The following is a 144179-nucleotide window of genomic DNA, read 5'->3' as shown; positions in this document are numbered from 1 at the left end:
TCCCTGCGCGAAAGCCTGATTCGCAACTTTTTTTACCCCTGCCGTTCCCTGAGATGCTGCTATTGCTGTCTCAAATTTCCTTTCTTAAAATGTGCTGTTTTAGTAAATTAGTTCTGTCCTTCCGTGAGCTCGGCAGCGCTGCGGAGGCTGGATTGAGGGGGCCTTCGCCTCCTTTTCCCCCGTCCGCGGTCCGTGGGTCACTTTCTCCGCGTGCCCAGCAGCGCCACGTGCCGGGAGCGCGCGGTCCAGGCCCGGCAGCCCCTTCCCCTTCCCCTCTGTGCCCCAGTCCTGCAGGGGTGAGGGCGGTGCTGTGCTCCTGAGAGACCTCCGGTCCTGCAGGGAGGTGGCAGAGGCCACCGGACTAAGCGACCACACCCCCGCAACTCCCGGGCTTGGGGTGGGGCGGGGTGGGGGGGACGGGTGCAGGAGGAGGGGGAGGCGGGATCCGACACCCTTAGGTTGGTCAGCTGGGGGTGGGTGCAAGGAAGCCCTCTTGGTGTCGGCGCGCCGGGCCCAGGAGGGAGAGCGGGAGAACCGGGTAGGCGCCCGGGCGGGCCGCGGGAGGCTCCTTGCCTCTCTCTCCCGGCCACCGAGGAGGCCGAGCCGGAGCAGCCCCAGGGCCTCGGCGGAGCGTGGCTTTTCCGATCCTGGAAGTCGTCGGCCCGAGGCTGGGCGGGAACTCGTGTCCCGGGGCGACCCTGCCCAGAGACCCGTGACCGACGTCCTGGCGGGAAGGGGGCTCCCGGGGTTCGGGAGCGGAACCTGAAGCGGGCCTGCGTCCCCCGCGCCTCCAGGGGGCGGGCAGGCCTCTGCGGGATGCCTGCGAGCGAGCTGCCCGGGCGGGGTGCGCCTCCCCGGTTTCTGGCTTCATGAACCCAGGTCCCCCTCTCCGGGATCCAGTGACTGGCTGCAAATGGGTTTCCAGCAAGCCGCGGGGTACTGTGCAGGCCCGCCGGCCTCGGCGCCGGGGTGGCTCCCGGCCACTGCGCCGGGCACCAGGCACCGTGGCGGTTAGCTGGCATTTCTGCCTCCTAGGGGCAATTTGAGGCGTGGTCAGGGTTGGCCCGGGACAGGGGAGGGAGACGGAGAGGAAGCAGCCAAAAGGCTGGTGGGGCTGTCGGCACTTGCAGAGAGAGGCGGCCCCCTTCGGTCACCAGTGAATCTTAATCAAGGGCAGGAGAATCTTAATCAAAGGATGTTTTTAGGCAAGTCCAAGGGAGAGAAACCTATCTCAGGAAAATACCCACATGCGGTCGAAACAGGGGCCAAGCCTGGAAGGAGCGCCTCGTCCTTGCTGCTGCATGGAGCTTCCTCAGGCGCAGGCTGTATCTGTCCCCACCTTGTTTCTTCGGTACCCTCTGCAGGGCTGGGACCCACGCCGGCGGCTCAGGTCTCTCTAAAGAAGGGTGCGGAGAGGCGGGGGTGACTGCTGATTTGGCCGCAGGGAAGGACAGGCCTCCAGTGGGCCGGCAAGGTGCCCGGAGGGCAAGACGTTCCCTGGGCAGGTCCCAGTTAGCTCTCAGGAGTGTGGGTCGTTTCTCTGACTCAGTCCATCCCTTTCAGTGTTGGTCACCAGAGACTAGGACTGGGGCTCTTTGAGTCCCCTTTACAACTCCTATTGTATTTTTCATTCTCATCACAAAAGCAGTACATGTTAATTGAACTAACGAGAAAACACAAACATGCAAAAGGAAGAAAATAGAAACGCAAAACACTCTCATTACCTAGAGACAAACCTTTCTTGTATATCCTGAGTGCCAACACAGTTATTCTGTGGGACAAGCGACTTCCTTTTTTTCTGAACAAAATATCGTGAACATCTTTCCACGGAAGCATCCTTACAATGAATATGGTCGAATAAATAGACTCTGTCCTTAAAGACCACCCAGTGCCTCCACTGCAGGGATGTGGGGTGAGATTTCCAACCATTCCTTTCCTGGGCTTTTAAAGTGTTGTCATGTGTCTTATTTCTGTCCACACCATTCCCGGGTCATTCTCCTGCTGGGTCACTGTGCATGTCCTTAATTATTTCCTTAAGATCGATTCCTCAAAACAGCTGGGTTAACTGTTCTGTGTTTTAGAAAAGTTTTACTACATTTTGTCAAATTGACCTTTAGAAAGGTTATGTCAATTCATACTCCCACCTGCAGAGAATGTAAAATCTGTTGCCACAATTCATCATCATCAATCGTGAGTATTTGTGGTCTTCTTTTTATTCTTTTATGTTTGTCCATTTTTTTTTAATTGGAGTGTTCGTCTTTTTCTTGCTGGTCTGTAGGAGTTTTTAAAAAAAATATCTGTATTCTCTCTATTAAGTCTTATATGTTTTCTACTTTTCCCAATTTGTCAATTGCTTTTCACATTGAAAATTACATTTTAAAATTTTTGTGCAGTTGAAGTTCTTAATATTTTAATTTATGGCTTCTGCCTTTGGTGTCACTCTCTAAAGTCCTTCCTTACCTCAGGATTTCCTAAGTCTCCCACCTACAAATATTTCTAGTACTTCCATTGTTTCATTTAAATGTTTCATTCATATGGAATTTATTTGGGTATATGGTATAAAATAGGAATCTGAGTTTACTCCTCTTCACTGCCTCTTCACTTGTTGTTGGTTCCAAATCGTTTTGACTCTGGCATATACTCCAGCTAATTCTGAAACAAGTCAAGCCAGAAAGGAAGATCTGGTGGCAGAGATCTTGCTCTGGGAAGCACAGAGGCTGGAGGTGAGGGTATGGGAAACATCCAAAGGAAGGGCCCATTTTGTAGACGTATCCTAGTGGAATCACAGAGACCTGGATGAAATCCAGTTTCTGCCACTTTCACCATGTGGAACCCGGAGCAAGTTGTTGAACTTATTGAAACTTCAGTTTTGTATCTGTAAAATGGGTATACAAATAGCAAGCACCTACCTCTGCAGATGGATGTGCGGGTCACATGGTAATGTGTTTGGCACATGGCAAGCCATCAGTGTTATTAGTAGGAGGTGAAGAGAAGATGAGAAAGGTGTATGCAACTGTTAAAAACTATCAGTAATTATAGAAATAACAGTGGTGAGTCCTTGTGCTATAGTTAGAGTTCAAGAGTGTTTATCCAAATCAATCAGGAGGCTTTCCCCTGGGAGAAAAGGGTTTTATTTCTCCAGCCGGGGTCTAAACTGAACTCAGGTATTTCAAAGGAATCCAGTAGCCTTTCTGTTCTCAAACCTGTTCCAAGGCTCTCTGATGGACCCGCCTGGGCGGAAGAGAATCAGTGGAATGAGCTGGCATTTGGAGATCTCACAGGATAGAGAGCACGGGGGGCTCGGGGCTCTAAGTGGGCAGCCATCTCCCTCCTGGCTCTCCCCCAGCTGAGGATTGCTGCAAAGAGAAATAGTCACTGGACGGGAGCCAGGGGCACCAGTCAGCTTAACCAAAGGAATCAATGAACACTGTGTTTTCCCTCTGCAAATGAGGGAAATGGCATGGTGAGAAGACATATGCCTTGTCCAGAATCACAAATCCCAGGGGCAGAGAAAGCTAAGAGAAATGCTGCCTCAGAAGGAGCCATTTCCCATCCCAAGGATGCCAGAGCCTGGCCTTGAGTAACAAAGGGGATGGGAATGCTGCTTTTGAGCTCCTGGGCGGTGGAGACCCAACATATTTGTATGAGGCATGGACAGTGAGTAGTCATTCAAAAGGCTGAAGCTGCCTCTTCTTAGTAAAAGGCAAATATTTTAGGAATCCCTTGTTACTAGGCAAATGGCTGATCGCTTTTTAGGGCAGTGAGACCCAGCTTCACACTGTCTTTAGGGTAAGCTTTGATTCTGAATTTTGCTTTGGTGGAATAGTGGTTCTCAATTCTGGCTGCACATTGGAATTAGCTAGGGAGCTTTTAAAAATACAGATGCCCAGGCCCCCCTTCCAGAAGGCTGGGTTAAATTGGCTATGGCAGGACTGAAATGTCAGTGTTGTTAAAGACTTCCTTACTGATCCTAATATGTAGTTTAGGATTGAGAGGAAGCCCCTTTTTGTGCTACTGCACTCTCTTCTGAGCTGGTGGGAACAAGGGTATAAGACAAAACTACTCTAGCAAAATGTTTCTCGAACTCTAAGGAATTATCTGGACATCTTGTTAAAATGCAGGTTGTGATTTCGGATGTCTGAGGTGGGACCTAAGATTCTGCATCTCTAACAAACTCCTGGATGCTGCTAATGCCGCTGGTCTCAAGACCACGTTTGTGTACCGAGGGTCTAGAAGTGGTCCTCCGATGTCAAAGAGCATTAAAATGACCTGATTAGCCTCTTGAAAAAGCAGATTCCTGGGCTGATTCACAGCATCAGGGAGGGGGTCCAGGAATCTGCATTTTTAGCAAGTCCTCAGGTGAATTGATGCACTTAATAGTTCAAAGACCACACTTGGAGAATGTAGCCAGCCTGCCTAGGATTTCCTCAGGCGTTCATCTTTTTAGCACATCCTGAGTCCACACTTGACTGGAAGATCTCGAGTCGGTTCGCTGGGAGCTGAAACTGAGCAGAGAGCCCACTGGGCCCAAACTGCAGCTCTCTGCCTCTGGGATGCCTTAACGTTGAGGCCAAATCCCATTATCACAAGAGAGTGACAAGTGCTTGTGCCTTCTTGGAATAAAGGAGCTATCTGTTTAGGTTTGGGTTTTGCTTGTAAAGTTATTTGACCTGTCCCCTCCTTGGAACTGTGACTAATGTCTCAAGAACAGAGCATAGATTCTGGGAGAATGAAAGGCAGAAGGCTTTCAAGATGCCTTCCACCCAAGGAAAACCTCAAGCAGGGGAGCGAAAGACAGTATAAAAAAAATCAATGCTCCATGTGATGTTGAAGACATCAAATAAGAAGTCTCCACCACATGAGTGTGCTTTTTTTTTTTCCCTTCACTGAGACGGCCTATGAGGTAGGATGAACCCAGGACCTGGAATGAGAGGCTGAAAGAAAATGGACACATCTCACCTCTTCTCTCGTTTGACTACTGTTATGCCCACCCTTCCCCAAGTATGTGTTATTCAGCTTGCGGATGATTCTGGACCTTTGTTTTTCTTCTGGTTCTTCTCTCTTATTTCTCCTTGTTTGGGCCATTAGCAGTTCCACCAGGGATGGAATGGAAATGGAATGGAACCCCCTACGAGATAGAATAACATCTGTGAGTAGGTGTGCTTAGAGGTTTGATGGGGAGGAAGAGAGAATTAATTATGATCGCAGGTCCTATGGGATTCACCTCGATGTGGCTGTCTAGATCCACTTTTATATGGCAACTTCAAGCCTTATAACAAGAACAGAACGCCTTCTCCAGAGTGCGACAACTACCAGCAATAATTTGCCAGAAAAGTTGTTACTTGAAAAATGCTTACTTCTTTTGCTTATTCAAATATACTTATTACTTTATATGCTTCTTATTCTCTTGGTTGTCTGGTAACACTGTTGTGAGACAGGGGACATAAATTTACTACCACATATGTGTGACTTTCATGTTTAAGGAAGTTTTTTTTTCATCTATTTCTTCTAGCTATTTACAATATATTATATAACAAAGTACACCTCCTATTCCTGTTACTTGGTATAATAAATATCTTGGCGAAATTTCTTACAGAGTTTGATTACTCAGTCAAAACCTAAGTATCCTGTTGGGAGAGGAACAATCATTTTAGTGATACTGTTCTATGCTTTGGTTGAACTGAATAGTTACTAATCCAGCCAGAGAAGAAAGAGGCAGGTAATTGGAATTGAGCAAACACACTGAGCCCCTCAAAAAAAGACTCACCAGAAGTGTAAAATTTCTCATCAAACCTCTATCCGTCTATTTTCTCCTTACTTACAATAGTCATTGCAGCTGTAGGAAATAACTCTAGGGGCCTGGTATACATTAGGAGAAAACTGCTATTTCTCATTCAAGTGATCTGGAAATGAGTTTAAACAGACACAATCTGCCAGTGGTCAATGTTAGGTCAGTAACTCTAATAGCCAATTTGAATTTTTTTTTAAGAAAATGCCATAGCCCTATCCACCACTTTACTTCTCTCTCACCATGTAACACCCCAAAATTTGCTTGGATTGTCTCAGGGTAGAAAACAGGGAGGCAGGTTGGCCGATTGTCACGGAACTTGCATAAATTAAGAGCAACCTTTCCCCTCATTCATCTGTATAACCCAAATTGCCAGGCTTCAATTCTCCAGCAGTGGTAAGAAGGGTTAAAGCAATGGGATTGACTCTCTTGGCTGTGATGTGGTCAAGATCCCCTTGAAGGGATGCTTCATGAAAGTTCTCTGACACTTGCTCAGTGCTGGTGTATAGCCCAGTGCTTGGTTCTGGGTAGGCATGGAGCTTGCCAGTCTGGGTTTAAACCATATCAGGCAACCACTGAGTTTTTAACTTACGGGTTTTTGGAGCTTTGAGAGTACAGAGATCGCTATAAATTTCCTGTCCACCTGCAGTTTCTCCCATCTTCCGTCCACACAGAATCATGCTTTTGTTCACTTGTCTTCCCTCTTCTGCACCCTCAGGAGGGGCTAGAACAACCCTTCTCAAGGGATCCCCTTTTCAGTAACTGGTTCAGAAATGGGTACGTGTGGCTCACCGATGGCCAGTGCTATGTGAGGGGAAGACTTCTGGAGGATGCTCTCTCCCTTTCCTCCAGATACTTTGTGTCCGACTGTGATGCCTAGAATCATGGCAGTCACCATACTATCAGCATAAGGATTAAACTGATACTCAGGATGGCAAGAATGGAGAGAAAGAGAGAAAGAACCCAGGTCATTGATGACATCATCCACACCACTGAATCAATCAACCGTTGTAAGAGTTAGCTTTATGTGTCAACTTGACTGGACTGAGGGATGCCCACATAGCTGGTAAAACATGATTTCTGAGTGAGTCTGTGAAGATATTTCCCAAAGAGATTAGCATTTGAATCTGTAGACTGAGTAAAGATCATTCTCACCAGTGTGAGGGGGCACCATACAATCTGTTGAGCACCTGAGTAGAACAAAAAGGTGGAGGAAGGGTAGATCTGTTCTTTCGCTTGAGCTGAGACATCCATCTTCTCCCTCCCTCACGCATCAGTGCTTCTCATTTTTTGGCCTTCAGACTTGGACTGGGATTTACACCACTGGCTCCTTTGGTTCTTAGGCCTTGGGGTTTGGAATGAAATTACAGTACCAGCTTTTCTGAGCCTCCAGCTTGCAGACATCAGATCATGGGACTTCTTAGCCTCCATAACCGTGAGTCAATCCCTTATAATAAATCTCATTCTCTCTATATATCCTGTTGGTTCTGTTTTTCTGGAGAATCTTGACTAATACAGCCTCTAAGCTGCCCTGCCATTCAACTTTCTGTTTTGCAGGATAATGCATTTCCTTCATGTTTAAACCGGTTTGAATCAGGATTTCTGTTGCCTGTGGCCCAAAGCATCTTAAATGATTAAGAGAATTTTAAGACCAAGTGCTCATTTCATAGAGGTTGTAACAGAATTTGCTCCATGTCATGTTTCAGGTGACAACAGAACTCGGGACTAGAGGTTGGGTCTTTTGCCTCCAAGTCATTTTTATTATATGCCACCTCTTGCACAAAAATCTGCTTTGTTACAAATTAAAGGTGGCTTAAAAAGGTATTTCTGAACACACCGTCCTTGTATTTAACAAAATTGCCCCACCCAGGTTAAAGTCTGGAATTCTCTTCCAAATTTTCCTTATTTGGACATGCTGAATCAAACTGGCCACTCACACGTACAAAGAGTATGCTTGTTGACTTTGAAGAACTGAAAACATTTTGTTCCTCATTGCTGGGTAGCTCTGGGCAAGAAAGACACATTAGACCTGTTTGGGTCTGTAAGGTACGGGACAACATCTGTAAGGTACGAGACAACACAGGATGTTATAAAACCTTTGCCAAGACTTCAGTTGGGAGATTTAATGGAATCCACAGTCAGGGGAGGGGTGAGGGTAGCGGGGGGGGGGGGGGGGGGGGGGGGGGGGGGGGGGGGGGTGGAGGATCAAGGGTGGGGAGATGGGCTGCTGCTTCTGTTCCTAGTAGTATTTCTTATATCAGGCCATTCCCCATCTGTAAGGCCTTCTGTTTGCCTCCTGCATTACCCCTACCCTACCCATGCTGGAGGGCCAGGTGAAGCTGCCCCCTCCACCAGGTTGGCTCTGATCACCGCTGTATGCACCACTAATTATTTCTCAGAACAGCATTATTTCCTGAACTCCTTCGTCATTCATTAAGCTTATCATGTTATTTTGGGAATATTTCTTTTGACATTTTGCTTATTTTGCCCCTAAATGTTATCTTTAGAGAGCAGATCAGCAAAGAAAAAAGGATATAGACGTTAAGGACACATTTGTTGACTTGGTTTGAATCCTGCCCTGGGGCCCCTGCTTTGCAGAACTAGAGGGGCCAGGGAGGCAGTATGGCAGCCCTGCCTGGCCCTATCACTTTAAAGGAACCTTCTCTGGCCAGCTCAAGTCATCTGAGGAATGCATTTGGGGCAGGTGTGAATAACCACAGTGGGTTAGTTTTCTATTGCTGCTGCAACAAATTACCACAAGCTTAGTACCTTAAAACACCACCCCTTTCTTACCTTACAGTTCTGGAAGTCAGAAGTCTAATGGGTCAGCAAGGCTGGTATCTTCAGGAGGCTCCAGGGGGAATCTACCTCCTTGCCTTCTCTAGCTTCTAGAGGCTGCCTGCATTCCTTGGCTTGTGGCCCCACATCACTCCAGCCTCTCTTTCCTTTGTCATATCTCTGTTGCTCTGACTCTGACCTTCTTATCTACCTGTCCTAAGGGCCTTTGATATTACCTGGGATGCACTCAGATAATCCAGGACAATCTCCCCATCTCAAGATTTTTTTAACTGAATCACTTCTGCCAAGTTCTTCCTCACCCCTTTTTTTCCTATTGAGCTAACATATTCACAGGGATTAGAACATGGACATCTTTGGGGGGACATTATTCTGCCTCCCACTTAAATGCTTTTTGGATACCAGTTTCCATATCTGTAAAATGGAGCTGCTACTGTCTGCCTTACAGGGTTATTGAGGCGATTAAATGAGATAATTTGTGTGTGTAAATCCCCAGCCTGGCACAGTGGAGGTGGTCAATTCTGGTCAGTTTCTCCTCTTCTGGGTGGGTTTTTGTGAGGTGGAGGCCAAGCATTGTGACTTCTACCTCTTTCTAACCCTTTAGTTTCTAGCCAGTCCTGGGTCTGGCAGAGGATATCAGCAAGTATAATAATTACCTTGATTGATGACAATGACTTGCATCTAACTCATAAGGTCACTAAATGATTGGTTGATTGTTGTTTTGTTAGCAATGGATGGGGGCCATCTGATTAAATGCTGTCATTTATCAGATCCAAAATAGAAACTTGTGTTCTTCTGCTACACTTTTACCTAATTACCCTGAACACTAGTGGAGGAGAGGAATTAGTTGACAATACGATTTAAGGAAAAAAAATCTTGCTGTCATGGACTTTTCTCCTTGGTCTGGAAACTTCTTGGTTTCCTAGGGTGCAGCTGACTGCTCTCTCTGCAACTGAAAAATCTCTCAAAGGGCCCTGTCCAGTTAGGTCACACAAAGCCAGTCTTATTATTTAGAGAGCACACAATGCCCCCTCACATGGGGCAGAGAGAGGAAAGAATTTTTTTTAAGCCAATTCCAGTCCCTTGGAGCTGCAAACTGCCCTCGGGGCAAAGAAGCCTGCAGGATAATTGGGAGGAGTCTGGCAGGAGAAAACCTGTCCATGGGGAGTGAAAGCTGCATCTCTCTCTCTCTCTATATCGAGGGATGCCATGCCACTTTTTAAGCATTCCCCTCTGGGACAAACCTGTATGTCAAGATAAACAATTAAATAATATGCAAGGGCCAAATCAGGAAAATTGCAGCCTCAGCCCAAGACAACAATGCAGGGAAACATCAGCCGTCTGCCATAGAGAAGGTGTGGAGACAGGTTCCGAAGATTCTGCAAGAGAACTGGGTCAGGGAGTGGAATAGGCTTCAGGCCCCCCGAACTTGGTACGTTCATGCTTTCTCAAGATAATAAGGTGGAAAGTGACCTTACATCACATCTCTATCAAACCAGAGTGCAGCTGCCCCAGGATCCCTGACGCAGTTGTGGATAATGTGTCTAGGGAATGGAGTGAGAAAGGACCCAGAGACCAGACCCCAAAACCATGAGAGGGGAGGTCGTGAAAGGAGGGCAGACCATTAGATGGGACCCTCTGCCCTTAGAGCTGTATGGGGGCCTCAAGGAGAGGATTCTGCCTTGGAGCACCATCCTGGGTTTCCAATGCCATCGTGCCTAAGAGCCAAGGGATGGTCAGGGGAACATACGTGGTCACAGCACTCTCAACAACTAGCACATGGGGGTTGAACTTGTCTAAGGGACTTTTGGGGGATAAAGGGGAAGCATTATTTGTATAGTATGTGACCACAGTATAGAATTCACAGTCCTGTGTGAAGGCATGGACAGAACTGAATGATCTTAGTGTCTCGTCTTTTTGCTGGACAGGTCAGGCCAGCAGGGTCTGGGGACACGGACTGGCCGAGGTGGCATTTTTAAGAGGCTGGAGCAAATCCCAGCAATAACACCCAGGAACATAGCCCACTGGTGCCCGGGGCAGGCCGCCAGAACCAGCGTCGGGTTACTAAGGTCGTATTAGGCAAGAGAAGGGTGGGTCAGGTGAGCATGCAAGAGCTTCCGGGGCCCTAAGGACCGAATGAGCCCTGGGTGAGAGCCGAGGTTGGAAAGCATGGTCCAAAGGAGACTCCTGGGTGCCGTCTGCAGGGGGTCCTGGCACCTGTATCTGGGGGCTCCCTGACAGCATTTGTATTTAGGGCACCCACATCTTAGGGCTTAAGGGCATAGCTCAGGAGTAGAGGATAAGAAATGTTTTGCACAGACTGACCCTTCTGAAAAACTGAGATATGCTCAGTCTTTAAGATCAACATTAGGAAGTACCATCAGGCTAACCAGGGAGCCATACTTTGGATCCCTTTGCCACAAAATCGAAGGTGGTCTTTGCGTCTGACCTTGTCTAATGATTCCTCTTGCAGGCCGGCTGTGCCCTACAGAGGGCTCTTAGGTATATGTTCTCACACAGAGGGCTTTCTACTTTCTTGGGTAGGGTGGAAACAAATCCCACTCTGAGAAGTCCCACTGGGGGTCTCAGTGTTGGATTACAACCCAGGGAAGCTTGATGTTCATACACTGTGATAGAGGAGAGATGCCAGATTTAGCAAATAAAAATATAGGACGCTCAGTTAAATTTGAATTTCAGTAAAACAGTGAATAAATTTCTTAGCATACATATATCCCAAACATTGCATGGAACATACTTATATTGAAAATTATTTGTTCTTTTTCTGAAATTCAAGTTAAACTAGGCATGCTGTGTTTTCTCTGGCCACGCTGTCCTGGAGGCCCCTATAGAACAGCTGGCCCGAGACAAGCCCAGGTATGGGGCCAAAGCCAACCAGGCAGGTGTCTTCCCTCAGCTCAACCTCTACCAAAGGTCCATTTTTAAGGCCAGATCCTGAGTCAGCAGAACAGACTTATGTATTTAGTAAAATATGACTTACCACTAAAAGTTCTTCGTATTTGGTTTGCAATCCACTCTTTGACATGCCCCTCATCCATGTGCCTCACCCGCGCGGATAGCTACACACAACCAGAGCTACTGTGGAGATACTGACAGAGCCCGATGCAGGCACAGCACACAGAATCCCGTCGGTTCGTGGCTTTCAGAAAGCTTGCTGATGTCTTTCTTTTTCTTCTGTCCTGAGCTCTCCATAGGAAAATCCACTGAGGGAGAAAGCCATGACTGCTCTCTCTGGGCCAGAAATTCTAGGCTGAGATGACCCAGGGGTAGCAGGCAGGCTTGACAATCTGTCAGTTTCTGGGGAGTGTTACTCATCAATCACTCATTGCTGCCAAACTGCAGAAACTCATTTTCTTTGTATCAGACTTAATTGGCTCCTGATGCAGTGATAGCTCAGTTTCTGGAATGTCTGCTGGGAAATGGGCACTACCCTGTCCCCTTGGTCATAGGGAAATCATTAAGTCAGCCCAAGGATTTAGCTTCTTGTTCTTCCCATCTGAGACCTCTGGGCCCTCTCCAAATTCTTTGTATTACTTTTATGCTCTGATCTCATTTTGGCTGTGGCCACATTTACAACTTCTTTCTGATCTTTGAATGTGCTATGATCGTTCCTCCAAAAGGGCATCTGGAATGTTTTTCCCCCTAGTCTCCCTACAGCTGCTCTGCATGACCTCCTCCCTGGCCTTCGAGTCTAATCCCTCTCTACTACTTCATTGGCTTAAAACAAAACAAAACAAAACAAAACAAAACAAAACAAAACAAAACAAAAAACCAAAAACAACCCATAACACTTACCACTAATGTTGTTTTCCAGTGTTTGTTCATTTATTTATTCTCTATCCCTCCTCTGGAATGGCAGCCCCCAATCTTAGCATGGCACCTGGTGCAGAGTGAGTGCCCCGTAGAGGTTGAGAAGCAGTGGGTGGCTGGACAGGAGGGGCATGAAGAGCTTCCCCTAAAGTGCCTTTTCTCACGCTGGGGCAGGTCCTCCTGTAGTTCCTCTCACCTTCTACCACACCCACAAGCAGAGAGAATAACCCCTGGAGGGCCTTGCTCTGATTGTTTTATACATATAGATAAAAAAGCAAAAACAAAAATAAAAAAACAACTGCAACTTGGTCCTCTGCTCTATGGAGATAAAAACAGAGTAGTATTGTATTCAAGAAGAATGTGAGTAATAACAGTAATCTGAAAATAATGATATCTATGAGGTCCTGGCAAAGCCACCCAGGAAAAGAAAAACAATAGACGAGAAGGCTTCAGGGAGTCAGGACACCACCTCTCAGCATCAGACTGGCCTGGAGTCAGATTCAGATAAACTGGTTTCATCAACTCTAGACTCAGCGGTCCACGTCCTTTTTTATTCCCAGTGCCAGTTGCACATTCTCCAGATAATGGCAAGGTATTGGCTCTTCTTCAAAACATTCAACCCTGCAGAGGAAGAATGAAAAGGATTCCTTGTCAGCTTCTTAAGGTCTGAACACAAAAAACAGCTCCCTTCCTGGGCCTGCCCAGTGGGCTTCCTTTTTCCTGTGGTCCCTAGAAAGAGCTACTGGCCGGACCGGTATTTCTCAAAGAAAATACCCACATCAGGATTATTTAAAATGCAGATTTCTGGGACTGACCAGAGACCTAGTGACTCTGAGCTCCTGGGAGCGCCCAGGAATCTGCATTTTAAATGACTCCATACCTTGAGGATTCTTAGGCACACTTGGGTGTAAGGGTCCCTGATTTCATCTGGTCCTGTGGTCCTCACCCTATCCTGCTGCCTATATTGTCACCTGGCGTCCTCCATGGGAGTGTCTCTCCTTCCCAAAGCAATTCTAAGGGCCAGGGAGACATGTGATATTCCTTTCTTGTATGCTTTAGCCCCGAATTCACTACAGGTGTTCAAAAAGATATTTATTGAGTGAAAGACCTGAACTAATTTTCCTTTGCCTCGAACTTGTTCAAAGAAACTTCCCCCAAGAGGACTGGATCATGAATTTGACAATTTGATGTTTAAGACAAATTGATGTCTGTGTGTGTGTGTGTGTGTGTGTGTGTGTGTGTGTGTGTGAGAATCTTGCTCTCCCAAAAAAATGTTTTATGTCAGAGGCCCCCCTTTGTCTGAAGAAGGACAACAGGGTACATATTGCTGGGCAAAATTGTCTCACCCAAAAGGTTGAGGCAGTTGTTGCCGTTTCCTGGAACCGTTGTGTGAAAAGATGCGTGAAGGTTTCAGAGTAAGGGGACCTAGGGGGTTAGGTGGATGTGAGCCTGGTGTGGTTGAGGGGGAATGAGAAGGTCTCAGTGTGTGCAAATAGAGGCAGTCATTTCGAAGTCCAGAGCCCAGCTCAGGGTCCCGGAGTGTCTAAGCCCAGAGAGCCGAGCACCCAAGGCTGGGGCGACCTGGGCAGATGGGTTCTAAAGGATCTAGAGGTCCTGGCCATGGCCTCATGGGGAGTGAGGAGGAGGCCAGCAGGACAGTGCTGGGCCCCTGGTGGGGAGGGAATAGTGGCCGAGAAAAGGCCCGAGGGGGCGATGGTGGAGGGCACCGAGGGCAAGCCTTGCCTCTTGGCTTGTCTTCTCAGAGTTGCTCCTGAGGTAAAGCCCATGGTGAGGCTGCATCGCCAACGTGAAGCCTGGGAGCAGCAGGGGCGAGGGGGAGGAAGACGGAGGGTGGAACACTCAGAGCTGGATCACTCTTACTTAGTTCGCCCTCCCTGTGGAAGTAGGACTCGGATCCACAGGTGCCTGCACATCCCGCTCAGTCGTCCCGGGGAGAGGATGCTCACGCCCTCACAGACATGGCAGGAGTTAGAAGGCACTTTCACCGACTGAGGCACCGTCTGCTCCTCCAGGGTGTTTTCTCTTTGCTGGTTCTCCCTCTCCCTCCTTCCTGACAGACACTTAGGTGGGTGAAGGGGCTCTGAGTCCCCCTCGCTTTTCTAGCCTCGCTTTTCGGAACTCCCCAAGTTACTCCCACTTCTCCCCACATGACTTGCTTTCCTGCCTCCTCGTTCTTCCGCTCACTGGCATTCCGATGTCAAGCCGCCTCTGTCTCCTGATGAGGCCCTCTGTTTCTGCCGGCGGCACCTTCATCTTCCCATCACCCCCGGCTTGAACGATAGGCTCAGCCTTGCCTCCTCCTTCTTTCTTACCCTAAGCTGTTGGGAGTTTTGGGGGGCGGGATGCATTTTCATCCATCTCATGACAGTTTTTGTCTTAAAGTCCTGAGGCTGCAAGCGGAAATGGACGTGGTGTAAGCTTGAGGTTGGTCATATTTCAGGCTGGACTGTCTCAAGGAGAGTCTGCGTTCACACCGAACTGCCCACCATAGAGGAGGCGAGGTGATGAGGAGCACCACGGTCTATGCAAAATCCTCACCTGCTTTAAACTTTGCATGCAGATACATGTTTTCCACTGTTCTTGGTATGAGTGTAAACTTTCTATTTGGGAGTTCAAGGCCCTCTGTGATCTGGCTCAGTGCACCTCTCCAGGTCATCTCTTGTCCCTCCGGAAGGACGCTTTGTGCTCTAGCCATTCTGAATGCTCCATGTTTTTTTCTAACAGAACCTGATCAATTAAGATGTTTAGTTTGGTCCTCTTAGTAATGGGGTTCCATCAGCACTTTTAAAAGCTGAAGAAGTGAGGGTAACTTGAGTAAGTTTATATTTTAGAAAGATCAAGCTGGTCTGAGGTTGGAGGACAAATGAGAAGGAAGTGAAGCATTAGAATAATGGGGCCAGACTTTACCCTGAGGGTAATGAGGGAGCCATGGGTGTGTTTGAAGCGGAGTGGTGAAATAATAATACTTGTTCGTTAGATGACTCTGGCTATAGGAGAAAGCATGGATTTGAGGGTGACTGATTGTGTGTGAAAATGTGGAAAGAGTCAAGGATGATGCCTCAGTGTCTAGCCTGGACAAATGGTAGATGGTAGTGCCATTCAATAATACAGGGGTCGAGGAATGAGGAACAGGTGGGGTGGGAGGTAACGAATTTGTTTGTTTTTGAATATAATGATTTGAGGTAGCTTTGGGACAAGTAGAATTGTCCAAAAATCTGTTCAAGAGGGAGAACTGGGCTGGAGCTATAGATTAGGAATCATTAAAGGATATAAATGGTCAAGTCCAGAGAACGTGTTTATTAAAAGCAAGGGGGGGTCTTGGGTTGAACCCCAAGACACCCCAGCATTTAAGAGATGAGAAACCCTCCAAGAAGGCTGAAATGAAGAGGTCCATGAGGTAGGGGAAGATGACCAGGGTGTGGTGTCATGGAAACTGAGGGAAGAGGCTGTTTCTAGGGCCCCGTCGGCAATGTCCAATGCTGCTGAATTTCCCATGAGAGGGAGACAGAGAAGGGTTTGTTGGCATTAGTAGGAAGCAGGCAGTTGGCAATATGAGTAAGAGGGGCTTCTGTGGGTGGTGAGGTCAGAGGCTGGTTGCAGTGGGTTGAAGAGTGAGTAGGAGTTGAGGAGGTGGAGATAAATACAAAAATACATTTTGTTTTTAAAGAAGTCTGATTGTGAAAGAGAGGAGAGGAGAGGCCAGTGGCTTGAGTGATGGTTGAAAAATGACATTAGAACACACTGAAGTGTGTTTACCAGTTAATATGAAGGATCCAGTAGAGAGGACATGTGCACCACTGAGGGCCCAGGCAGCAATGGTGGGAAGTGCAAGGAGTTCCACCTGACAACTCTTTTTCCTTTGAGAAGAAGGAAGCAAGCTCCTGCTGAGGGTGGGGGGACAGGTGTGGCCAGCCAGGTTTGAGGGGAGCATGGGAGGTTTAAATAGCTGCGTGGCGGCACCAGAGAGCTCCTGCGTGAAGCCCCGTCTCTGGGCAGTGCAGAGGCTCGGGTGAGTCCCAGGGACGTTTCCGTACTCTTTCTATGTGGGTGTGCCCTCCTTCCCCCTCATACACACACGGGTCTTGCATGATCTGTGCCTCTCCGAGGGCACCCACCTCTTCCTAACTCTTCATACAGTTATTTAGGGCCTCTTAGCTCTCCTATGAGGCTGTCTGTTGTAAGCTCCACAAAGGCCGGCTTTGTCTTTCTATTACTCACAGCCCTGTGACAGTGCATGGCACATAGAAGGGGATCAAAATGCATTTGTAGAATAAATGAGTGTGGCCTGACCCTGTAGAAAACAGCAGGACACTTACTCTGTGAGCTGGCCAGTCTATCTTTAGAAAGCAGGGATGTATCTGCTGTGCTCTGGGGGGGAGACACGGAGCTGGACATACAGGTTTAAGACTCATTAGAGTGTATAAATGACCAAGTTCAGAGAAACTTGACTCTGATGCCCTATCCCGTTCAGATGCTCCAAAGTTCACCACACCCAATTATTGAATTCCAGGAATCTGAGAGCATCATTCTCAACCCTACCAGACACAGCACCGTCTTTCCTTAAAATAGATTTTGTAACTCCCATTTTACTTTAAGGTGAAATTCATTGATAACAGAAGCAACCTTTTCCATATAATTAAAAGATTAATATAATGCCTTAATTAATATAATGTCATAGAGAGGAGAAATAGAAGGAAAATCATTTGTAATTAAAAAAAAATGCTTTTCCAGTGCTTTTTCATACCTAATGGAGAAGAGGGCATCTTAAACTTTCATGTGAATCTAAGTCATCTGGGGGTCTTGCAGTGCAGACCCAGATCCAGTAGATCCAGGGTGGGGCCTGAGATCCTTCCTCTAACAAGGGTGCTGGTAGATGCAGATGCTGCTGGTTTGTGGAGCACCCCTCGAACAGCAAGCAACTGGGGCTCATAAGGAAGTACCCAGGTGCTTTCCTCATCTTATTACCAATGTATTTGGATTTGAAAGAGGTAGAACCACATCTAACTGAATATTGACACTTTCTTTAGAGTGACATTTTGAGACAAGAAAGATATATATATAAAATCATCATGAATGTGACAGTTTCAAAGGCAGATTTATACATGTCCTATGGGTGACTCAAATACCATGATATGATTTGGGGAAATAGTGACTAACTCTGGGAAAAGTTTTGGAAAAAAGCAAAGTAAATCCTTCCCCAATTCCCACTGTAGTTTCATTATTGGATAATGAAGGGTATATGGAAACTGTGCAAAAAAATTGTGTTTATATGTAAAGCATAGTTAGGCTCTAGTCTCGGAAAACTGTAAATAGGATTTTCACCTGCATCCATACCTGGTGGGACCCCTGGACAGAGTTTTGCTGTGACTGTCTCATACATTCAAGAATGTCTGCGGCTCTGTCCCTGCCCAGTAAATGCTGATGGTTCTTCGCAGTCATTGACACAACCAAAAACATGCCCTCAAGCTTCACAGTTCTCCCACTGAGAACCACTGACCTCCAGGGACTGAGGAAGAAGAGTGACAGTGGACAGTGGATGGAGGCTTCCTGAGTTGCATGAGAAGTCACGGCTCGGAGCAAAAGGTGTGTTTCCCTGGGAAGGAGTCACAGCCACATTGCCTCCACTAAGCCGAGTGTGCAAATCTGTGATTGCTGAGTGGACAGAAATGGCTCGTGTTCTGTATCACAAAGACAGAAGCTGCTTTCCTAGGATAAGACATTTTCAAGATGCTGTTTGAAACATTATCATACATCTTTCTAGGCACAAATTAGTGCCAGTGGTGTTTCTACTCTAATGGTCAAATGAGGCCAAGGTTGTGGCCATGTTGTTCTTGTTTATCCTGGAGGAGAGGGAAAAGTAGATTGGGTAGGCCTGGCTCCTCCTGGCTACCAGTTACTTCTCTGGCTTCGTCTGGTATCAAGCCTCTTCACATTCACTCTGTTAATTTGGTTTTGATTTTGCTTTTGTGGTTTCTGGAAGCTTTTTGAGGTCTCAGGGTCTCATACTGTTCTCTGTGCCTAGGATGTTCTCCTACTTTCTTATCCAGCGTAAATGACCCTTCTTCGGGGAAGCCTTCCTGGACCCCCCAAGACCAGGTCACAGATGGGCCTTCCTTTCATGCTCTCATATCTCTCCTAACTTCTTCTCCTTTATAGCTCCAACCACAGTGTTAACTACGCAGTGTTTCCTACTCAAAGCCAGTCTTCCCTTCCACCTGTGAGTGAGTTCCACGTCCAAGAACAGTGCTTGACACCAGCAGATGGTCAGCACTTGTTTGATGAATGCATGCGATTAAGTTACAAAAGATCATGACCTTTGCCTTCCATTCTTGGCTTGCGCACTTTGATGAAGCAAGTTTCCATATTGGAGACACCCAAGTGGCAAGGAACTGGGGGCGCCTTCTGGTCAGCGTCCATCCAGGAACTTGGTCCCTCAAGAAAATGAGGGCTTGGAACTGAGCTTGGAAGTAGATCTTTCCTTGGATGAGCCTTCAAGGGAGACCACAGACTCTGGGCTGACTCTTCCACTGCAGCCTTGTGAGGGGCTGGGAAGCAGAGGACCCAGCTATGCCATACATGGTTTCAGACCCACAGAAATCATGAGATCATAAATGTGTGTTGTTATGGAAAGATGTCCATCGACATATGAATGGATAAAGTAGATATGATATATACATATATGGGAGTATTACTCAGCTATACAAACAAAACGAAATCTTGCCATTTGCAACAATGTGGATGGAACTAGAGGGTATTATGCTAAGCGAAATAAGTCAATCAGAGAAAGACAATTATCATATGATCTCACTCATATGTGGAATATAAGAAACAAAACAGAGAATCATAGGGGAAAGGAGGGAAAAATAAAATAAGATGAAATCAGAGAGGGAGACAAACCATAAGAGACTCTTAACTCTAGGAAACAAACTGAAGGTTGCTAGAGGGGAGGTGGGTGGGGGGAGGGCACATGATATAATGAGCACTGGGTGTTATATACAACTGATGAACCATTGAACTCTACCTCTGAAACTAATAATACACTGTATGTTAATTAATTAAGTTTAAATAAAATAAAATAAGTTTTTTAAAAAAATGTGTGTTGTTTTCAGCTACTAAGTTTTGGAGTAATCTCTTATACCACAGTAGATAACTATTACACAGTCTGAGCATTCATTCATAAGCCTTTTTCATGATCTGGACATTTCTGAGCAGGAGTGGGGAAGGAAGTGTCCCAAAGTATCAAGATTAAGCCTGTAATCTCTGTAGCTCTTAGCTCTCACAGGGCTTTTTTTTTTTTTTTTTTTTTTCCCAGACCACATAAGCAAACTGAATAGAAGGCCTGTTGGCTTCCTGAAAAGCTAGTTTAAAGCAAATGACCTTACCTTTGACCTTTCTCAACACTACCTCTTCACCCTCTTAGGATCCAGTGTTCTAATAAGATAAATTCCAAAACCCAACCTGCATCTTTTCCGACAAGGCATGAATTCTCCAACTGCACAAACAACCCCACCCTTTTGCCTAGTTACCAGTGATGGCATGCTCATGTGATAATGCCCCCGAAATGAATAATTTATGGTTTATGAGTATACTTCATGAATATACAGGATGCCATATAAAATAACATAAATGTTTCCTAATAGAATTAATACACTTTCCAAGCAGTTCAGCTTGAGGCAATTATTGCACTTTCTGGGAGATACAAATTACTTTGCCCTCAGCCTCATGCCAAATAACCCCCCAAAGACACGTACTAATTACCCAGAAATACACTGCCTGCCATAGCTCATTGACTAATTGACAATCAGTTTAAAACTTCAGCAAAATATCTTAAAACTTAGGCATCGCATTTAGCAAGGAAACCAATTTTGTTTATCTCCCCATTTTGGTCTGCCTCATTGGCAAAGTTGTAGCATGGTTTATAAGTAATGAATGAGCAGGCTTATTATCATGATAAATGGCAAAGGAACAGCATTCCATCATACCATATAGCATTTCCATCTCTCGTTTCTGTGATTCTATTAAGAACAATTACCAATATCATATCCATTAATATGGTACAAAAATAGAATGCAACCATGTATGCAACAGTTATGGCTCAGGCGGTCTGTGAGGCTCGGGGTACAGATGTCACCATCTCCTTTCTCTTGCACTTTGAAGATGTGGGCCTTTCCACGCTCTGTGCCCTCTACCTTCTGATCCAAACACATGTACCCACCAAGTTCGTGCTGTACCTACATGCATTCTTCCCACAGAAGTCAGCTCTGGGCAAAAGCCAAGTCCTTGGGAATGATTCCTCACCATAGCCTTCCTATTTACAAGTCACTGTTAGCGACCTCACTTCTTGATGAAGTGTATGCATCTAACTCCTCTCGAGTCTTCTTTCAAATCATCTCGATTGTTCCAAAGAGTTGACATGTTACTTCAAAACTGTTTCTGGATTTTCCTGGGCCAGGCCAATCTTGTAAGGAAAGTGTATCCAAATTTCAAACAACTGATTTGTAATTAAATACCTGGGACATGACCGGTTCCCACATTGGAGCTGGCGGGTATGGGTGGTGTGGAGCACGTCTGTAGGAGTCTAGGGCTATCAGAGAGGCAATTGTGAGATTTTTAGACTCGCGTTTCGCCTGGTTGCAAGCCACAGAAGAGTCAAACCAGAGCCGCTTGAACAACTAGGAGATTATTTTTCTCATAGAACAAGACTTCCCCAGGCAAGAAGTCAGGGACCGGTGTTGTGGCTCATTGACAGCATCAAAGACCCCCGCTCCTTTTATTTTTCTCCTCTTCCACCTTTGCATATGGCTGGTTGCTCCCGGCTCTGGAAGTGAGCGCTGTGGAAGTGCGCAGGGTTCTGCACCAGCTGTGTCCAGTGCTTCTATCAGGAAAGCGCAAGCTCTGTCCTAAACACTCATCAGACTTCAGCTTAGGTGTCCTTAGCTAAAACAATGTCACATGGGCCGCTCGTGGCTGGAATGGGGGCCTGGAAAGAATATTTAGCAGGGCACAGTGCTTTCCTTAATAAATCAGGGTTTTCTTAGCACGGGGTACATGGATATAGGGGTGGGTGGGGAGAGATGAATGAGTTTGTCATAACTGGGGAAGTTCTGAGAGAAGAAGGGATAGCTAAGCTGGAATGTGGGGGATGGGTACGATGTTTGTAGGAGACAGGAGAGGAAAAGGGACATTTGGTAAAGCTGTAGTGAGTCACTTTGCAAAAGGAAGTAATAATAGTGGCATCTCTAAGAGACTGTGGGAACATTGCTTCAAGAAATTTTGTTCTAAGGGGTGCCTGGGTAGTTCAGTCGTTAAGCGCGTCTGCCTTCGGCTCAGGTTGTGGTCCCAGGGTCCTGGGATGAGGCCCCTCATCAGGCTCCCTGCTCAGTGGGGGGCCTGCTTCTCCCTCTCCCACTCCCCCTGCTTGTGTTCCTTCTCTCGCGTTGTCTCTCTCTGTCAAATAAATAAATAAATAAAATCTTTAAAAAAAAAGAAATTTTGTTCTGAGAACTTGGAAAAAAAGTCAGCCCAGTGAGGTGTGTCCAGTTCTGGGAGGAACCTTCCACCCTCCCTGCCCCCAGCATATCCCCCATCATGCTCACGTCTGGAGCCTCCCTGGTCAGGTTCAAGCAGCCTTTCTGATCAAGAAGAATGAAATCTTAAGGGGATGCTGCTCCCTGCACTTTGATCTTTCCTCGAAGCCAGTCATTCTCGACATTGGCTACACATTGGATTTACTTGGGAGATGTTGTAAAAATCCCCATACCAAGGCCACCGCCATTCCCCAGACCAATTAAGTCAGACTCTGGGGGTGGGGTCAATGGTATGCTGGTAAAAGTTTAATAACTGGCTCTTTAGAAAAAAACAATACATGTATATATATATACACATAAATTTATTATAAATTTTATTGATATGAATGTTGTGTAGCCTACCACTTACAAATAATAAAATATATAATACTCTTTATTACAGAATGTTCTTTAGCCCATTGATTCTCAGATAATGCTTTCCTTTTTTTTTTTCCTGAGCTCTTGTGTCTGTAGTTAATTTATGGCTGTGATTCAACTGTGATTTCACAAAATCAGACTGCTAATGAATGCTTGGTCACTGTCCAAACTCACCCATTGACTCATGGGTAGAGTTCCAGCATGAGTGTTAGTTGACATTTTCATTTACATTGACAAATAAGATGAACACGAAACGGTAAAGATGTATGTTGGAACTTCACCTGTTGACTGATGACACGAGAGAATTCTTTGCTGATGGTGTCAAAGTTTTCAAATACTGGAGGAATATTTCCTCAATTTTCTGTGCCATTTGCCATGTAACAGTTACAGATAGGATATGCTTTTAAGTTTAATTTGTGTTATAACATCTTACCCATCACTTTCTAAAGTCTAGACCAGGGGTTGGCAAGTTTTCCAGTAAAGAACCAGATAGTGAATATTTTACACTCTGTGGACCACAAATTGTCTCTTTCTCCCTGCCCCTCCCCCTTAAAGCAATCCCTTAAAAATGTGAAATCTGGTGAGTCCTGCAGAAACAGACTACAGGTCGGATTTGACCTGGGTGCTATGGTTTTCTTACCCCTCATCCAGATATCAACACAGCAAATCAAGCCCTAATTTACAGTATTTGCTGATTCCTGTGGTGTACATATTCCATAAGCCATCAATGTGACAGCACTGAATGAGGCGCTGGGAAGAGATGCACGATGGCACATCATTATGTCATGTTTCTGCCATTCATGGGCAATGGCCAACCTCAAGAGCACAGATAGTAGTAAAATAATCAGAAAATGATAAATTTTGAGTATTTGTTACCTTCATTTTTAATAAGACTTATGTAACTGTATGCTTATATAATCTATTTTTGAATAGTGGCTGTGTTTAACCACTGGCTCTGGAAATGTAACAGTTTCTTGTGAGCTGGGAAGAACTGGCTCTAATACACCACTAGATGAGATTCAGGCATCCCTTTATGGGGAGAGGGAATTTTTTAATAGACTTTATATTTTAGAGCTGTTTTAGGTCCGTAGTAATATTGAGCAGAAGGTACAGAGATTGCCTGTATACTCTGTACCCCCACCTGTGCATAGTCTTCCTTTCATTATCAACACCCCCCACCAGAGTGGTGCATTTGTTATGGTTGATGAACCTACACTGACACCTTGTTATCACCCAGAGTCCACGGTTTACAACAGGGCTCACTCTCAGTGTTATACATTTTGTGGGTTGGACAAATTCATAATGACACATACCCACCATTATAGTATCATACAGAGTAGTTTCACTGCCCTAAAAATCCTCTGTGCTCTGCCTGTTCACCCCTCCCCTCCTCTGCACAACCTCTGGTAACCACTGATTTGCTTACTGCCTCCATAGTTTTGCCTTTTCTAGAAAGTCATATGGTGGGACTCACACCATATGTAGCGTCTTCTTCTTTCACTTAGTCATCTGCATTCTCTCTCTACCTTTCCCGGTAGCAAACTCCTGAGTTATCGCTGCCCTGCCGGCCTACCCAAGCCTACTGTGGTCGCCTGCTCTAACTGACCGCCCTGGCTACTCTTCGGCCTACACGAGTAAGTCATCAGCCTCAGTCTTGACTATTTACTTGCCGCTCGAGGGCTGCATTTCCCTCATCTTCCTCCTGGAACTAGTGCCTGGCACACAGTCAGTACACAGTAGACATCAGAAGAACGAGCTTTCTGAAGACAATCGAGGCTCCACCATGGCTCCGTAGGCAGGTGAGGCCAGGTCTTGGAGGGCTTTTGTGAAAGTCCTTGACTGTTTGATCTCAGATCCATCATGTGCCTTTCCTGCTTTGAACCCTGAGACACTGACCTCCTGAGAGCTTCCATGTCACCTGGCTTCTGAGATAGTGTGGTGTGTGGAAGATTCGAGAACAACTGGACAAAAGGAGCCAGGATATCCCTCACCCTTTCTTCCTGCTTTGGGCAGTGTCACTGTAGTGGCTGTGCCCTGTCCCACACTGCAGCTCCTGCTTAGCCGTGCCGTCTACAATCTTAGCCTCCCAGGCAGCCCTGGCTCTGGGGCTCTTCCGTTTGTTTCTCCAGCCGTAGCACTGGCTACCACTTGTGCTCATCTGTGTTTGTCTTCCCATCCCTTTCACCTCTTTCAATATCTTTGTAACAACTCCCCTGCATTCAATTCCTTCGCTTGAAGTCCTTTCTTAATAGGACCTTGTCAGATTCAGCTTGATGTGCTTGGCTGAGGATTCTGGGCTTCATGCTCTGTGGAAGTTGGTAGGACACCACTGGAGGTTTCTAAGGAGGAAATGGATATGATCACATGGAAGAAATGGGTGTTTTAGGAGAGGTGGAGGGAAGGGACTACAGCTGCTAGGGACCCCTTAGAAGATATGTAGATAGGCTTTATGTGTCTGTGGATACTCTACAACTGTACATAAAGTTTTGTGTATATGTGTGTAAGTGTGAGTGCGTTTTTTCTGGGGGAAGAGCCCATGCCTTTCATCACATTCTCTATGAGATTCTAAATATGTTAAGAACTACTGGTTTAAAAGCAGGGGGACTAGTTAGGAAGCTAAGTACTTGAGTGTGTCCCTGAGGGTTCTGGCAAAAAATAGCATTCACCTGAGAATATTCCCATGGCAGCCTTAAAGAAGGGACTACATTCAGAAGTGTGGGCAGGGCTAGCTGAATGAGCAAGAGACATTGGGGCACCCAGAGATTAGCAATAGTCGGAAGCTATTAGCCCCCTAGGACTACAGGCAAGGGGATGAAACTGAATGATGGGTGCTCATGAGGGCTGGAGCCCTAGAGGAGAGGACACTCTGTGGGGCAAGAGTGCTAGAGAGATCAGCCTTTTCAGAAATGGGGGATCAGAGCAGGGAGCCAGAAAGGAAGGCACATGCTGGCCTCTCTCCTCCCACTCTCTGACTGACCATGATCAAGGCCTCCCCAAGTTCTCTAGCCACCAAAGGAGTCTGGGTGGTGGGTCAGCAGGGCCAGAGCAGGGCAGCAGGTGTGGGGAAATGGATGGAGTGCGACAGAGCAGTGTCCCAGCAAATAACCAACACAGAGAACATGTTTCTTAGAACTTCTAGAATTGTCTAAGAAGGGAATCGACATAAGTCATGTTTGGTAGCTCTGGGCACCACCATTCTCCAATACCTGAATTTTTCTTCTCATCAGACTCTCCTACACTAAGTTGGCCTTACCCAGTGACACCAGATAAAGAGAAGCAAAATATAGAGGATTTTGTTGTTGTTAACTTTGTCCTTCCACCACCGCTTACTAGCTCGTTGACATTGGAAGTCACAAAATGTCCCCGAGCCTCCCTCATCCATAGTCTGGAAGTTGCATTTGATGTTCTCTGTGGTGACTTCTGGCTTGAAAGTTTAATGGTGCTGTAAGGGCGGGGTGGGGGGGGGGAAGCTTTGGCTTCCTTCTTATGAAGGGCATTTAGTGTTCTGGCTCCTTCCAAATAGGTGAGCAACCCTTCCTGGCCTGCCATCATCTGCAAAGCCTGGAGACTAGCAAAGGCAGCAGCACCCATGTCCCTTCAAGGAGCCAAGTGCAGGCTATTAGCATTTTATTGACTTTGGCTCCGCTGTTAGTTTTTAGGATTCGTAGTGAGATGCTTTCCTATATGTTTGCGTCAAAGTGTTCCCCGGGCTGAAGGAGCATAATTTGGAAGACAGGTTTGCATGTGTTCTAGACAGACCTCATATAAAGAAACACCCCCAGCAGCTCTGCTTACCAGGGGGGTGGAGGGACTGGGGAGAGTCACTGAAGGGAGCTTGCTTTTGTATGCATTTCAGAGATTTAATTTTATCAGCTGATGCAAATGATCTGTTCCACAAATGTAAAACAAAAGGACAAGAAAATGATCCCTGTGTCAACATCAGGATGTCTGACTTAAAATCCCATTCAAATAACTCCCTAAAAATGATCAGACACTGAATACATTATTTTTCTGACTTTGACAAAACCAGTCTGCACAAAGCAGCAACCCCAAGAGGCTACGGATAAACCAACCACGTTAAAACTTCAGCATTTTCATGTCAGTCACAGAATTTCTTAAGGGCCAACTCACTGTTTAAGGACTAATGTGTTTGGAGAGGGGAAAAAAAATCGTACTGTGTTATTAGGCAGAATCCCCTTTATATACAGGGATTGGATCAGTTTGACCCTGATTGTGCTGCCTGCTTTATTGTCCTACTTCAAACACGGGGCCCTGGGCATCATCTTAAGGAAGGGCTGATTGAACTGTCGGCCTGACACTTGTCAGCTGTGGATAATACGGGTTTCAGTCCGTCATGCTCACACATAAATGAACCATGACAGAGATAGACTGTTGAATAGAAAAAGCAGTTTTACTGTGGATAACCTTTCTTGAATCAATGCAACAAATAATAAAGTCTGAAAAAGGGGACATGGGTCTTAGGAAAGCAGTGACGTTCGGAACCAAATGGTTATTATCTTTTGGGGCCGTCAAAAATTGCGCGTTTATCAAAGCATGTGAGTGAGACAAAAGGGAGAAGCACTGTGATCATCATAAAAACGGTGGCGGTTGAGGCCATGCGGTCTTCAATACGGTATCACATAACAAAACCCCGGTCCAGCTCGCCAGGCTTAAGAAAGGAGGCATCGGTGTGTGCACCAAATGGACTCCACAATTGTTCTTAGAAAATGGTGGCACACATCTTCATTAACCCAGCAGAAAAAGAATCAGAAACTCTTTATTTCTCTAAAACATTTCTCTCTTTTTTATTTAAAAATGAAAAGAACTCCCAGTAGAAATTGTGGAAACTCTACGTTTCAATCAAGACAGTCAAAAGAATGATTTGAATTTACAGGCCTGTAATTGGAACAAATTGGAAACAAAAGAAGAGCGCTCGGTGAGGCCACGTGATGTGGCCACAGTGCTGCTGTGTACAGTATGCTCCGGGAAAAAAAAATCATGTTTCTTTAAAGCAAAGCTAACTCCACTGCAAGCTCCAAGCGATTTGCATAAATGTCTCTACCATGATTTTTTTTTATTTATGGGCCCTAAGTTTCTAATTAAATACTAATTAATACTATCACCAGAATTGTCTCCCATCCCCAGCTCTTCATAGCTTTGTCACTTTGATTAATGCACAGCCATTTATTAACTTATTTAACAAGCCGGGGTGCCTCATGACAAACTAGATTAAATTATCCTCATAACAGTCTCATTACTGAAAAAAAGGGAGTTTTAAACTTAATAAAAATTATCCTCAATAATGTTAAAGCTTTTTCACCGCACCCTTAAAAGATAGAAATAGGTTTCTTGTTTGATTTATAATATATGGAGTTGTATAAAGCATCCATTAATAAAATTTATAAGTTCATTTAAGCTTGCGCATTACAGTAGTGCTGTAGCCTTGGGTGCTTATTATTTAACTTTTGCTGTAGTTATGAAGATAATTAATGTCCTGACCAGACAAGGACTAAAATACCCACTAGAATGAGATAATTAGAGACATAAATAATGTTTAGGTTCTTGTGTGCTGCTTTTTAAATTAATTGTTTTGTTTTCCACCCAAACTTGATAAAGAAGAAAGTAAGAGTTTACCAAGGAACTGTACAATGAAGGTGAGATTTTTTTTTTTTTTTTTTTTTCCCCTCGCTGGATCCAGAAATGCTAAGAAGCCTCAGTTTCTGGCCTGGAGGAGGGAGTGGGTGTGGGGGGCGGGGGTGGGCTGGGGATTCAGCTCTTCCCTGGGAAACGTTGGGCCCTCGTTGCTCTCTGGCTCCCCCAAGTGGCGAGGTCCCGGAGGCAAGCGCACCTTGCCGCCCTGACCCGATGATTAGTGGCCCCGGGAAGCCGATGGGGGTGAGTCAGGAATGAGAACTGAAGGAAATCTCTTCATTAAGCTGTGGTGTAAGCGTCTCACCTTCGTCAGTCTCGGAGGAGGAGAGCCCCAGAGGGAGCTGAACCAGCCTATGGCAGCACATCTTTCATGCGGACGGGGTAGAACGCAGGAAGCTGTGGCACCCGCCTTGCTGGTCTGGAAACAAATACGTGTCCATGTATTAAAACAGACGTGGAGCCCTGCCCCTCAGTGGGGGTGTGTTACCACAGGGATTCAGCATGTTCTGTGGGCTCTTTCTGTTCTAGTTTTCAGTTTCTTGCTAAAATAGCACCCTCATCGAGAATCCTAGGTCGTCTGGTGTGAGGACAGTGGAAATGCACGTACTGATGGCAAAGAGTTTGCTAGTTAAGCTTCTTTTGGTCTGGGGTGTCCTGAGTCTCAGGGTCGGGGTGTTGGAAAGGGGCACGAGCTCCCTGGCTGCACATAGAGAGGGGACACCCGGGATGGACACCGGTTCACCATTTCCAGAGCCCTTGGACACATATCCTTAGTCCCACCCGAATCCCGTGAGACCAGAGGGAGGAGGGCCTATTACTGGGGCTGCGGAGGGGTCACGTGGCGCTTTGGCTCCACACACTGGCCTGTGGGTTACTCCATCCCTGGGAAGGGCACCTGGCTCCTTTCTTTCTGGTTTCTGGTCTCCCTTCTGCATTTCTGCATCTCACCTCCGTTCCTTCTCTCTTGTGCCCTCCTTCTCCCTCTCACCTTTCCCTTTTATCCTTGATTCTGAGCAGAGATAACAATAGCTCTCCTTGTTCGTGTACAAAAATAGCTCACTTGTCAGAGCTGCACGGGGATGGTGCTGCAGAAACTCGATGAGTGGAAGAATGGTTCAAAGAATTTTCTTTGGGTTTGGAGTGCTTTGTGGCCATAGTCATCTCCAGTTCACACCCCATCCCCAGGAGGTAAGTGGATGACAAATGTCCCTATTATTTATATCCCTTGCTTAGCATTGATTAAGATTTCCAACTTTGCAAGTCTATTAGTAGACACCTATTAGTAGATGTGGCTTTGGCCCAAAATAGATCAACATGAGGCCAGATCTCAGGTCCCTGATTGACTTGGTTTCCTCCTGGCAACTTTGAGTTCAATATACTAAGTCCCCGACTTGCCCAGCATTCATTTTGGGCAAGTGGGCCAAATTAAATTAAGCAGGGCCTCTAAGAACCTCGCGAGAGGTCATAGATAAATTAAAATAAGGTATGGTAAGGGAGGAGCTCGAGCTCAGCACAGGAGAGTGAAAGCCCAGTGGGTCTTCTTCCTGCCCGGGCCCTTCCATTTGTGTCTCCACGGGCTTTATTATGATGGCCTGAGGAGTGGAGTGGCAGAGGGGGGTTGGTGGCGAGATGGAGAGGAGCTGGGGACGAAGGCTGCACGGTTGGGAAGAACGGAGAAGTAACCGTTTTCAGGGGTTCTCAAACTTCAATGGGCAAAACCATGCAGACTCTCTGGCTCCAGCTTCAGAGCTTCTGAATCAATCTCCCCAAGGCCCAGGAATCTGCATTCCTCATAGATCTGTGACTCTGATGTAAGGGTCAGTCCACGGACCCCAGGTTATAAAACATTGGCCGAAGAAGGGGAGAAACAGAAGATGGAAGAACTGACAGAGGGGAGGGAATTTTGCCCGAATCATCTTTACCCCTCTGAGAAAGTGCCGTTGTCATTGTGTGTCCTTCGAAAGACCCCGCTGCCCTGGGATTCCATCTCCAGGTAGCAGGTGGCAAGCAGGGGACAGGGAAGGGGTAGAGTGCCGAAGGTTCCCTAACAAGAGGACAGTTGGGTCACAGGCACATCTCGTGGGCCCTGGGCAGCACCTCTGCTCGGTGCTTCCCTAGCAGTCGTGCTTACATCCGCAGCCCTCCCCCCATGTGGCATCCACTGAGGCCGCTCCTTTAAAATTACTGGTCACTCTCCTGTCCACCTCTTCCTTCTGACAGTGAGGGAGTCCTTCCGTGAGGGGGCGTCTGAGGGAAATGGGGCTGCACTGGAGCCCTGGGCCCAGGCTGCTCCAAGCATCTAGGGAAAGTGAAGACGGGCTGGAGGGGCCCTCTGGCCTGCCTCCATAGCAGCCCGCTGGAACAGGCAAGGTGAGAAATGGGCTTCAGTTAAGTTGCCTGAGGCACACGGGGCCTCAGCCGGGCTGGGGTCTGCTGTGGAGTGTCTGGCTCCGGAAGGTCAGTCTGTCATTTGGGTCGGGGTGCAGACCAGTTCTATGAGAGCAAGGGATCCTCACGCGGCTTCCGAATGGAGCATGCGCCCAGCTGGGCCCTGCTGCCCCGCGGGGCTTTGTTGATGTGCTCGTCCCGCCTTTACCACAGTGCAGCCAGAGTGCTGGGCGTGGCACCTGCGTACCCTGTTGAGCATGACAAACACGACAAACGCTAGGGGGTCACAGGCTAGTGCCAGGCACCGTGCTGGGGGCCGGTGATACAAAGATGAAGCAAGTTTTCTTGCTAGTGAGCTTGACTCTACCCCTTGAGGCTCTCAGTGCTGTTGCCCTGAGGAGAAAGGCTAAGCCTGGAGAGGTCACCTGGGACCCCGCTGGTCCCCCAGCACCGTGCAGCCATCTGGCAGAGAACGGGGCACTCATGGCTAGGTGGGTTCAGGCTAGGTGGGTTCAGGAGGGAAAAGAGTGATAGGGCTTAGGACCGTGGTTCCCAAACTGGGGTGTGCACACCTCCAGGGGCTGTGAAAGACAGGCCACTGGGGATGCGCAGGGAACACTGGAGCTCTTCCTAGACTGATTGTTTGAAATCTTGTCATTTATGCCGTTTTATTTTTGTGGAATGTTTTAAAATGAAGAAATGTCAGCCCAGTAGTAAAAAGTATGCAATTTATGAAGGAAGGAAGAATGAAAGGGAGGGAGGGTGGGAGGCCTGTCAGAGAGAGATGGTCAGTTCTATTTCTTGTCTCACCGTTGGATGTGCGTTATGAAATAAATTCACAGGCCATTGGTTTAGAGCATTGTCAAAGGAGCTGCCGAAGTTCTGGGTCCTGGAGTCTAGGCTGGAAGGGGAAGGAAGCAAAACCATGAGGATGCTGAGAGAATGGGGAACGTGGAAAGAATGGGGGATGGCCAAGCTGGAGCAGATGGAACGTCAGAGTTTGTGGAATAAAGGGAACAAGATCTCAGGAGAGGGAGGTGTGATCGGAGAGCCTCAGGTGGGATGAGGCAGGCAATTCAGAAGCCAGCTTGTACCCAGGGCAGGGAAGGAAGGAAGGGGAGTGAGGGCCGGTGTGGTGGACGTGTGGTCCGCATGGATATTCAAGTGCCTGAGTTGGTGGCAGATTGTACGCTAGAAACAAAGATGGTGCGCCACCCACATGCCATTAGGAGGTCTGGGGGTCATGGTGGGCAGCCGAGTGGCACAGGGAGAGGAGGGATTTACGAGTAAGGGTCTCTCTGAGGAGAAGGGAGGACACAGCTCCGGGAGTCTGGGAGGAGTGGAGAGGGATGAGTGGTACCAGTGGACAGAGCGTGGCTTCAAAGGAAACAGGAACAAAGAGGAAAGTTCCCTGCCCCCAGGTGAAAGCTGAGGGGGATTGCTCGTCAAGGAACAGAGGTTCCAGGGGGGCACTGGAAAAGCTCTGGAATGAGGGCTGAGGTGGGGGGTAGGTGTAGAGGAGAAGGCGGGAGCAGGTGCAACGCTGCCCACCCTGCTCAAGGCTTGCCCTTCCCCACCACGCGTGTGCTGTTTTCACGCGCTCTGTTCGGTGGGTTGTGGAATAAACTTTGGAATCATAGCTGGCATTTAAAAAAAAAGGAAGATGCAAATGTCTTTCTGTTCAAAAACACGGAATATGTTACCTGTGAGCGGGTAGTGACATGCTTTGAACCTCTTGTAACAGTTCATTCGTGGTGGTAATGCACCATTTGAGGGATTAGAATATGCTACCTCCTTGTCACCTCCACACGCTCTGCCCATGCCAGGATCCTCCTCCTTGTTGGGGTCTCCGAGACAACTTCGGCTCCATTTCACACAGCGGCAGCGGCAGCAGCCTGGTGGCCCTGACTCCCTTAGTAGGGCCAACAGGGCCTTTCTCCACCTGAGCCGCAAAATCTCTGAGCAAAGCATCACAACCAACTTCGGAATGGTTTTGCCTAACGTTTGCAGCTGTCGAGGGTCCTTCTGTTGTTCTTGGCCAGGTTGTTGCAGACATTTTGAATATTTTCAAAAATAATTTCCGTATCGGTTTTTAAAATCCTGATTCGTTGGAGTTAGTGCATCTAAAGACGGAATACCCTGAAACCAGCCACCTCCTAGAAAGATGCCTTCTTCAAAATGGGCTATCTTGGCATCCAGTGCCTCTGGGACATTTTCGCTCGTTAATTCACTCCACCTCACTTGTCCCGGCAGCCTGCAGCGTGGCTCTTGTATGTGAACAATCGCCGTATGTTCATTCAACTCTTTCTCTTCGTACCTGCTAGTAGCAACCTTTCTGGGATACATTTTTGAGCTTGTGACTCGTCACCTTTCCCTTTCAAGAGTCTGGAGTCATCTTTGGTCTCAATGACTTCTACTTTTCTGAGGCTGGATATCTTCAAGATTTAGGGTCAGTCCCTCTCTAAACACCTGCAAATGCCTTTAAAAATGAGTCCGTTCCAGGGTATAGTTTTTCTTTTATGATACCAAATTTATTCATAATACATTATGCAGGTGTTTTGATGAGAATCCAGAAACATCTTGAGACACCATATTTCTCTGAAATGTGAGAATTTAAGACCATTGCTGTTCCAACAAGTCTTGTGTATAGAGCTTTTTATTGCATTCATTTGCATTATTTTGTTCACTTCTCAGAACTCTGTCAATTAGCAACAGCTTGATCTTGCAGATGAGAATGGAACACAGAAAACTCACCCAAAGTCACATACTTGGAAGATGGTGGAGCCAGGACTAGACCCAGTGTTCTCTCTACTAGATCATTCTGCCTTTCAGAATTAAAGACAGATCAGACAATAAGATCATTCCAAATCTGGCACATGACAGGTTGGAGCTGGAAGGGACCCTTCTCGGTATCTTATTCAACCCTCACCTTCCTAGACATTCAATAGATGTATCTAATTAGGAAAAATGCAAATTATTTCACTGTATACCTATAAATATTATCCCTGGAAAGAAAAGGAACATTTGGTAAATGTACAAAAAATATAGGAAGAATTTGCATGTTATCCTTGTGTAAGGACCATGTTAATCTTATTTGTATTGTTCCAGTTTTAGTATACATGCTGCCAAGCAAGCTCCAGAATATTTTAAAATGAATATACTGCAATAGAAAATACCAAACTGTACCACATATGGTAAAGGTCAGTATTATTTTACGAGACTTTTGTGTTGGTTGCATATATGTGTAGATATCATGGGTCATGATAGAAAATTTATTTCCTGCTGTGGATTGTGCTAACAGATGTTGGAAAGCCACTGGTGTGGTAGAAAGAGCGTCGGAGAGTGGGTTCCATGACCTGACTCCAGTCCTTGCTCCGCCAACAACCACCTGCATGAGCTTGGCCAATGAACTTGACCCACTGGGGCTCCATTTCCTTATTTTTAAAATGAGCAGGTCGAACCAGTTGTTTTTGAGATCCCTTTCTCTAAGATTGTGTCATTCTGGTGATCCTCTCGTGGCCTTGATGAAACACAAAAGGCTTTCAGATGAGAAAGGAGGGTGGAGGGAAATGTCAGGAGCAGCAGGGCAAGCATAAGCCAGGTGCAGACGCCTGACTTTACCCACAACAGCTGCTGTCCTGGTGCTCGTTCTTGCTGCTTGTCATCATGCTTGTAGCACCCCGAGATGCTGCTGCCACGAGGGTGTGAATGATGACCACGGTTAAATCCAAGTTGCAGCCTGTGGACGGCGGTGGAAGTGAGGACTGCCAAGCACACACACCTGGTACCACTCTTGGCACTGCTAGGTGATCAGAAGCAGTTCTTGATGACAAGCATGATAAATATTCCAAGGAGGAAGCAAAGGAAAGGCAACCAAAATAGACTAAGTTGAAACCCGGGAGCCATATATCCTCTACAATCTATGTGGCCCCGGAGTAATAACGATTTTCCTTAGGAAAAAAAAAAGGAGGGGGGCCACTACAGAAAATATGCAATGTGAAATGCTTAGAATAATTCCTTTTCTGGTGTAGACTGATACTTAGTTTTCTGTAAAAAACAGGCACATGTTATCACTTTTCACTCCTTCGATGGATAAGATGCAAAGTTAATTTCATGGTGGAGAAACACCTGAGAGGTTGCTCGTTTTCCATTAATATAGAAGACGTTTTTGACACCAGCACATAGGACGTGTATATGTACACACAGATACACACACACGAGAGCTGATAAATACATTAAATGGATAAATTATTGATTGATCCAGGGACAGCATGCAATACGACAAGAAATGAGATGTATCTGTGATATGCACGCACGTGTAGAAATCGAGGGGTGTGTTTTTTTTTTTCCTCAGGTAGAAATATCATGCTAGAAAACATTTTGCCTTTGAAGAACAAAAGTACAAAGGCATTCCAACAATTGAAGGTTATAGTTTTGCACAATTGCTTATTATTCATTGCGCTTGGAAATAGGGCACGGAGAAGACAATTACCTTTCCCAGCCTGGATCTCTTTAGCACGCTTCAATTTAGTGTTACCCCCTAGGTAAGATTTAACAAGATGTGTCTGTTGGCCTGCAAAAAGAAACCTGGTCGACAAGAGCCTTGAGTGTCAGGAAGCAGATCCGAAGTAGACTTGGTTGTTGTTAAACACTGTGTACTTTTAAAGAAATAGATTAATAATGTAAGTCACTTTAGTCCTTGTGGAGGGCACTGAACAGACAGCGCTGACGGCCTGTCTGCAGCCCAGGTGCCTCATGGGATAAACCTGGAACCAACCCCACCCTGTCCCACAGATGAGCCTCTTCCAGTCCCCCTAGCTGGACTGTGGAGAAAACACAGCCTGGTGGTTGTGTCCAACCTTGATCGTGGCCCCGCAGGAAGCACTGCTGGACAGAGTGGGGAGGAGATGCACTTGCTAGACTCTCCTTTTTGTGTAGGTGACTGGGGAGGTGTAAGAGATCAGTACCTTCCGGTCATAACCTATGGTGACGGGCACTAAAGCCATGAGCCTAATGTGGGATGTTGATGTAGCTTCTTCTGTAGTTACTCTATTTATTTCCAAATGACAAAAACAAAACAAAATCCGAAACCCAAACAAAAAATAACTCCAAAGTCCCAGCAACAGGAAAAAAAATATCCAGCCCATACTAACCGAGTGGCTGTTATTTTTGGCTGTGGGCTGGCCTGGGGAGATGCTCTTTGGCTGGCTGTCCCTGTGCATGGCTGTCTGACTGGAATTTTTGTGAGCCGGGAAAGGCATGGTTATATTTGGCCTCTGGAAGGGAAGTCACTGAGATAGAAAGGCAGCTTTGGATCATAGGGTTTGAGCCCATGCCAACGGGAGGGGAAGCAACTTCCCCATTTCCAGCTGAGGAAGCTGGTGGGACAACCAAGCCGGACCTTAGGCAGGGTTTCGTGGGGGAGGCCTGCAGGGGAACATAGTGCCCAACTGGACTGCCCGAGAAACTTGGTCCAGGCCAATGAGGCCACCTGCCCCTGGCTGAGCCAGCCCAGAGGGGCAGCTGGGCTCAGCTACAGTGCCTGCAAAGCAGGACACCCTGCCCTCTATTTTCCTTCATGTTGTCTCCCGGTGCTCAGTCTAGGTTATCTCCTGGTATTGTATTCATGGAAGTGTCCATGTCGTTTACCAGTTATCATTCATATGCCCTGTGTTCACTACTAGATGGTGAGTGTTTCGGTTTTACCTTCATGATCCACAGAGCTTCCATACACGAAAACATTTTAAGAACCAAACCTGCCTGAGAATGCCCTCCCTCTCTACACTCTGGGTTATGTGTGTGTGTGTGTATATATATACACACACACACACACACACACATAATATATATATATACACATGTGTATATATATACATATATATGTGTATATATATAAAGTTAATGATTAAATCTTCAGTTGTGTTATAAAAAGAATGACACTTGAGTCATGATAGAAAAACAAGATTGTTGTTTATGAATATACCACGAAAATATGCATTTACTAAGGCTCATTGATTTATTTCCAATTCGATAAACCACATAGATATACAAAATGGTTCATTAGATATTCATTATACCTCCTTAGCTGCTTTTATTAGAAGTGCCCATGGTGCCAATGGCAAGGTTGATGTTTTCAGGGGTTGAGTCAATGCTTGAAACTCATCAATTTCTCATAGGCAGTTTTGGTTTAAGGTATTTTGATGATTTTATAGAAATGTTTTATCCCATTAAAAGCTATAACTTAAACTGCGGTGCAGGGCAGGTACACATTAGATGATAAATGGCTTTGTATAAGAGATTTCAAATTTGTCAAATCTGCGTTAAGGAACCATATTTGAAATTGGTTGGAAGGTTGGGTGAATTCTCCAGGTGCAAATGACATTTGTTTTATGGATCCCTCTGAAACAATTCCCCCAGAGTTTTCGTTTGAATAAATCACGTCCAAGTTCAGCACTCCAGAAACAGCTAGCATGGTAGAGTGGCATTAGATGCTTTTCTGGTTCCTCCTTTTAGGGAGGTGGGCTCGATTTTCTCATCTGTAAAGGAGGTGAGCCTAGATAGCCCGGAGGTATGAATCTTTATACCCTCTCTTCATTCATTCACTCACTCATTGATTCATTCATTCATTCCACATGTATTTGCTGAGTAGGTGTAGGCATGTTCTGTCACTAAAGAAATGGCAATATATAAAAACCTAGACCTCGTACTCATGGAGATGATATCCTAGGAGAAAGACGGTAAAAAAGATCACTTCATAGATTGGTAAGTGCCATGAAGACAGTAAAGGAGAGTACTGTAATGGTAAGTTGTTGGCAGGTGGCCCCATGCCTCTCTGAGAAAGGGTCCCTTCGGCTGAGGAGAAGCCACCAGAGGGAACATCTGGAGGAGGAGCATTCCAGGAAGAGGGACCAGCAAAGGCCATGGTGTGGCAATGCAGCAATGTGGTCAAGGAAGAGAAAGGCCTAAGTGTTTTCCTCCTGGGTCTTCTTGCCCCACCTCTAGAGCTGTGAATATTCTGCTGCATGAAAATAATGAGGCCAAGGGTGTTGTGGGGTGGGTGTTGTGGGACAGGTGCAGAGGGAAGCAAGAGGGAACACTGGGGCTGGGGTGGATTGCCCTGTTAAGGTAGACTAGGCTACACTACAGTCCTGAATAGCTCCACATCTCAATGCTTTTATTTTTTAAGGATTTCTTTATTTATTTTAGAGGAGGGGCAGAAGGAGAGGGAGATAAGCAGACTCCCCGCTGAGTGGGGAGCCTGATACAGGGCTTAATCCCAGGACCTCGAGGTCATGACCTGAGCTGAAATCAAGAGTCCAACGCTTGACCAACAGAGCTACCCAGGCACCCCTTCCACATCTGAATGCTTTCACCAAGCATGCTTTTTCCCTGCCTGTGTCATGGCCTAATTGGGTTCTGATGATGCCTCTGTCAGCAGGGAAGCAGATTCTTGCTAGCATGTGTCTCCACCATCCTGGAGTCCTTTATCTCCAGTCTTATGAATTGGGAGGGGAGAATACACAGAAGGCTGGATTGACTGTTTTAGGGCCCAGGGCTATCCTGGCCACTTGACTGGAAACCAGATCCACGACTCTGAGTGTAAAGGGAGACTGGAAAACAGGATCTTGCTGTGTGTTGAGGGAGGAGTAGCTGAATTGGTGAACATCAAGCCCGTCTTGGCCACTGTAAAGAAAGTGGGAAAAGAGAGGGTGCTTTCCCTACATCCTTAAAGACCTACACAGCATATGTTCCACTGGGGCCAGGAATGCTGGCAAAGGGGCTAATATGCCTCACAACAATGACTTCTCCTCATCCCACCAGACAATACCCAAAGAAGTAGGGGGCGGGGAGTCCTAATCAGACCTAGAAGGGAACTCACCTAGATGAACCCCCACTTTAGGCTCAAACTCAGTCTTTTCAATGCTTGTTAAGAGTCTGGAGGAGATGCCAGTTTTGATGCTAGAGACTCCTAACCCCTATTGCCTGGCCTTCATGGCTTCCTCCCATCTGACTTCACCCCATTTAATCCAGCCCTACTGCTCACACCTCAGATCCTCCACTCTTGCTAGGCTCGACTTCTTGAGGCTTCCCACTCAGCAGACAGCAGACTTCATCTCCTGTGTTCTCACTCTTATTCCCTGGCAGTGCTCCTCTCTATCAAATCCCACAGTCCTTCTTACCTTTGTGGAATCTTCCCTGCCTTCTCAGACTTCAGTGGAGGGTCATCACAAAGAGGCTGCATGTCTCTTCCATTCAAGCCTCAAGTGCTCAGGTGGGTCCGTTTGCCATCCTCTAGAGACAATTCATGCAGATCTTATTGCTTTCTGGATCCCTTTCAACTATTAGAAGAGCCTCAATTTTGAAAATGAGGTTTATTTTCAGGTATTACAAGTCCAGTCCAGTCGAATGTAAATCTTCAACCTCACCTCCAAATTAGAGTTACTTACCTAAGTTTAAGTTCAGGGTTGTGCAGTTGAGAAGGAGGGGCTGATTTGCTGTTTGTCCTCCCTCCACCTCATGTCCCTTTGTGCTCTTCCGGGGTCCAATAATGAAGACATTATCGGTCAGATTAGAGGAAGAGGGGCAAAAAATATATCTCACATCAAGAGTCCCTACAGGCTAATGTTGAGAGGCCACACAGTGCACTCCTTCCTAGTCGCCACCATCATCTGTTCTCTCCTGGGGTGCATTTTGGGCTACTTTGAAGAACCTCCTCTCACTAATCATGTAAACCTCATCCTCCCATCCCCTTGCTCTGCTCCAGCCACTCTGGCCATCTTTCCACATCTCAGTGTTATGTTACTTCCGGCATCAGAGCCTTTGCAGTGTCACCCCTCTAGCTGGGACTCTCCCTCCCTAGCCACTTGCCCGGGTAACTCCTAGTGGTCTTTCAAATCTCAGCTCAAGTATCAATTCTCTGGACAAACCTAACTTGAACTCTCAGCCCAGGGCAGCCTCCGATTATGCACTCCCACAGCCATTAATTAAGACATTAATTGTGTAAACAGTTGTTTAACATCTCTCTTCCCCACTTCAATGTGGATTCCGAGAGGTGTTGATAGATGTTTGTAGAAAGAGAATTAAGTGGATTTTCCCAATGAGCTCATGAGCACTTGGACATGCCAAGCAGATAGTCGGTACTCAATGAATATTTGTGGAGCTGACATGAACAGGAAGGCAGGAGCCATGCCTATTAATCTCTGGATTTGCTATATGAGTAAGCACATAGTAGGATTTCAGTAAATGTCTGTTACCTAAGTGTTTTGAACAACCTCTTCAGAGTTATCTTAAATAATGGAGAATTGGCTGAAGTGCATTTCTGACCTGACCTGTGCCTTATGGGTGCTTCTGAACATCAGCAGAAGAGTTGGTGTGTTATCTCAGCCAAGCCGGGCTTCTTGTCTGCTGACTTCTTATTCCACAGTTTGGGAGGAACATGTTGTAGGAAGGGGACACGGGTGATGTACTCATAGATCCAAGGAGTGACAGGTTCTAATAATTTGTCCCTTCAGCACACCGTGTCTCTGGCAGCCCACCCAATCCAATCGTTGGAGGGATTCGACCCTCCAACAGGGTCCCCAAGCAGAGTCCACCATATGTGCCTTCAACCTGACTTGCATGAAGACTTGTTTTATTAGTCACAATGAGTTGCAGGTGCAAAGACTGAGGGCACAACTAACTGTATGTGCAATCACCTCCTCACATGAAATTAAACACTTGCACACTCAGAATTAGGTTCAAGTGGCTAATTGCACCCGGAAGTAGGTAATTGCAGGTGCAATTAGCTGCAAGTGCAATTTTTCACCCGAGACTAATTGCTCCCAAAGTAAGAAGATAGGGATTGAAAATTCAGCACTGAATGGGTGTGTGGTTATTGCAACCACCTGTGATTTTAATAGCCCTCCCCCTCTGACTTAGAGTGTGGTGGCCTCCCTTTGGTCTTTATGAACAGTTAGTTTGCTTAACTTTATTGGTGTATCCTTCTGTAGCATTCTCTTTTCAAGTTGGGTCTTCTTTCCTTTGCCAAGAACCTCTTTCTTCAAGACTTCTGGAATCCCTGGCTTTTTAAAAGACATATGTTCCTCTACAGTTCTTCTGTACCTAAAACCCCTCAGAGATAAGAAATGGTCAATAAGTTGGACAGCTTAGTGGGTGCTAACTTCCAACTTTCTTGAGGATTGTCATTTGAACATGATGAATGAAAAATTCTCCCCACTTTAAGTGAGGAAGAAATGGACCCTCCATCAAACTACCCAGAGAAGTATCTTCTCTAGCAGGTTCAATCCGACCTATCTTTTCCTAATAGCTTTTCTCCAGTGTCGGTATAGGATTCACCCAAGAAAACAAAAACCACCATCGTTTAAAAAAAAAAATTCTAAAATTAAAGCATAATTGGAAAGAAAACAATGAATTTTAACTTAAATTGGATTCAGTAAAACTAACCAAAACTGCTAATACCACTCCAGAAAGTCTTTTGATCACATAAACATGACTGAGGTAAGGAGTTGATCACCGTAGTTATCTTGACAGAGAGTATTTCATAAAGGCAATTACTTACACTGGTGTTAGCAGACTGAAATGGCAGAAAAGGAACCCTGAGGTATTTCAGAGGTAACTGCAGGAAGCAGCTACCACCCCGAGGTCTGGGGAAGCAGAGGCAAGAGGCTGGGTTATTAACACCTAGAAGCTTGAAGTGTTACAGAACCTGGACTGGATTGCCCGATGGAAGAACAAAGCAGCACCCGGAGATCTTGGAGGATAGGAGGTTTGTTTAACGCCTGCGGGCTCTGAGGAAAGTGATCTCCAAAGGTCTGAGCCCCGAGCACAAACCAAGGGGGCAATTTATACACATCTACTTCCGCACACTTGGCACTTTCGGCGTGTTCACGAAGTGGGGCAGGGAGAAGAACCCGGAAGAGCCCCCGGACTCCCTCTCTGGCTCGGTCGGCCATCTTAGGACACAGATTTTTCCTTATGAGAAGAATCTTCTAGAGCTCTGCTAGATCAGACATACAGACCTCTGGTGGAAGGAAGTTGCCTGGTGGCTCACTGCCTCCGTAGCCTGGAATGGGGACCACACAGAGCTGGGACCCGGAGCTCTGAGGAGAGGGCACTCGGCGATTCCTGGTGCCTTGAGGAGCTTAGCTGGGGGGAGAACCTGCGTAGTGGGACCCAGAGCTCTGTGTAGGGCTGCCCCCCAGCTGGTACCGCGCTGTGGGCAACCCATGAAACCGCAGCCCAAGTTCAGAAGGGGAAAAATGCCTTCAGGGTGGGCCATGGAGCCTGGGGCTTGTGGTCTTGGGTAGGATCAAACCTGGACTTAACAGGTCTTTATATAAGATGGGGAAGTGGCAGCTGCGGAGAAGAATTTCTGGAGACGACATGAAGGAGGCCAAGTGGAGTCTGTGCAGTGTGTGTGCTTTCATGTGTGTCTTCGCTCTGGGTCCAGCATTTTCCTTCGCACGGCTTTATTTTATCAGGAAGCAAGTTGCGTGTGTGGTGGGGGGGGGGGATGGGAGAGAGGGAGGGAGAAGAAGAGAGAATGCCACCATCAGAGTGAATAGAAGCCAGCGGTGGCCTTAAGATGGTGATCATAGCAGGTACCTACAGCCAGGCCGGCCCATGCATCTGTAGCAGATTCTAGCCTCACAGTTCACCTGACTGATTAATATCCCTTTCCTCTTTGCTGCCAAAGTTCAGGGCTGCCTGAAGTCCACCTCCTGACTCCTGCAGAATGCTGACTCCTCTGCTCCCCTGCTTAGTCATTCCGAGGTGGGAAGGGATCCCACTTGCTAAGCTGGTGGCGGCCTCAGCTGAATGCCAATCTGCCTGGGCTGTCGACCCCTTTGAACTCCCTCCGGCTGTGGAATCTGCTATTGTTTAGATCCTGTGGTGCTCGGGGACTGGCGAGGATGCCTGGTAAGGAAGTGAGAAAGATGACAGACCAGGGGGCACGGAGGAGGGCCGGAGGACTTTGATGTGGCCTGGGCGGTGCTCCGAGGGTCCAGGGTGCTCGCTGCTGCAGGAAGGTGATGTTTACTTGGCCGCAGGGCCAGCTTCTAATGGATTGCTTCAGCCAAGCATTTCCTGTTGGCAAGGGGAGCAATCGTTCCTTTGCCCTTCTCACCCTGCTTGGTGGCAACTTAGGCTTCTCAAGAGGGGACATCTTAGGAGAAGTTGGGTCACCTACCAGTGGTTTAGACTAAGAAAAATAAATTTTTGCTTCTCAGGAAAACGAATAAAACCACATGAAGGAAAGTGCTGGATATAGAGAAAATAACAGCTTTTAAAAATCTGACTAGCCTACAACAGCCGCTAAGAGCATCTGACGATGCTCCATCCCTCCCCTGTGCAGATAGATCATTGTTCATTTCATTCATTCATTCACTGAATCTGTAAGTATTAGCTGAGTGCCTACTATTGCCAGTGCCTTGAGGTAGGACCCTCAACAAGATGGACTAAAAAATCCTAACCCCAGGGAGTTTATATTCTGAGGGGAGGAAGGTCAGCTGTCTGGTACATAAAATTTCTTACCCTGTTTTCACTTGTCAATCCATCTCATGAGCACTTGCCTTATTGTGATGTCATCTTCATACCCATTATTCTAATGACTGCTTACTTTTCCAAGTGAATGAATCAGTTCATTTACCATGTCACTACAGTCAGGTATGAGTCTCTTTCCCATTTTCATGGTTTTATTTTTTTAAAGGTTCCATTTTTTTTAAAGATTTATTTGAGATAAAAAGAGAGAGTGTACATGCACGCAGAGGGAGAGAGAGAATCTCAAGCTGACTCCCTGCTGAGTGTGGAGCCTGATTCAGGGCTCGATCTCAGGACCCTGAGATCATGACCTGAGCCAAAACCAAGAGTCAGAAGCTCAACCAACTGAGCCAGTCAGGCACCCCTCATTTTCACAGTTTTAAATCATGTTGTGATATTTGTGTAGGTAGATTAAAATATTTTTTTTTCTGTGTTTTGGATAGTTTCCTCCCTGGCCATATCTTTCACAGTATGTATGAGATAGGACTCTTGGTTACAAACAGCAGAGCCCAAATCTGGTCAACATGAGCAGAAAGGGAATGTATCAGAAGGCTATCCATCTAGTAGCTCACAGAATAGACAGGAGGCTGGAGAAGCAGCAGGAGTGCAGGGCTGGGGCAGCAAAAGTACAGCACAGGTCCACCCCCAGAAACAGTGGGCTAGGAGCCCGCAATGTCCCTTCCTCCTGGACACAGCTTCAGGGCCTTGGTCTCTTGACTCTACCGACATCAGGAAGAATCTTCATCTTCCTTGAACCTCTGTCTCACACCTTCCCTAGAGATTCCAAGTGTAGGGCAGGAGATCTGGCCTGGCCTGGCTGATCACCTGCCTGCCTCTCTTTGTTTTCAGAATGAGAAGAGGGAACAGCACATACTTCCTTGGCTGTCCTAGTAGGAGGTGGGTTTCTGCACACTGGCCCCCGCCCCCACCCCCGCCACCGCTTCCCCAAGAGTGGTGGATCCCTGATAGGAAAAAGAAAAAATATGCACTACAAAGACATTCTCTTACTTATTCTACGTGTTTATTCTGTGCTGGGGGATGGAGGGGTGGGACATCATTCGAAGGACTGTTCGATTTTGCCTGCCTGTGGAGGGCACAAATAATGCTCAGCAGTGCTGGGGTATGGCCGGGGGTGTTTGGCACCTCCACCAACCCTGCAGCACTCAGGCCCAGGGCCTGGAATCACATGGGTCAAGTTCACACTGATCACGTCCATTCTATGGATAAGGAAACTGGGGCTTGGGATGGATCTGTGGCTTATACAGATCACACAGCCAGGAAATGTGAGACTTGAGGATAGGTCTTCCAAAACCCACAGAAGTTACTTGACTGGTACTGCTTCCTAGCACCCGGATGGTGACGGGTATAAGGGGTGCCTGGAGCAATCTAGGCAAAGGCCCTTTCAACAACGGGGCCTTTGTAACAAGCCTTTCTTTGTTTCATCACCAGACTGTTCCCTGGAGTAATTAAGGCCTGTAGTTCTTAGATATAAGGCTGGCTTGACACTACTTGACAAGAGGCTGCAATCTGAGTTTAGATGCCAGGGCGCTGTTTGAAATGCATGAGCCAGGGCGTACCCCCTCCCACACACCTGGGCACTAGCTAGCCATGTGCTCGAATGGCCCTGCCTTGCTTGCCAGTTCTAATTATAAAACAGCATCCTCTGGCTCGGCAGGATGGGCTGCTAGTGGCACAGAGGCCTATTGCCATGGCTGTGTCTTCGGTACCTGCAGACACATCTGACCCACTGCTGCTGCCCAGACGAGAGAGGTCGGAACATCCTGTGGGTCCTTCGGTGTGAGGCGATGCAGACGTGCATCTTTTCTGCCAGTGCACAGTGCCCTCCGGGGGTGGTGAGTAACTGCTATCTTCTTTGTCCTAGGGGAGCGTCCCCCTCAATTCCCAGGGGGCCTCGGGGGCCTGCATTAATACCCACTTGTGTTGTCCTCTTTCCCCGGTGAGTCTGTACCTTTGTGTTAAAAGTCCGTCATCTGAAGGTGGAAAGACGAACTGGACTCTCCCTGGAACTGGGATGTTAGCCTTGCATCAGACTTGTACCTCTGGGGACCATGACAGGGCCCGGACAGCACCTCGGTCTCTTCCCTCAGAGCGCTTTTGCTACCTCTGGGGTGGCTACAATTCAGAGGAGAAGAGAGAGAAGGTGCTTTCCTTAAAGACGGTGCCTGGGTCGTTGCCTGGCCTGGTGGCTGAGCCTCTGCTGGAGGCCTTCACCCTCCCTGACCCCCTTCTCCCGAACACGCTGGTGTGCAGCTCATCTGCCTGACCAATCAAGGAAATTTGGGGGTTTAGATGGAAGTGGAATTTTGGCATCGGTAGAGTTAACATTTATAGATTCAACTATTTGTGTGTGCCCTTAAGGGCTCATGGCATGAAGTGATTTTTAATCATGCTGAGATGCACATTTCCATCATATGCGGGTGGGTGAGTCACCTCACTCCCGAGAATCGGGCACCAGTGTTTCAACAGGGCTTGGGGCTCTCCATTCCTCCTCACCAAAGGCAGTCTGTGAGGGGATCTTTCCGCCTTAGCAATATCTGTGGATCTGGGCAGTCAGGAGGGTCTCTGGCTGAGTCCCTCGGCATGTGTGGTGAAGGCCCTGGTGTCTCAGGCTCTCCCCCTGATGCCCCATGGCCCTCCTGAGCCCTCACGCTCGGGGTCAGGCTCTCTCAGGCTCACCCCTGCCTGCTCACTTCAGGGCAGGGGCACCGGCACAGGCCGCAGGGGCAGATCTCCTAGCTGCTGCCTGTGGTGTGGGGCTGCATTGTCTGCTGAGAATTTAAAACCAATAATAAAATCGACTGTAAGTCAGTCTGCTTTTTATTATCCCCATGCTGGCAATTCTAAACAATGTCAGTGATAAAATACTCCTTCCCCAAAATCTTTTGTTGGTCCATGTTCTAAATAATTGCTGTGGTGACTGTTGAATTTTAATTATATACAGTCACATAAATGTATATATATAAATATACATATATCCTTCAAATTAGCATATTTTATTACTTGTCCTTTAATATAGAGTCTATCCCACCTGAAAGTTAATTAGGAGAACTCCCAGGAAGAACGGTCCGGGATGGTTTGAGCTGGCTTCAGGCACAACTTATGTCTGCAGCCCCCCCAGTACTTAGGTTTTCCTGCTTTTAAACAGTAGATAAGCAGTAACAGCACAGTGATCGTAAAGCCAAGAAACAAAACCCGAGTTAATTCAGTTCTGTCCTTCCACATGACCACTTGGTGTCTTAGTGTATAAAATTGCATAAATGCCAATTAGTTCATACAGGAAATGTTTGGTTTTGAATAGTATCTCTAAAACTGAAGTTTATTCCTGTGATTGTTTTAAAAAAACTAACGAATAAGGAGAATAATAGTAATGACTGCTTATTACAGGATTACCACTGAAGATAATTTTGTCCCATAGAAGAGGGCATTAAAGAAATGATCCACTCTGGGTGTCGAACACGGCAGGTCTGCCACTGTCTGGGCCGATTCAGACAATGGGAATCCCTCTAGCTAGCTGGAACAGGAGGGGAGGAATAATCAGGTATTCAGTGGCCTGTGAACACTTGGAAGCGCTGGGCAAGCAGTGGTCAAAGCTCCCAGGAGCGATGCCAGCTCGTGGAATTACTGTGCTCTCTGACGGGAAGGCGGTGCTCCCACCTCCCACGGCAGAGCCAGCCACCTAAAGACTCCGTGCCTTGCCGCTCCCCCCACCTAACTGGGCTCTAAATTGAGGACTCATACCGGTGTATCTGATTGGCCAAACCTAATCCCGTCTGGATGGCTACCTGCAGAGGAAGACTGGAAACAGAGTGTTTCGTGTTCCAGTGTCTGCAGTATGGGATGGTGCCTGGGAGGAGCTCGGAGTGCAGGGAGAGCAAGCCGGTGACTAGCGTCCTCCCCACTGATGCTGCTGGGTCTCTCCCTGACACCTTGCTTTGGTCTCTGGAGGGGTAAGGACCTCCCCAGCTTGACAGCCGGATTCTCTCCGTGCGGACTTTGGCGGAATAATGGCTGGCTCTGAAGTCAAGTGTTTCCGGGAGGGAAGCCATTTTCGTGCGGTTCGGCTCTCCTGCCCTCCATGGGGTTCTTCCCCAGCTGGGCTCCTCATTGTGGCTTTCCTGCTGGGTGCATTGTAAGTGTGTTCTCCAGATTTTCATTTCACCAACTCACATCTGTTGGGAAAGAGTGGCTCCCACACACCCCAGCGCTCCATGAAGCCACCCCTAAACTCCACCCCGTTCACACACACGTGTTTTTATCATCATTACTCTTTTATAGTACCTTTTTTTTTAGGGATTGTTCATAATACATGTTTGCTGATTAATGCAACTCTTGTCCTCCAGGAGTTTTTGCTACCATTCTTGTAACATTAAAAACACTCTAATTTGCTTCTACACTTGGGCCCCGGAACCTCAGCTCCCCTGTCCCTTGTGAAGCAATGGGTGGTTGTGAATGATGCTGGGACCAAGGAATAGGTTCTGTGATGACCGCCTGGAGGGTGACTACAGAGAGTGGCAGGATGTGACATCGGCATGGAAGTGCCAGATGAGGCTTGAACCCAGTAGCCATCCTGCAGCCTGGAGGCAGGGCCCACTGGGCAGCCACAAACGCTAAGTGAAGCTCTGTTCACAAGGCCGGGAGGAAAGAGCCTACAGCAGTCTGCAGCCAAAGCAGCTGGATTTCTTTGTTGCAGCCTTTTTATGGCTGTGTGACCATAGACCATGACCTCTCTGGGAAGGGATGTTACTTATGGTGAAGGTGGTTCTTCTTTCTGGGCAAGTGGGACTAGGCAAGGAACTGAAACAGAGAGAAGCAGAAAGAAGGATTTGTATCATTCCCTCTGGAAATACTGCCTTTGAGACAGCACAAGTTGTCAGCATGGCAGGCTGACTCCTTGCTCTACTCCTCCCCACCCACAGCCACCACCAGAACATTCAGAAATGTGTCCACAGTCCGAAGCCCCAGCATGGAGTGGAGCTGAGGAAAGGAAGTAGGTCCAGCGTGTCTGTTCCTTCTCCTTCCCAGGGGCCCACACGGGTTCATACCGGTCTTCAGAAGCCTCTTCCTCTTCATTCCCTGCCGTTTGCTAGTGGCCCAAACCTCATTTTACTTCTGAAATGGGGTCAGAGAGTTTGACCCATTACCATCACCTTCACTGATTATAGGAAGTCTCACTTCCGTATTTCTTATTTGTTATTATTTTATTTTTTTAAGTAAAAATTACATATATTTAAGGTGTACAACATGATGCTTTGATATACATATACCTAGTGAAACAATTACCACAGTTGTTAGAGAATGTGGATTTTTTTTTCCTCAGATCCATGTCCTCTTCAAAGTGTGGCTTCCCATTGCCTTGTAAGGAGATATATATATATATAATGTTTCTGTTCAGTTCATGTCTGTATGTATTTGTATACACATACATGTACACATGCATGTGTATCTGTATGTTTGTGTGAATATGTTTGAAAACAAGATAGAAGCTTATTAGCTCACCTAACAGTCCAAAATGACAAGGCATCTTGCCAATGCCTCCAACCAACTAGGAGGTCTCTCCAAAAATGGACATGGTCAGGATTAGGCTCTACTCAAAAGACACAGCTAATTCCATCCGGCACATTAAGATTCTAAAGTTAAGAGCACGTTGTGAAATGTGAATCGATGTGACATTGTCAAACAAAATGACCTGTGGGCTTGGGAGGTTGGCATTTGTAGGAGGAGGCCAAGTGTGCATTTTAATCTTGATTTCCTTTGGGAATACTTCCTCCATTGTGTTCCTGACTCTGATTATGTTCTTGTGCAATCAAAATAGTTCTAATATCCTGGACTGAACAATTCTTTTTCTTCCTTCCTCCCCTTCTTCCTTCCTTCCTTCCTTCCCTTGTTTCTTTCCTTCTTTCTTTCTATAAGCACAGGAAAATTTGTTTTGTTTTGTTTTTTGATCAGCAACAACTGCTTGGTTTTTGAGATGTAAGTGCACATGTGTGCACAAAATCCCATCCCAGTAGGAGGAAAAGGAATGGATTTAAAGTCCTGCTTGGTGTGTAAATTATTTAATGCACAGGGACCTCAAATGTTCAACCAGAAAACCGAAGTTCAGTATTCAGAATTTGACCTCAAAATGGCACGAACGATCCAATAGGTAAGCACAGATTTCTTCTTTATAGCCTTAATCTCAGGATATTATGAAGCCTTTAGCCTTAAGAAAATTTCAGGTGGGATTTGTATTTAACATCAAGTTTATCTTTCCCTTGGTTCTAAATGTATAGTAGGGACTAGGTATGCTGCATAATAACAGAGGTTCTGAATTCTAATATAAGGTTTGTCACCTTATCTCTCCTTTCCTGTCAATACACGATCTGGCAACTTCCCTACTGCATATTGTCACAGCTGTTTTTGGGCATCTTGAACCAAAGCCTAGTGTTTAGAGTATCCATCCATCTCCATCTCTGGACTTCACTCAAGCCCTCCCTATACTCTCTTTCAATTTCTTTGGCTATGTACTTCAGTGAACTGCAAACAAACAGATCATTTTCTTGATGGTGATAAGGCGGTAATAGACTTTACTTCATTGCCTAGTGCCCTTCAGATAAGCTTTCTACAAAACTCCTCAGCAGAACAAATATAGTTACTGAATTTGGTTACTGGTACACAATGAAATAATAGCGGAATAACATAGTTATGTGGTTATAATATAGTTAAATCATGTGGCAAGTTGCACACAATAAAAAATGCAGTTAGGCAGGGAGAATGAAATTAAGGGTTAGAGGTAAAAGAGAGTGTGTATCTTTAGATGTGATCTGAAATGAAAAGCAGACACCCTGCAAAGGACATGGAAAGATGTGACCAGATGACGCCTGAGGAAGTGACTTCTCTTGTTAAGTAAGGCAAGACTGGGTAAGGACACTGGGAAGGGCATGTTCAATTGGCTATATATCTTATCTTATATATCCCTTCCTGTCCCCTTCCAGAGAAGTCATCCTAATTGAGTCCTTAATACCTCTTTCCTCGTCTTTACAATTGTTAAAGAGCTGATCTTCCGGTTCTCCTCCGATTTATCACACAAAGCATTGCCAAATCAACTGCTCTTTAACACCACTCTGATTATGTCATTCTTCTGTCCCACATCCTTCAGAGCTGCTTACTGCTGGAAGTGGAGTGGGTACCAGTTAAGGCTTTGGCATATTCCTTTCTCTAGCCCTACTATTCTTAAGTCTCTACCAGCACATTAGCATCCCCTGGGAACTTAGAGATTCAGCATCTCAGGTCCCACCTCAGGTTTATTGAATAGGAAAATAGGAATCTGCATTTAAAAAAAGATCCTCAGGTGATTCACATGCACAGAAAAATATGAGAAGCACTGCTCTAGCCAAACAAAATATTCACATACTCCCTACTTTCCTGTTTTTGGCTTTTGCCTATGGAATCACCTCCATGTTTACTCCATCTTTGCCTGTCCATTCACAGGATCCTTTTATGATCATCTCAAATGTAACCTCCTCCACAGAACCTTTCCCACTTATCCCTTGGACCAGGCAGATCAACCTTTAGAATGCCGACCAAGCCTTTTATAAATTGAACTGCCCCTGCTGAAGGGACAGCTCTATTTATACCCCCAGACCCGGTCCTTAGAGAACCGGCCTGTGGTTGGGTCATCAGCACTAAAGTAATCCATCTAGTGGCTGACCACTAACCCAGAGTATGTCCACATGAAATGTGAGTAGAGACAACTAAATTCTCTCTCTCCTCTTTAGAAATTCCAATAAGACAGTTAGCAGTGTGTGCTAAAACTAAGCACCGGGAGGTAGAGTCAAGGTCATGAGCAGTCATGTGCAAACCATAGTTGTAAGGAAACAGAAACTTGGAGTAAGCCAAGTCAGTAGAGATAGGAGGACAGAAGAGACCAGCAGGCAAGGTAAAGATGCCATAAGACAAAGAGATAGAATAATGAGTCCCTAGACCTGCCCAAGCTCCTGATGGGCTTTTCCATGCCAGGTCTGGGTTTTGTTTTTTTTTTTAATAACATCTAACCCCCATGACTTGAGAAAACTTGCATAAGTCTCTTTCCTGCAAATGAAATAGGCACTCTGAACCCCCCAAATGGAGCTTCTGGCTCCATCTTTAGACTTTGCTTTGAGACTGTGTTTCTCATTCTTGTTGGCTGTTTCCCAGCCTTGCATTATAACACCCGTGGTTCTTTATCAACACCAGCTATTAGCCTCTTGTGATAAGATCGTGTCCTTCTTCTGAGCATCCAGCAAGTTGCATGCTAAAAGTAGTGGTAGGATTGACTCAAATTGAATTCCAGGGAAGCAAAAACATTATAGTGAGGAGATCTGGGGAAGGAAGGTGATAGGATCTATTATTAATAAGGGCAACTGAACTGGAGAGTGGCCAGCATTTACTTGAAGTCTTTGGTGCATTGTACTGAACAAGCCAAAGAATCACTACACACAGCCAGTGTGTATTTTTAATACAAGCTGTTCAGTGTCATTGTAGCAAAATTAGTAATTCCCATCTCTTAGGAACCTGATCTCAGCTGACACTATTTTATCAGTAAAATAATTTCTTATTGTGAGTTGAATGTACCAAACACATGTTTCCAGCTGGTCAGCAATCTTCCTTCTTAATCTTTCATCTGCTCCAGGCTGTTCCTACAGATTACGGGACAAATGATGTTTGGAGAATGATGGGTCTCAGCAGATTGAAGGAGGCAGCTTCCTTGCTTACGTTTGGACGGTTGCCTCCCATTGAGGGTCATTGTGGGTCTGTTATATGTGTGCATTTCAGTGTATGCAAGGGAGCTATGCATGCAGAGAAATGGCTCTGTGTGTGTGTGTGTGTGTGTGTGTGTGTGTGTGTGTGTGTGTGTGTTTCTTTTAGTGCAGGAGATCAAGCTGAATTCGAAAAGTGTCATTATGGTTGTTTGGAAGGAAGGCAGAGAGGGAGCCCTAATTTTACAAGTAGATGGGGATTTCTTTTTCCTTTTCTCAACTCCCTCTTGGAGAACATCATGCTCCAAATCCTGAGGTTTCATCTGCTGTTAAGCTGGAAGCTTCTTCTTTAATGGCTTTGTGACTCACAGGGCCCGGGTGATGGTTGCTTTTTCTGTGTATAGAACTATAATCCTTCTCAATTATCAAAGACATAAATTACTATTATTTCCTTACCAGATCGAACATCTCCCTTAAATATGTGAAAGAAAAATTGTTGGTTGTCTGGTGAATTTTCCTCTTGGAAAAACTGCCTATTCTTAATCTACAAGTTCAATGAAAGTTCAAAAGTTTATCAGTGCAAACTCTATATTCTAATAATTCATCACCCACCTTCTACATCCACATTAAGAGACTCTAGGTTGAGATGTTTTGTCTTCTCTCCCATGTAAAAGTAATCAAACAGCACATTTCCTGGGCATATCGTGAATACCTATTGATCATAATCAGAGCACAGATGGTTTGAGAAAGCTTGGCTGACATGCAGGCCCTCGTGTCAATCACAGGAACAAATTGATTTTGACTGCCCAGCCACGATTCTCCTACCCCAGCAGAATTCCATTCAGGGTTGCTGTTTGGAGAATTTTGAGCAGACAGCATTTCTGAAGGAGTGTCATAGTCCAAAGTTATTGTAGAGGTAAACTTGATTACTGAGAAAATGGTGATTTTAATGTACTTCACACTTACCTTTACTGCGAGAAGGTCAATACCTTTCTCCAGCGTTGAAAGAGCTCTTATCAATTTAAACTTTTATCCTGTATTATGTCTGGTTATTAGGGAAAAGGAAAATCCCGATTTGCATTTTTCTATGACAGTATGATATTAAAAGTATTAATACTTTTCTCCAGTGGGGATTTGTTTTCTTACTCAGTTTTTTTTTATTAATTTTTTTTAAGATTTTATTTATTTGACAGAGACACAGCGAGAGAGGGAACACAAGCAGGGGGAGTGGGAGAGGGAGAAGCAGGCTTCCCGCTGAGCAGGGAGCCCGATGCGGGGCTCGATCCCAGGACCCTGGGATCATGACCTGAGCCGAAGGCAGACGCTTAACGACTGAGCCACCCAGGCGCCCCTCTTACTCAGTTTTTTAATTAATAATTTCTATTGACAAAATTAAAGAGCTTATGCTTATTGTCCTTATGGCTTGGTATAGATATGTATGCGGGAAAATAATATAGGAAGAGAGGGCTAATACCCCAATACTATTATAAGCATTAAAATCCTCTGTGAGAGCCAGATAAGAAAGGGCCTTCTTCGATACTATCCATTACTGTCCATTACTTTACTGCTTCATGCATCAAGGCTGCCAGGGCAAGGTCAATAGGAAATGGGTTTGCCTCCACCAGGGAAAGGTTTTAGATATGCATGAATGGCTTGGGGACCAAGTTATTCTGTCCTCGTCCCATTTCCCAGCTCTGGGCTGGCCTCTTTCCCACATGATCCTCCTTACTTGCTGCTTAGCCTTCCTGCACCTTTTTCCTTGACTCTCTCCCCCCATGCTCTCTCACTGATTGTGGGGGCAGGTGCAGGGACAGACTAGATGACCATGCTTTTATGTTACATTTTTATTAGACACCTAAACCTGTTTTCCCGCCCTACTTGATTGCACTAAGAGTAGTTGTTTGACTCAAAGGGGACCAATCCATAGGCTGGTCTAATCTAACAAGAGGCCCCTCCAGAATTCAAGTTAAGAGATGAACTAATCTGTAATCAGATAATGTTGAGTGGTAGGAATCGGAGGCTTATAGGCCATGTAGGGATCCAAGGCCACGTGGACCTGGAGCAGCGATTTTTGGCCATGGGTACTCTGATGAGTCAGCAGGGAAAGCTCATCTGGGAAGACAAGAAAGAGATCGAAGCTGGCACAGAGATGGGGGACCCCAGGCCCCTATCAGGGGTGAAGAGGGTCATCCTGGCTCTGGGGTTTGCAGCGTCCGTCTTGTAGCATTTCTTGTGGCCCAGTTACCCCATCTCTTGTCCTGGGATGCTCTTATTGCTTGCCTGCTGTGCTTCTGAATAGGTCCTCATTTTTCTTAAGCTGGCTTGAAAGAGTTTATATTCTTCACAACCACATATGCCCTGACCGGAGAGTATCCTTTTGGAGAGATTTAGATGGGAAATTTCTGTTTCCTTCACTCACCTAGTCCAGTGCCTGGGAACTCTAGAAAATCATGGTGCCCTCTTTTGTGTGGCCAAACATAGTTCCACAAGAGAGGATATATCAGGAGAAAGGGTGTTATTATTTGCATGTTCAGATCTCTTACCTTCAAAGCCCTCTGTACTCATTCTCTGCCTTGCGCTCTGGTGCTTACTCCTGCTCTCTGGCATTGGCCATTTACTTAAACCATTCTGCTTTATTCATTACTTTCTGAGGTTGGTTAAAACTGGCTACAAATCAGTTGTGATTTTTCTCTTTGAAAGATGGAGTCTAATCCCGTTCACTTGAATATGGGCTGCCTTTGTGGCCTGCTTGACCAGTAGAATGCGGTAGAAGTGATGTCTGGATGTTCCAAGGTTAGGTCATAAGAAGCCTTGGAACTTCCAGCTGTGACCCTGGGGACACTCTCTTGGAACCCTGAGCGGCTATTGTAAGAAATTCTATTACCTTGAGCCTGCCATGCTGTGAGGAGCCCAAGATGAGGTGAGGTCTCGAGATGGTAGAGAGAGAGGCAGCCAGGGACTTCCAAGTGCCAGACCGAAGAGGGAAGAAGCCATCTTAAAGATGGATCATCTAGCCCCAGTTGACACCATGGAGATCAGAGATAAACCATGCAGCTGAGCTCTTCCTGAATTATTGAGACACAAATATTATGAATGAAATAAAATGTTTGTTTTAAACTATCCAATTTTGAGATAGTTTGTTACACACCAACAGATAACCAGAATATTCAAGGTCATCTCAGGGCTACTTCAGCCTGCTTGCCTTTCCGTGGATGATTCCCTAGCCCAAGGATGCCCTTTCCTTTCCCCTCCACCTCCATATCCTTTAGTTATCAGGACAGGTATCTCCCTCTCAGAGGGAGTACATCGGGCCAAAACCACTCTTAGAACCCTTGGCTTATGCTGTCCTGTGTGTCTCTGTGATACAATTTTGCTATCATATCATAATTTCCCAAGGGCAGAGCCTCATCCTTCCTCCTTTTTTTTTTTTTTTTTTTGGCTTGCCCCTTGACAGAGTCCAGGGCAGAAGGGATCCAGCATATGTTAAGGCTCCTACATGTTCTCATCTTGAGACTAAATGGCCCTAATCACCTTAAACCGAATCTATATTGGTACTAATCAGAGGTTTGTCTTCAGTTACACATTTCTGATTAGGTATTTCAATGTAGACGTACTTCCTACTTTTTAGTCTCAGAATGTGTGTAGAGTTTGAACTTTTGGGGTGGTTGGGAGAAAACCCCAAGGGGCACAGAAGGAAATCACAGGGTAGCATAAATAATGGGCAGAATCAAGTGACATGCTCTGTTTGCTTGTCAACACATGCCTGTATCATTTATGGGAGGTCACGGTCAAACTCTGTTTATAGTTCTGTTCCAGCCAGGGTGAGTGAGTGTCTTTTAACCACATTACCTCTTTCTAAAACCTATTTTGTTTGGACTTCTCCCAGTCTACCAAAGTGAACTTTCCCATGTTCCCAGGACATTTTTTTTTTCATTTCCATGTATCCTTTGGTGACTTTTTTTTTTTTTTTTTTACATTTCCATGTACCCTTTGGTTTCCTTTCACATGCAACATTCTTTTCTGCAGTGTTCAGAAAACTCATTAGCATCCAACCTCCTCAATTAGGCAGAGTAAACATGCATTACTCCGAATTAGCCCCCTACTGCATAGAGAGAGAATTCAAGCAAAATGATGGCCTAGTACCCAAGGATTTGACCACGATGTTTACTTCTCTTCCGTGAAATTCAGGTCACATCGTCCTGTAGTTTTATAAGTAATTAAGCTCTTATCTTAAATTTTCAAAGGATCACTGTTTCCTTTTCTACATATATCCATTTCCTCTTCAATTCACGGTGTGTACTTATCTATTATTGTATGCATACCATTTGTTTGTGGCATTACCTGCTGTGAGATTTTCCCATTTTTCTTTATCTAAAGATCACAGAATCAGCAACATGATAGCAGGCAAACCACATTGAGAGGCAGAGATCTTTTTTCATGCTGCAAAAGAAGAAGGGCACATTTTAAATGTTCTGCTTCTTAAAGAATTCTATTTAAAAAAAACTGTGAAGTTATTGCACTTCTCCCTGGAAATCGCAAACTATATAATTTCTAACCTTCCCCAGTGTTCAGGCGCATGGGATATGGGAAACATTAGCCGAGTTCTATTCGTATTCATAGGTCGTGACTAAGAGGAGTAGATTTTCGAAAAACACTGATGTGGGTGGACTTCATGTGGGAGGAATTTCATGTTCCAGTCTCCCTGCCGAACACCTAGAATATTAGAGACTTGGGAAGTTTGTGCTTGACTCCTTTTAAGAGAGAACAGTGACTCGAGGTCACAGTGTGATAAATCCCTGACACGACAGTGTGAGGGAACAGGCATTGAACAGAGGGGAGCCAAACAAGCTGGAGTGAAAAGTTCAAACGCATGACGGTATTCTTACAAGTGAGGCGATGGAGGGTTATTAAAGAGTAGCTTTTACAGAGCAGGTGGCTGATCATCCACATTTGAGACAGTAATGCGCTTGTGTGAAACCTTCTGGCTGTTGTCAGTTCTAATACCGCACGTACACACACATACATGCACGTGCATGTGCGCGCGCGCACACACACGGCTTCTTTATACTTAATATTCAATCTGTTGAAAAGAATTTACTCTTCTTCATCAGAACACTGAGTTGTGACATATATCTTCAGTTCCTTAGCAACAAACTGTCACGTCACCCTTGTGAAAGTCTGGTCAGCTGAGAGGCAAGGGGGTGCTGAATTGTGATGGAGAAAATCCTTATTTTAATCACAAATGTGTATATGAACTGGAAAGACGATATGAAAAGGCAGGTCAAGGAAGCTGCATTTGAACAAGTGTTTTTGATTAAGGTTTGTGTAGGCCGAGAAGTCCCCTTTAAGTTCCTTTTTATTGAATAATTTCCCTTTGATCCTTGAGTAACTAAAAGAAAACACAGTGCTTGACATTAATGTGGGACTAGAGCCCCATGGTAGGATTCCTTTGCCTGACTGCTGTCAGGGGCCCTACCAGACAGGAGCCTCACCCAGCATGGTGTGAGCACCCTGGTTCCTACACCAGTTCCCCCCGCCCAATCTCCTGGGGGAGGGGGTATGCAGGACATGCAGCCCTGTCGGTCATTCAGTCATTCAGTGTGTGCTTATTTCTTTGCCTGTCTTTGACTTCCAAAGAGGCTTGTCAGGAGACCCTGATAAAAATGTAAGAAGATGCGGATTAGCTCAAGAAATTGACCCTGGAAGAAGGGCAGAGGGACCAGACATTGGGAATGTTGATAATGCAATCTCATCTTCTTTTCCTTGTTCTATCTGTTAGGAATGATGTAAAAATAACTTAGGTGCAACCACATCATTGAATGACACTAAAATTGGAACAAATGGGAGCAAAATTAGAAGGAAAAAAATGCAGAACTCTTGAGAGAAAGAGGGGGAGAGAGAGAGAGAGAGACCCAAGAAAGCAGAGATTATTTAAACAAGTCCGAGTGTGTTCTTAAAAACCGTATCAGTGCAATTTACCCGAATCCCCAGTTTCCATATTTAAGTGTCTGATCAGTCATTCAGTTCCAATACAGACATGATGTTTGAAGGCCACTCTGTGACGGTTTTACCCTGGTTCCGATTATTTGCAATCCAGGGGGACAATGTGCATTCTGTGCGAAAGCAAATAGAAAACATATCTGAGCACAAATCAAAAGAATGATTACCAGACTCTATGCTCTGTACCCATTACCGGGTCCCCAAGGCTCTCGTTCTGTTTGTCTTGGCACTTTTTCTTTAGCTGCCTTTGGTTGGACCGGGCAGGAACGACAGTCACCACCGCCACCCACAAACCCTTCAGCAGAGAGTGAGGGCAGTGGGAAGGGATACCCTGGAAAGCTTCGACATCTTTCCAGGACTCAGCGCTCTGCACTTCCCCCATGGGGGAGGCTGCCCGGGGAGAACTGCCGTGGCTGGAGGGCAGGTCTGTGCTGAGTCTGTGTCAGGAAGTGCCTGACCAGCTGCAGAAGGGGTGACGCTGTTGCTCTCATTTCATTCTCCAGCAAGCTCTTCTTCGGTGGATAATGAAAAATGACATTTGCACAAAGTGGAGAGAGAAAGCATTGTTTCTGTAACACATTAGGCTTTGCATTGCTCAGGAGACAACATTTCATCTCCTATAAAAAGAATTATCTATATAACTTACTGTGCGTGGCAGAAAAGTTGCAGTGTGTCTTTAAAAGAGCTGTCTCCACACGACAGGACAGTTTGTCTCTCTCACTCCCCCCCGACAGAATAGCCTGTGTTTATAGGCAAATCCACTCAAGCCCTTAATGATGACCTAGAGTAAACATCTGACATATACTAGCTTTCAAGCTCTCCCGTGTTTAGGCATGAATTGTTCATTTCTGTGCCTTTTGTATCCAGTCTGAAGCAAAGACAAACGATACAAGGGATGATTTACATTATCAATGGAGGCAGAGGTTATGCCTGTGTTTATCTGATCCTCTTTTATTATCTAACAACCAGTGAGATAACCAGCCTGGTGCACAATGACCATTTCGTTGGAGCCACCCACCCATCCACCCACCCCATTTCCATGTTGACTTTAATTTCAAAATATATTAAAAAGACAGGCCCTGGACTTGCTCGGCAACTTCAGTTCGGGCAGGCCTGGAGGACAAGGTTGGGTTTCTCATTTAGCATCAGGCTTCCTCTCCATCAGGCCTGCCAGGGTATTGCAACTGGGACATTTCTCTCCAACTGCACCAGGAGAATTGCTGTGCAACTCTGTGAGGATGATGGGGATGCCCAGCTCCGGTAGACTGTGCCTTCTTGGAACAAATCACCTACCATAAAAAAAGACCACAAGGAATGTGCAGGAACCTGGGGAAGAGGTAGGCTTGCTTCCCTTTTGAGTAAGTTTATAAGAAGAATCCAGTCATCTTAGGAACCATCAGTCTGGCCAGGAAGAGAACTTTATGAAATCAACTGTAAGCCACCAGGACCAACGGAACCACGTTTGAACAGGATGCCCCAAGACCTACGAATCGCTAAGAATCTCCTCTGGAATGAACTACTAATTTTCATGTAGTAGGAATTGATCTTGGAAGAAAGAAATGCTCCTTTGCTGTCCAAGATGTGTCTGGTCCTGGATGCGCCAATCATGCAAGTTGCCTCAACCTCAGCTGCAGACAATCCCCGGGAACCCAAGAGGATGGGTGGGTGTCAGGGCAGTCGCGCTGCAAAGGAAGCCCAGGGAGATGGAGCAGTGGTGGGGGTAGAAGATAGGATGGCCCCACATAGGAGGTCCCCAAACCCTTTCTGAATCAGCTCAAAGAATGTGGGGGTAAAGTTTCAGTCTGGATCAGATGGAAGAAACACACTCCACCTGGTGGTTCTGACGACTGCAGCTATAAAACCTGGACAGGATGGATGAAGACTCTGAAAAGTAAGTAGTAGCAAGTACACTGGGGAAGAAGAGCAGGAATCGGAGTACCACAGAACTGGTGGTGAGCTTACCATTTTTTCCCTCTGTTCGCCCCCATCCTGAACTTGATGCAGCCAGAAAACTGGAAGTGGCCTCCAGAGAGCAGGCTGGGAGAGCACTAGGAGTGCTCAAGGACTGGAGAAAGAGACTCCTAATTCTCAGAAAGAGTGCAAAAAGCCATCATTTCTTTTTTTTTCTTTTCTCTGTTCCCTCATACCCCAGTCCCCAAGCAATCCCTTAATGGCAGCAATGGGAGAGAAGGAAGCAATAAAGAGCAAAAATCAATGAAATTGAAAACAGAAAAACAATGGAGAAAATTTTAAAAAGCCAAAAGTTGGTTCTTTGCAAATATCATTAAAATTGATAGGCTTCTAGCAAGATGAAATGAGAGAGAGAGAAAGGGGAGAGAGAGAGAGAAGACACGAATTACCCGTACTAAGAATGAAAGAAGATATTGCTATAAATCCCACAGACAATAAAAAAAATCATCAGGGAATACTACAAACAACTCTATGCACGTAAATTCAACAACTTTGAAGAACTGTATCATTTTCCTTGAAAAGCCCAAACTACCAAAACTCACCAAGATAAAATAGATAACCTTGAATAGTTCTGTAACTCTTAAAGACACTGGATTTGTGGTTTAAATCTTCTGAAGGAGAAATCTCAAGGCTCAGATGATTTCACCGTTAATTCTATCAAACATTTAAAGAAATTAGACCAGTTCTATACAATCTCTTCCAGAAAATGAAAGTGGATGGAATGTTTTCCAACTCAATTTATGAGGCCAATGTTAACCTGATACCAAACAGATCCTATTGTTTCATTGATTTCTGTTTTTATTTTTCTTTCTTGTTTTCTACTTGTTTTATGTTTATTTTGGCCTCTTTTTTCTACTTTCTTAAGATGGAAGCTTAGATTATTGATTTGAATACTTTCTTCTTTTCTAGCATTTCATAATGCTGTAGTTTCCCTCTAAACACTGCTTTAATCTGTATCTCACAAAGATGATACCAAAAAGAAAGAAAGAAAGAAAATTGCAGATCAATATCCCTCATGAAGAGACACAGAAACTCTTCAACAAAGTCTTAGAAAGTCAAATCCAGCAATATATAAAAAGGATATTCTACCATGATCAAGTGCAATTCACCATATTAACAGTCTAAAGTTAAATGCACTGTTACCACTACTCAGCAATCCCACTCCTGGGTATTTTACCCTAGAGGGCTGAAAATTATATTCTCACAAAAACCTATCCATGAGGGGCGCCTGGGTGGCTCAGTTGTTAGGTGTCTGCCTTCGGCTCAGGTCGTGATCACAGGGTCCTGGGATCAAGCCCCGTGTCGGGCTCCCTGCCCAGCGGGGAGCCTGCTTCTCCCTCTCCCACTCCCCCTGCTTGTGTTCCCTCTCTTGCTGTGTCTCTGTCAAATAAAATCTTAAAAAAAAAAAAAAAAAAAAACCTATCCACAAATGTTTGTAGCAGCTGTCTTCATAACTGCCCATACCGGAGATGATCCAGATGTCCTTCAACAGGTGAATGGACAAACTGGGGTGCATCCATACAATGGAATAGTTAACTCAGCAATAACAAACAACGATTTGGATGAATCTCAAAGGCATTTTAAAGGCATTCTGAATGAAAGAATCAGGTCTCAAAAGATTATACGCTATATGATTCAATGTATACGACAGTTTCAAAGGGACAAAACTATGGTCTTGGAGAACAGAGCTAAGGGATACAATGAGGGAGTTATTTTGGGCAATGGAATTGTTCTGTGTCTTATGGTGCTGGTGGTTATACATGTATCTATACAACCGCTAAAATCTGTAGACCTATACTTAACACACGGAGTCATTTTTACTGTATAATTATTAAAAAACATAACGTAGGGCACCTGGGTGGCTCAGTCGTTAAGCGTCTGCCTTTGGCTCAGGTCATGATCCCGGGGTCCTGGGATCGAGCCCCGCATCGGGCTCCCTGCTCAGTGGGGAGTCTGCTTCTCCCTCTCCCGCTCCCCCTGCTTGTGTTCCTGCTCTCGCTGTGTCTCTCTCTGTCAAATAAATAAATAAAATCTTTAAAAAAAATAGTGTAGGGAGCAAAATTTGAAGGTTGTCCACCAGAGGTACTCCCCTACCCTGTCTCTTTAGGGTCCCGCAGGGCTCCCCTTCCTTTCCCGGCTCCCTGTTCCCGGCCTCACGGTGCCTTCCTGTCCCCCTCCACGTCTCCGCCATCACCAGGCTGTGGCCCCTCACCCAGGCCTACCCCTGCCCGAGGCTGTCTTCCATCTGCAGAAATCCACTGGGTTTGGATTCGGTTCATTCAACAAACCAACAAAAAACAAAAACAGGAGCCATCTTGATTTCCCCCCCATCTCCCTATCTAAGGCATCAGCGAATACTGCCAGTTCTGCTTTCAGACTCGATCCCCAGCCTAATCACTGAGGCCATTGCTGTCGTAGGCCAAAACTACTTGGCCCCTGCTAATCCCGTGTCCCTGCTGCTGCTTCTCCCTCGCTGTGGTCTGTTCTCAACCGGGAGATCAGAGTAATCCTGCTAAAACAGATAGGTCATTTCTCTACTTGAAATCCTCTAAGTCTTTGTGGTGCCTATAGAACAGAAGGCCTTGCGCTGGCCTCCAAGGGCCGCTGGAACTGGCCCTTGCCTCCTTCCCCAGCCCGGTCTCCCTCCGCCCTTTCCTCCCACACTATGTGCCAGCCACTGTGACCTCCTTGCTCTTTCCAGACTATGTCAAGCGTATTCCCACTTGCGTGCTATTTTCTCTGCCTGCAACTGGCTTCTCCCAGAAATCTGTATGGTCGCTGCTTTACACGGTTCAAGATTCAGCCCTGAAGTCACTTCCTCAGAGAGCTTCTCTGACCACTTGTTTTAAATAGCTTCTCCAGCCTTCCAGTTGCTCTCTATCCCCTTAACCTGATTTATTTTTCTCTCAGCACTTAACCACCTTGTGCAAGGCTTTATTACAGATGCTGACTTTCCACTGCAACCTCAAGTCCAAACTCCTTACTGTGGTCTACGAGACCCTGTGACCTGGTTCCTCCCTCCTCTCTGACACCAAACTCCTTACTGTGGTCTACGAGACCCTGTGACCTGGTTCCTCCCTCCTCTCTGACACCATACCCTCTATTCCTGAGGGACAATCTCCTGTTGCAGCCCCACTCCCTGCTTGCTCCCCTCCGGTTTCACTGACTTCCCTATGTTCCTGGAACATGCCAAGCATGCTTCTACCTCAGGATCTTTTTTTCTACCTCAGGATCTTTGCACTTGCTCTGTCATCTCCCTGGAATGTTGTTTCTTCATGTAACTTCTTAATGTGCTGCCTGCTGAAATGTTACTTAATCAGAAACCTTCTGTAAGCATTGTATATAAAATAGCAACCCCTTCATCATTTGGTATCCCCCTTACCTGATCTATTTTTCATAGCATTTATAACTACCTGGTTTGTGTATATATGCATATTTTTTTGCGTATTACTTGTTTCTCATCGTTAGGCTGATAGGAGAGGGACTTTGTTTTGTTTGCTCTTGTCTTTGTCTCAGTTTTGCTCATAACAATGCCAGTTTGAGGAACATTGGGTGCAGAGAAGCACTGGGAATACCAGGAGCCTCAGGGTGGCCCCTGGCAGCTTTGCTGTTTTTCCTTGTCTGTCTCTCTCCCCTGGCTATAAGCCCTATGTGGGCAGTGGCCAAGGGGCAATGCCCAGTGCATAGTGGATGCCTGGGAATAGTTGTAGAATGAATAAATGCCGGAGACCTCTGGTTATTTAAAAAGGATTTTCAAATTTCTAGGAGGAGCTTTCCATGTTCTAAAACCCAAATGCAGAGTAATGGCATAAAGTGGGGGAACGGGGCCCCCGGTTGTCTGTCTGTTAAGCATCCAACTCTTGATTTCTGCTCAGGTCACAATCTCAGGGTCATGAGATGGAGCCCTGCACCGGGCTCTGCACTCATTGCAGAGTCTGCTTGAGATTCTCTCTCTCCCTCTGCCCCTCCCCCCTCACATGTGTGCACATGTGCTCTCTCTCTCTCTCTCTCTCTCTCAAATAAAGAAATAAATCCTGGGGCGCCTGGGTGGCTCAGTCATTCGTTAAGTGTCTGCCTTCGGCTCAGGTCATGATCCCAGGGTCCTGGGATCGAGCCCCGCATCGGGCTCCTTGCTCAGCGGGGAGTCTGCTTTTCCCTCTGCCTCTGCCCCTTCTTCCACTTGTGCTCTCTCTCTTACTCACTCTCTCTCAAATAAATAAATAAAATCTTTAAAAAAAAAAAAAGGCAGAGTAACCCATTAAGCTCTTAAGCCCATGGTCCTGTCAGAACATGAAGGACGCCATGGTGTACAGGGGATGGGATGTGGCACAGGTGGGCTTCTAGGGGCAGAGAGAGGAGAGAGGAACTTCAGAACTGCTAAGACCTGCCCCTCCCTGAGCGGGCTTCCTCATGGTTTGACAGTATCACAGGACCAGACCTTCCATCCAATAATACAGCAGGTGCTCAGACTTTTTTTTACATTATGTGGGATTCTCTTTTTGCCTTTCTACTAAAACTCAAAGGATAGGAATAAGAATAGAAGAGATCATTGAAATCAGCTCAACATAAGGTGAACTTCAAGCAGGCAGCTGTGTCCCAATATGCGCTACCTGGCCTTGTGTTTGGGGGGGCGGGGGAGAAGAGGTTTCTAGAGGCTAAGGCACTTCTCTTTGTCAGGGATGGTATGGAGGTGACTCGATCCTCAAGTAGGGGATGAGGAGTCCTCTTTCAGTGTCCTTGAATGGGCCTTTCCACCTGGAAACACCCGGAGCGTACGCCCATGCTTTCCGTTCAGTCTTGTCCCTTACTTGACCTTCGCTGGAAAGACTTCGTCAGTGTCTGCCAATCCTGCAGCTCATTGGAATGGCATGGGGAAGTTGGAACATCCTGATGCCTAGGCCCCACCTGTGACCAATTACATTAGAATATCTGGGGTAGGATCCAGGTGTCAGTATTTTTTAGATGCTCCCTAGATAATTCTGAAGCACAGCCAGGGTTGACAACCACTGTCAGGCCCATAGCACAGTAGGCTGATTTCCTCCTTCCTTCCCTGTTGTTCATTCTGCTTCTCGGCCGACGGGCTAAATGATCCTGGTGTGTGCACTTAGCCAATTTCCAGGACGGCCACCAGTAATCCCGCCTCCTGGCAGTCCTGCCCCCGTGTCATCCCTGCCCCTTGACTGTGGGCTGGACTTGAACTCAGATCAACCTAACCATGCAGAAGAAAATAGCCAACACAGGAGGGTGGGGAAGGTGAAATGAAAAGCCCAGCATTCGGGTGCTCAAACTGTGGTAACCAGTGACCTCTGCCACATCAGGTTCCCCCCTTCTCTCTCCCTCCATCTCTAGCCTCAACCCAGTGGGGATGGTTCAGGGCCAATGTGCCCCTTGGTGCTCCAAGCATCCTTGAAAGAAGCTTCCTTCAAGGCTTCTGGTTCTGCCCTCCTGCTCCTCCTTTTCATTTTCTCCTTATCTCGGCTCTCTGCTCTGAACTGGGAGCTGGCACCACGGCCTTTCTCTCTCTCTTGGCTAGAGAAAAATCCTCCTCCCCATGTAGAGCCAGGCAGAACAATGCTCTGCACAGGGCAGCCGTAAGAAGCTGCTTATCTAGATCGTTATTACACTCATTAGTGTGGTGTGAGCTCACGCACCAGGGCCAAGGTCTCGATGATGCCCTGGCCTTGGCTATGGGCTGCCCTGGCAGAGCCAGGGTGTGGTCTCTGAGAGGGGAGATCAAACCAAGTCTTCCTGACCCTTGGGAATCTTGGCACTTTGTTAGGGAAATTCGGATGGCCCAGCCCATCGGTTTCTGCTCCCTTAAAATTTCCCCAAACATCAGAGGAGCTCCTGTGGGGACTCTATTCCATGTCCCCAGTTCCCCCCACCTCGGAGGTTCCAGCAGCCCTTTTGTTGGTTTGGCTCTCCACTTAGATCATTGAAGCAATTTCAGGTCCAACTGGGCAACACTCAGCATTTCATTTATGTCTTGGCAAGGTTACCATGTTATTACTTAACTGTGCTGCCGCTATTCAATAAGTGGGAACTGATTGAAATAACCACAGGAGTTGCTGGATTCCCCTAATTTTAGCACAGAGTTAAAGCTCACTCCCACAGTTGGAAGTTAAAATAGGCTCCCAGCCCACAGAAATGCCCACCCACCACACTTAATTGTCACACCACTGATGCCTGTCATGGAAGGAGACGTGGAAGGCTGCAGAACATTCTTAGAAGCAAGGTTCTTTCCTTTGGCAGCTGCCTGAGGTCATTTTGACCAGGCCCAATTTCTTTCAGACCCTCTGCCTGTGCAAATTTGCATGACTGCTTTAGAGAACTCCTGTTTTCTTCCCTGATTTGTTTAACAGACCGTCCAAGTGCAGAGTTCGCAATAGAGCGAGGGGAGAGAACTGAAACTTCTGTTTGAGGGTGCCTCTTTAAATGACTCATTCCTGGAGTCCAGATGTGTGGCGGGCTGCGACCCTGAGCCATCAGGGCAATTTGGAAAGCAGAGTAATGATATCTAATCCAGGCTGATGTGCTTTCTCTTGGTGTCAACAGCCATCAACCACAACCCAAAGGCCTCAACTTGAAGAAAAATTTGGAGTAAACGGCTTCTTGTGTAACTCCCTGCAACCCTGTCCAATTTTTTTGTGTTGTTTTCTTACTATTGAAAAATATATTTTACAAGAATTTTGAAGGAATTCTCTGAGATGCTATTTCTTAGAGCATGCCCACAGCTCAATATTTCTTGTCACTGTGCAATTTTTTCTCTTGCTCCTATTTTAAGTCATAGTCTGCCCTTAATATTTTAGCACAGCAGAGCTGGTCAGACCATCAAGGGTGAAGTAAAGGACTATAATGGGGAGACTTCAGAGGAAGAGAAAGGCTTTATTCGTGACACATTTGCCGAGAGGACCCTGGGCAGCTCCCAGAGTTCTGTGACGTCTTCTTGGCCAGCCTCGGGCACTCGCTTCTCCCCTCCTGTCCGTTGTCACAGCCACTGTGTCTCCTCCTTAGTCTCACAACCCCTCAGCTGGACTGGTGTGGGAGCCTCCTGACACCAGTGTTGGTCATAAGTGTCACATTCATTGTCTTTAAAGATATTTTCCCCCTGCCATTCTCCCTTCTTTTGCCTGTAGGATCAAGTCCAAATCCCTTGGGCTTTCATTGAAGTAAGTGGTTCCTAGAGACATGCTGCCTTCGTGAAAATGTTTTCTCATCAGACGCACCGTTTCCTTAGCACACCTGTTCGGACTTACCTTTTCACTTCAGTCAGCCCGCACTCCACAAATGCCTCTTCTTTCCTCCTCTTGCCCACGTCTCTCAGTCCCATCTGACCTTCCTGTCTGTCCAAGGCTCAGCTCACCTCTGCTCCTCTCTGGAGCCTTTCCTAATGGTTGCCGACATACGGTGGTCTCCCCTCTTCTGGATTTCCCCAAGTACTTTTTGTGCCATTGTCATGCTGATCCTTCTTTTTCTGGCGAGACTCCTTGAGGGTCCTAACCCTTGTGACTATTCGCTAACAGATTCTTACTTCAGAATCAGTATTTTGGGCACTCAAAATGGGTAGGAGAACATGGATCCAAGAAAAGACCAGGGAAGCACAAAGGAATGGACAATTTTATCTACGACATGATGCTTTCAGTGTTAGCTGAGTGCTCTCGAAAATCTTTCAAAATTCCCACTTTGGGAATTGCTGGGTGACAGAGGTCTGCTGCTGGGGTATTGGGGCCACTGGCACATGGAGTTAGACCTTGCCTTTCAGTAACAGATCATGGTAAGAAAGAGACTTGGGCTGGTTCATTTTTTCCCTAAAGCTGCAAGGAAATCAAATCCATGACCATACTTACTTACATTTAGTGAATCAGGCCAAGCTCAGAACTAAATGATGAAAATGAAAATTAATCAGGGACTCCCATGGGTCTCACATATGGCAGTTTTGAATCTTTCTTTTTCCACTATCGTAATTGTTTTTTTACTCATTTTCTTTGGTTGAATACACAACCACAAAAAAAAAACCATGAGGCAGTGGTGGTGATGGAAATGAATACACCCATGGAAACAGTGGAATATCTACAGACATAAGATTAGGAAGGAAGGAAACAAAGGCAATTTCAGCTTCTCTGCGAGGCGTGCACACCTTTCCTTGCCAAGACCTCTCGGTCAGGTTGTGGGACTCGGTGGCAGGTGCTTCCTTGACTCACACAGAAAGCAAGCCGTGGACCCCTGGTGCCACTGAGGTGAGTTATATCTGGCACACAAACACCATGTCCTACTCCTCCTTTGTCTCCTTCCGAGAAGAGATAAAAAGGAACACGTAGGGGGCGCCCGGGTGGCTCAGTCGGTTAAGCGACTGCCTTCGGCTCAGGTCATGATCCTGGAGTCCTGGGATCGAGTCCCGCATCGGGCTTCCTGCTCAGCGGGGAGTCTGCTTCTCCCTCTGACCCTCTTCCCTCTCGTGCTCTCCATCTCTCATTCTCTCTCTCTCAAATAAATAAATAAAATCTAAAAAAAAAAAAAAGGAACAAGTAGTTGAGAAAAGAGTCAGAGAGAAGGCTTGGTGCCTCTTCTTAATTCACGGGGATTTAAAATAACACTTTATGGCATTATAACATAGGGTTATGTCCCCTTTATTGAATTTGTGTGGCAAAACGGAACCACAATAGAAAAGAAGCAATCAAAAAGAATATCATGCCTCAGAACATCATTTTCCTCGGTAGAACATCACCTCTTTAACGCACTGAACCCTTTTCTTTTCACACTAGTTAACAAATAGCATTACCGTGACTCGAGTCAGATTTTGAAAACTTGTCTGGTGCCTTTCATTAAGAGTTGAAAGCTGTGTAGGACTCTTGCTCCAGGAAACTTTGTTTGACATTTTAATCGTATTGCCTCAGCAAGAGCAGAGAACATCCACGAACTTAGATTTGTACAAGGTAAATCACGAATTCCTCCAAAATGGGGTGCCTTCTTCTGAGTGATGGGGTGGTTTTTACATGAAATGTCAATGTAGCTTCTCCACTTGACATAAAAGTCCCAATTAAAGAAAAAAACTAAACTGCTCAGTTGTTTTTTTTTTTTTTTAATCAAGCAATTATTTTTTTAACCTGAAGTGCTTTTTGGAAGAGACTACCAGGAAAGGACTGGAAAGTAGTTATCATGACTGATCAGTTCTAGGAGTTGGGGTAACCAACATTGGCAGGGTGGGACCTCCAAGCCCCAGGGACCTCTTGGATGAATTAGATTCCTTCACTTGTTTGACATGGTCTTCTGGAGGGGACACCATGAGTTAACATGCACCAGAACAGATCAAATGTACTACCAGCTGGTCGTTTACTCTGGTACCGGAAGGCTGCTTTTCTTACATACAATTCTTTGTTGTGCTAAAGAGACATCATGTATAAAAGCCTAAAAGTAAGCCTTGAGTTCTTTATGTCTGGCAAAATTGTCGGTACAATGTGCCTCGAGGATATATCCACCATGTTTGCCTTGCGGGGTCGTTGTGAAAGAATTAGATCGTATGTAAGAGTCACCCCATACATGTTACAGTGTATAAAGGACTGACGTCTCCATTTTCTCAGTTGAACCTCACAACATCAGTGGGAGGCAGGGAAGGCAGATATTATTATCCCTTGAGAGGGGGTGACCCTGCTGCTGCAGCATATGTGCAACTTTTGCTGGAGGAAGACTGTTTATCGGTTGTATTTGCAAGTATTTTATATCGTACAAGGGTGTTTATTGCAGCAGTGTTTATAATAAGGAAAAATTGGAACCTACCTGAATGCTTGTCAATAGAGGCCTGATTAAAGTATAAGAGTGGCCCTACATGGAATACTATGCAGCCATTAGGAATTTTGAGTTAGAGGTTTTAGAAGTAACTTCATTGGTGTTGAAGTATATTTATTTATTTATTAATTTATTTTAAAGATTTTATTTATTTGAGAGAGAGAGAGAGCACAAGGGTTGGTGGGGAGGAGCAGAGGGAGAGGGAGAAGCAGACCCTCCGCTGAGCAGGGAGCCCAGTGTGGGGCTCGCCCAGGACCCTGGGATCATGACTGGAGCTGAAGGCAGGTGCTTAAGCGACTGAGCCACCCAGGTGCCCCTGAAGTATACTTATTTTTTTTTTAAAGATTTTATTTATTTATTCATGAGAGAGAGAGAGAGAGAGAGAGAAGCAGAGGGAGAAGCAGGCTCCCAAGGAGCAGGGAGCCTGATGCGGGACTCGATCCCAGGACCCTGGGATCATGACCTGAGCCGAAGGCAGACGCTTAACCATCTGAGCCACCCAGGTGCCCTGAAGTATACTTATTGAGGAAGAAAATTATTCGTACTATGTTTAAGCCAGTAAAAAAATGCAAGAGGATCCCTTTGTGATAAGGAAAAATGTGTGTGGTAACACAGTGCTTATCTCTGTGTGCTGAGAATATGGGTGGTATTTGTTTTCTTTCTTATTCTCATCCATCATTTCTAAATTTTAATGTTAATGAACATTAACAGTGTACTAGTCAGCATTGTCACTCAGATTAGCTTTTGGAATAATAATTAATGGAACAGGTACAGCGCCACCTCTGGGCTTCGTGGGTAAAGCGACCCTCTCGTGTGTGAGCGTTATCAGCCGTGGTCCTGGCAGGAGCCAGAGTTCAAGCAGATGGTGGAAATGCAAAGCATGAATTATGGCACAGTTTACAGTGGTGTGAAATGGGTAAGGGGAGCAAACAGGGGTGGGAGCACCGTGACACCAGGAACAGGGGGAAGCCACGAGCACCCCTAGGACGGAGGGACAAGAGGAGGAAACAGTTAGTTCCCAGGGTCCAGGGGCCGGTGCTGTGGAGGAGTGATCCCCTCAGCGGAAGCTGGAGTGGCGAAGGGTCATAGCCCTCGTCGGACCCCAGTGAAGCAGGGAGGAAATCCTCTGACCCCTCTTCTGCCTTCTTTCCTGCTGCTGCCTCCCGTTGACCAAGCCCAACAGGAAGCCCGCTGACAAGGGGGTCAAGGAGAACAGTTCACAGAGGTTAGCCTGCTAGTGCACAGAGCAGAGAAGGCAGGAAGTGGGTCTGCCGATGGGGAGTGTGCAGCAACCACAGGGAGCAGAACCCCCGGGGTCAGTCCCCTGGAGAAGAGGCATGTCTCCTCATCAGGAAACTGAAACCGAAAGGAAGAGCCTGTTGGGGCAATAGGAGGTGAGTGATCGGGTTTGTCTGCTGGTGTTCAGAGCTTCAGAAACATGGGGATGGGATCACAGGTCACCTGGCCCAAAGGGAGCACAGAACTTCCTTGTGGACTGTTACACAGAGAGAGTTGTGCCTTCCTCCCTGTTGCCTGGGGAGTGGGGGGGGGGGGGGGGGGGGGGGGCGGCGGAGGGGGACTGCCAGGGAAAATTAGACCCACGACACCCTGGCTCTCCCAGGCTGGTTCCTGCTGTCCCAGCTCTACACCTGTGCCCTCTGACACCTCAGCAGCCAGCAGCCCCAAGTTGCCTCATGTCACAGATCCCATAGGCAGCAGAGGTGGGACTCTGGCCAAGCAGTGGGGTTCCAGGATTATACAAAAGGGCCACTCTTTCCCTCCCTGCTACTTGGAAGCAGAGGGGGTAGAATCCCCTCTTCAGGTCTGAAGAGGAACCACACTCTCAGCCTGCCTAAGATGCAAAACAAGTCCCTCACACTTTGGGATACTCTCCCCATCGTGCAGGTGACAGTCTGCAGAAATCTCACCCACCTTTCAAATTTCACTTCCTCCTGGGTCACTTCCTACAGGTGTGTAGAGCCCCAGCGGTAGGCAACCGGCAGATAGGGACGAGTGCGTAGCTACTTCCCAGTCTCCTATTCCTTGAAATCAGACAGAAGAGAAAGCAGAGTTGTGAGAATTTGGGGAACCAGGTCCACCAGGGGGGTCCTCAGTTTCCCAAATGTGCATGCTGGAGAGCCATGGCAAATGTGTGCTCCAGTTCAGCCGCCTGATCTGGGCTGACGGAGAGGATGGGGGCAGACTCCCTCCTTGCACGGAAGATGTCAAGTGCACTGCCATTATCAGTTTATCCCCTCACCTGAGAAGGGTCAGGAACAGTCACCTGGGAAAGGCCATGAGGAAAAGCCAGCACCAAATGTTGAGGTCACCTGGGCATGATCCCTCCTGCTCTTTAGTTCATTTCTTGGAAACAAGCTTACCTGCATCTCTTTCTTGGCTTCCTCTTAGAGGATTTATAACTAGATTTTTCATCAGTTTCATCTTTCATTTCACAGTGAAATATGATCAGGTACTACCTACAAGAACAGTCTCAAAGCTGTGCCACCAACAAATCAAAAGGCCCTACTTTGCTGCCCCATAGGATGGTTTTCTGGGTAGAGGGGATGTGGCTTCCTTGCGTGGAAGTGCCTTTCAGGTACAGGACTTCATGAGCTACCAGTGCCTTTTGGGAATTAGGAGCAGGCACCCCTTCCTCTGGGCAGATGCACCCGGTTACTAGGACTCTGGTTGGTGAGGGAAGGCCCACCCACTCCCCAGCCAAGCCCCCTGTGCAAGGCACCACCTGCCCAGCCTACCCGAAGGCCAGTGTGATGGGCATTGCATCCACAAACAGAATCTACCATAACCTAAGCAGGAACCTGATATATTATGTTCTCCAAATTTTTTTTCTTACCTAAAAACAAGCAAGCAAGCAAAGAGAAAAGCACCTTGTGTCCATGTGAGTAGAGATTGCTTGAATTACAGCACATGGACATCTCACTTCACAGAAAAATCATGTTTTATGAAGAGATCTGGGTTAGTGTCTTAGCCTGAGTTCTCTCAGAAAGCAAAGCCTGAGAAAGGAGGGTGATGGAGGTGGTTCATTTGGGAAACACAGGCACCAATATAGGGGGAGTAAGAGATGTCAAACAAGATGGAAAGAAAGCCGATCCAATGTACTTGTTGAGCTGGTTCCTGGTGTGGTCAAATGGGCTCCATGCTCCTTGGACCTTTGAGGACCATCCTCTCAAGGAGAGAAAGTAAGGATGGATCATTTCCTGGCTCCTGGCACCAACTGGTCAACGGTTGCCCTTGGGGTGTTAACTCCTCAAACACCATCTAGATATGCACATACATCAGAGTGGTTGGCAGAGACACTGGGTCAGGGAAGGCAAACCCATATCCATTTCCGGTAAGATTGAGTCCGTGCTCTCTCAGAGTAGAAGGCGTCTGATGGAAAAAACCTACCCCCAAGTGACTGACTGGTTTCCTTAAGAAACGTGTGCCAGATGGAGTGTTCCTTGTCAGTCTCTCTGGTGACCAGTACAGCAGTTTCAGTGATTTAGTACAGTGGTTGCTAGACTGGTCTTAGTGAGATGGCACTCATACTGTTGGGGCCATGCGGACCCTCTCTCCCTGCACCACATCCCCTCTGTCATGCAAGTCCTGGAGAGGCTAGGGAGAGAGGCTGGCTGGCATCCTCAAGACATCTTGCACACCTAGTGGTTCGGTGCCACACTTGTAGAGGAGGTGCTCTGGTGTGCCTGGTGTTGAGATGAAGATCCAGGTGCTGTGTGCCCAGTAACAGAGATCCATCTACATGATTTTCTCCACCCTTTCTTATCTTCTTGTCTCCTGACTTCAAGTCTTTGAGGCTTCCAACCCAACCAGCAAGCCATTTGCCACTGCCCCTAGGTCCAGATATACCCATAACTCAGACAGCTTCCCCCGACCCGTGAAGTGAGTAAGCAAGTGAATTGTTCACAGCTCTGATCACTGGGAGGAGTGACCTTCACTATTCTTCAGGGCCGTCCTGAATAGGGTTATAGTATGCTGGTCCAATGACTGTTAGCACTAACTTGTCAAGACAACCCATCCATGAACAAGGTCCAAGTTTTTTTCTCATTTGTCAGCTGTAGGGAACTAACTCTAAGGCCTTAGGTGTGAACTGAGCAAGAGAGGTAGAGAACACAGGAATCTGAGGCAGATGGAACTTCCCTGTGTCCCTCGGATCCCTTCTGGCCCAAGCTCAAACGAACCATTTCCATTGTATAAAGTACTACTGCTGTGCCTGTCTGACTTTAACACAGTCCAGCTCATAATGGGCACAGTCATCTGGCTGCATGGTCACTTGATGTCCCATGGTCAGAAGATCCATCTCTGTCAGGGCTCAGGAGCTGCTTTCCAAATGGTTTTTAGTTTTTTGCTTCAGAAGGAAAGTCTAGTTCTAGAACTCTAGGATCTGTGCTGCAGCTCTTTTTATTGGGCTTGACAGAGACTACATGCACACCACATCTTTATTCACAGTAAATAGCACCAAGAGATCTACTGGTCATAGGGCCTAAGTGGCAAGATCTGCAGATTTTGCTCTGACACTCAAAACTGGCAGCCTTCCAAGTCACCCAATGAATGAATCAGAGCAGTATCCCCGAGAGTGGTATATGTTGCCTCTAATTTCTAAAGATTCTTAGTGGTTTTAAAACAACCTCAAAATTCGTTGATACTCCAGCCATCAAGAAACAAAGTCCACGTCCCCTCAGCTGGAGTCTGGGTAGGGGTTTATTGCCTCCACGAAGAGAAGACAGCCAAAGATACCTTCTGTGACTTCAGAGGCTATGTCATAACAGGCTACGTAGCCTCCCCCTTGTTTACTGGAACACTTGCTCTCCCAACTACCCTGAAGCCGCCATCCTGTGAAGAAATCACAGGTGGAACACAGTTCCATGGTAAGGCCACGTGTGGGTGTTCAAACTGACAGTCCTTACTGAGCCCAGCCTTCAAGTGCCCCAGCCCAGGCATCACAAATATAGGTGAAGATGACTCCCTAAGATTCTAGTCCAGTTTGAGTCAGCGCCAGCTGGTGGAGTTTCCCTAGCTACTGCTCCAGCCAGCCTTTCTCAACTGAGGTTCCTCATTTGAGCCACAGGAGACAGAAAGCGGTTTGAGTCAGTATTTCTTTCCCATTCTCCCAAGTACAGAACATAACTAGTACCATACTAGATGCACAGGAGAGAAATTAGTTCATTATATACAAATGGATGCCTTAGGGCATCAGGGCTTAATTCTACCGTGGAACCCCAATTTAGAAAAGCTGGCGGAAATTGAGAAGTTGAGACAAGACACTCCAAACTTCTGACCCTCAGAATCCGTGAACATAATAACATGGTGGTGGTTGTACCTCACTAGGTTTTGTTGTGGTTTGTTATGCAGCAATAGAAGACTGGAATAAGGTACAAGACCTAACATCTTGTCCTTTACCTCAAAGATGGTGTAGTAGCACACCTCAGATCACCAGACTCCTGAAAATGTCAATGGTGTGGCAGGTTGGGCTCTCTTTGTGGGGTTTAATTTCTCGGACACACAACTTCTGTTTCTCTTTACCAGGTTAAATCTGCATGATGTCATCAGGGTAGTGTCCCACATATTAAGGCAGTTAAGATCCCTGCAGGCTACTTTGCCATTGTATTAGAGGCTTCACATAGCCTTAAGCAAGACTCTGAATGTGTACTGATGTCCTTCCCACTTAAATGAGACCTACTTTTGATCCTGGTTATTGATGATGGGTTGAAAAGAATATGTTCACCAGATCAATAGCAACATACGGAGTGCCAGAGGCTGTGTTGATTTGTTTTAGTAAAGATACCATTTATAGCTCAGCAACTGAGATTGGGGCTACCTCTTGGTTACGTTCATGGTAGTCCACTATCTTCCTTCATGATCTGTTAGTTTATGTTTTCAAGGGCCATAAAGGTGGATTATACATGGATATGATGGAGTATATCCACCCCACATATTTTGGCTTTGATAGTGACCTTAACTGTCTTTCAGGATGCAGTGTTGACTTGGGTTTACTCTCTTGGCTGGTGGGATTGTGGATGGGTAGTTTCACAGGCTTCTACTTGGCTCTTCCTACCTCATGGCTCTAACTCTGTAGGTCAGGGAACCAGGGGAAGGATACTGCCAGCTGCTCTGTTTATCCAAACTATGCACTTGGGGAATGGGGAAATAACTACAAGGTGGCTCTGTGAACATACTGGATCTCCTTTGAGGTGTGCTTGTGCCCGCTCACAATTTCTTTTCACAATTCTACAAGTCAGGTACTATCCTAGTTGGCTGTTCACCTGTCCCATCACTGGGAACCTGCTGGCCTTTTAGCTGCTGCCACAGATGTATGAGGGCCAAAGCATCTTCCAGCCCTTGTGCCCATATAGCAATCACATATACCTTCTACTGTCATTTAAGAAATGCCACCTGACCTCTGACATTCCAGAATTCTATCATTCTTATTGATGCTGAGGAGCTTAGACTTACAGCACCATTTCCTCCTATCAACCCCAGGGTGCAGGGGACAACCACTGTTGGAGTTACCAGGGCTTTTTTCATCACTGCATTTCTTGACCAACTGAGCCACTCAGGCGCCCTTCATCACTGCATTTCTTATTGTTTTAGCCAAAGCAATGTCCTTTGGGAATTCCTGGGAAATATAAACAGATGGGAACTTCTCTGATCTCAGTAATAAATCCACCCCCCCTTGGCCTCTCCTCGATAGTCTGCCAAGTTCATTCTAGCAACTCTGTCTTATTTGCCACAATCCATTGTTATATCCAAGTTTCAAAGAGTCATGCCGGCAATGCATTATGACTGGATCCTGATGTTTTTGCCAGGATGTTAAACCCTCAGTCAAGGAAGAATGCTCCTATATCAATGACTTCTTCCCATTCATCTTTATCTTCAGGCCTCCCAATATTGTCCCACTCTCTCAACATGCACTTCCATGAGTGTTTTTGCTGGTTTCTGCCAATGCCTGTTTGCCAGATCTTGCAACTTCTTTGGTGTACGTACAGTGAGCAGGCATTTTATTTCCTGAATCAGACTGTGCTTAGAGCTGACTGTAGTTATTGGTAATGAGAGGAAGGCAAGGTCATACCTTGAGGAGGACAAGCATCATCTCGTGAAGCACCCACTTCAGATAAGGTCTTGGCAGCATTTCACATAAGGGGAAACTGTTTTACTCTGGAAAGGGAGATATAGTTTTTCTTCTTTGAGTCCAGAGTGGATAACAAGATCTATTTTTTCCCCATCCTTTTATTTGTTCCCTGTTTCCTCTATTTCTGCCCTTCTTTTAGGTTGAGTATTTTTTTTTTATTCTGTTTGATTTCCTTCCTTGTCTTCTAAGCTAGAACTCTTTGTTTTGTTATACTGTACTTCACACATAGCTTAAGAACCTTACAATAATAGGATACATCCATTCGTCCCCTCTAGGGCTTCATGCTATTTTTGTCATATATTTCCTTCATATATATATTACTAATCTCCCTTTACATTATTTTTTGTTGCTGTTTAAACAGCCAATTATCCTTTAGATGGCTTTAGCTAATTTTAAAATGTCTGATATACTTACCCTTTCCAAGAGGTCTTCATTCCTTTGTGTAGATCAGGTATTTTTCCTTCTGTCTGAAGGACTTCCTTTAACATTTCTTGTAGCATGGATCTCCTGGTGACAAGGTCTTTCTTCTTTTGTGTAAAAAGTCTTTATTTTGTCTTCATTTCTGAAAGGTATTTTCACTGGGTATAGAATTCGAGGTTGACAGCTGCTCATCTTTAAAGACATTGCTGTTATTCACTGGCATTGTTTCTGATGAGAAACTGCTGCTATTCTTTGCTGTTGTTCCTCTGTACATAATATGTCATTTTACTATGATTGCTTTTGAGATTTTCTTTTTGTCATTGGTTTGAACAATTTCTTTATCATGTTTGTTGGTTTAGCTTGCTTTACGTTTCCCATGCTTGGGCTTCAATTCTTTTTCCACCCCCCCATCTACTCTCCTTGTAGACCCCAATTACATGGATGTTGGACTGCTTGAAATTGTTCCAAAGGGCAGTGAGTTTCCTTTTCTTATTCTTTTTTCTCTCTGTGTTTAATTAGACAGTGTCTACTGCTATTTATTAAAGTTCTTCAAAGGTTTTTTTCTCACAGTATCCAATCTATAATTCAACCCATTCAGTGTAATTTTTAATCTCAGAAATTGTAGTTTTCATCAGTAGAAGTTCATCTTCTTTTTAGTATCTAAAGGTCTTTTAAATATCTTCCATGTTTATACTTCACTACTTGACTACCTGTAATACAGTTTTGATAATTGTTTGAATGTCCTTGTCTGTTTAAGTCTAACATCTGTGTCAGTTCTGGGTTGGTTTTGATTGGTTGTTATTTGCTCTCATTATTGGTCATATTTTCCTGCTTCCTTGCATAACTGGTAATTTTTTACTGGATGTCATACTTTGTGAATTTTACTTTGCCGGGTTTTGGCTATTTTTGTATTCCTATAAATATTCTTGAGCTTTGTTCTGGGATGCAGTTAAATTGCTTGTAAACAGTTTGCTCCTTTTGGGTCTTGTTTTTAAGATTTGTTAGGTGGAACCAGAACTGTGTTTAGTCTAGGGTGAATTATTTTTCAATCCTGAGAGAAAAACAGAACTTCTGAGTACTCTACCCAATGCCCCATGAATTATGAGGCTTTGCAGTCTGGCTGGTGTGGAAACAGGCACTATTCATGGTCCTGCTCCCTCTAATTTTTCTGGGTGGTAACTTCCTCACTGGCTAGCTTACTCACATGCATTCCTTGATAAATACTCTCCTGAATATCCAAGGGGGGACCCTCTGTAGATGTCTGGTACTCTTATTCTGTGCAGCTCTCCCCGCTCCAGTAGTCTGTTCTGCAAACTCTAGGTGCCTTGGTCTCCAGGAATCATCCCCATCTTCTCTCAGGGAGTCCACTGGACTCCTGTGCCTGGAATTCCCACCCCTGCACAAGGGCCTGAAAAGTCTCTCAAGGCAGCAGGCTTGTGTAGGGGCAATTGTTTACTTCCCATCTCTTGGGAATCACTTGTTTTAGTTGCCTAATATCTGGTGTTTTAAAAACTATTGTTGCACAAATTTGGTTCATCATTCTGGTTGTTCCAGATAGGAGGATAAGTCTCTATTACTACATCTTGGCTGGTAGTGGAGTATCTCTGTCTTTAAAATGGCCAACACTACATTCAACCTTTCATCTGTAGAATATCTGCAAAGATCCTGAGTGCAGAAACCAAGCTGACTTAATCTCTGTAACCCTAGATGACTGACACAGGACTTTGCATATAGGAGGTGCTCGGTAAATGGTTGGCAAATTGAATTGTAGAAGGACAAGCAGGTGAAAATTTCCCAAAGGGATATTTTTTGCCTTATGCAAGAAAGAAATATCTAACTAAGAGTTCAGTAGTGGAAACTTTTAAAGGTGGTAGTGATCTTTCTATTATGGGAAGTGTTCAAGCAGAGTGAGAACTCATTTGCTGGAAATCAGCATTTCTGTATTGTCCAGAGAAAACCTCAATCTCATGCCAGTTTTCCACTAATACTTCTCAACCTTATTATTATCTTTTTTGCCAAATATGAGATATTATGAAAATAATTATTAAGGACTCCTTCTCTAGGTTAATTATAAAAATGATAGTCCCCTGTAAACTTTTCTAAAGCTATACTGTCTGAAATTGACAGAACATCAGCTAATAAGGAAGCTTAGATATTGTTACCCACAACTGGCTGATTGAGAAATGGCAATACGTGGGGATTCGGGGACTTGTTTTAAGTTACACAGTCAACTCTAGAACCAAGCCAAGAACACAGGTGCCTAAATGCAGGACAGCATCCTTTCCCTTTGGCTATGTTGCCTCAGAAAACCAAAGAAGTTTCAAAAAGTCCATTTCTTGTGTTTTAATGTGGGTTTTAAAAGTAGGCAACAACAAAGCTAGTGGAACAACTGTGGGATTCAGATAACACGGCACGTGTTTCCACCATAGAAAGTGAGGCTGAAATTGGAGTTGCTCTGCAGCAGAGGTTAAACAATAAGAAAATGGAGTGGGGCTCCCCGAGGCCATGAAGATCTGAAGAATCTAGACAGGCATTGAATGAAGTCAGACAAGCAGGGGTTCAGGTGAGCTAGACAGTTTTCAAAGTAAATAAAACACATCCAGTAGCACAACCTCATTTCAGGTTGTGAAACAGAGTTTTTGGATAAAAGAGTTTTAGATAATTAGGGCTTTGCAGCATAAACAAAACACAAGGGACACAGAGCAGGGGGAAATAATTGAGAAGATTCAGGTAACAAGGGAGCTGGTATCTATAACCACATTCTCTTTGGCTTCTGATGGTTAAATTTCCAAAATTTGCTGGGGCAGGGTGGTGAATGGGATAGAAAATGTTGGGCAATTAAATAATCTCTCCAGCCTACGTCAATGGATGCCAAAATAGTATTGCAATTTATGAATGCTTTAGGAAGGCAGGACAGAGTGAAGGCTAGAGAGGACAAGATGAGAGCATCCTGCTTGTTATGGAGGTGCAGGGTCACAGGGAAGGGGGCAAAGGGAGAAAGGGGCTAAAGGGCTTCATCAGGGTGTCAGAGTCAGCACTGAGGCCCAGTTGCACTTGCATGGCATAGTGGAGATGGGGAGGAGGACTAGACAAGCCTGGACTATTGAGCAGGAATATCAGACCTGGTTAAGAACAGTGGACTCTATCCAGCACCACCACCAGCTCTCTGCCTCTACTACTCTCTCTCTTTCTGTCTCCAAGACCCAAAGCCCCCTCATCAGCCACCTGGGAACCCCATGCCTTGAGACCTAGCAGAGTAGACCCAGGGCCCTGGAAGAGGGGGGCAAATGGGAAAAAAGGAGCAATGAGGCCTGGAGAAGAAAATGTAGAGATTGTTCATCCAAGAGGAAAAGGGGGTGAGTCCTTGGAAAGGACTGGAAAGGGGAACAGTGGATGATGGCAGAGGCTCCATTTTACAACCTCTAACATGGTATTTCTTCCGTAGGGTGAAGGCAGAAGGCATAAGAAACACTTTTTGTGAGAAAAGTATTCCCTTTTTTATTGCGTTTCCAAAAGAAGGTTAGAGAAAGCCTCAGTTAGAGCCACTTTTTCCTTAACAGGGTTCCACTATGGCCTCATCTCTCTCTCCCACCCCTCTCCTTGACAATGAATGAATAGGCGTCAGGTTAAGATCTCCAGTGAGCAACTGTAGCTAGCTGGGAATCAGGCACATTGCTTTGTTTTCCACAGGATTTATTTCTGTTGATGCTAAGTGATCCGGTTTTCAATTTACGGTAGCTTAAGTTTCCTTTAAAATGAAATTTGCAAAAAAAGTACTGAGTTGAAATTCAAGCTGTATGATTGGAAACTAATTATCCAACAAAATTTATCACTGAGCTAAATGTCACGAAAATGACAGTTTGTAGTGGTAGAACTAAATCCTGGTCTGAAAAACAGGACTGTGCCATGGGCCCCAAGTGGAATTTTAGATCAGAGTGATTTCATTTTCATTTTTTTTATCAATGGGAGACCTAGCTGCTAGCTAGAACTTAGCATGAGATGTCCACCGTTTTAACATATGAAGTTACTAAAGTTCTAGTCAAAGACAAAGAGATGGATGTTTTAGTGAGTCCATGCCAACTTACCACTCTTATAAGCTCAGAGATATTAAAAGGTCATGTGAAGATCCCCATCCTTAAGGGGCTCTTGGATGCCAACCACTGGAGTAGATTATTTTTAAGGGATGTTCTGGTTCCAAAATGCTGTGCTAAGTATTCCATCCAGGGGCCAACAAAGGCAATGATATGATAAAAAGAAGAATAGTGATAGATTATCGCATTAAAATCTAATTTTCTTTATCACCACACCTCACCTGTCAAGTAGGTAGCCGGAAGTGAATCTACTTGAAACAGAGGTCAGACGCCCAGCACAACCTTGTCCCCTAAATTCCCCTCTCCTAAGAAAAATGTTCTCATCCAAAGTTTTCCGACATTTTTTTTGAAGGTCAAAGAAAGTGAAGACCTACCTAGGTGAGATGGGCAAGGGGAACAAGGGGGAACAAGGCGGTTGGCTTTGGTTGGCCTACTTCTGGCCCTAATGGGAGAGATTGCACCTTCCACCTCTGTGAAGCTTCTGCCAGAAAGCCTGCCGCCCAAAGAATTTGCTATCTGTAGACACCCTCCCCCCTCCCCCCCCCCCCCCCCCCCCCCCCCCAGAGCCTCCCTTCTCTGTATTTCCGGGAACAACAGAGGTTAGGATAGTAGCTTTAGAGACTGACAGCCAGGGTTCAAATTTCATCTCCCATAGGGAACCTCCATTTTATTTAAATTTTCGCATTTGTCTAGCATAGTAACTCAGAGAAGTAGGTTCAACTTCAGGGCAGTTGCTGTTACTACAAAACCTTTGTGTGAATTCGAAAAGCACATGACCCTCTCCCTAAACCAAGCCATTCTCTCTCACGCACACTCTAGGCACATAAATCACAAAAAGCACGCTGATCTCAGGGCCACTGCGGTCTCCAGTGGGGGGCGGAGGCAGGGGGTTGTGGCTTGGCAGAGAACAGGGAGAAGATTGGACACCCACCTGCCCCTCCCTTGGGCGCTTTTTATGAAGGGCCCAGCGTACCAGACCTTACACAGTGGTCTGACAGTTATCACCATTTTACAGCCAGGAAAGGTGAAATATTTGTGTTTTAAAAAAGATCACCCTGGCTGTTTTGTAGAAAATGGATTGGGGGAGGATGCGCTTAGAGGCAGGGAGTTGTTCGAAGCCTGCCGCAGCTGTCCGGGTGACAAATGATGGGCATTCGGGGTAAGGGGCAGTGGTAAGGTAAGAAGCACACAGATCCCCGGGCCGCTGAGGGGGCAGAGTGGCTAGGTCTGGAGGCTGCTACGAGGATTCCAGAGATGATGATGGTGGTGATGATGTTAACGATACTATTTACAGACAGCTTATTTGTACCAGGTACTAACTGATTTACGTAAGTTCTGTGAACCAGGAAAATTGACCACATTTCATTCCTGCATGGTTGCCGTGAGGATCAAAGGTAACATAAAGTGTCTATGCCATCGTAGACCCTTCATAGGTGATAAATACTAGTCTAATTATTAGCAAGCAGCCAGCATTTGAAATTCCTCTCTTAGTGAAGACGTCCTAGTTTGTGTGGATGGCCATGGTAGATAAGGTAGGTGGTCGAGCATAATTAAGACAATGGTTTCATAGCTCACTGACCATCAGATTAGATTCCTTGGGTAACTTAAAGGTGACAGATACTCAATCCCACCTCCGTCCAGTTGGTCTCGGGTAGGGGGTATGTGTATCAAATGTTTTAAAAGCTCTCCAGATTTCCAGCATTGAGAACCACTGAGTTAAGAGTCTTTGGAATCAGACAAACCAGATGAAATTCCGGCTTTGCTCTTCAAGGTATGGTTTCAGGGAGGAGGGTCATACCGCCCTGTACAGGTTATGTGGGGATTAAATGAGGGGTGATACATATTCCATGGTACCTCTGGGGACATCTCTGCTCATCCCTAGCTTGGTATGGCTTCTGGCCTCTAATGTGGGTTCAGTAGGTATGACTGCCATGCCTGGGGATCAGGAAGCAAAGGGACCTGAAGAGGCCATGGACCATCCCTGGAGCTGAGAGCTTTACATCCATCACCTTGTTTAATCCTGGCCCAAAGTATAGCCATCTCTCACAGATGTAGAAACCCAGAACTATGGAGGAGATCATCTTCGCAAGGAAGCTGGAATTGGCATCATGTTCTATGTCTTTCTACTCTACACCACAAATCAAATTCAGCCCATGCTTGTTTTTCTGGAGAAGGACTTGTTACAGAAGTGATAGTGCCAGGGAAAAGAGCCCTTGTCTGTCCTGCTTTGAACTGCTAGACTGAGCCACACAGCGAATGAAGGCCAAGGAGGAGCTCCTCGCCAGCCAGGGCAGCTCAGAGCCTCTCAGATGACAGGGGTGTGGTGGGTGATGGGCAAAGAGGGAAGTGTGGGGAGAGGAGGTGGGCAAAAGGCCAGGAGCAGAGAATCAGACATCTAGTATATGGCCGGGGTAGTGAGATGACATATGTCAGCCAATACAATAGCCGGTAGACAGTAAGTACTTAGTAATCATTATTTTACGTTTTTCCTCTTTCAGAGCTGCCTTCTGCCACTAAGATAAGAGCAGGAGTCCATCCTCTTTAGTGGGACACATCTTTTGGCTTGTCTGCACACCCTTCCCTTTTCTGGGAATTGCTCCCCCAACCACACGTTCATGGGGACAACCATGGTCATAATATGTCCCCTTTGGTCTTTGAGGGATTCAGAAGGGGTATCCATTAGAGAAAAACAGCCACTCAGTCCTAGGAGATTTTGACTTTCTCTTTTTCATGTATTTTTGCTTTTATCAGAGCAGGTAATCTGCTACTGGCCAGATACAACCGCATTTGGATACTGTACTGGGGTCCAAGGACGTCCCAAACCACTGCCTGGGAATGCCAATTTCTTGTAATGAATTAGATATCAATGCTAGCAGCTTCCCTGCTAAGTGAAAAAATTACATAATTCCTTCTGCACCACTGCATTAGGAAGATTTTTTTTTCTTTTTCTGAACATACAGTAAATCCCAAGTGTTTTCAGCCATGGTACCTCTCTTTAAACACAATATGAAATCACTACCAAATTTAAATTAAAAAATAAATTCGTGTAGTGCTAAGAGATTCTCCTGCCAAAAACTCTCACACAATTAACACACGAGCAGAATGTGTTGCTAATTTCATGCCACTGGAGTCTTTTCTACTTCAGAATATAGAAACAAAATCGGGTCAGAGCTCCAATAATAACAGGCTTTTGTTAAAATATACAGCCCTGCGGTGCAGGTATGTTGTAGGCATGGGTGAAAAGTGGAATCACAGTGATGCATGAAATAGCTTACCCCTGCAAATACAACTGGAAGAATTTGTCTCCAGCGTCTCTGCCGCAGGAGAGAGAGAGACTGAGAGAGAGAGTACAGAACTGCCCCATCCTGCGGGGGGAGAACATGATGATCAGTGTCTGTCCATCCACGCGCTTCTCCAAGGGAGGCAAGCGCCAGGTAGATGAAACTTGGGGACCCACAGCCCATAAATCCTAGAGTTCTGATTCCCCTCGTGTCTCCCAGACTCCCTCTCTCCAGCCTCACCTCCCATCTCTTCTCCTCCTTCAGCAGGCCTGGTCTTTTCCATAACAAAAACAGCATAATGAAAATATTTTGGCAGCATCCAGGGCCTTTCACATTGTGACCCTGACCTCCAAATCAATTTTCTTTATTCTTAACCCGACCTTGGCATCCATTCTCGCTGGTGTTCAGTATTAGTTACAAAATCCTGAACTCCCGGAGACCTTCCCTCCTCCCCCGGATAGCGAAGGCAGGCCACACTGCTGAAGCAGGCTCTTGACAAAGAAAAATACGAAGGAGATCAACAAGCACTATGAGTTCTATAGGCGTCTCATTTGCACCAAATGCCATTAGCCCCATTATTTACTCAGACAACAGTGGAGGCAGCCGCGCTCCCCTGCTTGTGTAGGGCGCTCTGGATGACACCATGCATCACCAGCCGCACGGCGCTTCGCTTAAATAGTGATATGTAAGGTAGAGCCTGTTACATTTAATCCATCACCCATGGGTTCGCCTAGTGCAGAGACTGGAAAAATTGTGCACATTTCTCCATTGCTGCCTGCATTAATCCCAGGAAGGGAGTGAACTGAAAAGAGAAAGTGCCAATTTCAGCACACACGTTAAAAAGAGAAGCAAAGAATAAAAGGAAAAGAAAGCATCTCCCTGCCTAAGATGGGGGAGGGAGGTTTTTAAAGGAGAAGACGGCTTTTCAGAACTCTGCGCATTTACTATGAGAATAAGTACCCACAGAGACAAGAGTTCGGGGGTCATCATACATTTAGGAGGAGAAGTTAGCTGGCAGGGGCTTTTTTTCTGCAAATTAGTTTTCTCTCAAGGGTAACAGTGGGGGAGGAGCAGAGGAAAATGAATTGGAGCTGTTGAATAATCGCGTATTGTTTGGCTGGTTGTGGGACCTCTGAACTGATGCTCTGAGAAGCCTTTCTAGGCCTTCCTTTTCTATGGGCCAGGATGGGAAGCCTCTCACAGCTGTTGATGAGTGTCCATCCTATAGGGGCAGCGATGGGGACAGCAGTGTGGCCCCACAAACAATGGTCCACAGAGCAGCAGCTCCACTCGGCAAGAAAGGCACGGTCTGTTGGTCATTACTGCCAAACGCAGGACTGGACAGGTGGCCGAGCAGGACAGCGAGAAGAGGCAGGGTCCGGAGTGTGTGTTGGTCACAAAGAACTGAGGCGAGGGGCAAGGTGGAAGAACGCAACAATACCGCAGGGAATGACAGACCAGCTTTCCTCGGGAGAGGAATGTTTGTAAAATGAAAACGGGCGAGTGCATCTGGAAGTGTTTGTCTCCTCGTGTTCAGGTCCAGGGTCTGATTGGAACGCTCGGCGTCATGTTGGTCCTGCAGATGTTTTCCTCTTCTCACTCTGGCACCTCAAAACACTGCCTCATCTCAACCGGGGCTTCTTGGTCCCCACCCCCCAAAGTGCTCCCAGTGACAGAGCAGCTGAAAGTCCGAATTCAGAGCCTCTGGTGGGGGAGCCTAAAGCACTCTCCACAAAGGAGGGACTTGGTTGAGGTATTTGTTTACCTTTTAAAAACTGACTTATTGTGCAGTGGCCTAAAAGAGTTAACATTAGAAATACCAACTTAAATTCCTTGCTTTCCTCAATTCTAAGGTATCGTTCGAAGATGAAGCTCAATCTGTATCTCAGAAAAGAAAGAAAGAAAATGACAGAGGACAGCACCAATGTAGTGCACACTTTGACTGTCAGAGGCTTCCATCCACATTTCCGAAGCTTAAAGCGTGAATTAGAAAAATCTCTGTCATAAAATCAAGGAAAGAGTGTACTTAGAATCAAGGAAAATGGAAACATCAGGAAGTAACAACCAGTTTAACCTGTGGCTCCGGACATACTGGGGCATAGACCAGTTTGCAAAGCATTACAGAGGAGACAGCTATTGTAAAGTGACGAAAAATAGATTTACCTGGTTGTAACCACCTTGTAATAAAATGCTGTGTCCTTTCATTCTGGTGTTGTCACAGTGCAGTGTGCCACGAGGCACACAGCAGGTGCTCAATAAATATTTGTTGAATTGGAAGTTGTTGATAGCACTCTGCATTCATGCTCCCTTCTAGGTAGCCTGCAGCAGGTGGGGAGTGTGGGAGGGGACATCTACTCACGCAGTGTGATGGGCTCCCTTCCAGGGAGGGCAAACAGGCTGGAACAGCATGGGGTAGGTGTCCTGGGACTTCTATCAGAGTGTAGGCACTGGGCTCACGCCCCATCTCTGCCACTAACTACCTGCATGATCTTGGGATCTCCCTTCTCTGGCAAAAGGAAGCATCGAGATCCACCCTCTCAAAGATCTAGTTTATAACAATTCTACAGTTCTGTATATTTGGCTTTATTTTAAGAGAATTTTATTTGTCACCAGCCCATGAGGGATGATACTATTCAAGGACTGAAGCAAGGGGCAGGGTGGGAGAGAGAAATCTGCTTTTTGTCCCCACTGCACCTCGCTTGCTTGGAAGGGCAGAAAGGGCCGGCTAGGCTCCCTGCCTAAGAGGCTGCTCACTTCGGTGCCCTTGGCCTTGTTCTGGGAAGAAAAAACTCAGAACTGAAGACATACTGTAAAGTATGGTGAAAAACACTGCCCTTGTCTTATCATGAATTCGCCGTAGATGAGGTAATTCACAAAGCACGTGCTGTAATTCAGCTTACCTCCCCTCCTCCGCCTGCCCAGGTGTCATTTTCTAGCGCATAACTCACTTAGCACAGGTAACCAAACTCTGGTCAAAGGGAGCAGAATCATCTTAAGTCAGTGTTATATATTATTGACTCCACCTTCTGTTGCTGTTGAAACAGAACTATTTGTTAAAATGACTCAAGATTTTAGGGTCAAATAGACAAAAGTCTATTTGTTAAAATGACTCAAGATTTTAGGGTCAAATCAGCAGGAACGGGAAATGAAAAGAAATAAATGATGATTCCAAGTTTGAAACATCAGGCAGAAATACACCCTTTTGTGCAGTAAGAAGCAAAGCTGGTGAGTCTTGAAGTGAAAATGCAGTGTTTCCCACTTGAAGAAAACCCAAACTTATAAAACTAGATAAATTAGAGAGTAATGTTTTTAATTATAAAAGGACTTTGCTTTCTACAGTGATTCATCCTATGGCTCCAGCCTCCTAGAAGATTTTAAAGTACAATTTAATCTCCCCCACAAAAATTCATATGCCACTTTTAAAAACAGATCTATGACATTTGACTTGATTTCAATTTAAATAGAACACAGAACACCAGATCCTTGACTTAAGATCTCTTTCCTGAAATACGGAAGCCTTGCAATTCAATCATATTTACTCACTCATGTATTCATTTAAAAAAAAAAATACCGATCAAGCCCTGATGTGTGGCAGGCATAGTGTTAGGCCTGAGGATATATCCCGATCTCCTGACGACTTTTTCTTACCCGTGGTTTCTGTCCTCGCTGTGTCCCCAGGTGCTGGGTGAAAGTGCGGGTCTGATCCTCTGGAGAAGGGGGTAATTCTGCTAGGATGACAAATAATGCCCTTCTAGAAGAGTATCGAAGTCAAAGTTACCGTAAACAGTCAAAATAAACTTTAAGTCTGAGGTTGAGGAACTTTTCCTGCTGGAGAATGGCTGAAAGCTGTGGTTTCTGAGACTCACTCGGCCCTTGGACCAGCAGTGCTGGCATCATCTGTGACTTTGCTGGGAATGCTGACTCCTGGGCCCTACCCCTGAGACTCCCAAGTCACAGTCTCTGGCAACAGCGTTCAAGAAATTGTTTTAACAAAACTCCAGGTGCTTTTTATGCACATTAAAGTGTGAGAACCACTGCCCTGAAGTTAATCAGGCTTCATCTGGGCAAAGCCCCTTAAGAACCTTCTTTGGAATCCTATCAGCGATTGAGTCTTTTCTCATGGCCATGATGTCTCTAGTTCAAAATCACACAAGTGTCTGCCAACGAAGTCATTTCTGCAAAGTTCCAAGTCAGGGAGAAAAATAGCAAATTCTCCATGATAATCAAAAGGGAAAATATTTGGACAGGTAATTTTAGGAACCAGCTATGGATCGCTATGTACAATAATGAAGTTGAGCAATTAGGTTTGGAAAGCCAAGCACAGAAAATAATTAACCCACAAAGTAATCATCTTGTAAGTCCCAAAGCTAATGATTAAAATAAACCTGAAACAAATGATTGTTTAACTTTTAAGCTGTGCTTGTTTTAGCCACAGTGTACTTCAGGTGCGAGCTCCCGGGAATTCTTCCTGCCTGGCGAGATTGGCTTTAGGACAAGGGCATCTGTCCATTCTTCTGCCTCTGCTTCCCCGGGGAAGGTCACTTGGGTATCACAAAATACCACTCCGGTGTGGGTCAAGGAGGTGGTGTGGGCTGCTCAGCCCCGCTCGGCCCCAGGGTGCCTCCCACCCCAGAACTGTGTCCGCTGCCGCGGTGGGCTTCAGCCATATTGAATCCTACATAACCTTGGAGGCTGAGACGCCCGCTTCGTTTTTATGCAGCTTGCTTTGCACTTTCATTGGCAGTTTATTATTGCAAAGCCTGGCGCTCCCCTCCCCCACTCTCCTCTCCACCCCAAGAAGTGAATTAATAACTAGAAAACAAGACCGAAATGAGATCTAGAAGGGCCTGAGTTTCTGAATGTCACTGTGAGCAAACAGCAGTGGAGAGAAAAGGTTCCTCTCCATCTTTCTGTGCAGCGCTGTCTGTGCATTGACTTGTTTCCTGACACATGAGCCATGGCTTGAAAGGAATTCAGGCCCCAGCAAATTTTGCATCGCGCTTCAATGTGGCCTCTGGGATTGAATAAGGGCAAATCTATTATACTGTTGCCATGGAGACCCTGGCACAACTGCTGATAAAGAGTGTCTGATGTTTGGTAGGCCTCGTAGCATGGTACATACCATTTAAAGGACAGTGTGTGTGTGTGTGTGTGTGTGTGTGTGTGAGTGTGTGAGTGTGTGTGTGTGTGTGCGTGCGCGCGCGTGTGAGTGCGCGCACACGTGCACTGACTGGGGGAGGTGGAGTGCAGAGCTGGGTGTAGTGGAGAAGGAAGGAGGAGAGGCTGATTTGGCATATCGTGAAGGAATGTTCTGTGTTTTTACAAAGAATTTGTAAATACTTTCTTGTCTCTGAAAAATGAATTCTGCCTTCTAAGAATCTACATGTTAAACAGATGGGGGCAGCAGAAGATCCATAGACTCTCCCCTTGGTCTAGCAAAATTAGTCTTTAATTTATCTGAAAGAGAATTAAGCTAATACAATAAAAGTGAAAATGCACTCTTTTGCGTCCTTTGATGAATGCTACCTCCATTCAGCTGTCTGTCTGAGGATCAATAGTAGGTCTGTGAGGATCGCCAGCGCTTGCTAAGCAGGCTAGCAAGATGATGGATTTTAATCATTAAAATGATTTTATAAGCACGAAACAAAGAAGGCCGATCGTACTCTCACATGCATAATCTCAGTTTTGCTGTTATCGATTTTGCCAGTCCTAAATTCCCTTCCTGTCTTGAAGGCAAATCTCACCCTCCCCAAATTCCATCCCACGCAACCATTTCTGGCTCCAAGTGATCAATATAGGCAACTTGCCTTTTTTTTTTTTTTTATTGGTGTCCCATTCCCCTACGAGCCCCAGACCCAGAGAAGGAGGGCACCTCGAGCCCCAGCTGAGCCTCCTGGTCGGTGAGGCTTGAGGCAGGACGGCTCGGGTGATATCACCTACAGTAAGCAAGCTCGAGAGCGCGCAGTACTAACAATGGGAGGCCGGGCAATCTGCGACAGTTGATAGGATTATTATTATTACAGAGCGCAAAAAGCTTCTGCTTTCTTTTCTGCTGCTTTGCAGACCTCATAAGGCCTCTCTGTGATTTCTGCATAGTTAATTTGTCAGTTTATAAATTACCACATTATGTTAACGCTGAATGCTTCAAAACACAAATATATGCACAGAGGGCTTGAATATTTGAAGTGTTTGAGTACTATGGGGAAATAATTTTGTTGTCAAGCTGTGGCAGATATAGAGCTGCTAGGGGATACATGGCCATTTCATCAGGACTGTGTCGATGATGGCCTGTGAACATCCAAGGGGGAAAATCATCTTTTATCACTATTGTGTACCGTGCTGGTCCAGATGGAGGATAAAACATGCATGAGTTGCCCGCAGCTCTGAAAATAATTATACTCATTTGCCAGAAATGTAGAAAGTGCATCCAACCAAGTTACCACCCATCATAGTGACACTCCGTTTGCATACTGATGAAGTTTAAAGCCAGAGACAATGGGGTTGGTATCAATAGCAAAGGGGGGGGGGCTGGGCACCACCAGTGCTGTAGGATTAATAGCGCCATCATTTTATATTATGCAGCATTTCACTTATACTGCATATCAAAAGACTACTGCCTCTGAGGTTCACCTCACTGTTTATAAGATTACAGTTTGCTTTAAGACTCCAAACAGTAGCATGGATTCTTTTCAGCTTCCACAAATGAATGAAAAATTATCTGTTCGATAAAGCGCCTAGAATGTAATTATGGGTGAATATGTTTGGATGCCATTATAAGTGCCTGCATGTGTGTGTATGTGTTTGTGAGTGTGGGCGGGTGTGTACATCCCCACACGCATACGCGTGATCTTGGAAGACCGTGATGGAATACGAGAAGATAATATGCGCATGCTAACTCCTGGTACTACTGCAGAGTAACTGATGAATGGGTTTTTAAAATGTAGAAAGAGAATGAATACAAGTAGGACCCAAGAGAATAATTCTTTATATTGCAATCAGCTCAGCTTATATGTACTTGCTTTAATCGTAGAAATCAGTAATAAAAAACATAGACTTGGTTATTTAATCCTTTTGAGTAAAAGAGGATGTCTTATAATGACCCCCTAAAATATTACAAAATATTAAATTATTTCGATATGCCTCTCATTTTTAGACAACCATAAAATAATCAGCGCAGCCAATATCAGAAGATTAACAGAGTTCTTTGCATCTTGGAGGCCTGCAAACATACATGCATGAACTACGAAGAGACACTTTTCTCATGGAACCCGGAATTCTCATAGGTGTTCTACAGTTTGAAAATAGCCCAATCATGATGTTGTCACAAGGCTTATTTTTAAGTAATGATTTTAATTAAACCCTCTAAAAAGGAAGCGATTCTGTACCTCTCTTATACGATGTGTACAATGATGATTACACAAGTGCAGTTTCCCATTTTCCTCTGGTGTCATGGGGGCAAGGATAACGATTTCCATCTCATCACAGGACGGAGAGGCTATACTTCACTCTGCACAAGACTCCAGTGAAATCAGAGGGAGGATTTTGCACAATAAAATTACAATAAAATAACTGAAGTAAAAGCAGTTTCCACAGAAGGGGTTCAAAGACAAGAGCATCGTGCAGGATACCACAGAAGATTTTTACATGGCAACAAATTGAGATTTTTTTTCCAGCTCACTGGGGCAGACTGGACGAGTATATTTTTGCAGGTTTCCCCATTCTCGTTCCCTCAGAATGGCCTCTGAAACATGGAGGGGACAGGGCATCCTCACAACCCAACGATGAGTGGTTGAGAGAGAATGAGTTATGTAAGCCAGGACCTGGAAGGACTTTCACATGAGTAGGTGGCAGGATGGACTCTTGGCAAACTGAGCACAGAAAGAAGCAGATTTACGGAGTGCAGCTTCTCCCTTCCCTCTTCTTAAATAGCATATTAGTTCTAATGAGAATGCCACTGGGATGATACCATTGGGGATACCAATGGATCCAAAACTTCTGAGAATAACAGGTGATGCATTAATTTCAAGTTCACTGAGAAGTTAGTTCAATCTTCTGGTTTTTCAGAACTGTTGTTATTGATCAGTTTTTACATGCCTGAAATTCTTGTCATGGTCTCAGGTCTCAAAGGAAGACCAGTGAACAAAGGGACAGACGAACACAGGCACAGATTTGAGACTTTGTCAAGAAGGTAAGCCTGGTAGGAGTATAAAGCCTTAGAAAATGCTTTACCATGTGGCAGATGTGAGTGTGTGTGTGTGTGTGTGTGTCCATACACACACCTTATTTTAAAGATCTATATATTTATCTTTAATTCTTATAAAATTCAAATTATTGATAGAGTGATTTGAACACAAGTCTATCTGGCTTCTAAGGCAACACTAATAATTGCATCAAATCCCTGTGTACCAGGCCTTCGAGAGTGTATCAGAAATGCATAAAGAGCTAAGCACCATAACATGGGGCAGGTAAGGCCTCTCTGCTAATGAAGGAATGAAGTGAAAAAGGAAACAATATCTACCAATAAGTGATCTTGACAATAATAGCAATTGAATATTTGAATGCTGAGAGACTTCTCATTGAAGAAGTTATCAGTGTCCTTTGGTGACAACACAATTTGGGGGATAAATAAATCTGGAAGTGATCTCCCCTACATACTACAGGTCAAGATGTGAAGCTCCAAACCACCTTGTTTAATGCCAACAGTGCCTTCTGTTTCTTGACCCTACTGACAGTCTCTACTGTGTCAGAAAAGGCATTAAAAACAAAGGAGGGGCTCTTCCCCTGCCTCCTCCCCTTTTATTTCTGAACAGTTCAATCCTAAACTCATTGGTGATACAAAGCAAAGTTGGCATCTACTCCAAAAGAAGGAGGGAAGCCACAGTAGCCCAGAGTTGGTGGCAGGGCCTGAGTGGACCAAGGCTGAAGAAGAGTAGCTTGACATAGGATATCAGAATGTGAGCAAGGTAACAAGTGTGTCCATGCAGGGAATTGGCCCAGTGGGGGGTGTCAGAGCCCACTTAGGGGTGGAAGTTGTCTGTGGCAGAAAGGTGACTAAGCATGAGGTGACAGAGTCCACATGGGGCGAGGAAGGTAGTGGAAATAATACTGGTTGGTTACATACAGGAGTGTTGGCCAGATAAGTAAATATAGTAAGGATAATGAGAGCCAACTTATTCACGGTTGGAGAAGGGAGTTACAAATACGGAAAGACAGAAAACTAGAACAAACTTTGTGGTCTTGGTTTGGAATTGGAGATACCAGTGTGACTCATGGTTTTCAATATATGCAAAGAGATATAGAAATATATATATGTATATAATATACACTCCTCAGCTGTCTCCTGTGAGGACCTGGGAACAGCAGGAATCCAATAGTGATGAGTACACCTAGTGCTCAGATCGTGGTTTCTAATACCATTCTTCACTGAAAGGAGACAGGATTCCTTGGAGAAATGGTTAATTCCAGGGTTGGGGTTGAGCAAATGCAAGATGAGCCTGGATTGTCTCCCTTTGCAGGAAGGGCAACTGAAACACAAAGAGGTTATAACAGGAACTTGCCCAAGTCACACATCTATTAAAATTGCTACTGAATTATATATGGACGAGGCAATTTTATTTTATTTTATTTTATTTTATTTTATTTATTTTTTTAAGATTTTATTCATTTATCTGAGAGAGAGAGAGAGAGAGAGAGACAGACAGACCACGAGCAGGGAGGAGGAGCATAGGGAGAGGGAGAAGCAGGCTCCCCGCCGAGCAGGGAGCCCAATGTGGGGCTCGATCCCAGGACCACGGGATCATGACCTGAGCTGAAGGCAGACATTTAACTGACAGAGTCACCCAGGTGCCCCTGGATGAGACAATTTTAAAAAAAGAGGAAAAATGATTAATATCTAGGATGCTTCTGCACTCATATTATTCGACAAATGTCTTTATGTTGTAACTCCTCTTTAAAGAAACACAAAGTGGAGATCAGAGATGATGGATTCTGACTTATACAAGAAAAACACTGTGGAACTCTAATCAGGAGAACAAGTTGCAAAGAAAAACTATCAAATAAAATGTTTTAGGTATTTACATAACAGTTTTTAGGGCTTTCCCATTTTGATGGACTTTAGTAACTAACCAAACAACTCCCAGCCCTAATCCCCTAGAATCAAGAGGGCTTCCATTGTCCCTTGGTGAAGTCTGTTGCTACATATGACAAAGTCAGTGAGCACACAAGGCAATTCTGGCAGGCCATTGATGATGTGGATGGGAAGCTGAGGGTTTTTTGAGTCTTGCCACTCCATAGCTGTAAGACCTTGTCAAATTCCTTAACCACTCTGTGTTTGGGTTTGTCTGTCTGTAAAGAGAGTTGGACCAGAGAGAGATCCCGGTGAGTTGTCACATGTTTCTGTTTTTCTCACACTGAGGGGGCTGGATAAGCCTGAAGAAATTCATCTAGTGGTTAGTTTTAAGCTAATATGTTCTGTCACATTGATGGGCTGTGTCCCAGCCAAGATGGCTGATTAGCTAATCAGGATCCTCCAGCTCTTGAGTGGACCTCAGGTCTGGATGGTTGTCAAATGGCCATATGTAAATGATGAATGAAGTGTCACACTGAGGATTGCAGCTCCGACCCACCAGCCTAGGTTGTTAAAGATAAGGCCATGTGGGTCACATTTCCCACCGCCCACACTTCTTAGATTCAAATCCCGTCCCTTCCTTTCTCTCATTCTCTCCTCTCCTCCCCCAGTTTGGAAAATATATGAATGCTTTTATCACATTCAGATTACTGGGAATACTATGAACACTATTGTATCTCATAGTCTGTTGATCCAACAGAGAATATTTTTAGCATAAACTTTTAAAAGTTTTGAAACAATTACAGACTTACAGAAAAGTTGCAAGCGGAGTATATAGACCTTTTTTCTTGAGCCGTTTGAAATACACGATACAGTGTTTGTGGATGATCAGGCTGGCAATGTTATTTTCTAAACCATATGATTGTTGTAAAGATTAAGTGAGTTAATACATGTAGGCAAAGTAATGCTTCATCCTTTGACCCAGTATGGAGAGGTAGAAAACTAGAAAGAACTTGTGGGGGTTGGTTTGGATTTGGAGATGTCAGTGTGGCTGGTGGTTTTCCATATATTAGATATAGAAATATGCATGTAACACATATTCCCTAGTTCTGTGCACTATAGGAATCCAGAAGTGATGAGCATGCTACCTAGTGCCCAGATCTTGGTTTCCAATCCCATGCTCCACTGAAAGGACTCTAGGACTCCTTGGAGAAATGGCTGATTCCAGGGTTGGGCCAGGGAAAGTAAAAGAGGATCCCAAACATCTTGTGCTTCAGAAGCAAGGAGGTACTTAAAGAATGATGGAAGTATATCAAGCCAGTTTGAGGTAGATGCTACTGGCAGAATTGTGGCATTAAAGTAGTTATATCAATAGATTATAACCCATGAATAAAACTATGAGTCCTTATGGAGATAAAGAATGAATGGATTGAGTGTCGGATGAATGACAGGGTGTTTACCTAGTTTCAAAATACCTCCTTACAAAATACTTATGAACTACAAAGGAAAAAAAGAGCAGCTTCACAGTGTAAAAATCTTTCAGGTTCCACCTCAGTCAAGTGATTCAAGTGAATGACATCAGTAGTGGGACAAATAAAAACTGCATTATCGGATCAAATGCATTAAAAGGAACACAGCATCACTTCATCACTTGGATACTCCTGAATAAAAGAATGAAGAAACATTGCATAAATGCATAATGAGGAACATTCTACAAAACAACTGGCCTGTAATCTTCAATATTGTGACCGTCATGAAAGCCAAGTAAAGGTCATGGACTTATTCCAGATTAAAGATGACTGAAAAGACATGGCAGTTAATTGCAATGTATGGTTTATAACTGGATTCTTCTACTATAAAGGACGTTATTGGAATAACTGTCAAAATTTGAATGGGGTTGGTAATGTACCATGTGAATTTTCTGATTTTGATGGTTATATTGCCGTTATATGGGAGAATGTCCTTGTTTGTAGGAAATACATGTCTTAATTCCTGAACTTGGGAGTATGTTACCTAACAAGATTTTGCAGATGTAATTAAGTTAGTATTTTGAGATGGGAGATCATAAGGAATCTTTCAGGAGGATCCTTATCAGGGAAAGAAGAGAGCAGGAGAGTCAGAATCAGAGAGGGAGATGGGCTGATTGAAGCAGAGGTTGGAGTGATATGACTTCCGGAAGGGGGATATAAGCCAAAGAGTGTGGGCATCCTCCAGAAGCTGGACAAAGCAAGGAACGGATTCTCCCCTAGGGCCTCCAGAAGGAATGCGGCCCTGCTGACACCTGGATTTTAGTCCATTAAGACCATTTTGGAGTTATCCAACAGTAAGAGAATAAATCTGTTTTAAGCCACTAATTTGTAATCATTTGTTACAGCAGCAATAGGGAATGAACACAATATGTATGAAGTGCTTAGAACAGGACCTGCCACATCATCGGCACAATCGTTTGTTTCATTTGTTGTTGTCATTCCGTCTTTTCAAAGCATTTGATTTAGTTTTCATAGGATTAAGAACTCTGTTTTTTTTGTGCTTAGGTTCGTTGGTTTATATAATATTTGATAACATCACACTTCTGCAACACAGGTGGTATAAAGAGCTTACCAAATAAGGAGAATGAACTCCTTGTAAGTCTGCTGCCTGGTCTCCGTTTGCCCCTCCAGTCATGCCCTGCTCTGGTCTCTGGAGGCTGACCACATAGACTGTATTGTGGACCTTCTTGCCTTTGGATCCCATTGGCATCTACAGAGACAGTGGGCAGAAGATTGAGGGGAGAGAGGAGAGCCAAGTCAGGGTGTTTGTCTCCCCAGCTCCTGCCCTGCTGGCCCGTTGGTCAGCAGTGGCTGCCTTCCGCTTCCAAAGGCCATAGCTCCTGTTGGGTGGCCCCCTCTGTGACTGTCTTGGTCTCTGAGAGTTTCTCCTTGCTCTTGCTCCTTCAGGTTTAGGGGTGGTAACAGCTTCCAGCTGTTGCCAGTCTCTGGTACTTCATCTTCCTTTTTTGACAGTGCCCTGCAAATTCACTGAACTCTCCTCAATGACCCGCTTCATGTGTACCATACTGTACATACTGTGTGGGTCATGACTGACACAGTACACACCCATACATTTCCATAGCAGAGAGCACAAATGCCCAGCAATGTTAGGTCCTTGAGTGGTTAGGTAGCCAAAAGTAGTCAGCACACCATGGGCACACAGAAAGAAGGGAAAGCATTGGTCTAGCTAGTAGCCCTTGTCAACAGCCTCCAGCCAAGGACCATCAGGAACACACCTGTAGTAGAGCAAGTTGGTTTTAGTACTTGTTGCAGTGAAGGAGAAGGCACAGTATGGGGCCTATGGTGGCATCTCAGCAAGGAGACGTTAGAAGGGACTGACAGGATGTATGATTGTATTGGGTGATTTTGGGGAGGGTTTAAGGAAGCAGGGCTTTGCTCTGGCTTGGAGACTGTGACAAAGCAGGGGTAATTCTATGACTGTGTATCTCAGTAAATTTTATCTATAAGGAGGCCAGAATATACCGAGGATAAACCTATAACTGTTAAGTAGCATCAGTCGCTCATATTAGCTGGGAGTAGTGGGGGTGGGGCCTCCTTGGTATTTTGTGGTTTGAACATTGTTCTTGGTTTTGTCTGTGTTCAGATGTGATTGCAGAATGATCTGGTTTTTGTCTTATCCATCTTGGTCACAGAGTGGCCTTGCCTCATGCTGATTTACTGTGAAATTGTTTTTGTTCATCAGGAGAACACTAGGGCCTAGCGATCCGTGCCAGGACAGCTTCTAGCAACATCTGTATGGGAGTCAGGAAATACTTTTCTCTTTCTCATCTTGTTTCATGAAGACTGAAGTATGATCTGCATTGAAGCACCCATGCAGCTTATTAAAATGTAGATCCCAGGGCCCTGCCCCCAGATCTATTGAATTAATATCTAGGGGTAGGGCTTGGAAGTCTGTATTTTTAATCAGCATGCTGCATCATTCTGATGCACACCAGAATCTAAAGCCCACTGGTCTAAAAGAGAGATATCACAAACCCAGGTTTACAAACCTAGATTTATGGCAACAATACTTCAGCGTGAGGCACCCAGAACCAAACAAACTCCATGTTTAAATTTTCATTAGCATCAAGTTCCTGCATCTTGGAATTACAGGATTTTTAACTCAGTGGAACCAGCCTTTGAATTTACAAGGTTATCTGTTCTTATACCTTGTGTGCCAGTTTTAGAAAAACCTCACCTAAGGAGGTCAACCTGTAAAGTGACAGAAGAGAAGGGGCTGGTCATCTATTACCATAAATCAATAAAAGGTAGACACCAGTAGAAAGGCTGCTGCCACACAGAGGAAAAAAAAAAAATCCAACAACACAGGAATTGCTTCCAAAGTCAGTGAGAACATTTACAAGGGTAAACCAAAATTCCAGAGGCAGAGCTTTTCAAGATGCATGACTGAAATCCCATTTAACAAGGTAAACTACAGATCAGAAATGAGATGCCTTAACTGTAATATAGCCAGTCAGATTACTGCAGATAGAAACACAAAAACCTTCTTCAAAGGAAAATTCTTAAGAAAGAATACAAAGAAAGCAGAAATGAAGAAGTTAATTTATTCTAAAACCACAACTAGGAAAATATTTGGCCTTTTCAAGTGTCAGAGAAGAAGTATCAATGTCTAACTAAGACAGAGGCTAATAATGAACTTGATGTTGAACCTGATCTTGAGGCATTAGTGAGATTTCCCTCTTAGGATGACAGGAACAAGGAGACTGGAGGCTCAGACATGGCGACCAAGTCTAGTTCAGAAGATTTTTTTTCCCATTGAATTTTCCTGCTCTCCAGATGTGGAAGAACCGAGCTCACAGCAATCAAATAACCCCACCAAAGTTTTCCTAACAGGAAGTTATGAAATGAGTCTTCTTAGCCTGAATAATGTGTTTTGCCTTAAAGTCTATTTTGTCTGCAATCTCCACAGGCAGAGAATCTGTATCTATAGCTCATTACCATTATCCTGATGATAATGTTACGTCTCATCAATTACTTGGGAGCAAGGTCAAATTTAGCAGCCAAATCTCCCCTTTGGTGAGGCCATCGAGAATATAGCTATCACCTCCCTTCCCAAGATGTACATCCCCTGCAAAAAGCTGCTATACCCACATCTCTCTCCTCTCCCTCTCCTCCCTCTCTCCACCCCCTCATCCTGTCACAATATTACCAGTTAAAAAAATCCTGCCTGATTTAAGCCCTGATTCCTTTATTCCTTTTCCCTTTCATTTGAGAAAGGACAAGCAAGAATGGGTGAGAAAACCATGGAGACATAAAGAAGGGGAAGAACCTACATGTAGAGAGAAGAGATTGTCTGACTTTGTAAATAGATATTGTAAATGAGAGGTATGTGGTTCTCTTAGAATTTTAGTCCATGGGGAGGACCTTTTTGATTGAGACTATGATTGTATAAGCCGTACCACTGAGATTTATTTTAATTAAAGAAAGGAAAAATTTCCCAGCCAACCAAATAAAACAAAAAGACAGAACAATACATATAAATATATATAAATATATATATAACAGTATATATAAACATATATAATTATATATATAAATTAGATGATAGATAGATAGATAGATAGATAGATAGATAGATAAATTCCTCTCTATTTCCAGAATTTGACTCTGTTATAAAGCTGTCAGCCAGTCCAAAGTTCTCAAAAATTCAGTTTCATAACAAACTCATCTGGAAAAATCTACCCTGATGCATGCATCTTTGACAATTGGGTCAGGTTTTAGATTTCTTTATGAAAGTTCAGCTCAACCCCACGATTCATTTACTCAATTCACTGCCTAGAATTAGTAAGCAAAAATTCAACTTCATAAACACAGCTGTACTTGGTAAACAAACATAAGGAGATTAAAAGGACCTCTTTAATCACTTTTCAGATCATTTATAAATTAACCTTGCTTCTGAATAGTTAGGGTTAAATTGGTCCAAAAACCACTCTCTTAAATATGATTTTTTTCTTCTTGAGGTACTAAGCCCTGTGAAAATGCAAAACTCCCAGGAGTTGTAGCACTTTAACAGACTGCCACCAACTCCTGAATTCCTTTACATATTTGGAATCTGTGCTGTTAACTGCATGTATATAGACTCAGAACCACCTACATTCCTGGTAATTTTTAAAATAATGACACTATCCATAAAAATTTGTTTTGCCTTAAAGATTAATTTGTTTGATAAAATATAGCCACAATGGCTTTTTAAAATAAGAATTTGTTTCCTAAATCTTTTCTCATCCCTTACCTTTTTGTCTTTCTATGCCATTATATTTAGCTGTCTCTTTTATACAATTGAATTTTAATTTCAATCTGAGCATCTCTGCCTTTTAGTGGTTGAGTTCAATCCATTTATATTTATTGTGATTATAGACATTTTATTTTATTTCCACCATGTTATTTTCTGCTTTCAACCGGTCATACTTTTACTTTGCTTGTTTCACATTCTACACCTTTTTCTTTGAAGAGCTCACATTATATTTATTCATATGATATAAATATTGGAGCTTTCCATTTTATCCACCACATTTCTTAATTACTCTTTTCTATTTTATGTCCCTTTATCTTACTATCGCTCACAATGACCCACTTCTGGAATTTGTTTTTCCTGTGTTTGCAACTTTAGCTTCTGTGGTAGAAGTCCTTATTCCTAGAGGGTGACTGCTTCCACCAGGGAACACAGTAGTAGTCCCATTTTACTTTAAACTAGGCTGCCACTGGGACACTTAAGGTTCCTCGTGCCAAGAGACCAGTAGGCAAGGTAAGGACACACCAACCTTGCAAGGGTAATTCACATTGATCAGGAGTAAATACAACTACTGTTATCTAATGGAAAAGAAGAAGAATATGTTTCACATTCAGTGAGCAATTGGGGTATCTCTTAATACTGTGCTGCCAAATTAGGGTGCTTAATGAATAAGTGCAGTAGACACAACCTCAGAAGGACACATTGTGGTTAGAAACTTAGGCCTTCATAGCTTCCACCAGTTAAGTTACTTAAGACCACGAGGGGGTACTAGCAAAGGTTGAGGAGACTTTAGAATGGGTAGTAAAGAAAGGAGACAGTGAAAACTGGTTGTGCTTTTAAAACTAGTTGCAGCAGCAAGGACTGCCAAGTTTCTCCACTAACTTCCCCTGTATGATTCCTTAGGCATTGAAACCAACCAGAATCCTGAGGATGCTCTTCCCAGATGGGACACACTTACCACAAAATGCAAATGTAAATGGATCTGGGCAGCTCAAGAGCGGAGTAGAGTGGGTGCTGATGTGTGCTGCTCGGAATCCCCACCTTCCATCTCCAATTTCAGGAATGAGACATTCATATCTTATTGCTTGGTGCATTGGCTGCTGCTGGCTCACTTCTGGGTCTCTCTGGGGATTGTCTTTGGCCAAAGGGAGCCATCTTTCCCAGGTTTATGATCTCTTCTCAGGGGCAAGTTGCACCCAGTGGCTGGCTGATGTTGGGATATAAAGGCTGCAGTTTTGTTTTCTCAATTTGGGATATTTTTTTAAAAGATTTTATTTATTTATTTGACAGAGAGAGACACAGCGAGAGAGGGAACACAAGCAAGGGGAGTAGGAGAGGGAGAAGCAGGCTTCCCGTGGAGCAGGGAGCCCGATGCGGGGCTCGATCCCAGGACCCCGGGACCACGACCTGAGCCGAAGGCAGACGCTTAATGACTGAGCCACCCAGGCGCCCCAAGGGAGAAGCAGGCTCCCCGCCAAGCAGGGAGTCAGATGCGGGGCTCCATCCCAGGACTCTGGGATCATAACCTGAGCTGCAGGCAGACGCTTAGCCGACTGAGCCACCCAGGTGCCCTTCAATTTGGGATATTCTTGAAGATCATCCCCCAATTCCAAAAATCCTTATGAGATCAGCTGGCTGCTCTGTCGCATCTGTATGACTGTTATTTCCTTCTGCCTGATCCGTTCACATCCTCAAATGTGTTCCTTAGGTTACTCTCCAATAAACCTCCTGTATGCAAATCTCTATCTCAAAATCGTCTTCCCCTACCTAAGACATCTTTTTCAGATAATAGTTCTAAAAACCTTCCTGTGAAAATCCTGTGTGGCCTAAGCTGTATAAGTGTCATTCCATAGAGGTTTCCTGTTCATATCTGCCGGGTACTCTAGAGATATCACTGTCCCAGGACTAATTTTTATGTAAATTTCCAATCTTGACAATTCCCAAACTATGACAGAGTGTACATTCTGACTTTGATACAACATAAGGCAGAGCCCCGAGATTTTATTTTTCTGGGAACAAAGTTTTTCCTTTTCCATAGCCCAGAATAGCAGACTTTATCATTTCTCTGTTAAAGTGGGCCCATCTTTTTTCTAGGCACCTCATTACCAAGGCTACATCCCTTTGAGCATCCCAGCTTCACGAAGGGGTATTAGCTCCCATTCAGAGCCTCCATTGAACCCATAACCTCATATCCTGGCCTGACTGTGTGTTAAAACCCAGCTATTACTGAGTTTGATAACCACCCATGGGGAAGCTTCAGGATCAGATCCTTAGCTTATTGCTCTTAATTTCAGGCACCTTGAGATTTCCATTTATTTTTTGGAAGCTGATATGCATGAATATGGTTTTTAATATATTGCCAGAATCTGAAACTGTTGCAAAGTAGCTAAATGTTTCCTGGAGACAGGTGTTAGTAAGAAATGGAAATCATGAAAGTACTGACCTTGAAACTGACATGGAGGAAATGATACAACTGAGAAGGAAATGAAAAAAGTCAGATTATCTTTTTCATGCCCAGGTCAGGCCCAGATTGCCTAGGCATTAAAATGGTAAAAGCTGATCTAGAATCCTAGTGGGCTTCAAGTACTCCCTAATGGGACTGTGAGTTCCTTGAGGACGGGAACTGTGTCTTGTTTGCTATTGTATTCCTAGCATCTCGTTCAGGCTTGGCACATTCTAGATGTTCAGTAGACACTTGTTGACTAAATGCATGAGTCAGCAATAAAGCAGTGCTGTGCAAAAATGATCAGATATTTTAAAATACATGAGAATAGAGCATAACATTACATCACCACTGGTCTAAGAAGAATGTAAAAAATAACAGGAAAGGAAAATGTGAGCTGAGTTATACTCCTTCTTTCCAGTGTTCCTCCAACAAATATTTATTGAGTGTCTATTACTAAATCTGGACTGCACTAGGCATAGAGAATGTGTTGGTGAGAAAAGAAAGACATGGTCTCTGCCCATGTAGAGATCTGGGGGAGGCAGACTTTAAATGAAAACACTAAAAACAAAAAAGTAAGTTTAAAGACTAGGGTGACCAAATGTTCTGTTAGTCCAGGAAAATCTCTCTTCATGCATGTTGTCTCAGTGTAATTATTAATAGTACCTCCATTCACTATCAGAAGTGTCCTCAGTTTGTATGGCCATCCTGGCTATGACTGAAAGGTATGTGGTATTAGCAAAGTGTACAACAGAGAACCATCTACTCAGAGAGTGGAAGGAAGGCAAGGCTGACCTGAAAAACGGTAGATGGAACACACAGGTATGTGATTGTGTAGGGGAGCTGGGGGGAGAGCCGGCCAGGCAGATAGAATAGTATGTGCAAAGCAGGGTACATCAAGGAATCAACAGAAGGTCTCTCTGGCTTGAGTATCAAGGGCAAGAGGTAGCCTAGAAGGATAGATGACATCAGGCCATGTAGGCTTGTGGAATCTCATGAATTCTGGAATTTTGTTCTTTATCCTTTAATCAAGGACGGAAGTGGGGGAGGTCGGAGATTTAGCATTTGGAAAGATTCCCTTTGGCTGCAGTGTGGAGAATAGATGTGAGAAATTTCAGGAGGCTACTTGGGAGGCTACTGTACTAGTCCAGTTAAGACTTGGTAGTAGCTTGAAATAGAATGGTGGTAGAGATGAAAAGAATTAAATGGGTTTGAGATGAATCCAGAAGGCAAAATGTACAAAACTTGGAGACGAACTGGCTATGGAGAGAGGGGAATAGGGAAGCATCTAGAATAGATTTCTGGCTTATTCACCTATGATTTACTAGGCTAGGGAATGCAGCTAGTATTAAGAATGGCATATCTATCCAACCATGCATCTGCCTCTTCAGGAAGCCAGCATTCATTGACACTGGTGTATGGCAGATGCAGTGGGTAATAACAAAGGTGTTTATTATGAAACCTAACGCGAGGAGTATAAATACACACATATCTGTTTTGCCAGTTGTTATACTTTCAGCTGCAAGTAATAGAAAACTAGAAAATGCCAGTCAAAATCACTTAAACAATGAGAACATTTGTAAGTTCTAAAATGGGGAGCTCCAGGTTCACTGATTCAGGGGCCTTAATGACATCAAGGATGTTAGTTCCTTCTGTCTTCCTACTCTGCTATCATTAGTTGACTTTTCCTTGACTAGGACCCTTTATGGCTGCAGAACTGCTATCCCAGTTCCAAGCACACATGGCCACGACAACGTGAATCTGCTGCAGAATGACGATTTTGCCCCTGCAGCACTTTTTAAAGCTGAGAAACCTTTCCTAGAATCCACCCAATAGCTTCCTCCTCACATCTTAGTACACAGAATGGTCTCCCTGCTTATTCCTAAGCCAGGACTGGCAAGAGAAACAGGATTGCCATGACTTGTCCAGTGAGGCACACAGTCAAGTAGATGAGGATGCCTTGCCAAGCAAATGTGGGGTCTTGTTTACAAAGGGAAAGAGGGAAATGACTATTGAGTAGGCAGCTGAGGGTGCCTGTCCTATCTACAGAGCAAGGCAGTATTATTGTCTTAGGAGTGGTTCGCTGTAGTTCCAGAGATTGAAGCAGAAGAAATCACCTTGGAGATGGGAGGAGAAGAAATGTTTCCAAGGCTGGGGAAGGTTATTAGGTTTATGTCACTCTGAAGGCAGAACCTGAGGTCTGAGATTACAGCACCACTTAAAAGGATACAACATAAATCCATCTTCACCCATTGATCCTCCCGATTTCTGGCATCCTGGTGGCTTTCCTAAATTCCTCCAAAGTCATATAAATACTGTTTCTTATTTTTTTCTAAGCCTCACTGAACTGAAGGAAGAATGGTTGAATAATATTTTGCATAAAATACTAGAAGTATTTGTTACTTAGCTCTGGCTCAGTCCAAGCCTGACCTGTTTCTGTCATTACTGCTGGAGTCGTTCTCCAGTTCTCGCCAGATTTTGAGTTGTCAGGATAATAATTTATCCATCTTGTTGTCAGATTCACAGCTAGTTTGCCTGACTCCAGGGGAATCTAAATGACTATCACTACGCATGGTGTGCAACTCAGATTTTAAATGCATTTAATTCCAAATATCCTCCCCTTGCCACACCCCAGATCCAAAGACTTACTAAGCTACTGTTGCAATACCATATGCCCCTGTTGTGGGAACCTCCGCAGCCCACCAAAGATCAGTTTTCTGTAGTTTCCTTTAAATGCTCACTGACGTGACTGGCCCTATTCACTGAGCACTGTTAAGAAGTCAGTCTCAGGGGTCTCAGGGCCCAGAGCTCTCCTGGGCTTCACACTCGCTCCATCCTCACTGCTCCAGTCAACTCCTCTCAGATCAGGCTAGTTCCTCAGAAGTCTTGATTTCGTGGTAGGGTTTATAACCTTTTTATTTTACCAAGGGCCAATCTTGAAGCTTCTCACTTTAAAAGCCACTCTCTGAATTTGCTTATACAGGCCCTATCAGAAGTTACTTTGCATATTTATTAATTCATCCCATTCTGCTTTCCCCCCTTACAGTGGGTCTCTGTCAAGGTTTTAACTGCAAGCATTAAATTACCCTCCTGACTATCCTTTTCTTCTTCCTCTAAGGAGGGCTTGGAAAGGACCCCAATTGTGGGAAGCCGTTAGGTCTTTCTCAAAAGCATTCTGTGTCAAATAACAAGCATCCAGTTGTAGTTCAACTAAAATACTCATAGTGATTTACATGTTAAGTCAGAGTGGTAATTACTGGTTTTGAAAGCATATCATAATGACTTTTTGCAGTTGTACTTATACTCGATTATTCTTCCTTTTTTCATTCTCTAGTCAGTGTTCTAATTACATCGCCCCAGGAAGATACACAGGGAGAAAATACAGCAAGACGTGTGAGATGGTGAAACACTCTGGTTCCCACGAGCGGCTTGCTAAGGTTTGGTAGGTCATGTGGGCTCACAGGGCAGTAGCACACGGACATTTGGGCCTCCTTCCACTACTTTCCCTTTCCTGCCCTTAAAACTATACCCGTAAGTGCCAATGAATCAGGTAACCAAAATATCTCAAGTATCTACTGGTTGAGGAGGGGCTTTGTAAGAAAGTCAGTTTATTCATACCTCTAGACGCTCTCACATTTGGTACTGAGCACTGCCAGACCAGCAGAGAACTAATTCAACCACGAAATTTTGTATTTCCCCCACTCCAGACCCCACAGAACTGATTTTACTAGATTTGACCGGGGCATTTTATCCCTTCTTTTATCCTTCATTGAAGGATGTTAGAAGACATGGAGTTACGAATCTTGTGGTTCTACTCGCTGCTCGGATATGGTTGAGGACATTGCTTATCATGCAGTGCCTTCTTTAGGGAGACTCACTGGGAAAAGTTCTATTTATTTTTATTATTGGAAGTAGCTGCGCTTTTCCTGAGAGACTTCTTTCTTTCTTTCTTTTTTATTTTTTTTAAAATAAATCTCTTGGTCTCTGTCAATCATGTCACTGATCGTGTTTTCCTTTTTGCTTTGGCTACTAGAAAGCTCAAGATCATGATGTCGTGGCTCATTTCTAACAGGCATCCAGCCAGGTGTGTGTGTGTGTGTGTGTGTGTGTGTGTGTGTGTACTGGGCTCATTCATTCTCTACATTTTTTCCTATGCTCACTTTACACTCTCCTGATAGCGTCGCTTATTTATTTTTTTCACACAACGCGAAATTTATTTCTTGCTCATACAGTTGTCAAATACAGGTATTTGGCAGCTGGCCTTCTGTGAGGGAATGTGGGGCCCATGATGGTTACTGACCTACCATCCTCTAGGGCCTCCCACCCGCTGCATGGAGTGAGCATATGTGTGAAGAGAGAACAAAGGAGCACGCAGGAGGTTTCCTGGTCTAGGCCTGGAAGTTTTGTACCTCACTGCTGCTTATGTTCCAGAATGTGGTCACACGGCCACACTGGATAGTAAGGGAAGCTGAGAAATGTGGTATAACACTATGTCTGGGAAGAAAGGAAAATGACTATGGTGAATGACTCGCTGATATTTGTCATATGGCATGATGAAGTAAGGTAGAAAGGAAACGGTTTGCTTGTGTTCCCTAAGACATTTCTGCTAAGAGCATTAGCATTGTTGGTGTCAGCAGAAAAAGCCATTAATTGTTCAGCAAGGAACCCCAGGGTGACTGGGAAATTTTCTCTTTGTGACACCTTGCCTTTGTGTCCCTTCTTTCCAATTCTTCCTGCTGTGGCCATTGTTAAGCTCATTTCTACCTCGTGCCCAGCTGGAGCCTCTCTGGCGTCTGAGAGAGGACGATCTTCTGAACGTGTCTCGTGGTTTTCTTTCTTCTGCAGGCTGGCTGACATATTTTATTAGTACCTAAGCTGTGTTAGAAAAAAAGAAGTCACCCCAAAGTTCAGTGGCTTAAAATAGCAATAATTATTTATATCTCTTATGGTTTCTGTGGGTCAGAAATTTGGGGAGCAGCTTAGCTGGCTGGTTTTGGCTTGGGGTTTCTCATGAGCTTGCACTGAGATATCTACTGGGGTTCTCAGTCATCTGAAAACTCGATTGGAGCTTGAGGGCCCCATGGTGGCTCACTCACAGGGGGGTTGAGTTGGTGCTGGCTGTTGACAAGACGTCTCACTTCCCCTCCATGTGGGCTCTTCCCAGGGCTGCTTGAGCAACCTCCTGACATGGTGGTTGTCTTCTCCCAGAATGAGCATTTAAGAGATAAGGCATAAGCCACAATGCCCTGTATGAGCTGGCCTCAGAAGTCCTGCACTATCACCTCTGCCTTACTCTGTTGTTTACCCAGAGCAGCCTTGATTCAGTGTGAGAAGAAACCACACAAGAGCGTGGGTATCAGGAGGCAAAAATCACTGGGGGCTGCCTGGGAGACTGGCCACCACACACACTTTGCATTTGGAAGATGGCCCTGCCTCAATCTCAGTTTTTCAGAATTCTTTCCCACTTTCAACACTCAGATCAAAGCCTACGTCAAGCTGTCAGCATATAAATGCCCTTCATTCCAGGAGCTGCTGTCAGCATAGTTCATGGCTGGGGTGGCCCTCAGCAAAGAGAGCTGCTGGACCAGGGCTGAGCACCATCAGAGTTACACTTTAGAAATGTCAAAGCTCAAAGGTAAGTTTTGTTTCTCTAGTAGAATTCACCCCAAAATTTTTCAATTTTTCTATTGTAGACAATTGTCTAGGTGCAGTATTTTCTATCCCACCCTTTAAAAAGTATTACTCTAAAAATTAAATTCATCTCTCTTTTTGGTGTACAGTTACGTGTTTTCATATGTGTGTAGAGTTACGCAGCCAGTACCACCACAATTGGGATACAGAGCAGCTCTATCATCTCAGCAGATTCCCTTGTGCTTTCTCTTGTACTTGCAACCCTTCCCCCACCCACACTGAGGGCGACCACTGTTCTGTTCTCCATTGCTACAGTTTTGTCTCTTTGAGAATACCCTATAAATGGCATCATATGGGAGGTAACCAGTAGGGATTGGTTCTTCTTACTTGACGTGTCTTTGAGATTCATTGAAGTTTGTTCCTTTTTATTACTGGGTAATATTCCTTTGTAAGGATGTATTTTGATGGTTATCCATTCACCTGTTCAAGTGCTTTTGGAATGGGATCATTGGCTCACCTGGGAAATGGACATTTAGCTTTCTCTATAGCTACGAAACTGTTTTCCAGAGTGGCTGTACCATTTCGTATTCCCACCAGCAATATTCCTCACCAGCCCTTGGTATTGTATTTTTTAAAAAACCATTATCAAAGATAAGTAATGGCAATTCATGGCTTTAATTTGTTTCCCTCAAAGGTGAAATGTTGGTTGACGTCTTTGCCCACTTTTTAATTGTGTTGTTTTCCTACTATTAAATTTTGGGAATTGTCAGTGTATTCTGGCTATAAGAATGCATACAGATTCTGAATTATACATGCATAAATTCATGAGATACCAGACATAAAAAAAAAATGGTGCTTCAAATCTTGGCATACTTGCCCAACATGCTCCCTAGTACTTACTTTTCAGATTCCTCAGTGCATTCTGCCCAGGCCTTATTATCAGGAGAGACAGAGTGGAGGGTGCTTATTCCATTTTATTCAGAAAACTGGAACTATTAGTTGTAAATCTTGTTCTTATTCCTTCAGACTTCTGGTTTCTGTACTCCAAGCAAGACTTACATCTTTGCATTGTCCTCTTGAGTCTGCCATGGTGCCTTGAATGAGATTTTGGGAGTCAAGTTTTCATTTGATCAGAGCTCGCAGGGGCAGTTATGCCTGCTACACAATGTGGAGCCTCAGCAGGAATGGCTCGCGTGGCTGGGTATGTTTGGGACAGTTTGGCTGTGGTCCTGTATCTGGGTCCTTAGTACTGGCTGTTGGCTAGATTCCCCTGCTCCATGTGCCTTCTGCCTGGGCTATAGTGTCTGAAATTGCTTCTTCACTCATGGGTCTGGTACCTAAACTAGGATGGCTACAACGGCAAGGGGATGGCTGGCAGCTTGTTCTCCCTATGATTAGTCTGTGCTTCCTCACAGCATGGCAGAATCTCAGAGTAGTCAGACTTCTTATATAGTAACTGGATTCCCCAAAGAAGCTCACCTACTTATTCTTAATATTATTCTACTTTGTGGTACAAGTGCATTTTTGTAAGATACCTTCGATTCATTTTAGAACAAGGTGGGACATAAATATGTAAATCAAGGGAAATATGAACTAGGTATCGAGGCAAGATAAAGATGTGTGAAGTTGTTTCCCTAAAGGAGTTTAGAGTCACTCTGGATGGGAAAACTGTAGTCATTAAAAGTTGGCAAGCGGTAGTAGAAAGTAGAGAACATTTGTTTCCTAAAGAGTGCTGTATTCAGTGCTATAATTTTTTGCAGGAAGCAATGAACACTTTGGGCATCATAAAGGAAGTGGATTTGAGCTGTTTTTCCTTAATTTTTAAAGAGAGAGAGTATTTGGACTAGATGAGGGAGTTGGAATCATCCAAAAAGAGAGGTGGCTTATAAAAAGGTAGACATGTCAGAAAAGCCCAAGGCATATTTGGGGTCCTAGCAGTTGGCTAGTTGGGTGCAATCTGTCCAGTGAAATTCTGGGAAGGAATTTTTCCTTGCCTGTGTGTCCGTTCACCCATCCTCTGGTAACTGTACCTGTGTTTCCTTTTGCACAACCATCCGCTGACTACTCCAAGCCCAGTAGGGAAGCGTGGGTTCAAGGCTGACCAGAGGAGTACATTCCATGAGATAAAATACTGATTCAAGGCGTCAGCAAGATGGATGACTAGGAGGTTGCGAAGCTCATCTCCCCACCCCCCGCCTTGCCCCCTACCCCTCCTCACAGGAAAAAACAACAACAACAATAAATACACACTGAAGACAAGAGCTGAGGAATGGGCATATGAGCCGCTCTAAGCCAATGACACACCAAGAGAACTTGGTGTTGAATGTGAACGTAACACCAGGGCCGAGTGTGCTCCTGCCGTGTTGCTACCACGCAAAGCCTGAGGCTTCAGCTCAGCAGACAGAGCACGGCCTAGAGATGGAGAGGGACTGAGTCCTAAGGACACAGCACAGCCTTATTTCACAATACTCCGAGGCAAGTCACCACACACATACAGAATGAACATTTGAACCAGGTATCTGAGAAGAGTGAGGTAAAAACAGTATATAATTAAAGAAAAGGTGAACCACTGGCTTAGGGATAAAAACCAAAAACACCGTGCAGGCTTCCAAGGCCTTCTGTGATGTCATGGTAACCCAGCTTTCCACCTTTGCCTTCCGTGTATCTCCCTCCTCACCCTAAACTACACCTGTTGTGTGCACCACATTCCATTCTCTGAACATTCCTCTCTCTTTGAATTTCATGCCTTCGCTGATGCTGTTCCCTCTCTCAAATTGCCCTTTCTTTTTGATTTGCAAAGCTCTTTAATCCGCCCTGATGGCCCACCTAGGTGAACTTTTTTCCCCCCCAGAATCCCCCCTCCAAAAGAATTGTGTAATTCTTCCCATACTTCCGTGTTGTAGCATTTATCTCCTTGTTTGGCACTGTTTTTGTCTGAATCTCCCATGATCCTGTGAACTTCTTCAAGGAACAAAGTCTTAAAACACCTAAAAATCCCTTCAAAGCATTTAGCACAATACTTAGCATCTCCTACACAGTAAGAGCCTAATAGATGCTTGTGGACTAGGTAGTGAGTACATTAATGAGAAGTGGAAGGTAACAAATGAAGAGTCCTTGCTGGAGTCCCCTGGCTTATGTCACAGCTATTCCTGGAAGCTCTTCCATCTTTGACTGTGGATTGCTAGGCATTTCTTACTTATCATAACTTGTTTCTCCTGCGTTTTCCAGCCTCCTTTCGGTTACGTGTGGCCATGAACTGATTTTATTTCAGTGAGTGTAGTAGAAGGGATGTGTACCACTTCTAGGCTTCACAATTTCCATGCTCCATGCAAATTTTCCCAGGTTTCCCATCCCACTGCCTAGGGAATGCCCAGAGTGACCTTGGAAGACAAAAAGATCAAAAGCAGCCTAGGCTCTGTCAGCCTGAATCCTTAATTGATTACATGAAACAGAACCCTTCCCCCGCCACCCCACCCTTTTTTTTTTTTTTTTTTTTTTTTTTTTTTGCCAATCCAGAACCCCTGCACTGAACTGCCACACAGAAAGAAACTTCGCTGTGTCAAGCTACTGCACTTTTGGGGTCCGTTTGTTTCCAAAGCCGGCATTGCTCTAATATAGGACTCAATAGAATTTTCTCAGTTCAAACCAGATTCTGAATATGGTGAATATTATATACAGGACAGAGCAGAACTGTATTCTGGAAAGCCTCTCTGTGGTCTCTGGCTTTTTCTTTTTTAGAAAAAGATCACTCGTGGCATGAGGCAGCAGGGCACAGTTTTAGAGCAGTAGGCTGAGGGTGAGCAGGTTAGGTTCTATTCCTGGGTCAGCCCCCCACTGGCTTTGGGTTCCCAGCCAAGGAAAATGACAGCACGGGTGCTAAAAGAGCCACCCAAGGGGAAAACCCATAAAAGCAAAAACAATTGCCCCAGCAGAAACACAGGTGATGGTGAATTCTGCTGCAGGAGAGAATGAAGTTCTTATGCCTCCTCTCTTCTAGGCTTCACTAGTCTTAATGTGTGACACCTTCTAACTCTACAGACTCTGCTTACTGATGCCAGGTCTGGCCAGGTCAGAGGAGCATTTGACCTTTCTCTGGTGCAGCCAGACTGCAGATGCACCAATCAAAATGTCTCTGTCCTTGTCAGTGTCAACTTTCTAAGCCATGGGATGAATATTGAGTTTACTTAGTTAAAAGACAAACAAACAAACAAACAAACAAAATGCCACAAGGAGCAGCACTATTGCTGCAAGCCACCAATCGGTGTTTCTGAGCTGCAAACTTTGCTGGCCTGAAGTATGATCTGTTTTTACAGAGCTTGTCCCCAGCATATCCACATCTTGGGAACAGGCTCCTTGAGTGTCCATTGACCACCCAGAGGAAGGATAGTTATTTCTTACCGTCTACCAGATTCTTCTGTGTTTGCTTATGTGGGGAAGGAATTACAGCAATGGTTTCTCAGGGCCAAAGTTCTATCCCTAATTTCTCATGTGGGTGATGAGCACCTTCTTCACCCTCCTCTTTGGAATCTGTTGCCATAATAGACTCCTTTCATGTCCCTAGGACTGGATGCTCCATTATCTGGACCAGGACCCTAAAAGAATTGGTACCACAGACATTTAAATAGGCATCAGAATCACTTGCAGGGTGTCTTCTAAGTGAGTCAAGGCTTGGAGCATTCACTCCCTAGGATTCTGGCTCAGTATGTATAAGGTGGGGTCTAAGGTTCTGCGGTTTTAATTGGCATCCCAGGTGAATCTGATGCTGGTGGATCTGAGATCACACATTTAGGAATATCCCTTCCTCTTCGCTTTTGAGTGATCTTTTTTTAAGATTTTATTTATTTTGGAGAACACGCAGTGGTGAGTGGGGGGAGCAGCAGGGGGAGAAGGAGAGAGAATCTGAAGCAGACCCTACACTGAGCGTGGAGCCCAGTGTGGGGCTTGATATCACCACTGCGAGGTCATGACCTGAGCCGAGATCGAGAGTCAGACGCTCAACTGAATGAGCCACCCAGGTGCCCCTTGTGATCTTTTAACAACACAAATAGGTTCATAATAAAGCTAAAAACATTTTTTTTTTGGTGTCTTTCAATGGCAATCAGGGTCTGGTCTAGACTCCTCAGATGGCAAGTGAGGACTCCTTAGGAAGTGGCCCTTAACTTATTTCTCTCGCTTCACCTCTTACCACCTGTGCCCCTTGTCCTCTTCATCTTGGTCATTTCCAGGATCTGCTTGTATTGCCTTTCACTGCTTCGTGCATGTTCCTCTCTACCTGGAACAGTCTTTCCCCCCCCCCTCCCACCACCCCGTCTTTACCTGGCTGACCTGTAGGCAGATCAGACCTCCCTTCTCCTTGGGAAATCTTGTGTGGCCCTCCTCTGTGCTCACAGCTCCCTGCCTGCCCAGCTGTGGAGAGCACTTGCCCCGGTGTGTGGTGTGCACCCTTCACCGGTCTTTGTCTCTCACCAGAGCTGGGGCTTTGTGGCAGGGATCATGTGTTTGTCTTCAGGTCCCCAGAAATTTTAGTTAGGGGACGGAGAACAGTGGTGGGCAGAAGTGAGCCTGAGGGGCAGCTGTTCCAGGTCTCAGCCCTAGAAAGGTCACCAGACACCACCTGAATGACTTGGGAACTGCTTCTCCTCCCATCAAAATAGACAGTCTCAAGGAAAAGTAATAAAATATTCCTGCTGGTATAGACCTATCACTGTTGAGTATTTTTGCAACCTCATCTCAACGTTGCAGTCAATAAGAGTTGGAGAAGAGAACACGGACTGGCCTAGTGCTGTTGACATGCATGCTGGAATGTTTCAAGACCATTATGACCCAGGTACTTTTAATTCAGAGGCCCCACCCAAACATCCCAGTGTAGGAAAATACCCAACATTCTCATGGAACCCATGTTAGATCTCACTGTACGATTTAAGTAGAATTGCATTTGAGATGATAAAACACCAAGGTCAAAGGAACCCAGGTCTCAGTATGACAGGAGAAGAGCCGTGCCATCTTGACCTGCTCCCATCAGGACTGCTACCCATGAAAGCATATTCTCAGCAAGTCACCATATGATTGGGTCTCTTTGTTGCAGAAATGTAGCCTTCATCTTAAAGATTATGGATGGCCTCATGCCTCCTTGGCAACTTTGTCAGCATGAAGAACCTGGCTCAGAAATGAGTTCCTCATTTCTTGCTCAAAAAGTTTGCTGCAAGGAAAGTACCATGGAGAAAGCAAGCAGGTAGAGCTCAGCTGGGCCATTCTGTGCATGCACCTAGTAATCCACACAATTAACCCCACAAGCCACGTTCCCTCTTTCTTACTCCTCTGAGGAAACAAACAAAGCAAATAAGAAAAGAAAAGAAGCCAATGTTAAGAGTAGGAAGCACTTCCTTTGAGAATTCAGAATGTGGGTGCCCACCATCAATTAATACCAGGGAAATAACAGGAAATTCTCTGGAGGGAAATGTGAAAAAGGGAGGCACTTGCTTTTGAGCTGTCTGAATAATGAGTCTAGGGAAAGCCAGTATCTTTCTTTTGCAGGCTGTTGCTACCTTCTCATGAATACCACTGGTGCATTTGCTTCCAATAGCTTCTAGCCTCCCAGGAAACAACAGAGCCCTGCCTTTCCCCTGGCTTCCCAAGAGCCGGCAAAGCAGACATCACTGATCCCATTCTCTAAATGGGAAAACAGAGGCTCAGGGGTTGAGTGATTTATTTAAAGTGCAGCATAAGCAAGCAAAGAAGCCAGCAGGAGATAAGAGCTTGTCTAACTCCCCAGTCAATTTTCAGTTCCCCAGATAACAAAGAACCTAAATAAACCTACATCAACACCATATGGTATCAGCAAAGCAGGGGGATGTTGGGCACTTCTATTAAAATGTGCTATAAAGGAAAGATAGTTTGTATGTGTGACTAGTCAGGGAACAAACCATCCTTTTGATAATTCTCATCATTTTTAGTTCAGTAAGCCAGGATGACATAAGTTGTGACAGACTAGACAACTTGACTAATACCTATCCAGTCCTTATTTTTTCACACAAATTCTACTAAGTCACAATTGTTAGGAATACTCAATAGGTAACAACTTAATTAAGCATGCTTGGAACTGTGGCTCATTAAATATTCTTGGTGGGAAATCTTGAGGTCCCTTTCAAGAACTTGCCTTGAGTTTTGAAATGAAAATACATTTTGTTGTGTTCTTTTCTGATCAGCTGTTTCAGAATTTCCTTCAATGCCAGTAGGAAATGTAGATTTAGTTAAACTGCATTGCAAGCCTGTTAACCTGTAACAGCCACCAACTAATCCAATGTACGGCCCCCCTGGACACAGTGATGCATCCCACTAGGCTGCCATAAGGGCAAATACGATTTGTCTATAGAATTAGGCTTCGCAGTTAGAGCCCCTGCTTTGGGTGTGATATCCTGTGGACTACACGCAGATTTAGTGTCCCCAAACAGATGGGCTTTCCCTTTATGGGCCACTCTTTTAAGTTTTCTAGGCAAACTGCAGCTGCGCTAATGTCCCTTTGTGTAAAGGAGTGTTTAAGTTGAACCACTTCCCTTTACCTGATGTGTATTCAGGGTTTTGAGCCAGGGACAACCGGGATATGCCAACATTTGCAGGCAAGGACGATTCCCTTATTTTGTGCTCTTTAGGATGGACTGTGGCAAGCAGCAAAAGCTTCTCTGGATAGCAGTGAGTTGCAAACAACAAACGTGCTGTAGCTAGTGGAAGCAGGAAGGGGAGTTTGGCAACGAAGGTGTGGTGGTTCAAGGAGTTTCCATGAGGCCACATAAGCAAGCTAGGAGGGTGTGCCGATAGGAATAGTGCCCAGGCCACACCGGATGAGTCACTGTCTTCCTTACCAGAATGAACTTCTCATGGCATCGTCTTCTTTATCCTTTCAATCTGAACTATCATTAGTGATTAGTGGATTAGTGGACACTAGGTCACATTTTTAGGAACCTATCTCTAGCTGCAAAGGAGGCTGGGAAAGCAAGCGTCTCACCTTCACCTTGGGTAGGCAGAAGATTTCCCAAACACTGGCAGAGTGTTCAAAATATAGATGGCAACCCACAACATAAAATACGTCTACTGTTTGACTGTCCAACAACCCTATAAATTTTGTTCCATACTAAAATTCTAAACTCCTCCAACCACAAGAACAAAATGCTTCTGCCTAACATCATGCAAGTATTCTTTGTACAACTGAAAAGCTTTGCCTACCCTCTCCTCAAAAGGGGGATAGCGTAAAGTCTTGTCAGTTTACGCATCAAGTTCTTAGCTCAAGTCATCAGGGGATGTTCACCTTCTTCACTTCTGTCACAATCCCATCTTGATACTCTGTGGCTCAGAGTAAAATGTAAAGTTAATTACCACTTGATGTTACCCCCACACCCTATAAAAAAATGGAAGGGAAACAGAAGAAGGAAAGAAGGAAGAATAGTCAATACATATACATGGCAAGGGAGAGAAACAAATGGCTGATACTGTCCTTGTCTCTGCACGTGGTCTTGTGGATGTGGATGGTTTTAGTGACGTCATCTTCCACCACCATGCCATGTTATTTTTGCCTTCAGAACCAGCACGTCAGCAGGTTAAAGTTCTTTACCTGACAAAGGGACTACAACTTTTATTGCTAAACATTCAGACCTCTTCTTTTCTTCTTCTTCTTTTTTTAAGTAGGCTCCATGCCCAGTGTGGAGCCCAGTGCAGGGTTTGAACTTACAACCCTGAGATCAAGACCTGAGCTGAGATCAAGAGTTGGACGCTTAACTGACCAAACCACCCAGGCACTTCACAATCAGACCTCTCCTTATGGTCCTTCTTACGTTTGGTTGCCATTGAATTTCACCAGTGGAGATGGCAATACACAGAGGGACCCAAGGGGATTTCCTGGGTTTCCAAAATACTCTTTCTACAAAATGGCATAAACTATCCTATTTTACCTTGTTAATCAGAATTTATCTCCCTAGTCAACACTGAAAACCCCTTTATTGCCTGTTTTTCCGGTGGCATGGGAAGACTTCCATGATATCCTCTTGAGAAGAAGGAGTTTTATTTCTACTTCAATAAGACATTCCATGTTCCTGGTGGAACTCTCCTCCCCTTGGGCACCAAGACTTTAACATTGGCAGTGCCCAGAAGTACAGGGATTGAAAATAAAACTTTTTCAATGGGATCATTAGATCTAATACTGAGCACTGCCCTGTTGTTTTTACATTTTGGTTCTAAATTCTGTGTACTTTGGTTATAGAAGGGAAAATAGTATCATAGATGGTTCAGAGAGTGTACCACATCCTATACATACCACCTCAAACTCATAAGGTGGTGTTGCTCATTTGGCTCCAGCTGGCATCATACCTGAGACTTCAGTAGATTTTTTTCTACCATTCTGCAAGTCCAATTGCTTTTTGGCAATAGGCCATGGGAATTCAGAATTTTCTGAATTGTTGAAGGCTTCTTATATATTCCCAATTTAAATTCTCAAGGTCCCATTCTTGCTTACGAAGGTCCTAATGCTGATAGAAGACACTTGAATAAGCTGTGATTTCAACTGACCTTGTAATATGGCTTCAACTCAGACTGTACCTGAAAAGGACAATAGAGCACAGTACTATTGTACAACACAGACTGTCCCTGTTGCTCTGACCATGCCCTGAGCAGGGAGTTTAAGCACCCTAGTGCAGTTAGAAGTAACCTCTGAATTACTCATGCTGTTCACATTGTTTGAATTTCTCATGCCACTGTATCCCCCCGACCCTTGTTTTCACAAGATAGATATGAATTCCAGGTAACCACAGGTGAATATTCAAAATATTCTAGCAGTGTCCCATCTGCTAACACTAGCTGGGTTTTTCACTGCTTTAGCCTTACTAGGTGCCCCTTTCTTCATGTGTTTGTGACCTGAAAACACTCTTCAAGTCAGTTTCTATATTGACCAAGCCATTCTTAGCTGCAAACAACAGAATCCACTGAAGCCTAACATGTGCGCAGGTATGATGTATTAAACCACATTAAGCAGTTCACAGACAGAAGATGAGATTAGAGGTGTGAAACCATGAACAGTGTCCAAATGACTCCAGGTCTTCTGCAATGGAAGCCTGCCTCCTACTGCTACCAGCATAGCCCTATGACTCACTTGGCCAATGGTGGGCATAGGATACTTCCACTAGGACATGGCACAAGGCTTCTTCTGAAAGCTGGCCATCTCGCCAACTCTCTCTCTCTCCAACACAGTCTATTCAGCCTGTCTTTCTTCGTGTCACTTCTAAACTTAAATCTCACAAAGGGGTGTTTGATCCTAGGTCCTGGTCATGTAACTGTGCCCTAGCTTGCAGAAGAAACTGGGAAACGTAGGGGATGGCAGGATTCCCAAGGTGGGAAATTTCCTTGATAGATGAAAGAGATTCAAAGCATGAATAATGTCCATTACCATATGAGGCTAGTTTGCGTTAATTAAAGTGAGATTGTTTGGATTTTGAGTGATATATTACATCAACCTGCTGGTACATATGGAATCATGCAGAATCAAGGAAGGGACTTCCGGGGGTGATCTGATTGAGCCTCAAAACTTTACCTTCTAAAAATGGAAGGTACAGAATTATTTATTCCCCTTGCACATGTGAGGCAAGTGAGTCCTAAGGACGTCAAATGCTCTGTACATTGCTGTTCAAATTCCCACTGAGATGTTACCTCATTTTGGGGGGGGGGAGGAAGGGGGAGAGAGAGAGAGAGAAAGAGAAAGAGAGGGAATGAGCAGCGGGTGAGAATGGGGCAGGGGAGAGAATCTCTTAAGCAGGCTCATGCCCAGCGCAGAGCTTGACACAGGGCTCGATCTCACGAACCTGAGATCATGACCTGAGCCAAAATCAAGAGTTGGACACTCACCTGACTGAGCCAGCCAGGTGCCCCAATGTTATCTCATTTTTATAGGATGTTTGATGTCCTTAAGTGAGAGATCATGGTTTTCTAATCTTGGAAATAAATAATAATCTTGCTTATAATTTTATTTTAATGCTAGGCATAAATCCATATATAGAACAAGGCTGAATAAGCATATAGGAATCCCCTATGTGTTTTTGAAGAGAGCCATGGGAATTTTATACAATGTAATAAAAAAAAACGCAACTGTAGTGGACATCTTTTGTTACATGCTCAGCATTTAATCCTCTTTCTCTGAGTAGTAGTATTTACTGGGGGAATTTTCCTCCTCCACATTTTAGCCCTTCTGGTTGGCTGACCTCTGTCCTTCCGTCCCCCAGCCCTGGGTGAATATATAGAACCAGCTCTGAACAATCAGAATATTCCATCCCCCTGCCTTGGGGATAGACACACCACCCAAGTCAGTGTGCTAAAACTGAGTCTTCGGGCATACTGGGTGAGGAATTCCCTTTCTCTTAGGCTTACAGTGGCAGGTATATGCCTGGAGTTGCTGGGGTCCCCAGCTGCTTGAGAATAAAATCAAAGCTGAGAAAGCCAGAACTGAGGGGCAGAAAGAGTCTGGATACTGATGACCTGTGTTAACCCCTGGATCCAATTCAGCCCATCCCCAGAATTTTAATTGTTAAAGCCACTAAAGGTCTTCTGTTTTGGTCCTTGGGTTACATCACTTTTAGTCAAGTTTTTGACACTTGTATTCGAGGGAGTCTTACTGATCACACCTAAGCAAGCTTCCACATTGGTGTCGATTCTGTGGTGACCTCTGGGTGAGTCGTTTAGCCTCTTGGAGTCAAGGACAATGGAGGCCTTCAAGGCCACTTAGTCCAGCTAAGGACTCTACATGGCAATTCCAGTTCCTCCAATGGCTGTCAGAACAACAAGCACCAAGTCAGCCATTCTCACTTCCAGGTACATGTACTCAGTTTATATTCCACACAGAAAGTCCATGTGCCACTTTATGGAATTAAGAAAATGAAGCCAGGAGGTTCCACACCCAGGTGCATAGACTGTTTTGAAGAAGGTTCCCTTAAGGACTTGGAATTTCTATCATAGGACAAGACTAAACTATACGGATTAGTGCAGCTTCCAAAAAGAAGATCATATTCCTATTTACCAGTGAAGTGGGGTGACTATATAGTTCCTTGAGCATCTCAAAAAAAAGGTTAGATACAAAACCACTGTTTATGTTGTCTGTAATGTACACATCATGTCCTATCACCACCGTCTTGGTGCACGAGTCTATTTCTGGTGTGGGAGGGGAATCTCTCTAGTGCGGTGCCAGGGAATACAGTGCGGCCGAATGAAAGAAGGCTGGCAAAACAGAGTACATACTGAATGATTGCATTTACATAAAACTCCAGAAAATGCTCACTAACCGACATGACAGCAAACAGAGCAGTGGTTGCTGGGGACAAGGATGGGGGGGTGGGGATTACAACGGCTCACAGGGAAACTTCGGAAATGACAGGAATGTTTGTTATCTCGATTTCACCAGTATATATGTACTGCAATCTTTCCCAAACACATCAAATTGTGTACTTTAAATATGTATCGTTTGTTGTATGCAGAATCGACTTCAAGAAAGTGGTGAAAAGAAAAGCGAATATACCAAACTAAGTTAATGAAGCATGAAATGAAGAGCAAATTGAGCTGTGAGGCATGTAGGAATTTAGTGGAAGCCTCCACCATCCTGAGTGAGCCCCTTATACCTAGAGAAGCTTATCACAAAGTCAGACGAGGTTCCCAAGCATAACCTATCGTAATAGGCTCATCCGCCCTGGGTTCTCCCCGACGTGTGCACATCGGTACCTGAAATTCCTCCCTGTATTGTCACTCCTTCCCAGCCACTGGAGACAGGGCCTTTTCAACTGAGTGTGTGCGTCGTGCTACCTCATTAGCTAATGCCTTGCTTTATTTACACTAGTGGCTCCGAACCTTTCCCCTGAGGAACCCTAAATTACCCACCAGGGAGGTTCTGTGACTCTAGGGTTCAAAAGTAGCTCATAATTTTTCAAGTGATGAGTTTGCATGTTGGGCTAATTAGCAGAACTCCTAAACAACTCTTAAACCTTGGGCAGCGCTTAGCCCTTGCCCAGTCCTTCTTTCCCTAATGCCCTACTCCAGCCCCTCCCCCATTCACACAGAGGCAAAGATGGACCACTGTGGCTGTGACTGCTGCCTTTGACCCTGGCACCATGTCACTTGTGATAACAAGGCTGGATTTGCTTTCCACTTCTTTCATGCCAGCCAACCCCCCCAGTACCCTTTATTCTCCTGGGTTTTTTGGCTACTAAGTCACTCAGATGGTTCTTTATGATCTGCTGTGTAAATCCTTAGAGGTGCTCCTTTCCATGCTGACCTGGGGTTGCCGACCAGTCAGGTGGCTAAGCTTGCAAAATGATTGGCTGAGTGAGATTTACCTCTGTGGGTCCACAGCCATTGTGCCTGGTTTAGTGTGTAGGAATAATCTATAGGACTGGTAAGTGTAGCATGTAGGGAGGACATGGGAATGAAATCAGGAGCAGGAGGGTGCCAGGTCCCGGTGGGGGTACCACAGACTGGAGCACAGGGTGCTGGAGGCCATATGGAGTTGCTGTCCCCGTCCCAGGGCTGCGGGGCTTCCTCCCTGTCCTCTGTCTCAGGCGTTTGGAAACATGGCATAAGGCTCTAGAAATCCTCTTCCAGGCAGACTGTCCTCCCAGGAGCCTGGAATCCACACATGTCATGTTTCCACACAGAGGAAGCAATTGAGACTTAAGTTAAGCTTTTAACTTAACGATGTGCTAATCCGAGCATCTTGAAGGGGACAGTGTGGGGCCTTGCCTTCGCTCTGGTATCTATACCCCGGCGCGGTCGCGCACACGCACACGCACACACGCACACACACAAGCCTCATTTGCGAAGATGTCTATGAAATGTATTCACTGAAGATAATTATAGAGGTCTAACACTTCTGCTCTTCAATTAATGCTATAAAATTAATGGTCCTTCATTTTTACATCCTATGCAAATGATGGTGTCATCTCCAACTGTAAGCCTCTCTCCTTGAACGCTGAATATGATTAGTGTCCCTTTAGGCTGAACTAGAGCATGTGACCTTCTGGGGTATGGCAGGAGTGAAACCCTCGCATGCTATTTCCATGGTTTCATTATGATATGTTCTTAAAAAGCAGAATTTCAGACTTGACACCAAAACATGTTTCAGTGACTGATCTTTTGGGGTTGTGGCCTTAGGAGAAGGCAGACAGGAACTGGAGGGCAGCTCATAAATCTCCTGTTTTCAGCCTGAGACTTGCCAGGCTCCACAATAAGCACGTTTCCAAACAAAGGACAGAAAGATTCCTGTCAGATAATGAGGCAGATATAACGGAGATGCAGTGGTGCTCAAATATTGTACCCATTAGAATATCCTTTTGCAAATAGACCCAGGGGAATGCTTGGCCAGGGAGTCGACGTGTTTTCTTGACAAGAAGTTCTGAGAACTACCAGAAATGGCTGGCTCAGGGGCTCAGAAAGGGGAAAAACTAAGATGTTACAATTCTTTAATTTCAAAGACTGGAGTAACAGAAACTTGGGACTTGGTGGCTTCTGACAAGGATGGTGACATCTTGCAGCCACCACTGTGCACACACAGCCATTCCATGAGGCATGTGCCTACACTGCAGGAAGCTTGCAGGAATTGAAAATATTGCATAGGTCGAGTGCCCTCACACTCAGAGTCAGTATCCTCAGTCTCATTCGGAGAGTTTCTGTCAAATAACAGGATACCATCTGGTATTTGAGTCGTAGGGAGTGTGTGCAATTGAAGGGGACTGGGGACTAAGGAAGGTGACAGAAGGGACATGAAAGAAGGAAAACATAAAGAACCTCGACCGGATGAATTGGGTCCTAGACTGATGAATTCTGAGGTCTCTGGCAGCCGAGATCTGTTGGATTGATGGACACACTCCTGAAGCCAAGTTCAAAGAGAGTGTGCCCGTTTATCCTTTGTGATCTGCTGAATTGTGTGAGATACAGATATTCAGGGAATTTTTTTTCTCTGCGGCAAGAGAGAATTTCTTGGCTGCGGGAGCCCTGACTGTGAGTTGAGAAAACTCAGAAGTCTGGAAGAGGCAGGTTTAAATAGTTAGCCTGCAGCCACAGGTTTGCCTGGCGGGTAATGAGAGTTGCACGTGGGGAAACTGCTGAGCTTTTGCACGGGGGAGTGTTGCATTTCGGTGAAATAAAGACTTGTGGTGTGGGTGGCATCACTTTGCATGACCGCGTGGCTGATTTCTGCCCAGCTGTGGCTGTTGTACCAGGCAAGCAGCCTTCCTGGTGTCCTGCTCCATTAGAGGAAGACGTTCGGGGAGATGCCCCAACACACGGGTTTATGGAGGTGTAGGATGAACCTCGGGGCTGGATTAGAAGAGGAGCTGCCTTCTGTACTTGTAATGAGGGAGAGAAAATCGTATTCACCAGAATTCCTCTTAGAGAGAGCTCTGAATATATTTGGATGAAGAAATATTTTAATAAGCCACTTGGGGTAGAGGGTGAGACCCAAGAGTATCGTCAAGCTAGAGAAGTTATTATTAAACTGTTCTGCATGTGATAGAAGAATTTGTCATAATGATCAGAGGGAAGAGGAGAGAAAAGAAAAGAAAGTGAGGGCGAGTGGGAGGTGGTGGTGAGAGGTGGTGCCCTATGTAAGGAGCACCCCTCTCCGTGGCTCTGGCTCCAGCCCTAACTCTTAAATAAAGTGAGGAAGCTCCCTGAAGGAGCCCAGGTTCAGGTCTGGTTAAGGTGGGGGAAATAGAGGCGGCACCCATAACTGTGAGCCTCAGTGGGGAGGGGCCCACAGGGGTGTTAGTGCTGGACAATCCCAGGATCCCAGAGCAGACTTTGGATTTTAATGGGTGGTAGAACCGGTTTTGAATCAAGTTTATCTTATTTGTCCAAAGGCAGGGTAGGTGGGACGGGGGCAGCTGAAATCCAGGTTATATGCGTACAACCAAAAAGCAACAGGAATATCTGAAGGTGCCTATTATTTTTAGTTTATTTTGTCTGAGACGTCTAAAATAAAAGGAAATACTATGGAATCTGATAAATTTGGAGATAAGACCTTAATAGAAGAAATTAAGGTAAAATGAGGTCATATGGGTAGACCCTAGTCCATATAAGTTACTTGGGAAGTAGGGCTTTAAAAGAGGTAATTCAGTTAATCTAAGGCCATTAGGGTGGCTCCTTGATCCTGTCTCACTTGCGTCCTTCTAAGACGGAGAGAGATCAGGGTCAGGCGGCCATGCACAGAGGAAAGACGGTGTGAAGAGAGAGCAAGAGTGGGCCCGTCTGCAAGACTAGGAGAGAGTCCTCCCAGGAAACCACCCTGCTGGCATCTTGATCTTGAACTTCCAGCCTCCAGAACTGTGGGAAAATATGTGTCTGCGGTTTATGGTACCCACTCTGTGGTATTTTGTTTTGGCAGCCCAATCAGACTAATCACAGAAGGGAATGAACCAATACTGGATTTACCAGCTGGCATGAATCCCAGGCTCTTCTCCCCTCTCCCAATGAGTATCTCGCTCTACTTGCAGACCCCACCTTCTTTCTCCCCTTGCTTTCCCTGCTCCTGGCTTCACATGGTGAGATTCTGGTCCTGGTGACTGTACATCAGCCCTAATATGGGGAGAAGTACCTCCTAACTTGTGGAGGTTGGGCATCCTCTGAGGCCACTCTGGATCTTCCATCTGTCCACTTCCTGGCCTGCCTTTGTCCTCTGTGGACACAAATAATGAACCTCTGAGGAGGGAAGGAATATTTTTTTAAATATAATAATGACAAACCTGCTCAAGGAATTACAATACTGTAGTAGCTTGTAATTCTACTTTTCATCAAGGAGAAACAGTCCCAATACTTAAAGAATTTATTGTATCTTAAAAGCAAGCTCTTATTTCTGGTTCAGAGACTTAATGTGGCATTTATAATTATATTCTGGAGAGTGTATTCTGGAGACAACATTGTTAAAAATTTGGGTTTTCATGCTAAGAGTGATTTTTAAAAAATATGTAATTACCTATTAATTCTCCCAAAGTGGTGTGATTGTTTCTTTCTTTCTTTCTTTCTTTTCTTTTTCTTTCTTTCTTTCTTTCTTTCTTTCTTTCTTTCTTTCTTTCTTTCTTTCTTGCTTTCTTGCTTTCTTGCTTTCTTGCTTTCTTTTTCTTTCTTTTTCTTTCTTTCTTTCTTTCTTTTTGTCATAACTCATCCTAAACAATCCATTTTTTAAGAAAAATTCTGAAATAAGACACGGGTGCCTTGGCCTTGGCATAGTTAAACTCTGTAACACATGGTGATTTCTGCAGGAACATTAAACTGAAGTCATAACAATGGGTAATATTTTAATATAATGGAAAATGATCATTAACTTTTCTCGACAGTAAGGAAATGAATGTTCCTCATTGTACACATTCTGAGAAAACTAGGTATGAGAAAATTTGAAAGGCTGGTCTACCCACCCAGAGTAGGCTGCAAGTATCACCCCAACAATAGCCTTCCAGAGTCTGGTGTCAGCAAACTGAACAAATAGAGTTTCTGAGGGAAAGAACATGGTTCAGTGTCTCAGAAATATGTGTAAATGAACTTGAGATTTTAGAGCAAGATTAGTCCTACACAGAATCAAATACCTTTCCCAGGGGCCTTTCTCAAATCTCAAGTAAATCGTTACCTTTATCATGCTCTTCTCCCCCACCCACTCATAGTGAATATCCTATTAAACCTCCATAGATCCATTTCAACTTAAAATGGTGCCGAGTGATATGCTAAGTATGCATTGATTAAGTATTCTGTGTAAGTCACTGGTACGTCAAAATATTTTTGTGAGGTCTCTGGGACTCTGGTATAAATTGTTTTTCCAGAAGTCATGAGTCTCAAAACTGGTCTTTGCCACCACTTTTGATTTCGTCCTGGTCCCTCATGCCACCACCCCTCAGTGACTCCCATCTTGTCCCACTTCTTGTCACCTCTGTTTCTTTTTCATTTTGTCTGTCTCCGTAGTGTTTAGCTGCCCAAATACAGACTGTCTAGATAGAATAGATACACATCCTAGAATTCTCCCCCCAACATTTACGTCCAAGTCAAACCAAAAGGAAACAGAGGCCAGATTCATTAATTCGGTGATCAAACATCAATGCGGGAAATAAAAAGGAGGCAGACCAGTTTTTAAGTCATCAAGTCAAAGCAACCAACTGATTCAATCTCTTTTCACGTCACCGTTTTTGGGGATCACGGACACACAGCTCTGAGGGTCTCTCCCTGCATCTCACATGGCTTGTTTTATTGCTTTGTGAGGGGGTGCGTACCTTCGTGGCTGTTCATTATTACAGAAATGGAGATGTGGCACTTGATCCCCTCCCCCACCATCATAAAGCAGCTTGTCATTACACAGATTGGGATCAGCTCACCGCCCACCTCTTCTGTAACAACTGTTGGCGCAGGAGTCTGCTGTGACTGCGTCAGATGTGCACTCCTTCCCCACAATGCCAGCCCCCGACAGCACTTCCAATGCATGATGACCCCTGTTTTGTAGCTGGCAGGACTGTCTGCAACTTGCATCATTAATAAAAACCTTTTCACGCCTCTCCAGGTTGTCATCACAGATCAAATTTTTGTCTACCACATTACTCCCCTCCCCATCCTCCTGATGCCCGGTGAAACCTTGGAAAGGAATTTCTGCTGGACGTACTCCTACTCTGAGTGCTTGTGAATCTTTGGCAAACCCTGGAACGGCCCTGCCCTTCCTCTCCCCAGCCCCTTCCCTCCCCAAGGCAGAAAGAACTGGCAGCAAACTGCATTCCTGACCTCCTGCCGCTGGGCTGATCCTAGCTGTGCTCCCTTCAGGCCTTGGGTACCCACAGCCTGACAACAGAGTTCCTCTATGAGCAACTTGGAGGGGCAGGGCTTGTGTGGTCAACAGACAACAACATTTTCAAAAATCCAATCTTGCAAATGGCAAAACCAAACAAACAACAAACAAAACAAACAAAACCTAGGTTTTTAACAGTGAAAGTCTGACTTTAGTCTTGACTATCAGAATTCTGAACCAAGTGATGGCCCATGAAATATATTTAATTTGCTCTTCTTTTTCACCCTCTCTATATCCTTATAGTCTTCCTCTCCACCCCTTTTCCCTCAGGGTCTTGAGCCTTTGCAATAAAAAGTAAAATTGGGATGGAGTTGAAGAAGTCTGGGAAAGGACAGAGAAGCCAGTCAAAAATCAAAATCAAAATGTCTTCCCATGTTTTCCTCTTTGTTTGTCCACATGAAAGAGGTCTTCATTCAGAAGACCTCCCTTACTAGCAGGGCTACCGTGAGATACTGTGTTTCTTTTCCCTCTACTTGAAGCTTAGTTGGTTGTTTTTGTTTTTTGTTTTTAATTAGTATAATAAATACAGAGAGACATCTAGAGATAAAAAATGCTAGAAAGAAATTTGGGGCATAACAGTGCTGTTGATGGGACAGTGAGGTAAAGTAGAGGCCCTGAAGTGAGTAACTCCACCAACGCCAGTCCTTGAAATAAAAGGACTGTCTCCCATACCCAATGTAGATGCTTAGTGGTAAGGACAACAAGAAGGACAAACCCAATGTGTTGGCTGCTGATGTTCATTCATTCCTCACTTCTGTTCACAGTGCTTCCTGGCAGGCATCCATGGCGCCATATGCTTTGGGGAAGTGGGAATGCTGAATGTTGAATGCTTGTGGTAATGGGAATTGAGTCTTATTGCTTCATAAGATTCCGGGTTGCAGAATTGTTCTGAAAAAGAACATGTCCCAATAGGTGTGTGATAGCAATCTCAGGATGGGATGGGACTTCAGAGAGTCCCTCCTCTAAACTCTCAGTTACACACATGAGGAAATGGAGGTCCAGAGAGGCAAAGCAACTTGCCCAAGATCACATAGGTGGTTAGCGCTTAGATAGAGCCTTAGAATTTGAATCTGGGACTCCTGATGCTCCTATCCTTTAGACCAGTGTGCCCCTTGTGCACTTCAGTCTTCACCCAGTGGCTTTAAGGGTGACCCCAGGGGTGCTGATACTGATGTTCCCATATTTTAAGCGATTAAGGTATCAAGAATCTTTTTGCTCTCTTATACCAAGCAGTTAATATCAAAACACAAAGGAAGAAGGAGTATAAAGGAAAAAATGGGGCTTTAGAGTGAAAAGAAATTGCAGTTCTGCATAGACAATGGCTTACACTCCTAGAACCTCAATTTCCTAATCGGTAGACTGGGAATCCTCCTCGTCATCATGTCTCATAGGTCTCTTGTGGACATGAGCGATAATACATGGAGAGCATCCAGCAGAGAAACTGGCACACAGTAAATACCTCATGATAGCTAGTTTAGCAGGAAAAAGGTGTCCTCTAAAATCTCAAAGCAGGCCCTGAGCCTGAGAAGCTGGGTCAGTGGGACAGAAGCCTGGAGTATTTGTGGCACGCGACGAAGTCCTGTCACATCAAGGTCCCTTCAACTGCTAGTACAACCCAGACAATTAAAATACTTAGACCAAGGGCACTTGTGCATGGATATATGTACTGGAATTATTTTATAATGAGATGATTTCCCAAAAAGCATCCAAGAAAATCAGTCTCTGAAGTGGCATCTGAAGGAGGAAAAAGTGGTTTTACAACATTACAGTGATGTATGGATGGCTGGTGAAATAAGAGAGAAGTAGGTTTGAATGGGAAAAGAATTAACTGGAAAAAATGTTTTAGAAAGAATTGATCTTGAAGTCACAAGAGGGAGATTAAATTCTTGACTTTGCCCTAACGGCTGTGGGACTTCTGGAAAGTCCCTTAACTCCTCTGTGTCTCAGTCTCCTCAACTGTTAAGTGAAAATAAAATTAAATACCTCATAGTGTTACAGAGATAACGTATAAGGAACTCTTTTAAAGAAATAAAATGTGTACATTTATTCATTTTAATCATGTAACGAGGATATAAACAGTTTCTTGGATTTGGTCAGGTTTCAGAATTGACCTTTTTTTTTTTTTTCCTGACAGAACAAGGTAGGAATTAAAAAGAAATAGGGCTTCTGGGTCTGAGATCTGACGTTAGCTTAGTTTCTTCTAATGCGATCCCGCCTTGAGCGGTGTGTTGCTTCCCGCACGCCGGTCTGTACCATCTGCCTTGTAGTTGCCTCATGCCCGGGACCAGCCCCAGAGAGGTGGACGATCGGCAGGAGGTGGAGAGAAGGTCAGTTCAAGGGGCAGCCCCTGGAGTGTGGAGAGGGCCCAGCCTGCTTTCCTCCACTGGCCCCTCCCGTAAGCTACAGTAAAGAATCGGCATCCCACAGGGAGTAGTGAAGGAAGGTGACAGGGGAGGGAGAGTGTTTTCTGAAAACACAGCAGCTCTTTTGAAACAGAGAGAGCAGATGATCTTTATTTTGAATTGTCCTTCCTATCCTGGAATGTGCCCCCATTGCCCCGGATAAAGGCAGGCAGCCTTGTTGTTCCTGTCTCTGGGAGAGGCGTGCCCGGATGCGTGCGCGCGTGCAAGAACGCACGCACACACAGCGCAGCCCACAGGTGCCGCAGCCTGCTTTCCTTACTTTGCCCAGCGTGTGCATCCTGGAGCACTTCCCAATCACACTTCTGAAGGCCAGCGAGGATGTGAGCTCTGTTTCCACAAGCGGTATCTCTGAAGAGTGATGTTCGTTTTGTAGTTGCTCTAATAAAGAGGGTCAACTTGCCAACATCATACTAGACTGACTCCTTAGAATTATTTGCAGTGGTCCCCTTGGTGATCCAATTACCCAGAGACTCCAAGAGAGGGAAGAAAAGGCAAGGAATGAAAATACATAAAGCAGAAGAGGCAATTATTAGCATGCATCATGATCAGTAGAACAACAGTATAAAAGGCAAGCTTCTCCACACCCTGAGGCTAGCACTCTGAGTCTCAGTCCCATTTGCGGGAGGCAAAAAAATTGCTTAGGCAAGTGCACAAAGACCCACCAGACTGCCCCCTCCTTGCCAAAGTGGTGCGGGCGCTTTCAGCAAGGTACCGCCGTTCTTCTCCACAATTGTGTGTGCACCTTGGACAAGAGCCCCTCTTAAAGACACAATTCCCAACCTTCTTTTTCCCAAACACATAAATACGCAGGTTTCTATTTTTAAAAATTAAGAATTTGGAAAAGTTAATCTCTAAGATAATGAGTAGCTGCCACAGGTGGATGGTTCATCGCTCATGTTTGCTTTCCTACTGGCTCAAGCCACAGAGGACGGACTGAAGGCTACCCAGCACCATTCAAGAATGCTGACACCACATCCCCGAAGAAAGAATATTCTAGTGCAAGCCAGAGAGAGGGTCGTTATAGGACATACTCAAATCTGAAACTTGAAAAAATAAAGTTTATCCTTTAAGAAAGTATACTTAAGATACTAGAAAAAAATCTCCTGCCACAGACGTCAAAACTGATTGGAACCTCCCTCTATGACATACAGTAGAGGTTAAGGACCACCTTTCCAAGGTAGCTCCTCAGGGATCCTTAGCCCACACCCAGTGCTTTGAGTCATCCTGGAAGTAGAGGGAGCCTCTGGCCTGAGGGTACAGCCCAGGACCATCAGCCCTCTGGCCATAAATACTGAGTGTCCACTGCGGGCAGAGCCTTGTGCTGGTTGGTGTGGAAAGAGGTACAAATGCAAACAGGAGGCCTAATTTTTGTTTTGAAGTGCTGATTAATCTCTCCGGATGGGCAAGACAAATACACACAAAAGACCATTCCCAGTTAGCGTAAGGACTGTCCTCAATGCTGCCTCATCTCGTGTGGTATTGTTTACTTCTGTGTCCCAAAAGTTAGCAGAATCTCCAGCACTTCAGTATCGTTGCATTTAAGACAAAACCAGAGGAAAACTGAACATTAGCAAAGCAGTGCACCTGGTGTTTAACTATGAGACGGAAGAGTCAGTTATGTGGCTGCTGGTAGCTTGCGTGTGGTTAATTTGGCAATGGACTAAGGAGCATAGGGGAAGGCATTCTTTAGTGGAAAAGAGGCAAAGAGGCACAGATGGATGAATTTGGAAGGGAAGAAAACACAAAGATGGCTTTAGCAAATGGCCCTTGGCTAAGAGTACAGAGGTCTCCCATTTTAGGTACGTCATGTTTCTGGAAACCCCGTGAGAAAGCAGATTGCCTCCCAGCAAGTTCCTGACCGACACTGTGCGTCCTTTGCCCATGTTGCTCCCTTTCCCCATTTGTGTATTGACCAAAGGGAGGGAAGGAAGGAAGGAGGGCAAGTAGGTAGGTAGGTAGAGGTCTTTGTTGGGGAGAAACAATGCCTGGGATAGAGCAACCATTAATGGGAAGGGAAAGATGTTGCCTGAAATGAAAAGCAAGAGTCGTTAGAAGAGGACTCAGTGGGTGGAATGCGGGCCCTGTAAGGTCTTCCAGAACATTTGCACTGGGGAGGGGCTGCCATCTCTAGGCTCAGGAGCATTCCTGTGGCTGAACACCTGGCCTAACCCTAACACATCCCTTTAGGGTCTTTAAGCAGAAATAAGCAGGAAAATACTAAGAAATGTGTGTATTCAGAAAAGCAAAAGCAGAGGCTTAACTTGGGGAAATGTCTAAATGTTGTGCAGTGCCAATATCTCCACTGTTATTCTAGAAATTTACATGGTCTGAAGCCCTTACTCTTAGTGTCATTTACTGTCTTTCCTAGGGAAGACTCTGGATTTCAAGTGGGGTGCTTGGTTGCCAGGCATGCTCTTGCACTGTAAGCTCCCCAAATGCTGACCAGGGAATCAAGTGGGAATCCCCCAGGGCCTAGAAGGGAAGCCTGGTAGCAGCATAAAGACACATTTTCTACAATTTAAATGAGACCCATTTCTCCACCAGCTCACACTCATGAATCCTGCGAGTTTGTTCTTTCTGATTTTAAGATGCTTAAACCTGTGACTAAAATAAAATGGGTCAAATCCTAACCTAACAAATTTCAGGGGATATTCTAATTCTTTGGTAGTCCTTCACGTTGCTTACCTGGGGTATTTGCCTAAAGGAAGTAGGGCTTGGAAACATCTGGTTCTACGGATTTTTGGAGGTGATTCGATGCAATTTGTTGGTAATAGGATTTGATCTGTACTAAATATGAATGTCTGTGTTATTTCAATGGATTTAATGAAGTTTTGTTTGTTGTTGAGATACATGCAGTAGCACCCCTCATCCTGTCTTCTGTGGGCTCCAGGTGGAAGCCATCAGGCAGGTCAATAATAATAGTATGCTTTATCAGGAGGCATTACTTTGTCAAGGAGTTCAAATATGATCTCATTAATATCTTACCTTGGGGAAAGCTGATGGGAGAGGAGATGAGTTGTTCTAAAATAAAAACACATGTAAAAAGCAGCCATGAAATAAGGACCAGCCTCCCCATTGCTACTTGTGGTGGTTAGTTTCCAAAGATGGCTCTCTCAATGAATCACACCTCCCATTACTCATGCTTGGTGTACTCCTGTTTTCTTGAATCTGGCATGCTCTGTGACTCACTTTTTTTTTTAATTTATTTAATTGAGAGAGAGAGAGAGACACAGCGAGAGAGGGAACACAAGCAGGGGGAGTGGGAGAGGGAGAAGCAGGCTTCCCCCTGAGCAGGGATCCCCATGTGGGGCTTGATCCCAGGACTCTGGGATCATGACCTGAGCCGAAGGCAGACGTTTAACGACTGAGCCACCCAGGTGCCTACCGTGACTTGCTTTTAACCAGTGAGATATGGCAGAAGTGACACTGTGACTTCCAAAGGTGGCGCATGAGAAGCCTTTCATCTTCTTCCTGGGTCTCTTGGAACACTCACTCTTGGGACACTCTCCCTTAGAACCCAGCTGCCGTATAGTGAGAAGCCCCAGCTGCATGGAAGGGACACACACAGGTGCTCCGGTGGACAACCCCAGCTGAGCTCCCAGGCAGCATCAACTGCCAGCCTTGTGAATGAGCCATCTTGGACTTCAGCCCAACTGAGACTTCTGGACAACTCCAATCCCAGCTACCACGTGACTGCAACGGGATGAGATAGTCTAAGTGCATACCACCTACTGAGCCTTGTTAACCTACAGACCCTACAAATTAATATTAAACCACTAAGCTTTGGGATAGTTATGTAGACATAGCTAACCAGAACATTGCTCTTAATGTTTGATTATATACTTGTTGGTGAAAACTTAAGCTAGTCCCTCTGGGAACAGCTACTGAAGACTGCCAGGCATCCCTAACTAAGCTTTTGTTTCCGTTCCTCTGAGCTTTGGATTTCCCTCTTCACTTGCTTGACAAGGAGTGAAACTCCTGTCCATGGGAAGGGAGTGTGGCAGTTGTGGCGCCAGTGAAAGCGAAGTGGGAAATGAGAAGCGATTTTCTCAAGTAAATTCCTGTGAAGCAAGGATTGCAAATTCAGTTGCCCACAAGTGCTAAGCAGGCAAGGTGGTCAAATGGCGAGGGTATAAGACACTTGGGGTGGTGGAGACAATGTTGAAGCAGCCAGCACATGACTGTTAATGGGATGACTGTTATGGGGGCAGGTGTTACAGCCCAAGGTGGCCCCTCTAGCACTGCTGCCAGGTCTTCTAAGTTTTGAAATGAAGCTAGAAATCTTTCTTTAATGTACAAATTTCCTGAGGGTTTTTTTTTTTAACCTTGAGCAGTGGATTTTAAATATTTGTAAATGCTGTGTAAACACAACATACCCAGGACTCCAACGGCTGCTAGTTTGAGGTCTCTACCATAGATGATAGGATGAAACCCAGGCCCACCTCATGTAAGCACCGATGCCCTCCTGAGAATAATCATATCCTCCATCTATGCAGTGTATTATGGTTTACAAAATGCTTTCACATCCCTCTCTCACTTGACAGGGGCAGTAGGTAGGCCAGCAGCAGGCTTTTTTTTTTTTTTTTTTGAAGAAAGCCGGCCCAGGGAGGTTTTGTGCATTTCCTGAACCAACACTGCTCTTACAGGGGCCGGCCTCCTGCTCCTGGGTCCACAGCTCACCCCATTTCTGCTCTCTCTGGACAGAGGGGCAGGGGGAGTTGAGTCCTGAAAGTGGATTAAACCTAGCATAGTAAAATCAGTGCTGGAAAGCTAAAGAGGTAAAGAGGAGAGCTGAACAAGGTGAGAAGCCACTTTGGGGCCTTCTGGAGTTCCTTGAGTCTTACCTTCAGGGGTCAAGACAGACAGCCCTGACTTTCTCCAGGGAAGTGAGATGAATGCTGGTGTCACCAAGCGCGGCTGAGGGCGGGGTCCTGGCAGATGCCCCTGCTTGCTGTGTGTGGTCATCGAATCTGAGCAGCTGCGAGCCCGGCTTCCCAGTTCTCTGGAGAACCCGGAGAGAGGAAGGGAAGCAGCGTCTGGAGCTGTTCCCTTCCTGGACAAACTCCATTTCCAGCCAGGGCAAAGCGGGCTGGAGGAGCCCTCGGAGACCTATCCGTCTATTAGAGCCAACATGTCTGGACCGATGGGACAGAACAGGCTTCTTTACTCAAACAAAGTGCCCAGGAAGTAACCCAGGAGACTCTAGAGTCTACATTCCTAATGGAACAAAGAGGCCGCCCAGGGGCCAGACTCTGACCTCCCGGGGTCTGCAGCCTTTGAGGAGGGCTGGTCACCTGGTCACTGCTGCCCTGTGCCACAGTGCCCCCTCCAAGGGCAGGACTTGGCTCAGCTCTGGCAGGCTCCACTGGACACAGTGCTACAAATAAAAGGGAAAGCGGCATGGGAAATATTTCTCTCCTCCACCTCATTTCCCACCCCAGCCCTCACAGGGCAAGTGACTTGGCTTTAACATCCATAGCAAGAATTTAGGGGAACTTTCCTGAGGGGCTCGGGTGGCCTGGACAGGCCTGGAGCTTCGCGCATCCAGCCGCCACATTCACAGACCTCCTCGTGGAGGCCACAGAGCCAGGGTCCCCCTCGCGTGTTCCTTTCTCACTCTCCCCTCAGCCTCGAGGCTCAAAGCCGGCGAGGCAGGGACAAATGGTGACGGGTCCAGCCGGAGAAACTCACACTGACGCCGGACAACACGCCGGGCGCTTCCACCTCATCGTCTTGATGTCGCCTTGGCTGTGGTCTGTCAGTGCCGTGCCTGGCTCGTGGGGGAGAGGCTATGCGCGTGGTCCAGGACTGCACAGGTTATAAGTGGCTCGCAAAGTATGTGAGCCCAGGTCGCTCTGCAGCCTGGCTGTCCTCTTTCCCCGAATTCAGGCCACCTAGATAGAACTACATCGGCCCCGTTCTTCCCGGGGCCAGCGCCGCAGGGCACAAGCAAGTTGGAAACCGCCTGACTGGGGGAAGGGGGGCTCCCCCTGCTGTGCGGCTTTGCCAGCGGTGCCCCTGGAGTGGCGCGGGGCGCACTCTGCACGCCTGAGGTGGCAGCCTGCCTCCCGCTGCAGCTGCAGTACATTTTGGTTAAACAACAGATTCTCTGTTGGGGGGATGCTGAGATAAAGGACTTAATGAGCTACCCCAAATTTGGGCTTCTAAGAAATATCGCAGTATTTTTATTTGGTTTAGGAGAAATTCCTGTTTTCAGGTTGTTAATGGCTCTGCACCCCGGAGTTTGTGGCAGGCAACCAGAACCCCTGCCTCGGAACCGGAACCAGCCGAGCCTTGCCCTCTGGGAGTTGAACTTGCTGTGGAGAGACTGTTCTGCTGAACTGGGGGGTAAGGGCTGTTCCCTCCAGCAAAAGAAAAGAAAACAACAACCAACTCGCTCTAAATAGGACTGGTTCAGCTTCTTTCGGCACATCCTCCCTGAACCTGGCAGAGGAGTCCAGTCTCCAGAAGAGAGGAACCTGACTCTTGCCACGTGTCTGACACACTGGTCAGGCTACCCTAGGGAATAAGAGCCTTTAGTGTCCGTCCATTCCCCCCCCCCCCGCCCCCCGGATGAAATCCCAGAGGGAACTTCCTAATCAGAAGAGCAGGGCTCTGGTATCCGACGTGGGGAAGGGGGGCAGTGGGAATGCGTGACCAAAGTATCATTTCTGGCAGGACAGTGTGATGTGCCAGGCGGGGTTTTTACTATTCAGGTTGAAAGGGTTTTAGATGTGACTTGGCATCGCGAGCAATAATCTACTTTAATTCAGTTTGCCATAAAAAGATGCCACTTTTGCTTTTTACATAACACATGAGAAAATGCCACGCTTGCTTTGCTTAGTATCTTGGCACAGGGAGCCTCAGGGATCAGGCTGCCACAGCTGCCTCAGTCAGCTGGGACTCTCCTTGACCACATGGCTCAGGTCCCTATACTTAGTTCTGTTTCCTTTGGAAGATGGTCCTGCAGGTCCACCACCTCATGGACAAAAAAAAGAAAACTGATATCCAAACCATGATTGTAAATTGTTCCTGCTTCATTTCATTTTGTCCTGATGTCTATCAAGCCACCAAGATAAAGAGAGCTCCCACAACACAGCCAGACAGTTATCATGAACCCAGCCAGTTTTCGGAACTTTCCTCATTTCCTGCTTCTAAGTACACAACGTTAGTCCGTGCAGAGCTCTTGTTGCCCCCAAATCGTTGGCAAATGTTCTTTCTCAGTGTGGTCAATGGGATCAGGTAAACAACTAAAACTTCAGCCACTCTACTCCTCTACCCCATGAAGAAGAAGAAAATAATTGCACATCTAGGAACAATATGTGCAAGGGTGGTCCCTTGGCAATTTGCAGCCAATTACAAGTGTACATTGCTTTGCACAATGGATGTGCTACTGAAAAGGTTATATGCAAATTGAATTTTTGTAAATTGAATTATATTTAACATGCACCAAGGGAACTGGCTATTTTAGGGACACCAAAGTTGAATTCATTTTGTGGAGCAGGGATCCCTTTGTAAAGCAAATTACCATCCTCCAATTCATATATTCTCTGATAAGGTCAGGTTTTATTATTTTGGACCTTTTTGAACTAGAGCATACCTACAGTGTTAAAACGGTAATAATGAGATATTCAGAGCGGTCGCCAAATTCTGGAAGCAAGAGAAGACTAACTCTGATCCTCTTGCTAAAAGAAAAGATGAACTGGAAAAAAGACTCTTTCCAGTTTTGATTTGCTAGGATACCCATGGAGCTATTGTTAGTGTTTTGGTCTAAGCCCAGCTGACTCTCCTAAGCCAGGGCTCTGTGTGCTCCTGTTACATTAGTTCATTCTGGACCCGCAGGCTCCTAGGCTGGTAAGTTCCCAAAGTGACAACCAGCTTAACCACGGCCTTGTTAACCCTTAAGCCCTCTTATCATGGGGCCTGGGGCCTATCAGCTTTTTAAGGGTCCAGCAAAATGTCTGAGAACTGAAGGAATACAAAGGAAAACTGCAAATCAAAATGAATAAATGTTTAATTAAAGATCTACAAAATGCAACATTGTGTCAACTTCATTAATTGTTAAGGTTGGTATTCATGAAAATTTAATTACCTAAGAATTAGAAAGGAAGAAACAAAAACTCATTATTCATAACTGCTATAATGGTCCATATAAAAAATCCGAGGGAATCTATAGACAGACTGTATTAGTCAATGGAGGCTGGTTATGCTGTGGTAACAATTAATCCTGAAACATCAGTGGCTGAACACAGCAGCAATTTATTTCCTTCTCATGCAGTCTGTTGAAGTCCTGAGTGACTCTCCGCCATGTAGTGTGATTCATCAACCCAGACTTTGCCACCTCAGTGCTAGGCGTCCACACCTGTTTCAGCAGCAGAAGAGAGAATCATGCAGGAGCTTTGTACTGCCTCAGCCTGGAAGTGACCCATCTGGGAAGACCAAAATGGGACTTCCACTCCCATTTCATTGGCCACAGCTGGTCATATGTCCCCTAACTGCAAGGTACCTGGGAAGTGTAGGGGTTTGTTTTGTGTTGTGTTGTGTTGTTTGTATGCTCAGGAAGACTCGAAATGTCTACCACGTAAACTATTAAATAGTAAGAGCTCAGTAAGATCAATATACCCAGATCAATAGCATTCTGATACATCTGTAATGAACCGTTACAAAATGGAAATTCAAATAGATACCAACTTAAAATGCAACAAAAGCCATTGGAACAAATCCAACAGAAGATATGTAAGATCTTTGTAGGGATGATTATAAAACTTCATTGAAGGATAGAAAAGATGTCAATCCTCTCCAAATTAATCTATAGATTAAATGTAATTTTGAGTAAAACACATACAGAGTTTTTGGTGGTGGTTACTAAGCTGATCCTCTAGATGATATGGAATAAATAACCCAGCATAACTAAGACAGTTTTACTGGAGTAGAAGAGTTATGGGTGGCAGGTGGGCAGTGGTAAGTGTCACAAGTACGCATAAACAGACAAATGTTGCAGACGAGAAATAGACTCTTGTATGTCTGTGGACCTGGTGTTTTCCAAAGTATCCTTATGGATCCGTGCACAAAGGAGCCAACTGGGCTTTGGGATGAGTGGATATGAAATGAGTGATCATAGATTGGAAATCACTGGAAATATTTTAAATCCAATCACTGCAAAACAAAATTATAAAATATCTTTCCAACTATTTTACAGCAGAAATAATATCTTTAGTGTGCCATGTGGGCGTATTCAAACACCAAACATCTTGGGGCCTCCAAGCCTAAGAATGGCCTACCCAACTCATAAATTCTTATTTCCGCAATTGAATTTTCTCTGATCCTCACTGAGTATCCTCAGATATTTGCTTGAATACCTCAGGAATGATGAAGGGAAATCACCAGCTCTCCAGACAGCTTGCTTCATCTTGGCTTATCTTCGGGTAGGGAGTGAGATGGAGCAGTGGGGGGCTTACAGTGATGGACTGTTTACAAGCAGCATATTCATCCCTGTTGGAGCAAGTCTGGTGACTCTGCTGGAGAGGGCTTGTCCAGGATGATGCACATGAAAGACACAAGAACTCCCTGGAAGGAAATCACCTAAGGGGAGAGAAAGTCAAGGACACCAAACTGATCCAAAGACTAAGTCCTGGGGAGAAGGAGAAGGTGATTTTGAATCTCACTGAGTACTGCTCGGGTGGACTTTGGTATCTCCTGATTTGTCAGAACAATACTGAGTCCTTCCTGTGCCCTTCCTTTAATTCATCACCACCAGCATGGCAGCCCTCTCTACTGAGCAGCTTTCTTCTGCTCCAAGAAGAGTTCTCATTCACTCTCTAATCTCATTACCCTCTTAGGGTTTCTCATGTCCCCTCACTTGCCTCCTGACCCCTATTAACCAGAATTCCAGTGCAGGCAGCCAAATTGTTCTTCTTTCCTAATAGGTTAGCAGTAGCCACAGACAGAGGCTTTCTCTGGAAGACAGAGGAAAACCCAGGAAAAAAGAGAGGATTCTAGAAAACAGAACATTTCACTTGCCTCCTGGTTCTGCACAGAACTGCCCTGTCTGCTCCAACAGCACATGAAGAAATGCAGGCTGTGAAGAGGCCTGTTGCCCGCCCCCCCCCCCCCATACCCACGACATAACCATGTGTCCAGCTTAGTGGGATATTGAGCAACCTTCATATGGGAGCTAAGCAATTTGCCTAGCAATGTTAACATGGGAAATACTTCTGAACTCCATTTGAGGATATCCTAAACACTGTCCTATCTCTTTAGGCAGTGATGTAAGGAAGCTAAGGTCCCATGGGAGCCATGCGAGAGTGTGTGTGTGTGTGTGTTGTGGAGAGGCATTGGAAGTGGGGACAGCTCAGTAACTTACACAGAGTCTCCTAGGGTGAAACCAGAAAGATCAACACTCATCTGTATTGATGAGGCATTACAATAAAATATTGTGACTGATTTTTGTCATTGGCATGACCTAATTTTAAGACAATGATGACAGAATTAAAGATTCAATTACATGTTATGTAAATATTTCTTCGGGGATGCTTGGGTGACACAGTCAGTTAAGTGTCCAACTCTTGGTTTTAGCTCAGGTCATGATATCAGGGCCATGAAATCGAGTCCCAAGTTGGGCTCCACACTAAGCGTGGAGTCTGCCTAAGTTTCTCTCTCCTTCTGCCCTTCCCTCCTTCCCTGCCTGCCCCCACCCCCAACCCCTCTCAATCTCTCTTTCAAATAAGTAAAATCCTTAAAAAATTTTCTCTTTGACTTCCGGCTCTAACATGAAGAATTTGAAATATATGTATACAAATTTATAATGACACAGTAAGGAGAGAAGTTGAATCAAAGTAAGTGGTAAAGCAAAATGTAGGGATTGGAGACTCTAAAATTCAGACTCAAATATAAGATAATGATATGATGTTAGCTTTTGGCAAGCATGGACAAAGCAACCATATATTTGAGAGGGACTTTGTGTGTCCCATCAATGTCATAGGCACAAATCCAGTTGGCATCCTGGCCTATGGCCTCTTTAATCACTAAGTAACCTAATTCAACTACAGATGTAGTCCTAAAAACAGCTTGTGAAAGTTACTGCAAAATTATTTGGAACAACATAATTCTTTCCTTGGTGGTTATGCATCTCTTGACCCCAGGAACATTTTGACTTAAGTATGTTTTTAAGGAAAATCAATCTATAATATTAATATTTGGATGTTTGTAATATGTGCATATTTAGTATTTTAGGAAACTTGTAATGATTAACCAAATTTAGCTTTATTAGAATACTGGGACAGTGCTGTAATTCCAATTTAACATTTGTGATTTTAAGCCAAACCTTTTTAAAAAATGTGTTTGCTAGTTGGACAAAGGGTATACCTAAAAAGAAAATTGAATATATGAAATTGATACACTCAGTTTAAAATTTCTAAAGCTTTTTAATAACTAGTTTGTAAATCAGACCAAAAACTAATCAAGGGCCCTCTTAAAAGCAAGTGTTAAAATTTGCTTGATTTTGAAATAAAATTTGGAAGTTGAATTTATGTGTTCAAACCAAATGTGTTTGAAAGTATAACCTTAATAAATTAAGTATTGGTTTTGAAAACAAAAGTAACACTCTAAGTAGTCTTTTCTGGGCGTAAAAATTTGCATCAAAGACATTAAAACTGATGTCGATCTTTTTTAACATATCAAAACTTTCACATCCAGTGATGATCATTCTTTCAAATAGTCACCTTGGAGGACCCACCGAAGTGATACTTTAATCCCTCAAAACTCTTTTCAGACTCACTTTTGAGATTATTTCCAGAGCCAGTTTGGATTCTTTTTCCCTTTTTCGAACATATTCAGGCTTTGAAAATTGGATGACAAAATGGTTTAACACCAAACTTAGTATGCCAGTGATCCAAGGTATCTGTGATTTAACACAGGTACCCCAGTAGCAAGAACTCCAGGTGTGATGGAAGAGTATTTCTTTTCCCCAGGTACTTCCTGACACCCTTCTACTCACACCTCTTAGGCAGTTGATTTCCCTCTCTTCCTGAATAGTAAAGAGAAAGCTTTTCTAACTGGAGCTCAACCTGAGCACAAATTAGGACTTCACATGAAGCTAAAAATTACCAAAGGTTCTGAATTGGAGGGATGTGATCCAGGGCCACTAGCAGAAGGCACGAGGTGTCTAATTTTTTAAGTTTGGGGATTTCTCCAGTGTTCATGACACTCCCCTGGAGTGTTGTTCAATGCCACTGCAGGAATCCAAAGCAGGTAGGACTGCAGACCAGGGCAAGACAGAGACAGTAAAAAAATGGTCCCAAAGCCATGATGACTCAGAGCACCAAGTCCACTTGGAGGTCAATGAAAATTACCTTCTGAGTGTGGTTGACTATACGGTTCCTTTCAGTTCGAGTAGCCTAAGACCCAGAAGATTCGAGGGAGATATGGGGAATGGGGAGAGGAGGCAGATGAGGAGAAAAAGAGCTTGAAAAGAGAAATGCTTCAGTTTGACTCAGGGTCTTTACCACCTCCACATAATTTACGTACTAAGGATCCTTTCTTATTTATATATATTTTTTGAAATGTGAAACCTCATACACATTATGTTTCAAGAGTCTAAGCACTTGCAAATCACTAGCTATGTAATTCCTCCCACCTTTATCTAATTTAATTAGTTAAGAATTGGGTCATAGAATGGAGATTTCTCCATATTTTTTTTTAAAAGATTTTATTTATTTATTCGACAGAGAGAGAGAGACAGCACAAGCAGGCAGAGTGACAGGCAGAGGGAGAGGGAGAAGCAGACTCCCCACTGAGCAGGGAGCCCGATGCCCATGGGGCTCGATCCCTGGACCCTGGGATCATGACCTGAGCCAAAGGCAGCCGCTTAACCGACTGAGCCATCCAGACGCCCCGAGATTTCTCCATCTTAATAAGTAAAACAAAATTTCTTTAAAAAAGGATAGATTCACACCCAATTTTCTTTTTGGTCCCTATTAAATCAATGACAATGAACAAAGTGACTTTCTAGTATTTGTTCTGAAGTCAGTTGCTTTTAATGCCTGTCAGGTAATCCTGAAAACAAATTCCACCAACCTTTGTGGGGAATTTCAGACAGGCTATAAAGAAGCTTTTCCACAGATGAACCGTGCACTTGGCACCCACCTATAGCCTACCGGTGGAGCAGCACAGTGCTGACATGCCTGGCGTGCGGTTGACCCACTCCTCTCTCACACGTCTGTATCAATGGCAATGACCTGAGGAGACCGGGGAAGCCTCAGGGACCTTTCCAAGTCACGAGTTCGTTTGTTCATTCGCTCGTTCATTCAAATCGAAGCTTTATTAAACATTTAACATGTACAAGACACCATGCTAGGCTCTGGACACCGTCTCTTCACAGATCGGCAAAGTTTCACAATCTGTTTTCTTTGTTTAAAGTACCATCAAGGACACAACACCTCTCTGGAGAGACTTTCTACTTAGCAGTGGAAATGGGGGTGTGGCTCTGCAGGCAAAGTAAACCACTGAAGGTTAGCAAAGATATCAACAGTCTAAGGGGGTTCTAAGTTCTCATTTATTCCAGAATGACCCTAGGACCTCAATTAGAATATATGAATAATGTGGGAAAATGCCTTCTCTCCTGGGAATAATAGTGGCAAATTTCTGGCGAAAAGGATGGGGCAGGGGAGACAGTATGTGTGGGGCGGGGGCTGGAGATGCTTGAGTTTACAGGCTGGCTCCCACTTGTGGGAGCTGGGGTGTATGAGGAAGTCATTCCGCTTCTCCGAGAGAGGAGTCCTCAGCGCTATGTCGAGCACATTGTGGCGCACCGACTGGTGCGTTGCAGGAACGCACCAACGCGTGAAGAGAAAAGTAGCTCCTGTGGAAGCTGGAGAATAGGAATGTGCATCAAGAACTCCAAGGAGGCAAACACAGGGTATCTATTTTTTTTTTTTTAATTTCCTTATACTTGCTTTCTTTTCTCTCTCACTTGGGCCAACAAGAATCAGGAGAACCATGTGTGGAAAGACTCTAGTGCTAAAAAGATGACTTTTCTGGATTCACGGGGCCACGTGAGAAGATGAGGGTGTAGTGCTCTCTGAAGTTGCTCAAATAGGAAAAACCCATTTCTACAGAAA

At 45.0% G+C, this 144179-nt stretch overlaps 2 long non-coding RNA genes and 1 pseudogene across 5 annotated transcripts; 1 reads left to right on the top strand and 2 right to left on the bottom strand.

Annotated features, from left to right (window-relative positions):
* Positions 1-33455: 33455 nt before the first annotated feature.
* LOC112839512 (U6 spliceosomal RNA) lies at positions 33456-33550 on the bottom strand (annotated as a pseudogene).
* Positions 33551-44468: 10918 nt separating this feature from the next.
* On the top strand, positions 44469-96801 carry LOC112839401 (uncharacterized). Of its 4 annotated transcripts, XR_003212189.2 has the most exons (4): positions 74274-74332; positions 91539-92393; positions 92504-92573; positions 95995-96801. It is a non-coding gene; the product is annotated as an uncharacterized lncRNA (long non-coding RNA). The 4 variants fall into 4 exon arrangements; XR_012382069.1 differs by lacking the exon at positions 74274-74332 and adding an exon at positions 44469-44810 and having other exon boundaries at positions 91539-92573; XR_012382070.1 differs by lacking the exon at positions 74274-74332 and adding an exon at positions 70630-70840 and having other exon boundaries at positions 91539-92573.
* LOC112839402 (uncharacterized) lies at positions 47263-54428 on the bottom strand. Its single transcript, XR_003212190.2, has 3 exons — positions 54236-54428; positions 52305-52404; positions 47263-47772 (listed from the first exon to the last, which is right to left on the bottom strand). It is a non-coding gene; the product is annotated as an uncharacterized lncRNA (long non-coding RNA).
* Positions 96802-144179: the final 47378 nt, after the last annotated feature.

This window comes from Callorhinus ursinus, unplaced genomic scaffold, assembly GCF_003265705.2.
Source record: "Callorhinus ursinus isolate GAN/ISIS: 27379988/994484 unplaced genomic scaffold, GSC_fseal_2.0 scaffold23, whole genome shotgun sequence".
NCBI classification, from domain to species: Eukaryota; Metazoa; Chordata; class Mammalia; order Carnivora; family Otariidae; genus Callorhinus; species Callorhinus ursinus.
Note: the sequence above shows the minus strand (reverse complement) of the source record. Positions and strands in the feature narration are given on the sequence as shown.